This window comes from Colius striatus, chromosome Z (assembly GCF_028858725.1).
Source record: "Colius striatus isolate bColStr4 chromosome Z, bColStr4.1.hap1, whole genome shotgun sequence".
Lineage (NCBI taxonomy): Eukaryota > Metazoa > Chordata > Aves > Coliiformes > Coliidae > Colius > Colius striatus.
In genome coordinates this window covers 13,763,665-13,907,843 of record NC_084790.1, presented here as the reverse complement: position 1 = coordinate 13,907,843, position 144,179 = coordinate 13,763,665, and the positions used below count along the sequence as shown (strand labels likewise).

Sequence of the window (144,179 nt, the reverse complement as noted above, 5' to 3'; positions counted from 1 at the left end):
AGACAGGGTTGATAGTGTTCTACCTCTTTTTTATTTTTTGGTTTTTTTTTTTTTTTTAGTCTTTCTCTGTTTCTCTGCTTCTATTTTGTGATTATCAGATTTCTATTATATTTGAAGTCTTAATTAATGTTGTTTCAGGACATTTAGAAGCAGGAAAAGGTAGCCCAATCCTATGTGCCCTGTCCAGACTTCTGGTTTAAATGGAAGCCTCCACCAAGCACAGCAAATGGAATCAGCCTCTCAGCTGAGCTGCAGCCAGCTTGATTTTGTATTCCTTAAAAAGTTGTGCAGTACTGGCCAGGAAATACAAGAAAATAAAATGAGCCAGTAAAACAGTAGTTGTTTTTATTGCAAATTATTAAAACAAGTTGTAATGTTATCATATATAAACTTTAATACTAACATTCTAGAACAAAATTATTTTTGATAATCAGTAGAAGCATAATATCATAGACCATTTTGTCTTACAAATAATATTAATATGAGCTGATGCAAGTGGTGAGATTGCCTAATATAATTTTGCTGACACAAGTCATGTAATGAGAATCTATGGAAAATGGTGTATAAACCCATTGTCTTGTGAGCAAAGCTCATGTCTTCAAACCGCACAGCAGCAAATCTATGATTTAATTGTGAAGCTCTTTCTTTACAGGCAATACTAGCTCCATATACCACTGATGTTAATTATGTTTACATTGGAGAGACACAAGCATGATTATTATTTTTTTCTAGAAAGTGCAGGGAAAGGTTTTAAAGAACAAGAAAAAATTCTCTACAAGATTGAAAAACTACAAAAGAATTTGTAGATAAGAAATTACATGTAAATGGTCCTAAAAATGAAATTATTGGGCTTTTTTTCCTCTGTTACACATGTCATGATCCCAGTGTGAAGTTCCCTGTTTTCTTTTTAAACTGCTACATCTGTTTTCTTACACTCTTTAATCTACCCAGCATAACACATTCCAACACTTGAAATTCGGTCTTTAAGATTGGCTTATGTGAAGGACAGCATCTAAGGGAATGAGAGGGTCTGAGGATTTATACCACATTGTTTAAAGTGCGTAATAAATAGAATGCTTGGGAGTCAAGTAGGTGATCGGCAACGCCCTTTGTAGTTGCTATTCAACCCAGGAGTTAGCAGTTCCAAGCTAAATACAAAACCCTGATTTAATGATTACATAATAAAACATACATTAAAAACGGTAAAGCTTATAATTAGGTTTCCAGTGAAAACATTTACATTTGTCAATCTAAAACATATTATCCATTAAATTTTTGAAATATTTGCTTAAAATGTGTTGTTTCTATAAACAGTCATAACAGTAAAACTGTTAGTTAAAACATTCAAAGAAAGTAAACAAAAGGAGCACAAACACAGCCAAATCAAATTAAACTTTCTATCTTAGTAATCACTCATGGAAGCATTTGAACTAGATCATCTCTAGAGATCCCTTGCAACCCCCGCCATTGTTTAGAGCATGTTTCCACCTCTGTCTCGAGTCCCTCTATGATAGGTATTGAACTTTTCAAAGCTTCTAAATAGTGTTCTCTACATAAGTACAAAATATCTGAATGTACATTTGTTCCCAAACAACTAAAAGAGCTTTTATGAAAATAAAACTATGTGTGTAAAGTGGCAAAATCAAGCACCCAACATCCATGAAGACCTCGCAATAATTCTTGCCTGTGAGACCTTCATCACCACTCACATGAATGCTGATGCAACCTTGCAGGACATGCATTTGGGCTACTTTTTTTTTCAAAGACTATCTACCAGTTCAACACATAAAAATGATTTACAAGCTAATGAATATTTATTCAACCTAATTTTTCAATAGATGACCACTGCTTTATGTACAGTATAGGACACTTTTTTGATCCTATTGTCAACATGAAATGCGAAAACAAAACAACTAACTTTCTCCTAGCTTTGCTGATGACTTTCAAGTAACATCTGGAGGTACAAAAGTATTAATCAATTCAATTTCATAACAACTAGGAAAATAATAAGGATGCAAACTGAGATAATGAGAAATTTAAAATGAAGGCATTTTGATGTCCAATTGAGGACGTTCATGTTCTTTCTTCTGGACAATTATCATTTTTACTATTCTGTATATCCTTTTCCATTAAGACCTTAAACTCTACCGAAGTGGCCCTTTAGTACCTGAATCAAAACTATGCATTTTGAGCCCCATTTCATTTTTTTCTGCTTTCTACCCTATAGATGTTCACAGCAGAGAGAGATGCATAGACTTTTGCTGTTAAGGTTAGGTGCATAGACTTTCCCTGTTAAGGTATCCAAGCTGGTCTGCTTCTGGGTGAATCTGGGAACACATATGTCTTGTCAACACAAGCAAATTGGCAAGTACAGCCTTGTCAAGACCTGGAGTCTGAATATCCCCTCACTTTGCCTCACTTAGCTATTTGGTGTGTTAAGAAATTGGAAGGACTGCCTAATCCTATGGTCAGGGTCTCAGGGTGGTATTCTTTGTCACCAATCTGCCATTTTCTAAAAGTATAAGGAAGACATTAAGGAGTCTGTAGTAGTGTGGTCTACAACATATAAAAACCTTCTCATGAGCAGTGCTAATTAATGCTGAAATATGACAATATTCAAAGACATTGATGTCTGAAGGATGACACCTCTAATAGCAGATTGCCTCCTAGTGCCACACTAAGGTAATGACTGAGAAGGCAAAATAACGGCTCACCAATATCAACGCAGATATTTTTCTGTGAATCCTGCATTTAATTAATGAGTAACTATCTTATGATGAAATTTATTACCTGCTTTTATGAATGGATCATCGTTTTCAAATAAAGAGTAAAACCATTCTCAAGTGCAGTTAAAAAAAAAAAAAAAATACCGTTTTGTCCATCCCTAGAAATACTGTTTCTGGTTTCCATGATGAGTTAGAGAAACACCTTGATTTAAGAACTTTGTACCAGGAACATTTTGAACATGTTCTAATCAAACTTTAACTTATCTCAATCAAGCATGTATTTTATTGTTTGGTGTAATAAATCATTACTGTCTCTTGTGTACATCATACGTACGATGAAAAAAAATTAAAATTATCCTAGATCCTTTTCTTTTTCCTTTGAGTATGTCTTTTGGAGCCACAACTCCTCCATCTTTTTTCCAGAAACGATATACATAATCTATACTTCTCCATGCTTGCTTGGCAGAAGTAAAACGACTTTTTATCTCCCACCCTTCAGATCTTTCAGTAAGAACAGTCAAGTGAATTTCACACCTCACACAATTGCAAAGGAATTACAGGCACATTGAGAACACTTGACTCAGTTTGCTTCCAGGATAATGTATTTTTGGTAAGATGTAAAATTTACAGTATATAAAACATATCTCTGCAAATGGAATGTAGAAGCATAAGGGAACATTATATATATATATTCCACTTTAAACACACATTTGAGAAAACAGAGGAGAACACCCAATGTAGTATCTATCAGCCTTAGACAAAGGAGACAGAACTGCTTCATGCACGGCTGGATGTGTTGCGCAGGGATCGGATGTGAATATATGCACAGATCAAAAGGGCATGGTGCAAGTCATCATCTATCCAACACTCACCTCCGTTTACACAAAGATCCCCATGATGTGACGCAGACTTATCTGCACCACTCTACTTGCCAGCTGCAAAGAGGGAAGCACCATAAGTTAAAAACATCAAAGCAAGCATTTGCAGTGCCCCAGATGACATAGCCTGCTGTGGAAACCACACAAGCCTCGCCATGGAGCTCATGGAGTGTGCAGGAGAGGAGGAAGGAGTCACAGGAGGAGAAAAAAAAAAGCAGGAATGTTGTATATTAAAGAAATAACCCAACTAATTTGCAGAAATTATTTGTATAGCTTTTTTCATTGTAACTGCTCTGTGTATCAAAATTCCTTTAAGATCTCTTAGAAGTGGAGCGACACTACTTCTTGCAGAAGCAGCAGTGGAAAAGTCTCAGGATGAATGCCACTAAAAATGTAGCACTTTTACCACTAGTGCTATTTCACCCTGGTGAGGTCCTTAATAGATCAAACCCCTTCATCTCAGAAGCCTGGTACAGAACAAGATGCAGTGGGAAACCTGAGCATCCATGGGAATTAATGTTTATCTTTGGTAGGTCAGAAACTATCACAGTTTCAGTTTTCAATTTTACACAGGGAAAGAGTTCCTAAGGTTCTTTAAGAAACTCTAATAAAACTGTCCAGGAGAAAAAGTTTGACTTGTTCCTATGGGATTTATTATTTCCCAAATAAATGCAACACGGCATTTCGTTTATATTGTGACTTCATCAGTTTTTGTTATATATTTGAAATATAATAGTATGCAGTAATAGTTTATGGCAAAATTCTTTTAAAAATGCATAATAGTGACAGCATTCAGACATATTAGATACTTCATTTGAATGAGAAAAAGTTCATGATTCACTTGACTTGTGGAAATCGTGGTTTACTGTCATTATCAAAATTACATTATTTAAATACTGCACAATTTTAATACCAAATTATCTTTCATAGAAAAATTCTGTGTGGTCAATTACAGTGTATTAAAATTCCAAACGACATTACATTGCAAACATTTTTTTTTTGTGCATTGTTTCTTCAGTGTAGCTTTACTGTTTCAGTAGATATAACCTCACAGTTGAGATCTACAGAGCTGGCCCTGACTGGAAAGAATATACAGGAGATTCTGATATTGGGATCTATTATGCTAAACAGAAATGTTAATAATCTGTGGTTTATGATGCTTATATTTTTATGGATTTTTGTTTAGTTTTCCAGGTCCAGCATATTAAAAGGATTTCTAGCACTCATGGATTAGGTTATTCTGTTAGGGACAGAGTGGCTAAATGACTGAAACAGAAGAAATTCCATAAAGATCTGTTGTCTTTGGAGTTGTAAATAGTTTCCAGCAGACGTGTTGCTGCTCACTCTGCTAGGGTTCAACAAGGCAAAAAGCACCAGGCCTAGAGAAGTGGATTGTTTTATATTAGTGAATTCATGGATGTTTCTTACTGGTCTAGGTCAGCTATTAATGAGAAAAAGAAGGTTAATGGAAATACAAGATACTGACAGTCCAAGATCTGTCTTGCTGTGAAACCCATGTAATATCATACAAAAATAGTGCTCATATCACACTGATTATAAAATCAGATGCTTTTCAAACATGCCTGAATTGAAACAGACTTTTTTTTTTGTATATGACTGAAGTGTAGCTACAATAAATAATAGCTATACACACAATGAACTAATGTGACTGACTGATTTCACTATTTATAATTAGAGATGGCTCAACATCCAAGCTGACATTGCTTCTGAACAAGATACTATTGCTCTTCTCATACAGGATATCCATGTTTCAGGGGTATATACCAGGAGATGGGGTGGAGAAGACACAGTGGAAGATGCACTACAGGGCCTGCCTCTTTGAAACAGGCAACTAAGTGTACCTACGTCCCATCTAGTGAAGTGCAATGAAGGTCTACAGAAAAACAGAATTGGTGCTGTGGGCTAACTCATGCATGGTCCCATGGAAAAAAAAAAATGTATTAAAAGAAACTGGATGGGCTCTTAGGGCGCATCTTTTGATTCAGGTTTATTTGAAAGGAAACTAATTTGCACACTTTGTGATGTAAACAAAAGAATGGTAAGTTAGGATAACTGGGAGATCCATTTGAAAAACAAACTGGTCTGAATCAACACCAGTGCAGTTAGGCTCCTTGGGTCACTCTTTGGCATGCATTTCTGTATCTTGGTTTTCTATGTGCCTTTATAGCTGGAAAGTAGAGATGGCATGGAACAAACTCCTTCAGTCAGTGAGTAAATGCCTCTTGAGTATGATGAGTTTCAGGGCAGCATTCCTGAACAATTCCATAACTGCACAAACATTAGAGTGTTTTGATTTGTCTTTTTAAAGACGTAGGTCTGAAGAGTCATCTGAGAGCTGGGCCTCCATTTACCATAAAGCAGAAGAGTATTAGAGTGGGAAGGGCAAATAAGGACAAAAGCAATGAACACAGAGTGTGCAATAATGTTATACATTTTTAATCTCAATGTATGTGATGTCTGGGCAGTTACTGAAAAATTATTATGAGTAATAGAAAAGGAAACACACACATCAATCTCAAATTATTAATTACTAGGATATAACTCCAAAAATAGGAAATCTGGCATGTAGAGAAAAAGTGGTTTACCATAGCTGTTTGAGTATCGTTGATAACCCGAAACAGAAAAATCGTGTCCTCACTAGGGAGTCGCACAGAATCTGTGCTGGAGGAATTAATACTGTTTCTTCAGAAAAGCATAGGGAAGCACACAGCAGCAGCAATGGGAACATGTTTTACAGTATTCATTATGTACATGCAATGTCCACATATCCTTCCTTTGGTTGACATTGTTTTATTTGCTATAAATATTATCACTAGTGTTACTGTACTGCCATAAAAGCCCCAACATTTGGTGTCCCTCACTGTGCTAACACAGACAAAAAGAGAGGCCTTGTTCCAAGAACTTTAAAAATCACCAAAGATACAACTACCCATGGCATCTGACCAGTGGATTTGGGACTTGGTGTTCTATGCTGACGTGCTATAGTGTTTTAGCTCACCAGCCCCAGGGATCATTAACCAAGTTGCCTTGGTCATGCTCCCTGTCTTGGTACTCTTTTGACCAGATGAAGGGGACATGACTCTACATACTCCAGCTCATCACAGTCAGAGAAGAGAAAATACTGAGATTCCACTACCAGAGTTTAATCTTTGAAGCTAACAGAAATGTAAGTGTGAAAAAAATTGTTTGCATGAAGACCGCAGGAGATATGTGATATTGCAATTCTAGATAATATGCAAGCTTTTAATGTAATTCTATAGAAAATTACCATTTTTAGTATGTATAAAAAGTATTTAACTTCTGGTAATTTAGGACACATTCCAATCCAACCATCCAGAAAGGCCAAATTATACATAATAAATGATTGTTGAGAAAGAGGTATCACATTATCTGTCTTGTCCACAGCAAATTATAAAGCTATTCTAAACCACAAATGTAGAGTTCTTAATCAAAGAAACTACTTATAATAATTTTACTACAGATTTTTATATAGCTGTGAGGATTTACGTCTGATGGAAAGATGATAAAATGTTTTTATAAGATCAAATGTTATTTAAAAATTCATATTGCTGTATGTCTTGAAATTGTACTGGCAAATCTTTTCATTTTTCTCTCCACTTTAGTGTTGCCATAGGCTCAGTACTGGGGGCTTTACAAGCAAAAAAACAACATGTGTGGTTTGCCTACATGATGATATCACAGTGGGGGGGTGGTGGGTAGGGGGGGGAGGGGAGGGGCATTACAGCAGTCTCCAAACAGCAAAGATGCCAGTGAAATCCTGTTTCCTTCACTGAAGTCAGTGCGAGTTTTGCATGAGTAAGGAGGTTAGGAATGGGTCCCTGAAAAAAAAAGAAGATAATGAGACACAACTAGGAACAACGGGGTGATATGAAGTCACGGAAAATGTAGGTTGAATATCATTAAAATCTTCCTGACAGTGAGCTCTATTATACCAGGGAATAATCTCATTGACTTCAATGGGAGAACTGCCAGAGTAAGATCTGAGCAAAGGCTGGAGTAGCCTTGGTGCCAATCCAAAGACCACTGACATCAGTGGGGAGATTTCCATAGGCTTCGGCAAGGCTTGGATCAGGCCCAGGTTGAGCAGTGCAGGTGTATTTGCCTAAATGTGATGCTTTTCTCTTAACTTTTGTGAACGGTTGTTATATGCATCTGAACACTCACAACACACAGTGTTGCCAGTTCATTTAAGCTTACTAAAACTGATCAGTTTAAGAGGCATCTTCCACGTCGTGAAAACGTAAAGAAGCTGTTAAATTTACCTGATTGCTGCTGTGCAGTTGGGTAATTTAAAGAACAGAAGCATCCATGAAGAACACAGGTATGCAATAAGGCTGTCCTACTTGAGCTTATGTGCTTGTAACACAGCGGGGTATAGAGGCTGGGCATTACCTGAATTAGAAATTTCTGATTTTTGTTTGCAATGGGCAAAAAAGCAGGGAAGCTATGAGCAAGGAAGTACCAGGCACCGTATCAGACACTTGCTGAGTGGTGCGAAGGAAGAGTGAAGAAACAACCTGTTTTTTCTTTCCATTCATCTTGTATACATTCTCAGTAAATAAACTGGATTGTTTTGGAGTTGCCAGCTCCTGCATCTATTTTTTCTCTCCTCACAGACAAAACTTGCAGGATTATAAACTTTAGCTACTACCTGATTCAAGAAAGGCAACAGACTAAATATTTGTGTCTTATGCCTTTGCACATATAATTTAAGTCAAATATTGTTTTGTAGACACTGGTCATTAAATGCATTTTAACACTGGCTCCCACTGAACGTCAGTAATGTGTCACACATTCCAAATATTAAAGATCCAGTTTGCTGTGCCTGATTATTTTTTTTCAGCATCTCATATGGCTCTCTGTATGGTTTCTATACCTGGCCACAGGCTGGAATTAACCTACATGAAGGTTTCTGTTTGTCAGCAAAGCTTCCATTAGGTCATTGAGTTGTTGATGGGACAGGAAAAGGGAAGCAAAGATGAAGGCTTAAAGCTCGTTGTTTTTTTTATTCACTGGGACATGTATCACAGTCAACAAGAAGGAGCTGTAGAGATCTGCAGCACTCATATGAGACTAATATAATCAGATTAAATAATATCGCTGCATTTATTCAGGTAAATTTATTAAAACCTCAGAATCCCTGTATGGGGGAAAATGAGTATACAACTTCTATACATTTTAACTTGCAGAACTCACTGGACTGTGACAGATTTGGAAGGTGTTTGCAGTAGCTCCAGTGTGTTGAGCTGGTTACTATAGTACCTTATTATCATGTTTGTTTAACCTAAAGTAAAAAGATGAAAAAAAAAATAGGTGACTGGATACAAATTGAATTGAATGACCACACCTCTCCTATAAGAAACTGAAGTTGTTCAGTCAGACAAGTCTTAGGAAATATCTGGAATATCGTCTAGATAATATCACTGCTGCAGTGCAGATTCAGTTCCAGATGCATCATTTTGTATACATGGTTCATCTACTGTCATGCTAGAAAACTTCAGGGATGAGGATTTCATCCTAGGCTATCTATTTCGGTGTTTCTCTGGCCTTACTATTAGATTTTATTAACCTGTATCTCTTTAACTGCAATTTAATCCACCAGCAAATAGAGAAAAAAAAAATGCATTGCCTTTTTTGGCCATTTGAAGTCTTGTATCATGCTTCTCTCTGTTTTGCTCTATGTAGAGTACCCCACTTCCTTCACTCTTCCTTCACAGATGAAGTTTTCTAGTCCACATTCTCCCTGCTTGTCTCTTTGTCTAGATTGAATCATAGAATCATAGAATGGTAGGGTTGGAATTGATACCAAATTGTGGAGCACAAGCCTATATAGAGTGTTACAGAAGAGGCTTTATCAGCACTGGGTAAAGCAGAAGGACTGCCTGGCAAGTTTGGAGGATCACACACTCAAAGATATGTCCACCTCTTTTATTTGCAACAGTCTGATGGTTTTGAGTCTTGTCAAGCTTTAGTTGACCACAATTTTAGTATTACTTTCTGCAGTACAAAGTCTGTCCTTACCCTGTGCAGATGATTACTACTGCCTGGGAGTGAAATATTGCAGTTGTCCTAATTGAATTTCAACCAGGTTTTCAAATGTTTCTTATTTTCCAACAAAATTTTGAATTACCACCCTGTCCTTGAACATGACCAAGGCTGCCCTCCACTCGCAGTTATCTTCAGATGATAGGGACATATCCTATTCTATTATCTAAGCCACTGTTGGAACTGCCAAATAGTATTGGACCAGAAAAGATCCTCAATGTGGAATCTCATTTGATATGTGTTTCCACTATAATACTGAGCCTCTGACACCTATGTTCTCAAAATGCATTTTTGGTATCCAAATACATTTCATGCAGCCAAAACCCACTGAAACCACTTTCAGAATGTGGATCTAACTGCCACAGTTAGATCTCTAAATAATACCCAGGCTGAACTTCACCATGTGTAACCTATTTTAATACATCTCATGTTGGTCAAATATCCAAAATTTTCTTCCCTCCCAAAAGTAGTCTCAGTTCTTTCCCCTTTATTTATGGTGTTAAATAATCCTGTTGTCTGATCATAGGTTTTGTTGCTTTTAAGATGGAAATTTTTAAAACATTTTTAAAATTATCTTTTGTTAATTTATCTTTTTTATTCCTTTTGAAAAGCCAACTAAATTTCCCCCTTGATTTTCTTCTTCCTTTTATAGTGCCTTTAGACTACCATCCCGCTGTGCTTTGTATTACTCATTAGTTGTATTTCTTTTTTTGTCTTGGCCCTTTTAATTTATGTCCATACTTTTATAATTTTTTTTTAAAATTTCAGCTGGTTTCCAACTTCCTATACTGCCTGGTGTTTAAGATCATTATACTTCTGCCTTTAGCTCCTTTTAAAGAAACTGTAAAACCCACTGAATATCTCAGACTTGTTTTCCAGAAAATATTTCCAATTCTGTATATTTATTGAATAATCACTTCTTGATGTCTATTGGTTTTTCTTTGCCTTCCCAGCTTAAGGATTAAGAACTCTGACATTTTATGACAAGCCTCACACAAGCTGCTTTACACCTTCACATTCTCAACCAGTCTCCAATGAATAAAATCCAGAGGAGATTTTTTCTTTTCCTTTTTTCTTTCACGTTTCTATACAATTGCTTTAAATACATTTCTAGAAATCTCAGCCTTGTCTCCTATTTTTCTGGTTTCCTACCAGATGTCCACAGAAGTTAAATTTCTGTACTTCACCAAGTCCAGTGCTTTCACACAACTCTATCGGTTTACAAAAGCATCATTCACTTAATCTTCCCGCTTCAGTGGCATACAAAGGCTTGTGTTGTGACAGTGCCCTCATTTTTTCCTGTCATTTTTTCCCACAAACTTACATCTATCTCCTTTCACACCCTGGACTATACAACAACCCTTGTATAATCTTGATATGCAAGAAAGTACTGCCTCTCTTTTACCCTCCCTTCCCTTCCAGAACAAGTTGTACCCTTTCATATTAACAGTCTAGTCATGTAAATTACTTGAACAGTGCCTGCTATGCCAATTAACTTGCAGGTTTGATCACGTACTGAGACTTTCATCTCTTCCTGCTAATCCCCCTACTTTTTGCTATACAGAATCGTAAGATATTGAGTAGATTACTTCATTCTCCTCCTTGTCCCACCTGTAACTTCATTACAAATTTCCATAGCTATCCTACTTGTAGGCCTTTGAGCTGAACTTCTTCTTTTCTAACAAATACATGGATTCTTATAGCAAATTCTCATTTTTCCTAATTTAATGTCCTCATACCTAGGGCTGCAAGCCTGTGCCATCCCAACTGACAAAGACAAATCAATTTGTTTTAAAGACATGTCTTCCTCTCCAGATAACTTGCAGGTGGCTGGAAGCAAGAAAAGAAAGGTCTATCTAAAACAGGAGACCAAGTAAACTTGGCTGACTTAAAAAGGAGCCTTTATACAGAGGAAGTTACTTATTCAAGGTAAGCAGACTGAGAGATGGAGGAACACCTGGGTTACAATCAGGAAGAACAGAGGTCTAGATAAGATAAATAGGTATGTAAACCACCTTTTGGAGGCCTTTCTTCCCCATATACTTTATTCCACTGCTAAGTCAGCAATTCTTGCCTTATTTCCATATACTCCTATGAAAAAGGGGAAAATTTTAAGCACATATTTTGATGAGGTACAAGTACATTGGCCACAGTTGAAAGAATAAATTTGGAGTCCTGACATTGGTGTTGGACTGGCCAGTTACTGTCTTGGGCTCCATTGTCCTGCCTCGCTTTGGGCATCAGTCACACCAAGCAGAGGATGCCACCTGTAAGTACTAAGTGCAGAGACCCAGTTCAAGCATGAGACTTTTGCACCTACATCCAAGAACCTTTGCACACAGAGTCATCTGGCTTTTTCAAGGCTAGCAGCACAACACTGAGATGATATCTAGGCTTTATAAACAATTGGGACTGAAGCATATTCTTAAGCCCCAGACTAATATGGACCTAGGCTAAACCTGGAAAATAGCACAGATATGGTCTGAAACCAGTAAAAAGAATTGCACCATACTGTAGCACAGCTGAAACCTGGGGAGCTCTTGGGTAGCTCACTTAGACCTCTGAAGGCAGCCCACATCAACTCAAAATGGCAGGTCACTATCAGCATTCTGACCTGGCCACAATTATTACCAGGTGTGTGAAAAATCACAAATTCTGACATTGCCTTTTCTCTGCCTTTTTGAAGATGGATGATGAGTATTTTTTTCTTTCATTTTCCTGGTATTTGCAAAGGGAGATAATCACAAAGACTCTTTTAAAATGATGTAATGTTACCAGAAGTCATCAAGAACTCTACTGAAAAATACATAAAATTGTAGGCTGAACTAGGGGCTAAATTGAAAAGTGGATTTTGAAATGCTTGTTAAAATAAATTCCAGTTTTTAGGAAGCAATGAAAAATGTGAAAATTTCTGTTAATAATATTGAAATTAATTCCCTGGGTTACTGAAGCTCTGCAGATACACAGAGAACCTATTAGGAAAAAATTGGGGGGCTTTAGGAGAGCCTTTCATCATCTTGTGAAAGAACATTTTCTACCAGATGTTTGTAAAGAAAGAAAAAAAAGCATATTTTGATTCCATTGAATCATCAGCTGCATGAGAATCTTTGTCTTCTGAAAGCTCCTTAAACTCTTTTTCTGGATCAAGTATCAAGAGGAACTTTTCTATGTTTTTTTTTCTCCTGTTGATGATAAAGACTGGGTTTGGAAGCTTCTCAGGAAATTTTCTAACACTTTGGAAGACAGGTTCTTATTTTCTGGAATTTTTCCAGAATAATACTAGCTAGAGTATTGTGATGTTTTTAAGATTAGCAGAAGATGTTGTTTACAATGCAGAATGCTCCCATGTGAAAAATATCAAAATAATATATTTTAATGCCACCAATGACTGCCATCACTTAGTAAAAGCAAAAGGAAATAATATTAATGTGGAAGAATTTCCTTTCTCTCTACTCAGGCTTTATTGAAGCATGATTTTCAAACCCTCTGTGATGATCACATGCATAATTGCTGCTGTTCCTGTTTTTCAGTGCTTCCAGTTTATGTTATGTTTCTAATGAAAACCGATACACAGCAGTTGCCTTGAATAAACCAACATTCACCAACAATGACCATATAATGGCAGCTGGAGGACTGCAGCTATCACCTACTGAACACTCAGGTAAAAAACATGTCAGCGACTTGGACACAACCTGAAAACCAGTCTTGCCTCCTGAGCACCTTCTGCGGATCTTCAGTGGCAGCACTGCTGAAGCTGCTGTTAGCAGCATTCCCACCCCTCCAGCTGCTTCTACCCACCCCTGGGCCGCCCACAGCCAAAGAAACAGCTGTGCCAGCACAATGCAGCAGGCGGTTCGGGGGAACAAGGGCTGGGAATGAGGAGGGCTGCTTAAAACACTGAAGGAACACATGCAGCAGTGGTGTGAAGCACTCCAGTTCCTTAGGTGGTTCTAAAACCCTCTCCATTCATTCACTCAGAACAATTACTCTACCACTTTTGCCGGTCTTTTCATGAGGACAGCCTCAGGGGAATGGGTAGTTGAAACACCCCATGGCCAGCTGAGACATTTGTGCAGTGTCAGTCCATGCTGAGGATTAACTAGTGTCCAAGTGTGCTGATGAAACATCAAACATTGGATGAAACTGTAGGACCAAAGCCAGTAGGAGACAGACATCCTACAGACACTAGAGCAAGCTCTGAGTTGGAAGAAATGTACCGGAGCATTAGTTTTGTGCAGTGACAAAAGGTTAGTATCCCTGTTACCTTTCATAATCACAGTGACAATCTCAGTAATGACTAACTGGATTTGATAAGCAACAGCCTTCTGCCCTGTAACGGTGATCTTCACAGGCTATATTTTAAAAAGAGTGCTAAAATGCACATTTGTGTGGCTTACATTGGGGTGAATATGAGTAGTACAGTCAGGTGTACTGAAAAACATCCTGTTAAGATTACTTCTTTTCACTTCCCTATCATTGTTTTTCATTTGGTGTAAACATGGGGGATATCCTGGTTCAAGCCCAGATAGCAACGAAGCCCCTCCCGCAGCTGCTCTCTCACCCCCTCCCCACACCTCCTGTAGCATGGGGATGGAAATCAGAAAAGAAAATCAAAACTTGTGGGCTAAGATAAGAACAAGTTTAATAATGAAACTAAAAGAAAATATAATAACAGCAAGAAGAATAAAATATAACAATACCAATTAAGAGAAACAAAACCCAAGGAAAGAAAGACAAGCAATGCCCAGTGTAATTGCTCCCCATCCCCTGACCAATGCCTGAGCAGCGATCTGCCCCTCCCAGCCAACCTCCCCCCCAGTTTATGTACTGGGCATGATGTCCTGTAGCATGGAATAGCCCTTTAGCTAGTTCGGGTCAGCTGTGCTAGTCCTGTTCCCCGACAGCCTCTCGTGCACATTCTGGCCTCCCACTACCCACCTCCACCCTAAGTTCACTTGCTGGCAGGTCAGGGTGAGAAGCAGAAACAGCCTTGATGCTGTGCAAGCACTGATCAGCAATAACCGAAACATCCTTCTGTTACCAATTTATCTTCAGCATAAACCCAAAAGATAGCCCGGGAGCAGCTACTGGGAAGAAACTCTATCCCAGTCAAAATGAGGGCAGGGGAGAAATTTGAAAGATTGATGCTGCTCCCCACCAATGCTGCTGTACATCTGCCTGACGTAAGGGTGCAGACCCAGGACAAGCCACAATGGGTCAGACCAGCTGGACTGACCAAGGCACAAACAACCGTGGGATGAGAGAGGCAGTCGGCTGTATGGCAGCTGAAATACATCTGGCCTGTAGCCAGTTGTGTTGACAATCCTCTCAATGACATCCCGCGGTAGCTGAAGGGTAGAGCTGTGCTGTTGGTCTGTGTGCAGGGGCAGACAGGTGGTTGGCTACAGTGTTATCTCAGGCTACCACAGCTTTGCTTGCCCAGCTCAATGGGTTGACATTCCTGGCTGTTTCGAATCATAAAATCATAAAATGGTAGGGGTTGTAAGGGACCTCCAGAGATCAAAAGCCAGGTCCACCTAGATCAAGTCGCACAGGAATGTGTCCAGGTGGGTTGTGAGAGAGAAAACCTTTCTCCTCCAGAAAAGGAGACTCCACACCCTCCCTGGGCAGCCTGTGCCAGGGCTCCATCACGCTCACAGTGAAACAGTTTTTCCTCATGTTTAAATGGAATTTTTTGTGTTCCAGCTTCTTTCCATTTCCCCTAGTCCTGTCACCAGATACAACAGAAAAAAAGTGATGCCCAATCTCCTGGCACTCGTCATTTATATACTTCTAGATATTAATGAGATCCCCCACAGTCTCCTCTTCTCTAGACTATGAAGCAGGGCATGGTAGGTAGACACTTCGGCAGCAGCGGAAAGACCTCATCCTGACCCTGATCACAAGCAAGAGTGAAACTGTGAGTGTAAAGTGTGCAGCCCACTCCATGATAACCATGTGTGTGCACATATACACTTGGGGTTAAAAGCGAGGCAATTCTAGGTAGTTTAACCCTCATTCTAGGTAGGTACACAGCCAGCTCCACCACAGGAGCTGACTGTTGCAACATCACACCCTAACTTCGCTGCAGTGACTTATCTGTGTTCATATCCTAGGGCAGTCTGGCCTAACACAGTGGAAGACTGTCATCACGACAGTGACACGAAACAGTGACAAATTACTTCCTAGTGATCAAAATAAGAGAAAAGTTTGTAAAATCAGACTCTGCTACAGGAATAAATATTTTGGTGGAGGTAAAGAGGGTTAATACTAGTCTCTCTACTTGAGAAACTCAAGTCACGTGCACCAACAAATGTAATTGAAAGAGTATGTCTCCACAGTAAGTATTTTCAGCAGATGAAAGTGACCACACAGTCTGAAACAACTTATTAGTATGCAATGTCTTCTTAGTTCAAAACAGACATAGGTGTATTATTTAGCAATTAGATCTCCTGTTTCCTTTGGTTAATTTATTTCACTGGTAGTCACTAGAATCAGATGTTTCCAATAAAGGTTGAGGGAACCATCAGTAAAGACACGTATTAATCTGCCTAGTATCTTGCTTGTTTGTTCTCAGATAGAGTGATGATCTGGAAGCTGAGGTCTGTACATGTTTGTCTTCGTTTATCTATTATGGTTTTGAAAGTTCTTGCTAATTATAAAAAACACTGCTTTCTTTTGTAGCTTGGAAAATACTTGACCTCAGTTATCTATTGTGGTAACGCGTTCTCTCATCATGTGGTTTGATAAAATGTTTTCTTTCATTGGTAGTGAATTTGTAAACTTTCATTTTCAGTGACTGATCCACTGTCCTTATGTATCAAACAGTGGGAACAGGAGCTCTCAATCTTTGTTTCTGTGACAAGCCATGAAATCAGCATTGGCACAGCAAGTAAGGACAGAGAGATCCTTATGCAGACATAACTGTCCAAAATGCCGCCTGGCCCCTGCCAGCATGTCAACAAGATCGTATATCTTTTGGAAACAATATCTTAAAATGATTCATTCTTAGTTGTGAATAACTCTTAGAGACTCAGAGAAACACTAAAATACAGACACGAAAAGGGTCCTAGCCTCCTCCATAACTTTTCAGTTGTGCTATGCTAGTTTCTGAAGGTGTAACATGAGGAATTGTTTGGCTTCAGGCAATAGGACTGCCTCCATGCAGTCCAACAATTCCTCATAAATATACACTTCTTACTCTGCAAACGGAGATGCCTGCTCACAGACTGATCTGCAGGTCCCTGTAGGACATCTGGCTTCTTCCAGCTTGTCCAAAAGCCACTGCAAAAGCTCCTCCAAATTTACTACTAACACAGTACATGTCATAGCTTGTGTCTCCCCAGCCTAAGACTGATAATACACTTTCTTTCCAACTTTGAACTCCCAAAGATAGGGGATTTTTTGGTATACTTGATCACTGTGCATTAGAATTGTACTTATTTCCATGACCTTCAGGATCTTTGGAGTCCTTCTTGTACTGCTTCTTGGAGCTTCAGGATCTAACTCTACCTTAATTGAACTCCATATATTGTTGCAAGTTCCATGTTATGTGGACACAGAAAAGCTAATGCTTGGAAGCTACTTACTTGAAAAAAGAGTATGTCTGAAAAAGCCAAAGTGCTAATGCTAATTCTAATGAACTGCAACTTAAGTTCTTGAGATAAGTCTCTAAATAGCAGGATCAAACATATTAATTCTTCTGAGGTTGTAGAAAGACTTGGAAAAAAAATTTGTTTTTTCATAGGCTGCAGTAGCAAGGATTTAGCTCAGAGAAGCCCTTGGTTAGTATAAACAAAATACTTACAGGTATTTCCTCAGAACCGCAGAATCAAACAGGAGAGCTACTGGGTGAATCTCAGTGAGTAAGTCTGAAGTTGATCTAAGAAAGATGAATTAGGGTAACAGGCTCCTATCTGTTTGATGAGCGAATGTTAATGGTACATAGCTCTGGGTACCACGTGTGAAATCCTGATCTGACTGAACTCAGTGGGAATTCTGAACTGGTATTTCAGCATCTGGATTTCATGTCACACATTCTTCAGAGCAAGAAGAGTAAATGTTGGTATATGTACATGTGTCTAATCAAAGTGATATCTTTTTTAGGATGCAAAAAACCCCCAGGCATTCATTAGCAGCAAGCAGTGGATTTGGGCAAAAGAAGTGTGGAGAATACAGCTGACAGCAAAGTGGACCTGCCCGGAAAAAGCAGCAAACAGACTGGAGTTCACAGAACGATATAAAGTGATAGGCTGGAATACTGAACCATCCTGGACAGGGAATTAAGGATGAAACGAAATAGGCCAGCTTGCCAGAAGGCAGCAGGGCTTATTGGACAGCTCTGGTTTTAACGAGTCTCTCGCAAACCACGTTTGCAAGATATCAATAGTATTTATGCTGCATTTACTTTATTTATGAATAAACACCTCTGTGGCAATAGTGAACATGTAAATACTCCAAAGATACAAAACCAGAGCAGTTAATGCAACATCTTCATGTGATGAAAGTTGTGTCACAACACAGCAAAACATGCCATGACATTAGGCATCTGGCTGATGTGGTGATGAAGTATCAGGATACTGTGGTTAACAGCAACTGTAGAAACACAAGTCATGCCACATTACTGCTCTCCCACATGAAGCCCTGCCTGACTTCCCTAACAAGGGTATGCAAAGGTAGCTACTGACATCTGTACAGGACCCTGGTCCTCAAAAGGTGCTGAGCAGCTGGGTCAGAGGGAATTGTTAGATATGGGACATTTTGTAAACTCAAAACAGGCCTCTGAGTGTGCATCCAGAAAATTACTTTTGGACCCCAAAGCGCTGTGGTTTCAAGAAAAGCCAGTTCTATAGCTTATCTACTGACAACAACCTACAGGTCCATCAGGACAAGACAGATCTCACCACAGCTTAGGACACAGCCCAGTAGCTGGCATGAGTCCCGGGCAGGCTGTGGGATGGGGTTATGGGCCTGGGCCGGGTGGTGGCAGACATAAGGACCCCTGTCTGCTCAGAACTGATGCCGAGGTGCCTCAGGGGCCCTATGCCCTCAGCGGGCCGTGAGGAAGGACAGACCCCGAGGAGTACCCATGGGCACGCCGCTGGCGGCAGCCCTGCCAGGGGGGTGGCAGGGGCCACAAGGAGGCTGGAGGGGCACCGGCTGGCCCCTGAAGACCGGTGCGGCTGCCCTGGACTTGGCGGCGAGGCCGAGGGGGTGTCCAGCCCCAACTCGGCGGCCCGTTGGCCGGCGCCGGGGGGCGGGCTGGGTGCCCGGCAGTCAGCGTGAATCAGCCCTTGCCAATAGACTCTGCCTTCCCAGCGCCTGCCAGGTTACTGGAGGAGAGAGGGAAAAGGGGGGAAAGTACACCCCCCACCTCCCAACCCCGCCCCAGGCCGGAGATGCCCCTCGACCACTTCCTCCTGACCCCTTCTGCCTCCCCCATCTCGGCCCCGGTGCATGGTCGGTATGTGACGGTCGCCGCCGCCCGCACCCCAAGCCCGGGCAGGCAGGAGCCGCGTCTCCCGCTCCCACTTCGCCTTGGCAGGGCACCGCCATCAGACGGAGTGGGAGGAAGAAACATTAACTCCAGCAGCTGTTTCTTGACCCCGGCTGTCAGTCTGCCCGAGAACAAGTTGGGGTTTTTGTGTGTGTGTGTTTTGGTTGTTTTTGGTTTTTTTGTTTTGTTGTCTTGTTTTAGATTCGGAATGTCCTGGGCTGAGCGGACACACACAGACACATAAACACACAAAGAGTTTTGGAGGGAAAGTTGGGTGCTCCCCGGCCCCCCGACCCCCGTCCTCAGGCGGGCGCGGGGCTGCGGCGCCATCAACTCCGAGCTGTCCGGCCGCCGCGTGCGAGCACACGCGCGCGCGCACACACACACACACACGGACAGAGACACGCGCATTCACACGCGCGCACACACACACTCACATAGAGCCAGCGCTCAGAGCTGTAGCTAGACTACAGTAATTCCCTAGCATGGGCGGCTTGAAACTGCTGGGGCTGAATAGTATTTGCTGTTCCGTCCCCGCGGCCGCCTCCCGCCGGCCCCGCGCGCGCCGCCTCTCCCCCTGAAGTTGTGCTGACACAGGCCGCGGCCGCACCAGCGCCGCCGGCATCTGCGCGCCGCGCGCTCCTCCCGCCGGCGGCAACGGGCATGCGGGAGGCGCGGGGGGGGGGGGTGGTGATGGTGGTGGGATGGTGTTGGCGCGGTGCCCCTCAGCTAAACGGGGCTCTCCTCTCCGCCCCCGGCACTGGGGGTATGTGGGGGTGTGCTGCGGGGTGCCTTGGGTGAGGAGGCGGTGTGGGGGGCCTGTGAGGTGACGAGGTGGAGGGATGGGATGTTGTGGTGTCCTCGTGAGGCAAAGTGAGGTTGGCCCATGGCAGGGGAGTGGGCAGGCAATCGGGTTTTTCTCTAGTTTTAGCGTTTTTTCCTTTAATATGCGGAGAAAGTGACGGTACACCCCAGGCTTGCAGCTGTGTGACTTGGAGAGAGCAGCCCAGCAAAGTCAGGGGCAGGGTTAACGCTGAGGCATCTGCTCCAGGAGTGGCCATCCTTCGAACAAAGAGAGGTGCCAAAAATGTTTGTCCTTGCATCTGGAAACTGAGCAGAACTGAGGAATGCTGAATGCAGGAACACACAAAACATGTAGTGTACAAGCAGGTATGCCCACGCCTTTATTGTCAGGCAGGCCAAAGACTTTGGTCAATGCCTTCCACTCTGGTTGGATCAAGGTTGCTCAAAGTTGCTTCTACATAATCTCAAGGGTTTGGGGGGTTGTAGGAGTTTACTGCCCTCTGAGTCCTCTGAAGGCTTCCTGAAAGGATTAACTCTTTGCAGGCTCAAAATGCACATTGCATATATGCAGCCTTTTGCAATGCCAACCTCTTAAAAATAACAGGCTTCCCTAGCAAAAATCATAACCTGGCATACCTAAGGGTCACAATTAAAGAGAGGGAGGAGAGCAGGCAAAGCAGTAACACTTGAAACTACTGGTAATGGCTCTTTTCTCCACCTCTCATTTACTTTATGTCTTACAGCATCGAATAATCGGTGAGCAGAGAACACACAAGCGTACCTGCACCAGTGCTCTCATCTGTATCAAGAAAGCCTGAAAGCTGGAAAGCTTTGGTCCACAAAATGCCATCCATCAGTGGGGTTCAGGCAAAGGACTTGGTCAGAGGACATGTTTACCTTTCACTAAGTGAGCAGTCCCACTTGCTTTGAAAGGAGGTGGTCCTGAGAGGGAGAAATCACAGTACTCAGTAACCCTGCTTCTTGCAGTGCCCCAAAAATGCTGTGTGTTTTCAGCCTAGGCTCAGCATCTGTCCACAGCGAGCTTGTGGTATCTCATAAGGATGCAGTAGTGGTTCAGTCCTCCCCAGCATCCCTAATATGGGAAATGGAACTAGGAGAATATGAATATTGACATGAACATGCCTGTGGGTGTTTGTGCGTTGAGGAAGAAGACGTGAGGAGGAGGAGTATTGTGAGGGCTGACTGAGGGCAACCAATTTATGGGAGACCTGCAAGATCATCGGCTTTATTTGCTGTGCTATCGACAATAGAAGATTCATCCCTTTGAATGAAATAGTGGTTTTATATCCTGTACTAACTATAAAAAAAAAATCTTGAACACATATGTTATAGATTAATTGAGGGATATTTATCTTAAACTAGCACAGAATATTTTTCTTGTTTTGTAGAGACTTGTCTCTGACTTCTAAGATCTATGCAAAGCCTCCTTATTTTGGAGTGATCAAAGAGATAATTTTTAAGTTCCTCTAAAGTTAATTTGTTTAGAACTGGTGAATAGCTGGGCTTTGAGTTTTTTTATTAAAAATTATGACTATGCAAGTGGAAGATCACTGATGTATTTTGAAATGTCTGGAGCTGCCTGAACAAAAAGCAGAGATGCTCTCATTGCTCTTTCAGAAAAATATTACCACCCTCTTATAAAGTTTTAGGAAAAGTCTGTTAGTGTCTAAGATGATCGTGCTGACTTTTTTTTTTTTTTTTTGGTCTTTATAGTTAATATAATTATGTTCTGGGGAAAATGAATTGAGTTCCTGTAATAGATTGCCCACCACATGATTTGGACTCTACCAGCTGTTGGATGCAGGTGAGACATAAGCGACAGTATTTTGGGATGAGTTTCCAGATCTACAGCCAAGTCATTTTCACCAATGCATATTTCTAACCATAATAAACTATAGCAGCAATGAAAACTGTGCCTAGTTTTTAAAGGCTTCGAAAGTTGCTGACTGACTCAGGAAAATAATGAACAAGTGTATGGCTGTACACATTTGAAATATGCAGAGATTCATATTTTTCTGATACTTTTATCTCATTAATTGCATTTTTCTCCAGCATTAATTGCCTGTTCTTGAAGTGAAAGGTATTATTAGCCTATATGAAAACTCTTAGCACTGTACTTGTTTGGATTCACTTACCTGTAAGTTAAATAATAAATTAATTTGCTAATGTTGGTATCAGATGCTTTCATGTAAGGCCAAAGTAGGACCTCCAAGTACTAAAAGTCTGTGGGGCTGTTTGCTGAGGATATTGAAGATGTATTGTTAATTGAATATTTTCTTGGAGCTTGTTATCACAGTTCAAACTCACTTGTTAATTACAGGTTGTAATGATGTGGTTTTTATTCCAAAAGTTTTATTTCAAAGAAGTTTTATTTTAAAGTCTGTTTTAGAATAACGTCATGTGGATAACAACCCTTGAGTCACAGAACTGATAAGGAATTAATTTGGCTTCGGGATGTTTAGTACGCACCTTCCCATTGGAACTACATACCCACATGAACTGCAGCTCTGGGATCGTTCTGCACGATCCTTCAGATGTGTTTGATTTTATGTGCCTCTGATGTGACTGCTGTGAGCAATTCCAGCCTCTGGTAGAGCCAATCTTCTCAGCCCTTGTGACTCCTGCTATGACCAGTGGTGCTCTTTGCACACGAGGTGGTTGGCACCTTGATGGGTTGGTCCCTGTGCTCTCATAAGTGTTGCCTTGGTTGACTTCAGTGGTTTGCCATTAAGAAATCTGTGGATAATATAATGCTTTAGCATTGCAGATAAATAGTGACTTTTGCATCTTTGACTTTTTAAATCTTCTTGAAGAGGCAAAAATTATTCCACCAAGCTGTTTATCAAAGCTGTTTCTGAATGAAGCCTCAAGACACACATTCATCGTTGTGAGAAATTTCCTTCTGAGACTCTTAAGGGATTGTTTCTCTAATCAGTACCTGCAGAAGCATTTTGGTAACTGAACATGAGTGACTAAACAATTCCATGGTTTCATGCATGTTTATATGGCATATAATGTCAGCGATTGCTAAGATGACCCAGTCGTTTGTCTAAATTTGCTGAGACATATTAGAGACTGCCTACACAAAGTTCTCTGAAAATCGCAAATGAATGTTTGTACTCTTAACTCCACCCACTCACCTCCATTTTGTTTTCAGGGCATGTAAGTAGAAGAGCAAAATTTGCTCTTCATACATACAAGATAGCATAACTTGTGCCTGTACGGAGGACACTGAACTAGCCAACATTCAGATTTTCTTGTTGTTAGTCACACAGATCCCATGACAAATTTTGGTAAATTTAGTACAGCTTGAGGTAAACAGGAAAAACAGAAGTGGGGAGAATAAAAAGTAACCTCAGTGTGATAGTTTGTCTTCTGTACTCTTTGCACATGGCCATTGCAGCCTGATGTCACTCTAACGAACTGTATTCACAAAATTTCTCCATTTATAACAGTGTTAACAGCTGTTAACTGGTCATCAGCTCCAGCTGAGAGTGAATTCATACAAGGTTGACTGTAAACGATTGTCGTGTTCTCAACTATAGTTAGCATTTAAGTCCATGCTTTTTCTTTTCTTCATTTATTTTGTATTTCAGTTCAAAGCACTGTTTAAATGTTGAAATAATATCTGAAATGACTGCAATATTTTGATATTCTATTCAGTGTTTAGTATTCTCATGCAGTAACTTTTTAATTCTCCCTATAACAAATGTCCAGTTGTATATCAATATTACCTCATCCTGCAGGGTTTGTTTTACACTGATTTAATATTAATAATAAGAAGGTGTGGAGAATGTATTGCATGAGAGTAAAGGTAAATCTGGTGCGCTGTTGTTCAGTGCAAAAAAACATGTGGTGAGGCAGTAGATATGGCTACAATAAATGGAAAGAGTTTGTACACTGCAGTCATAGTCCACAGCTAGTGTAATGATTTAATACACATGGAATGAGAATAACAGGGAGAAAATGGTTTACTCTCTCTTTACAGTGAAACCACTATATATTCATTGAAGGCTAAGTCCTAAAATCCTGACTCAGTTACAACTGGGGAAAATACCAGAGTTGTCTGCATTGTAAATAATCGACTTTCTTTTTAAAGAGTCCTCAAAATAGTAAATACAACAAATTTTTCCTTGCACATTACCTGCTGCTAACTAGGTAGTGTCAAAAACATCTGAAACTACCTAAAGGGTCTTTCTAGATCTAGTCTGGGTTATAACCTAGTCCACATTTTATACAGAAATTACTTTTAAGTGCCTTGTAACTGTAAGTGCACCTTTTGCATATTTTTAATCTAAATACAATACTTACCATTCATGAAGAGAGTAGTATGGTATCTGAGCAGAATAATAATAATCGAAGTCCATAAACAAAAGGTATCTTTGCAGGACCCTGCAACCGCTTGCACTGAAGTTGATGATGAAACTCTCAGAGATCTCATGGTTGCAGGATCAGTTTTCTAAAAATACTATAGTAATACAAATAAACAAAAATTATAATCAAAGGGGATAAGGGTAAAAGACTGGAAAACCAAACTGTTCCATGGCCCATGGAGATGAAATTTTACGTTTTTCTAAAGTTTTCATGCTAACTTTGTTCTTCACTGCAGTTGATAACCATCTCTGTGATGTTTTGTGTAAGAGTAATTTAATGTGAGTATTGATGCCAGTCTTAACCCAAGAATACCTTGCCTGAAGTTGGAATCTGCGGCTGTTTTATAATGTCTGTCATGTTTTTACATGTTTAGCAGCAGTGCTAACGAAGGTATGATACATAGAGGGTGTGCTAATTTTATGTTTAGCTAAAACATGTATAATGCTTAGGTTTGAAAATGGAGATGGTAAAAACTAGATTAATAAGGTCTGGATAAACAGTTGCTAATGAATTAAATTATAATAAGATGTCAATGTATGCTTTTTTCCCTGAAAAAAAAAAAGGTACACTGTTGTCTGACTGTTAGAGAAATTTCTTAGCCTAGAAGGTACAAATGCAGAAAAAAAAGTGATTTTATAACTTATAGTCATCTCTTGAATTACGTTACATTTGGGCAGCAATTTGTTTATTGGTGCAGCGGCTACCAGTCTTCTAGTCATGAATCATAGCAGAGTATTGAAGTTACTCATGTGGACAAAATCTTAAAGTCTTTCCTTAATATGGCAGAACTTAAAAAATGTTAACTGTGTGTTATGAAATTAATTACATAATGCACCAAATGCCCATTTAGCATGGGGCTTGATTCATTAATATATACAATAAGGAAACATAAGTGTCTGAAGTACGAATTTAATGTTTCAGTGGCTCCCTAAAATGTGAATACAATCAGCAAATTAACTCAGTTGAAAACTGAAATCTGTTTTTGTATCCTACTAATGATACAGGTTTGAACTACAGAGTAGAAGATGCCAACAGTGACCGCACAATCCCATATCTGGCAGTCCTTATATAAGAGAAACACTTTTTGCTCACTACCTCATTAATTATTATTGTCTGGGCAGAGTCTTAATACTATGTTCATGATGATGCATAAAACTAACAAATATCTATCTTGTCCCCTTCTTTCTTTGTGCACTTGATCTGCTTGCGTATTTCTTTTAGCTCCTCAAGCTAACAGTTGTATTAATCTTAATTTCCATTTGCAGTGACTCTAACAGAAGACCAAGAAGGGTAAATACTGGAACTATCAAGATGCAGCTCTTGTCAAGTAAGTTTTTTGACTATTTAAAACATTTTGCTATGCAACATGTCAGAAAATGTTATTCTGAATCCTGGCTTAGCTACTGGTGAATTGGGGTGACACTTTGGACGTACTTGTTCTTCTGGTCAGTCATTAGGGGTCAAATCTTGATCTGTTGTGTTGATCAATTTCAGAGCCTTTGTGTGCCTTTGTCACTAATGTATATGGTGAGACTGAGAACTGTCAGACTGGTCTTGAGAGATCTTCATCCCTGCTGAGAAAAAGGGTCACAGTCTACACATAATTGATCAGGAGAAGGAGAATGTGTTAGCTGAAGGTCTGATGCCGATGACTTCCTGACTTCAGGGGGTGCAGAATGGCCCTTTGCAGTTGGTGTGATGCAGTAGGAACAAGGACTGCACTGAAAAGGACAGGAGAATCCTGTGCTGGTGCCAGCTCATGCTAATGGACAGGAAGTTCACACAGTCTTCAGTTGAGGAGTGGACCTGGCTCTCCTCTGGTGCTGTCCAGGAAAGGTTGCTTTACATTAGTGAAAGATAGCTATTTTCATATACCTCAATGTGCTAATGCAGCTACTGCAAGCTTTAATTGGAGTGACACTGCAAAACACGAGAGATAAATGGCATGCCACTTGGAAAGCATTCTCAGTCTTTTTCTTGTACATTTTTTGAAGTGCTGTGATGCTCTCAGATTGCATGTTAAATGTGTCCCAAAATTAAAAGCAGTTTGACTGATGAGTAATATTAAACATGCCATTTAAGACCTGAGTTTGGTAATACAAGGATAGGGAGTTCAGCTTACAAGCAAATTTAATATTATATTTTTGTTACAAAAAACTACCAATAGTTTACAATGTCCAGATACTGTTTACAAAAGTCCCATGAGAACTAACCTGTTCTCCATGGCCTTGCGAGCATTCATCACTGGCTGCCACCCTGCTCAACCTCTGCTTTCATTTACTGTTCTATGGTAGTAAATAGAAGTATCTGTCTGTTTTGTATCCCAGGAGTTAGATGTAGCAAAGATGTAAAAAGAAGTATCTCTCAAAAGTATATTAATGCATATCAGCTGAGTTTGGAGGTGAACTGCTGCTGGGGTTAGGTAGAGTAGTAAAGGAATTTTTTAATAAACGGAATTAAGCTGGTTGATCTGATTGGTACTAGGAAATGTGTTGATTGTATGATCATGTACCAACTGTGGACTTGCATGCTTGTATTTATAACTATTCTGTGTTAACGCTGTAATTTGTGCCAGACTGTTTTCGCTTGTCCTTCACATCATCTCTTTTTTTTTTTTGGAGGGGGGAAGAAATCACTACTGTTATTGTCACACTGTTAAGTCTAGAGACTAGAATTTTTGTCTGGGGAGACTATATGACTGTAACATCATCAGAGTAAAAATGTACATGCTGTAAACTGAGAGGGAATAATAATAAGCATGGAAGACTGCAGCCAGGGTTAAAGAAGCAGATCAGTCTTGTACAATGTAATTTGTCTTTTCTCTAAAAACTTAGCTGAGCAGGGTGTAATAATCACAGGCTTGTTTCTGGGAGTTGAGGAGGAAGAAGTGGAGCCAAAGCAGAGCTAGTGCTGCTGTTTTTTAAAACAGGGTGTGTGAGGAATTTGGAGAAAGACAATGTTTGGGCAACTTCTTTTTTTCCCCCTGAAGAGAGAGGAGGAAAAAAGAGTAAAACAGCTCCTTTAAGGTTTTGGTTTGTTTTGTTTTAAGGGAATAGTTAGAACTTCTGCTTATTTTCCTAGAAGGAAAAGTCCTCTTGATATGTTGGGAAGTTGTATTTTTCTTGCACATCAAGGAAGACAGCAATAAGAGAGAGATTCCCGAGGGACCCACAATCCCCCCCTTTCTCAGCTAGCCCTGACTGTACTTGTGGGTTTGCGCAAGAGCAATGACAGTACCAGAAAAACAGTTCCTGCTTTTAGATCCCAGCTCTCAAAGTGACAGAGATTACCCCATCCATCTCTGGTGTTCAGGTTACTCACTGGTCTTATCACAAAGTGTTGGTGCTTGAACTGCAAAGAAACTTCAGTCACAGGAGGGTTCTCTAATTTACCTGATATCTTTGTCTTTGTTTTCATGGAGAGAATTTCAAGCCAACTCCTTCCTGTGGTTACAAAAGCCCTCTGTTGTGAAAACTGCCAGCTGTGTGCCTTTGATTGCCCACCTCTGTTCTTTGCTTGAATGTGTTTCCTCAAGTCTCTGCTCTCTGAGGTTTATGTTCTGATGTGTTCTATCCCTTCTGTGCTTCCTCCTAATTCAGGCCTAATACATTCAGTTCACATGTTTTCGTATGCTCAAGTATTAGACCACCCATTTCATCAGTATTTATGTTACTAAAAGTTTATTGTAAGTAATACAGTATGAATAGTAACTCCCTGTGACTGAGACCCACATTTCATGCTGAGGTGAGTACGTTCAGTTAGTAGTAATTTCACCAGTCTTCAGGCTGAAGTTTTCCAGGCCAGTTGTCCACATCCAACTTAGACACATAATTAGATATTGGAGTTACATGAGCGTGTCAGGTTTCTCACAGGCACACACCCCTTGTCACTGCTTAGGATGGACCTGCTTGTAGATGAACCATGGCTTATAAGAAGGGAGGATGTTTCCTGCAGTACAGAGCTAACTCATTTGATCTGGAATACAGAAGGTATGTGGTTGATGAGGCAGACATTGCTAACACAGAAAAGGTGCTTTATTGATTAAAATCAATGAATACTACTCTGGTAAATCCCATGATCGGGCTCTGTCCCTGTCAGGGGATTCATACATGACACGAAGCAAGTAATTTAACAAAATTGATCACAGGTAGTCATTGCCTACACCTTTCACTTTTTTCATGCTTCCTGACTGGAGACTGCAACCTAATTTGTGGAAGCTGTGAGTCCTCATAGTTGCAAATCAAATCAGAGGGGACTGACCTTGGTATATGTAAGTTGTGTTGAAAAAAGATGAAGTCCTAGGCACATCAAATTCACAGGTATCTCTGGTTTTCTTATGTGAACAATAGTTCTCTCCTATAAACCAGCATACTGTCATAGGGAAAGCTGCCCATCTCACACAGGAAATGCAAAGATTCCTCTGATCGAGTGGAATGATTTCTTTACAAGATCCCCCCAAAAACAATTAAAAACTCAGTTTTCAAAACATAGTTTAAATTCAGTACAGTAAATATGCTTGCAAAAACATATTAGAGAATGAGAGAAAGCAAAAAAAAATTAAATCTGTTTGCTGAAAGAACATATCTCTGTGCCCTTAAAAGGTGAGCAAATACTATACAATTCAGTTACTAATTACTATACCAGAATGCTGATGTGTAAGCAGACAAAGCTTAATTCTGTATTTTGTGACTTTTGCATACTTGACTTTGCAACTGTAGTAATGTTATTTTCACATATTCTTTTGTGTACAGTGTGTATAAATGCTGGCAGAATTGCTAACACAAATGTTGCTCTTTAGAGGGCCACTTTAATAGGGAGAGGGTCACTTAAAGTCCTGGATAAATCCCTATTTTATAAAACCAAAGAAATAATAAACATAAAAGTACCCAAAGAAATAAACCTGTATATGTATTTTAATCCCTCAGTGGTCCTCCAAAAATACTAAAAGGCTCTTTTCCTTAATAAGGCCAATACAACCAAAATCAAAGCAAAGACTCTAGAGAAAAGTTCAGCCAAAATGAAACCAAAAAGGATTTTCAGCTTGTTTTCAAAACAGTGCAATTCAGGATCTTATTTTATATATTTTACCAAAATCTCCTTTAAAAACATATCTCTAAGAAAGGGTGCAATATTTTATGGGGAGTTGTTTTATTACAAGAAGCTAAAAAGGATAGAGGGGAGAGTATGCTTAAAAACTTGTTTATATCAAAAAGCAAACTGTCACCTTAACCTGGGTCATAGCTATTGCAACCTTTTAATGCTCAAGCAGCACAAATACAGAGATAATGCAAAGATTGTGAGGCTGGTTTTGCTTCATATGACAGGTTTTGGAAAGACAAATGTAGTGATTTTTGATTGAAAACTGCAGGTGTTACGGGGAAATTTATCATAGAATCATAGAATGATAGGTGTTGGAAGGGACCTTTAGGGATCATCTAGTCCAAACCCCCTGCAGAAGCAGGGTCACCTAGATCAGGTTGCACAGGAACATGTCCAGGTGGGTCTTGAAGACCACCAAGGAAGGAGACTCCACAACCCCTCTGAGCAGCCTGTGCCACTTCTCCCGTCACCCTCACTGTGAAATAGTTTTTTCTTATGTTTAAGTGGAACTTTTTGTGTTCCAGCTTCATCCCATTTCCCCTTGTCCTGTTGCTAGGTACTATAGAAAATAGGGATGCCCCAACCTCCTGACACCCACCATTTAGATATTTATAAATGTAAATAAGATCTCCCCTCAGTCTCCTCCAGACTACGCAGCCCCAGTTCCTGCAGCCTTTCCTCATATGAAAGATGTTCCATTCCCATGATCATCTTGGCAGCCCTGCGCTGGACTCTCTCCAGAAGTTCTCTGTCCCTCTGGAGCTGAGGAGCCCAGAACTGGACACGGTACTCCAGATAAGGCCTCACCAGGGCAGAGTAGGGAGAGAGCAGAACCTCTCTTGACCTGCTGGCCACACTCTTCTTGATGCATCCCAGGATGCCATTGGCCTTCTTAGCCACGAAAGCACATTGCTGGCTCATATTTAGTTTATGATGATTCAGGAGTCCCAGGTCTCTCTCTGCAGAGCTGCTCTTCAGCAGTTCAACCCCCAGCCTGTACTGGTGCAGGGGATTGTTCCTTCCCAGATGCAGGACTCTGCACTTGCCCTTGTTGAACTTCATGAGGTTCCTCTCTGCCCAACTGTCAAGCCAGTCAAGATCCCGCTGAATGGCAGCACAGCCTCTGGGGAATCAGCCAGTCCTCCCAGTTTGATGTCATCAGCCAACTTGCTCAGGGTACACTCTGTCCTGTCATCCAGGTTGTTGATGAAGATGTTGAACAAAACTGGCCCCAGAACCAATCCCTGTGGAACTCCACTGGCCAAAAGCCTCCAACTCGATTCTGTGCCATTGATCACCACCCTCTGGGCTCTGTCATTCAGCCAGCTCTCGATCCACCTCACTGTCCACTCATCCAAGCCACACTGCCTGAGCTTTCTGATGAGGATGTTATGGGAGACAGTGTCAAAAGCCTTGCTGAAGTCAAGGTAGATGACATCTGCTGCTCTCCCCTCATCTAGTCAGCCAGTTATGCAGTCATAGAAGGCTATCAGGTTGGTCAAGCAGGATTTCCCCTTGGTGAAGCCATGTTGACTCCCCCTGATAACCATCTTATCCTTCATATGTTCACTGATAACATTCAGGATGAGTTACTCCATCACTTTTCCAGGGATGGAGGTGAGGCTGCCGGGCCTGTAGTTTCCTGGGTCATTCTTCTTGCCCTTTTTGAAGACTGAAGTGACATTGGCCTTTCTCCAGTCCTCAGGCACCTCACTTGTCCTCCATGATTGTTCAAAAATGATGGAGAGAGGCTTAGCAATCACATCAGCCAGCTCCCTCAGCACTCTAGGATGCATCTCATCAGGACCCATTGACTTATGAGCCTTAAGCTTGGCCAACAAGTCTTTAACCTCTTCCTCTTCCATTCAGGGCAAGTCCTCTGCTGTCCTGGCCATCCTCTTATCCTTGCTGGACTGGGCTTCCCGAGCATTGGCCTTGGCCGTAAAGACTGAAGCAAAGAAGGCATTCAGTACTTCAGCCTTTTCTGCATCCTCAGACACCAGGGCACCCTCTGTGTTCAGCAACTGGCCCACATTCCACCTCGCCATCCTTCTGCTGCTCATGTACTTGAAAAATGCCTTATTGCTGTCCTTAACATCCCCGGCTAAATTTAATTCTAGAAGGGCTCTAGCCTTCCTAGCTGCAGCCCTGCATGCCCTGGCAATGTTCCTATACTCTTCCCAAGAAGCCAGCCCCTGTTTCCACCTCTCCTAGGTGGCTGCTTTCTGCCTGAGTTGTCCCAGCAGATCCTTGCTCATCCATGGAGGCCTACCTTCTTTTCCTCCTTTCTTGCGCATTGGGACACACTGATCCTGGGCTTGGAGGAAGTGGTCCTTGAAGACTGAACAGCTGTCTTGGGCACTTCTGTCCTCTAGAATCATATCCCATGAGATCCGTTCAAGTAGATCTTTTAAGAGGTCAAAGTCGGCTCGCCTGAAGACCAGGGTCACGATCCTGCTTTGTGTTCTGCCTCTTCCACACAGGATCTTGAGCTCTACCATCTCATGGTCACTGCAGCCGAGGTTGCCTCCAGCCTTCACATCCCCATGGCAGCTGTCCCACCATGTCTCTGTGACTGCAATGAGGTCGTAGCCCCGCATCTGCACCCACATCTCCAGTTCCTCCTGCTTATTCCCTAGGCTGCGTGCATTGGTGTAGAGGCAGCGCAGGGGCTTACTCAAACACACAGCTTTCCCTGGATGGATGTGGGAGACGATTTATGTTTTAATTGTGTAATAAACAATTATACAGTACACATGAGTTCTGTGACAAAAGTCCTAAGGTGGCCGAATATACTGGCAGTTTTTCGGAAATGTGATACATACTTATTGCTCCGAGTCCTGACATGCATACTGTCAACAGCCATTTCAGATAAACCAAAAAAACCTGTAGGAGAACTTGTGCTGGAAGGGACCTCAGGAGGTCTCTTGTCTTACCTTCTGCCCAAAGCCGGGCGAGTTATCAGGTCAGACCAGATTCCTCAGGGCTTTTCTCAGCCGGGCCTTGAAAATCTCCAAGGCTAGAGTCTGCAGACTGGAAAAGCTCTTCAGACAATCTTGACTCTCCTCATGATGCAAAGCTTTCTCCCAGTATCTAAGCTAGAACTTCTCTTGTTTCGGCATATACCTACTGTATTTTTAAAAAGTGTCTTTTGATTGGATTGCAAATGTTATACCTGACTCATCATTGATGATGTGTTTAAAAAAATAAATAATCTAAAAAATTCTGAAAAGCAATTGCAGATGTAGCCAAAACTGATTGATATTAAAAATATTTTAGCATTGAGTAATAACGTTGTATGATTAGAAAGCTTCAGATTCCAAACAAAATTGTAATACCAAAATAGAAAAGCCACTGGATGATAAATTATGTTTCTTAGCATCATGAATGCAAATGATGAACAACACAGGTGTTCCCTAATGAGAGTAAAACTCAGCAAAATTAATCCAAATAAAATCTAAACAATCTCAGATTTGTACAAACTTGTCCCACACACACCTTTAAGAAATATTGCGTACTTCTGTGATCAAAAAGATCATCTGCAGTTTCCATATTATACCATCATTTTATGACTGGCATTTCATGTTATAGCTCATGGATACAAACTTTGAAGAATATTAACAATATCCCATCTAATGACCCTGTGTTTTTTATATTCTGTCTTGGTACATCCCCTTGCTGAGAGGCTTTCTTCTAACAAGCATCAATCAGTACCATGCAAAAGGTGTGTGACATTTTTCATTCACAGTGACAGAAGATGTATCTGGCACTCAAGTGCTGAGTAAATAAATTAAAAAAAATAGCACAGAGTGACTAAGAAGCAGGCATTCCCTCATGCTACCAAACTTTCCTTAAGCAGGTCAGGGCTAGATTAAAGCAACGTAGACCATGTGGGACAGAAAAGTTCCTTTTGTGAAGTGTATGCTTTTCCAACGTGTGCTTCTCTGGGTCAATTCTGAGTCAGAGCATTCCAGTGTTTCAGGCTATTTCTTGGTAAAAACTGCAGGGCTAATGACGTTTTAGAACATGCAGTAAGATCTGACTGTCTTTAACCAGTTGCTATAGATAGTATAGACTCATGTTAAAAAGACTACACACAAATAGAACAGGACAAAGGGATCTGAACTTACAGGACAGATAACATGCTTCAGAGCTAAGACCAAGTGCCAACAGAGTCATGAAGTTTATATTAAGCATTGCACTGTAACCACATGCCCTGGAATGAATTATTGAGCTTCTTAAATGGTCATGCTAATGTTTTTACTTATGAGTTCTTACCTGTAGAGGAATGGTCTCATAATTACTGTAATTACAAGGCTTATGAGTCTCATCACTCAAATCACCTTGCTCCCTCAAGACATTCTCAAAATTGCTATCTGTCTGATCCCCACACACCGAAAAGGTAATTTTGGAGTAAAGTTTCCACACTTAAAAAAACAACCCAGTCAGAGGAAAGAAATATGCAGCTATGTCATTCAACCCCCCTACACTCACAGGTTTCCTTTCTAAACCTCTGCTGTATTGTCCCCACCACCTGCAGCTGACATACTGAACCCCTCTACCTTGAGCAGAAACAAGTACAATTAGGTTTTGATGACAAGCATAGCTAGTGTAGATTGGATACACTACACAGTGAAAACTACTGCACATAGTTTTCTTAACTGGTGTTTGAGTTAATGTCAGACTAGATGGTAAGGAAGAAATATTTCTCTGTAATGCCACTCTTGGTATCTCTAATAGCATCAGCTACAACACTGAGAGCTGCACTAAGGGCTGCACTGGCAAAGGTACTCAGGATTAAGGTTGTTGAACATGTCTTGGGTTTATTTTTTTCCTTTAAAATTGTAGAATCCTAGAACAGTTTGAGTTAGAAGAGACCTCTAAAGGTCATCTAGTCCAACCCTCCTGCCATGGCAGGGACATCTTTCACTAGATCACATTAGTGTGAGCCCTGTCCATCCTGAGCTTGGATACTTCCAGGGATCCACAACTTCTCTGACAACCTGTTCTAGTGTCTCACCACCACCATCATAAAAAATTTCTTCCTTATATCTAGTCTAAATCTACCCTCTTTCACATTGCCCCTTGTCATATTGCAACAGGTCCTACTAAGAAGTCTGTCTCTGTCTTTCTCATAAGCTCACTATGGGTACTGGAAGGCTGCTATAATATTTCCACAGAGCCTTCTCTTCTCCAGGCTGAACAACCCCAGCCTTTCCTCACAGGAGAAGTGTTCCTTCCCCCTGATAATTTTTGTGGCCCTCCTCTAGATCCCCTCCAACACCATGAGTTTCCTGTGCTGAGGGCCCCAGAGCAGGATGCAGCACTGCAGTGCTCCCCAGAGTAGAGGTGAAGAATCTCCTCCCTCAGCCTCCTGGCCACACTTCTGTGATGCAGCCCAGTGTATGGTTGGCCTTCTGGGCTGTGAGTGCACATTGCCAACTGATGTCCAGCTTCTCATCCACCAGTTCCCCAAGTCCTGCTCCTCGTGGCTGCTTTCCATTCCTTCATCCCCCAGCCTGTACTCATACTGGAGGTTGCCCCAGCCCAGGTGCAGGACCTTGCACTTGGCCTTGTTGAACCTTATGAAGTTCACATAGGTCCACTCCTCCAGCCTGACCCCGCCCTCTGTGTTGCATCCTTTCCCTCAGGTGTATCAACTGCTCCACTCAGCTTGGTGTCTGCTGCAAACTCACTGAGAATGCACTTCATCTCACTGTCCCTGTCATTGATGAAGATACTAAATAATGCCCGTCCCAGGATGCACTCTTGATGGACACCACTTCTCACTGGTGTCCACTTAGATGTTGAACTGTTCACTGTAACTCTTTGGATATGGCCATCCAGACAGTTTCTTATCCATCTAACAGTCCATCCTTCAAACCCATCTCCAATTTATAGGCAAAGTCTGACTCTGGGTAAGCATCATGTAGAGCTAAGTAGCTACCCCAGCTATCAAGAGAGAAATTATTTAGAATGCAAAAAAAAAATCTTCTATCCTACAGGGAATAGCTGTGTACTTAATGTTGAAAGTTCAGAATTGCCTTATGGCTAAATATGTGCATGTGTGAAATCTGAAAGTGGTGGAGATGGTGGCTGTTCAGCCCCAAAATACATGAAAGGAAAACAAGAGAAAATGTAAAAGAGGAACATTTAAAAATGTATCCTCTTCCATAGTCTCAAAGAATTATAAAAAATGACTGTGTTTTGAAAGAATACTGGGTAAATTTTGTATCTAAATTAAATTATGAAGATATCTTAATTCTGCTTTAAGGGGCTAATTACAGTCTCATCAAATCTAATGTGGAGGGGCATCCAATGAAGAGAGAGTATGCTATAAATAGAAATCCCAACTAGAGGGCTGCTACTGGAATGTTCATGATAGTGTGTAATCCAAACAAACAGATCAACTAAAGTTGAGTAAATGAAATGTAGAGCAATACGACTTCCACTTTCTTACTGTTACATCTTATTTATGTCTGACTTTACATCATGTGCAGTGCAGTTATGGTTCAATCTGATTTGAGGCAACCTGAGATTTATAAATGTCATCCCTTGAGCCTTTTCTGGATTGAGCTGTAGATACTCCATTTCATGAAGAACGGAATGTTCTCTGAAAAAGAACATTAGTTACAGAAGTAACATTGGCTTCTTAAGGCAAGGTGAGTTAGCTCAGTCCTTTCATCTCTAATAAATCCAAATATGGTATATCCTCAGGTACCTTTTAATTACACAATTCTTAAAAAGCCTTGCAATTATAATAGACCTATACGGTCTCTAGTAGACCTTTATCTGATTATATAATCAATAATAGTAAAACAATAGGAACCTAAATCTGGACTTACCTTGTTAATGTTGTATTGACTGGAACTGTGAATATTGTTAGAGGACTGGGCCCATAAAATATTATTTTACCACTTCCTGTTTCCAATCATACTGCGACATCTTACATCTTGTTTCAGATACCAATATGAAAAAAGAAAATACGAAGGAAATGAACACTGCTTGCTAGGAAAACCCTGCGTAAGCCCAATTAAGTGTTTTGCTTTTCATTTCTTTAATATCATGTCTCAAAATCCTTCAGTTCCAGTGGTCTGATTATCTCATCATCCTCCCTTCGATTCCCTTTTACACTGAACAATAATGTACATTTTCATGATAATTATACTTTGATTTTCTATACACCCATGTTTTCACTTGAGTGTCTGAAAGGGCCTTAAGTGCTATTGAGTTAATCTTCTAAACACCTATTACACTATCATCCTCATCCTCATTCTGCAGTTAGATGAACAGCAAGATGCAAGTAACCTGCCAAAAGTGGTGCAGAGCAGTAGTGGCAGAGGTGGAGGCAGATGTGAGCTGAAAATGGATGACACCACCCACACCGCAAGCCCCCAGGAAACCTCCTGTGGATACAGTAAGATACAGCAGCTGTTTCTCAATATCTGCGTACCTGCAAAGAGCTGTCATCTTTCAGGTTGCTAACCACGCCTCATTGCCATTCTGGTCTAAACAGTTTCCTGAAAAAGAGAAGACATTTACCAGACAGACAACATTTTTAAGTGTTCTTGAAAACATAAAATGGTTGTTTACATAAACAAAACACATCCATCCTTAAAGCCAAGTCGTTTGACTGTGAGCAGGTGAGAGGACAGAAGTTAGGAAATGTTGAGATCAAGGGGATTAGACAGAAGGTGACCTGGATTTGGGTAAGCCTTCTGGATGTCAGATGATAGAAACAGGCCTGGGAAAACAGGGTGTTCTGGCTTGCTTCTGCTGGGTGAGCCTCACTGGCCATGGTGCTTGGGGATACAGGTCAGTGTCCAGCCTCTAAATTACAAGTCACACACAGGATGTGTACGTAGTACATGAGGGAGCCACAATCTAAATTTACATCTTATTTTGGCTTTACTTCTTGAATTGGGCTGCTTTCATGAAAATTCCTAGGAAAATAAATCTGTATGTTAAACATGATGTAGTTTAAACCATGTCCAGTTACCTCTTAGTTCTCTGTGGACACTATGTGCCAGATGTGTCCCATTTTGGTACAGCTATATCTAAGCCAAATGCTTACTAGCTACATTTTAGCTATGTATCAGCTAAGCCCTGATACAAACCCAGGCCAGCTCTGTGCAGATCCAGCCACCATGTCTCATTACTGTCCTCCAGCTACCAGGAGCACAGGGGCCACAGTTGCGTTTTGATTCTGCCTGGGTGCCTCTGACTGACGCTGAAATGGAGCTCATCAGTCTGGTCAGATGCAGCCCGATGCCCTGTGTGTGGGGAGAACCCCTGTGTGTGAGGAGGACATGCTACCACTGCTATGTGTACTTGGCCTGCAGCAGCAGTTTGGAGCATCATACAGAGGCACTCAAGAAGTTCTGCAGAAATTTAGCCATTTCACCTCCAATTCTGAGCTGGCTACACTGGCTCTTTCAAAGCACGGTCATGCTGACACTCAGCTATGCACCAAACCTGTACCACCTGGGTTTGTCATTCCTCAGCTGTTGCAGCCTCCTCATTACTCCAAATAATGGAGAGTAATTGCTGGACTAAATGAATTCTGACATAACTTCATCAACTTCAGCAGGGTCACACCAGAGATAAATATGGCATCCAGATTTTGTTGTTAAGAAGCCATCAGTACTGGGTAGAGACTAGGGAAGCTCCCACCAATGAGCTGGTGAAGCTGAAGTGTGCTAGTTCACAGTGTTATTAAATAAATCATTCCAATTTCAGTAACAGTTGCTCTTCATCCTCTCGTCTTCCTGACATTCTTTGACTCTATTATTTGCCTTTTGAAAACAAATGGCTGAAGAACAATGACTGAACTTCAGGACTGGAAATGGTTTGGGTAATCTCCACACCTTCCCTGCATGAAATAATCCACAGTGTAAACCCCTAAGTAAATGTAACTTCAACGAATGAGGTGGAGTTACAGCTTCCTGTACCAGTGTAAATTTGGTCAACTGGGTCAATGCATTTGGGAGTCATAAACATGAAGTAAGGAATGATGAGTATTGGGAGAAAAGAGTATTGATGCTGCAAGCTTACCAATTTTGAAGTTCTGCTGGCAGCAGTTCAGAGGACTGGACCCCAAAATCCCTTTTTTTGCACTCATTTTTGCAGTGGCAATCATCAGGAGTTCAGAGTCAGGAAAATGTTCCAGCATCATTCAAAGGATCATCTTACTTGATGCAGACAATGATTTTATGCAGCCCTGCTGTGAGTTAAACTCTGAGTAAATGTACCATTTTTCTGGGAAGAAAAAAAATATTCATAATATTTCAGTAATTTAAGAGCTAGTTTGAATTTTGAAGGTTTGGTAAATTTCTGTTGTATAGTAATTCAACGGAATAAAAAAAAGCTTTGGCCTTGTCAGAGAATCACAGAATGGTAGGAGTTAAAACAGACCTCTAGAGATCATCTGCTCCAACCCCCCAGCTCAAGCAGGTCCATCTAGATCAGGTCACTCAGGAACACACCCAGGCAGGTTCTGAAAACCTCCAGAGAAGGAGACTCCACACACTGCCTGGGCAGCCTGTGCCAGTGCTCCCTTATGTTTAAGCAGAACTTTTTGTATAACAGCTTATGTCCACTACCCCTAGTCCTGTTACTGGACACTAAAGAAAAATGTGTTTGCCCAACCCAAATACAGGTAAACAAAGGCATAAGTGTCATATACTAACTTGTGTTAGTTGACAGAGAATTTTGTGATGTCTAGCACGGGGATTTTAGTGTATGCTTATCTGTCAATTTTGAATGGCAGGTCCTTTCTGTGTCAGGAAGAGAAATCTTTTCATCCATAGTTCACTGTCAAATGAACGGTCAACTGCTCACTGGTCACTGCATCCATTTATTGGGGTGGTTTCTGACTTTTCCCAGTTCTGGCAGGTATATTTTTCAGGGAATTTTCTTTGATAGTCCAGGTTGATGAAGAAACAAACTCTGCAGACTCCTAAATTCTTCATTAATTGTTATGTTCTTCCATTGGGCTTCTAAAAATCTCTAATGAAAACCCCATGACTGTCTGAAATGACATTTTTGTCTTGCATTCTGAAACATCTGGTACATTTCAGGAGTAAGTTTGGAAAACAGGATTCATGACAATAAAAAACGATGTGTTAGGAATTAGCTTTATTCTCAATTTGTAATATGTGCTGTATGATAAATGTAATTTTAAAAAGGATTATAATATTCTTATGCTGAAGGTCTTCACTTGCTAGATTTCTCACTAATGGGAGAAAGAAGTATACTAAAAATGTTAAGTAGAGGCCATGATCTTGTGTTGATGAAGACAATAAAGTATCTGGTTTTTCCTCAGTTCTTTACATCAAACTGTACATCTTTTTTTTCTCCACTTCTGTGACAAGCACTTCCAAGTAAGAATAAGTAGCTGTTTGGAAGCCTGAAGGAGTCAACAGCCCAGCTGTCAAGAAACAAGGAGGAACAATAGTGTGTTTGAGAAGCAGTACCGTGTGAGCAGTACTGTGTGAGGACAGGAGGTGGACTCCATCTACTTCAGAAGTGTCTCCCATCTGCTATTCTTAAACTTGCATCAGTGTTAACAGGCATACTTTCTGACATCACAAATCAGTTTAATTTCAATATTGTAGGTCCATGTTGATAGCCTAATTAGTTCTTTTTTAGGGTACAGATGTCCACATACAAGTCCACAGCTTTTATCTGTCTGACTGACGTTACAAGGTATTTTCACACCACTAGCATATCTTCAGTCATCCAAATGCATGCTCTGGTTCTACTGTTCCACTGCTAGGTACATAACAGAATTTCCTCTTGGGACCTATGCAGTTAAACAAGGATTTCATGTTTTTTAGTAAGAGAAATTATTTGTTACTAAAATAACGGTAAACTGTTATTGGGTAACAGCATGACTGTAACGGCCTCATTTTGTCTGTGAGCTTAAGCACTAGGCTTCATTACTTTGGTGTCACTGGTCTTGCTGTATGTCATAGAATTGTAATCACAGAGTTGTTTGAGTCAGAAGGGACCTTTAAAAGTCATCTAGTCCAACTCCCTGCCATGGGCAGGGACACCTTTCACTAGACCAGGTTGCTCCAAGCCCCATCCACCCTGACCTTGAACACTTCCAAGGATGGGGCAGCCACAGTCTCTCTGGACAACCTGTTCCAGTGCCTCACCATCCTCACAGGGAAGATCTTCTGCCTTAAATCTACTTAAATTCTTAAATCTACTCCCTTTCAGTTTGAAGCCATTACCCCTTGGCCTATCACTACATACCCTTGCAAAAATTTCTTCCTTACATTGCTGTTGAAAATGCTGTCTTTCTCATTTATCAAGCTTTCACTGAGCTAGAGCATATCACTTTTTTGGGTGGTGTAACTCTTTAAGGGCAAATGGGGTGCATCTGTAGTCCCTCAGTCTCCAGAGCTATCTGGGGCCTCTCTCAGCTACAGAAGCATTCGTTTTTGAAAGCAATTTACTTCCCTCTTTGGGACCATAAGGAGAAAGACAAGACTTTGCAAAGCAAAACAAAACCCAAGAAACAATGAAATTCCTGGAAAGACACCTAAGATGGTCTCCAGGAATCAAAAAATTAAACACAGAGATCACATACACCTGTAACGTGTAGGATGTTGCATACAATGCCGTGATATGGCAGCCATATCTCTCATGATGTTGTCAGCTGTATATTATATTGCGGTAGTTTAGCCAGGTGCCCATCAAGTCATAATATCACTACCCCTCCGAAACTGGACAGAGGAGAGAGAAATATAACAAAAGGTTTGTAAGTTGAGATAAGGACAGAGAGATTGCTCAGCAATTACCATCACGGGCACAACAGACTCAACTTGGGGAGAAAAAAAGTTTGATTTATTAATAAACTACAAGAACAGGGAGATGAAAAATAAAAATGAATCTTAAAACACCTCCCCCCACCCCTCCTTCTTCCTTCCTTCCCCCTCAACAGCACTGGGGATGGGGGATGGGAGCTGTGGTCAGTTCAGTACAGAGGGACTTTGCTGCTTCTTCATCTCAGAGGGAGGCCTGCCACAGGGGCAGCTCCTCACACCCTCCCACAACGTGGGTCATCCACTGGGAGAACAGTCCTTCAGGTACTGACTGCTCCAGCCTGAGTCCCTCACAGGACCACAAGTCCTGACAGCAAACCTGCCCTGGCGTGGGCTCCTTTCTCCCCACAGACTCCCAGGTCCTGCCAGGAACTTGCTCCAGGACGACCTTCCCACAGAGTCACAGCCTCCTTCAGGCATCCACCTGCTCTGGCGTGGGGTCCTCCATGGGCTGTGCCCCAGTGGCCTCCATGGACTGTAGGGGGACAACCTGCTCCACCATGGTCCTCACCACAGGTGTTTAAAGTAACGTTTGATGCATTTTAGTGGAATTTGAATTCTTGTCACTATATATTTGTCCAAAATCATCTGCTTTGCAATGATAGGTCATCTTCAAGTTTCAACCAATGATCGGCAATGTAACATGATGTTTGCGACTTGTATTACTTCTTGCTTGGCTTCTAGATAGACAATTTAGCTTTAGCAGGTTTAGTTTTGTTTTTTTTTCTTTTAGCAGGGGTGTTGGACTAGATGATCTTTAGAGATCCATTCCAACTCCTACCATTCTGTGATCCTGTGATCTTTTAATACATTTTTCTGCAAAAATGACAGTGGCGAGTGCAAGCTTCTACTTTTTTTTTTTTTAATAGTTTCTGTTGTTTAATTATTTTACAAAAAAATGTACAATGTCATACCTCATTCAAGAAATTCTGTCTCTTTCCTCAATTTGGTAAATAACAGAGTTCTTAACTTTTAGAGTAAACCTCCAAGTTAAGCTCTACACAAGGCAGATTATAACTGGTCTGCTCTTGCCTATCTTTTCCCAGCCAGCTAGCTTCCCTCTTGACCTTTCTATCAATCATCTGAGGAAAATATTCTCAAAACACAGCTTCACAATCAAGAATATGATCCTGTTTTCCAAGTGTCAATATCTGTCTATCTTGACTCACTGCAGTGTTATGAGCTGCTAGTTTTATATGTGGGCCTGCAGACCTAAAGCAGATGAATAATTGGGAGTAATTTACTCTGGAGCTTAGCACTAGGCTTTATTTACCCTTTATATGTAACATGAATCCTTGTTCTGACCTAGCTAGTGTCCTGAACAAAAATATGTCACATATTGTACTCTGAACTGGTTTCTGATTTGCTGATTTTACCAACCAGGGAGTGGTAGCATTTGCTGGTTTAATAAAAAGAGAGAGAGAGACAGTAACATGCTATTTATTACAATTACATGTATTTACTATAGGTTCTAACAGTAGACTTTTACTATACTTCCCTATAATCCTTTCATATAATGACCTTTGCTCCACCGTCTGCAGATATTTTAATGCTGTTTTGACTGTGAACTTGTAAGCTGATTTAAAAATGTATCTTTCTGTATCAATTAGTCCTCCTCATTATTCTCAACATGCCCCAGATCCAATTTTCCTGCTTAGGAGCAACATTTTTGAGGTCTTGGACTGCTGTTATCTTTTATGTTAATGACTTGATTATTTCATATGTAGCCTGACTCAAGTTGATGTATTGGTTCAACAGGGGGGAAAAAAAAGAGAAAAAAGAACGGAACATGAATAACAGTAACAAAAGAGGAATAAAAGACAAATGAAAAAAAAATCTGAAGCCTTAAAGAATGAATAATCTTTTAGATAAAATGTTGTAAGTAGAAAAAAGTAGGAAAAACTGCCAAAAACAGAAGGTGGCAACAATTGCTGCATTATGCTAGTACTTCCTTAAGAGCTAGTTGGTAGCTGCTGGAGTGGAATAAACATACTCATGAAAAATGCATGCTGTTTGTATACTTCTCAGTTTGCTTCCTTTTGAACTTTCTTGAAGAACAATCACAGGGCCCAAGAGCAAGTATGTGGAAGGCACAGACCATGCATCTACAAAATTCATCTCCATTCACCAGCCTAACACAGTCACAGAATCACAGAAAAGGAAGGGACCTCAAAAGATCTTCTAGTTCAGCCCCCCTGCCAGAGTCACCACAGACTTCAACACGTAACTTAATCCTTCTTTTTCTGGCAACAAAAAGAAAATAACACTACTTGTCTGCTTAATAAGAACATTGTAATATTACACTGATCATTGGAAAATAAGGTTTGTTAACGTTTTTAAAATAGTAAGTCTCCACCTACCAGGTCCCATCATGGGAATTTCAACTATTAAGTCTCCTAAACAAATAAAGCAGAGTATGCAGAATATCTTACTTTTAGTTCTTATTACCTATTATTGGTGCAGAATCTCCATAAGCATTATTAATTTAATGACAATGAACATAAGCAGTCAGACATAATGAATGTTGGCTAATATCAGTTTCAACTGGAATGAAGTCCAGCATTTCATTTTTGCAGATGCTGCCTGTATATGGAATCCTTCATAAATAGGAGATAGGTTACATTTGCTCCTTTGACCACTTAGTGCAGCAAATGCAGAAACTCTTTGTTACAGCACAAATGGTGTGTTGTGTTTGATTATCTTGCCCGACAGCCTCGCAAGACATTTTCATGAGCATTTTGCTTTGGGTGTACTGCTATTTCTCATTTGGTTTCACCTGACAATATTCTTTCATTATGAAACTTTGCAACCCAGGTACTGCCAGGCACTGGCAGCAGTAGGTTATTATCTCTTCTTGTTTGGCCACATTGCTCAGCACTGGAGTAATCAAAAACTGAAGCGAAGAAACAGCATTAGAATTACTGTGACTTGCTCAGGATCTGAACCACACTATGGAGGATCTGTGAAACTGAATGTACATTAATTCTATCAGTCCAAGAGCTATAATACTACCTTTTTTTCTTTCAAGAATAGAGTGTTGCCTGAACTGCTTGACCGATCAATGTGTTTTGAATGAAGCTGTGTTTCTTGTGGCCAAATAACAAGATGAAGAGATGAAAAAGACCTTTTATAGATCATTAAATTCATGACCTGGCTGATGAAGGATTATTTTCCATCATCTTTATTTAGTTGAGTTCTAAAATTCCCAACCAAGTTCCTACAACAACTGTCATTTACTCTCAAAGGCTATCAACATGTGATAATATACTGATTTTAGATAATGTATTAATTTAGAATTTGAAAAAATGGCTTGAAGATCTATAATGCATTTAAGAATATAAACATCTAAGACTCAACACAAGGCACAGGACTACTAATACTTTTGTGTGAGAGACATGATGGAAACCTGAGGCATTCATTCCAAGTACAGGCAAGAGGAGGAAGAGATAAATCCCCATGTTGGGACCTCTTGTCATGTAACTTTAGAACTACAGCTAAAGCATTTCCAATGATAAAGAGGCACTCACTGCAACTTACTGAAATGCCCTGGCAACAATACTGGAGATGACCAAGCTGATACTGGATGCTATAGGAGTCTCAGCTGCCCTGAAGATAGACAAAAAAGGAAATAGACATAGAAAACCAAAACTATTACCCCGAATCTGTCAACATCAGAGCTGGGATTAGAATCCATCTCTAGTAGGCACAGTGTCCTGTCTACATAGATCTATAGTATTTCTGTTAGCAATAAAGTATGATACTAAGTTTTACAAACTTAAGCATTTTAGACCTTAACTTCTGTAACACAACGAGGTGGTTATGCTCATCATTAGGGAGGCAGCAAGTTCTGAAAGTGGATATTCAGGTCAACTGTTTATTATTTTTGACAATACATAATTACTTATAATTTTAAATGTTCGGCTTAAGGTCCATTGATTAAATTGCCTGTTTGCGACACTCCAACAGTAAGGGTAAAGTCTATACTCTTTAAAAATTACTACTAGTGTTGAGATCCTACCTATTCGATGTCCTTGATTTTTACAAGGGCTGTGTACTCACAATTTTAAATAAAGTAAATGGATCTGAACATACAGAAACTATCGCTTAGTTTTCTGGAAACTGCCAGTCATGGTGACTCCTTAGCTAACTTCAATGCAAAATCAGAGCCCTATCAGCCACATTTTAAATAAGCTATGGCTTAAACTCAATGATTCTTCCCTAAGAAAATCCAGAGAGACAGTAACAAAGCTAAAATTAGAAATCAGGAGCTGTAGCTTCCAAGGCAATGCACATGATGTGACATTTTTTCAATACCACAGGCATTTTTTGTTAGCAAATATGGCTTACAGAATACATTCCACAATGTAAAAATCTTCCTCCAAAACTCAGGGTTGGATGACAATGTGGTATTTACTCACCAAATTTCAAACCCCTGACATTTAAAAGAAACAGTGAAGAATAATATAAATAATTAAGTCTGATGATTAAATAATGACTATGGCATCACAATTCATAGTTAAAATGGCATCACCCAAGCTATGCAACTGCTGTCAGAAATAATATATGCAGTCAAACTATCTGTGTAATCTGTGGAGGTATCATAATCTGCTCAAAGCACAGCACACAATTAATCATTCTCCAGAATACCTTCATGAAACAAAACTTTGCTTATATATACCTAATGCTGAAAACTACAGACTTAGATGGAACATCTTATTGTTCACAGAGTAATGAAAATTAGCTGTGAGTCATGGTACGTATTTGAAGAACTCAGCTGCTAACAGCCAAAATCAAGAAAATATAATTTTAAGAACAAAGAGAAATAGTTTACCTCAGGAATTTTCCAGCAAAAAGCTTTGGCCCTTGTGAGCTGTCCACACCCAGCAAATTACAAGCAAATTAGGAACTGCACAGTTGGAAAACATCACATTAAAACCAGCTACAGCAAAGCACCATTTGCTAACAGAGGCTATCCATGGACCAGTCTCCAAAGCTGTTGGGATACCTCTTGTTTACTCTTAATGCAGCAGTCATAAAATTCTTTAAAATGTCAGTTTAAAAGTGAAACAGGAAAAGCTAACATTTTATGTTCCACTTAACTCTATCCAAATATAGTGCATTGTGCACATGCTACGGTTTGGATAGCTTAGTTATGCCAAACCTTACCATTGAAAAATGTATGGTTTAATAGACTTGTGAATTTAAAAACTAATTCTTCTAAGATTTGTGTAACAGAACAGCTTTTGTGCAACGACCAGATTCTGAGATCTAAAAGCAAATACAAAGACAACACAGATGGGTAACAAAATGAATGCTGAAATACACTTTGGGTGATCTTTTGGAAATGGCCCAAGATTATCACTTTGGTGAGACCCTGGATTTACCCTTATTTTCATCAAGACAATATCTTAACCATTTTGGATTGTTCTTCTAGTTACCCCTTGTTATGTTACAAGACAGGTGGCCTGGAATAACCTGGCCATCTTAATTTCATTTTCTCCCCTCCTCATCGTCAGGGTAATTATACTACAAATTTATATTACGGGGAGAGGGGGCGATTAGGCCTGAGAGTCGAGTTAGAAACATTCTAATAGAACAGGCTTTGTTGAGCTGCTGGAAGAGAGCCAGCTTGAACCAAATCTGTCTGGGGCTAACCCTTTTTAGGGGCAGGAGGAGGGGTCTGCCAGGAGAGCTCGGCGAGAGCTGTGCGTCCCGCCCGCCTCGTCCCTCGCCTCACACATGGAACACGAAACACGGCCGGGTGACCGAGGCCCGCCCCGGGCGCACGGCGGCCACGGCGCCTCCCCCGCTCCTGGCGCAACCCCCCACTCCGCCCCCCTCCGCGCACGCGCAGTCAGCTCCCCCCGCCGCGGCGGCCCGCGGCCCGCGCATGCGCAGGGGCGGGGCGGGTGCGCGACCCGGAGCTGGCGGGAGGAGGAGGGCACGGTATGTGGGGGGCGGTGCGGCGCGGCGCGCCGGGGCTGTTACCTCGCGCATTCCCCGGCCCGCGCTCCTCTCCGGGGCCGTCCTCGGTGGCGTCCCTCGCTCTTTGGTGAGCGGGCTGCGCCGGGCCTCGCCTCAGGCGGGATGGGTTGCCCGCGCCTTCTCCCGGACTCCACCGGCGCCTTCGCCCCAATGCACACGGCACCGGCCGTCCCGCCGGCTGAGCCTGGCCGTTCCGCCGGCAGGAACCCTGCCCACAGCGGTGGCATGAGGGGCCGAGGGCCGCGCGGGCGGTAGTCCCGGCGGGGCAGGAGGGGCTCCGCAGCGCAGGGCGGGCAAGAAGGATGGGGCTCGGCCCGGGGCTTGCGTGGCCGCCCGCTGCCTGCGATGCCCGTAACCGAGTCGGGTCAGTCTTTTCGGATCTGCTTCTCACTCTTACGGGGTAGTTTAAGAAAGAAAGGGAGATGTGCTACAGTGCTGTCTGCTGCCTAGTGTCTTTAAAATCCCTGATTTCGTAAAGGGCATAGCTCTGTTTAAAATTTATGAGAGCTGTGCTGTCACGATATTTGCTTACCGCAGTTGTGCGGCCCATCAGCGAAGCTACGAAACTTGGAAACGGCAGAAAATTGTAGTGTCTGTTTTCCACATTTTGTCTCTTGACATCCAAGTAGCAGAGAGTAATGGAGACTTGTGTTATTGGCTGTTGAAAATAATGAATTCTTAAGTGCTAAACAAATAATTGATGTCATGGGCAGACAAGATGATGTTGTGATTTAGGGCCAGATCCTGAAAAAAAAAGCCTTGTTGCATGAGGTGCTGTGTCCTTCATATTTCCTGTTAAGAAAAGATATGATCTGGTTCTAATAGTATTTGTAAGTGGTGCTGCAGTGATACGTGATATCTAGAAACACGTGGGAACAGTTGTATTTATGATACATCCTCTTTGAAATGGGGAAAAAATAAAACTGGCCAGACTTTCTGAGAGCATTTCTGTTATGTATAAGACCTCATGAGGGGAGGGACTCACTTGAAGCACCCTGTAACCCACTGAAGCCACATTGTTGGGCCATTGAAAGCTGTGCTGCTGACATGAGAAGGAGCAGTTGCTTCAGCTTGACTCTGGTGGCCATCTTGTAGGCTCTGGGTCCACACACTAGAGTTAAAATTTTTGTGGAGCCATTCATTTCCCTGTAGAAAAGGTGGTGGAAGTAGCTCAGAAGTGGATTCATGCTTCTGTTCAACACTGTGCTGACTGTACTGCTAAGGAAACTGGTCAAAACTGCACTACTGCGTCCAGTTCTGTGCTCCCCAATACAGGAAAGACAAAGCCATGCAGGACCAAGTCCAATGAAGGGCCAAAAAGGCAATTAAGGATATCTGATGTACAAGACTAAGCTGAAAGAGCTGGGTCTTTTCAGCTTGGAGAAGAGAAAGGTCAGTGGGATCCTATACATGTGGATAAATACTTCATGGTAGGGAAGAATGAAGATGGAGCCATACTTTTTTCAGTACTATGCAGTGATTGGCACAAGAGACAGTAAGCACAAACTGACACTTTTTTTTTTTGTTTAAACAGAAGAAGAACTATTTACTGCTCTAGTAATTGAACACTGGAACAGATTCCCTGGAGAGATTGTGGCATCTCCATCCTTAGAGATAATCAAAGCACAACTGGAAATGATCCTAAGCAAGCTACTGTAGCTGACCCTACTGTGAACCAGGGGAGTTGGACTAGACAGTCTCCAGAGGACCCTTCCAATCTCAACTATTCTGTGTATGTTACTCTGATGTGCTTGAAGAATCATATCTTTGTTCTGCTTAAAGAAGCAGCTTTGTTATTTTGCTATTCAATTGCTATAAATAAGTGAAAGTTTTTACTGTTAATTTCATCTGTCAGTACTGACATTTACTTTACTCTGCAGATGTCCTGTAGCATGGCGTATGAAGAGGACTTCTTTTTGGAAGAAAAAAGATTCAAACAGTACTGTGAAGAATTTATTAAACATTCACAGGAGATAGGAGATGGTTGGGAATGGAGAACTAGCAAGGTAAAATAATCATAGTGTTAATTTATAGATACCCTTGCTGGCCTTTTTGAGCTGTTGAGAACCACCATAAGCTGTAAAATCCTTTAAGGTGGGTTTAAAGCACATGAATTAAATGGCATTTTACAAAAGAATGGAATAGTGCATAGGTGATTTACATGAGGATTTAGGCCAAAATATCATCAATCTAGTAACAACTGCTGGGATAGTCTAGTGCAACATATAACAAAGTGGTAGAATTACTTTAGATAATTTCTGTTTTGATCACAAAATGTCTTTTATGGCATTTAGTATGTCTTTGTTTTCAGAATTCCCAATGATGAGGAAACAGTCATAGCTCTCAACGAGCCCTTGGAATGGTTGTCCATGCTTAAAATTTAATTAAAAAAAACACAAAGAAAAACCTGTTAGCTTTAATTTTAACTGCCTAACTGCTTAACTGTCTTGTCTACTAAGCTGAGGACTCTTCTTTTATCAGATTTCTCCCTTTTTTATTACTTTAGATTCAGGTCAGTTTATCCCTTAACCTTGTCAATATAAAAGCAGAACATGTTGAGCTCCCTATTTGATGTGTTTTCCAGTGTTTTAATCAGTCTCATGGATCTCCTCTGAATCCTTTCCAGTATATAAAAATCTTTTTTTGAACTGTGGGCAGAACTGGGCAATGAATGTTGTATCACTGTGAAATTGAAACCTTTCTATTCCAGGCAAGTGCTTATGGTTATATAGCCAAGGATCAGTTAACCCTTGAAGGAGAAATAGTGTGTAGTCTTTGTTCTAGAGGTGTGACTTAATGTTTTGTATTAAAATGGATGTTAGTTGCATACAGCAACCAGAAGAATATGTATTAATGATCAGTCCTCATTAGTTGCTGCTTACCCATAACTTTCAGACCTCATCAGTAATAATTACAAATTGTTTCTAGGTCATTAATCAAAATTTTAAATAGTGTGGGGGCAAGGCTAGTCCCACAGGGCCCCATTAGAATCACTTATTTTATGATGATTCCCCATTTTTCAAGTAACATTTGAGATCTGTGAATTAATATTTTTTTTGTCCTTGAGTATATGTCAGACTAGTGTGGGATGATTTTGATTTTCTTGATTTTCGCGTATGGAATTTACAGTTATCTTACAGAAATCTGAGCATTCATTGTTATCACTTTCATGTTTATCAACCAAACGTATCCTCTGAAGTTACTCTGACAAAGTCTGCTTCTCTTAAAAAATAACTCAGCCTAGAGAAGACTGAGGAGGGATCTTATAAACACAAGTGTTTAAAAGGTGTATGTCAAGAGGATAGGACAACACTTTGTTGTCTCAATTGACAGGGCAAGGGGTAATGGATGTAAGTTAGAACACAAAAAGTTCTACTTAAAGTAAAACTTTCCTGTGAGGGTGAGGGAGCCTTGGCACAGGCTGCCCAGAGGGGTTGTGGAGTCTCCTCTAAAGGTTTTGAAAACCCACCTGTAGGCATTCCTATGTGATCCTGATCTACGTGGACCTGCTTGAGCAGGGGGGTTGGACTGGATGATCTTTAGAGGTTCCTTCCAACCTCTGCCATTCTGTGATTCTATGCGTATTTATTTACTGAGTTCTATATGACATTTGTTGTTTGGCTTGGGATGATGTCAAGCCAATATGTGTATAAAGGTGGGTTTCTTTAATGTTCTCTGAAAGTGCTTGAAAACTTAGAGAATCACAGAATCTTAAGAGTTGGAAGGGACCTTGAAAGATTGTCTAATCTAAACCCCTGCCAGAGCAAGACCACCTCGTTCAAGTCACACTGGAACTTGTCCAGGTGGGTTTGAATGTCCCCAGAGAAGGAGACTCAAGAATCTGGGCAGTCTGTTCCAGTGCTCTATCACCCTCACAGTGAAGAAATTCTTCCTTGTATTTCTTTGTAACCTCTTATGTTCCAGCTTGTATCCCTTGCTCCTTGTCCTATCATTGGACATCATTGAGAACAGCCTGGCTTCATCCTCCTGACACCCAGCCTTTACGTATTTGTAAACATTAATGAGATGATTCCTCAGTCTCCTCCAAACCAAAGACCCCCACCTCCCTCAGCCTTTCATCAGAAGGGAGATGCTGCACGCCATCATCTTGGTGGCCCTGCACTAAACTCTCTCCAGCAGCTCCCTGTCCTTGAACTGAGGGGCTCAGAACTGGACACAGTGTTCCAGATGTGGTCTCCCGAAGGCTGAGTAGAGGGGAAATATCAGCAGTTCTTACGTACTACTTTAAAAATACCTAATGGTAGACACTTCATGGTAATGTCCTGATTAACCTCTGCTGAACTGATATTTTTTCTATAATAACAGAAATATTTTGAATGTTTGCTTTTTCTGATTTGAATACCTCTGTTATTTTCCATCTCGTAATAAATCCACACCTGTTCTAGGATTTCATTTTGCCACACACTTTTTGATGGGTGAGCAATATAGGTTTTTATATCTTCTCTTATTTCTCTGACCAGTCTTCAATAATGGATGGTTTGGTGTACTCTTTATCTGTGTATTTCTTCTTCCCACTTTACAAAATTTAGTACTGTAGCTTTCTTTATTGGTTTTTTGTTTTTGGGTTTTTTTTGTTACTTTGACGGTTGCAATTGCTTCCCACGCTTTCAAGAATTTTGGGGAGAAAAATCGTGCTTCTGCCACTTTGAAATGCAAGAAGTCCAGGAGTAAATGCATGACACCATTTCTACATAAATAATTATACATTAGTGTTTATAACCCTTTCATCACAGATGAAAGAGAATTTCAGCAAGAAGCAGGATCTTGGTGTTAGATGAATTCTATTTAGAAGTTTTAAGTGAGTACAAATACTAGCAAGTGTTACTTTCAGTAACAAGTGTTTCCTTCTTTATTAACAAGTGTTTCTTTAAGGCAACCATTTGAAACTTTAGATTTCAGTCCAAGGCTATATTTGTGAGGATTTATTTGACAAAAAAGGATGCTCTGAGCCTCTATTGGGAATTTAATACATGGGTCAAAGTTTGAACTTTCTGTGAAATAAGACGCTTTACTGGAAATAGCAGAATGAGAAAGATTTTTGTTCTCACATATAAAAAAATCCTAAGGTTTTTTTTTTTAATGGGACAAGTTGACAACTCTGTGATTTCAGTGTCAAATAAAAACCTGACCATTGAGACCATCCATTTATGGTACGTAGTCTGGGAAGGAAGCTTTTTGTTGACAAGGTGTCTCATTGTCTTTTTGCTTTTTTTTTTTTTTTTACCTATATATGTATTGTGGGTAATTTGAGGCACTCTTAATTTTGCTGATGTAATACGCTTGGATTCCATTCCTCATTCCATACTCAGGTGAATAGACCCATTGATGGCAGGAAGACCACACAAGTAAGCCAGGTTTGTAGAACAGTGTTGTTGGGTTGCTGTGTTCTCTGTAGAGATTAAATTTAGATGGTGAAATTTTGCTAATTTTTTTTTGTGGGACTGATTCTTGTGACATAAGCTCACATGGCCCAAGCAGAACTCTGTATTTATAGCTGTAAGTGGAATGTTCAAAACTATGTTTTTTTTAAGTAATCTGTTGGGGTTTTTTTCTTCTACAGAAGAAAGCTGTAAAAAAGCCAAGAATGCCTCTACCCGATGGAGGTAGAGGAGGACCTGATGGAGCTATATACATGGCTGCTCTTCTTAGGAATGGATAGTTAAATCTTGATGGTGAAGGTTGCCCCCCTATTTACTTTTGCTTTATGTTTATTTCATATTTAGTTTGGTTAATCTAAGTAGTTACATCAAAGGCTGTATCAGTTCACTTTTGCTTATGATACTCACAAGACAGATGGAGTTGAAATGGACACCCTTTCTACATTAATGGGATCAAAGTCCTTGCTAAAGTATTGATTTGTTTATAGGAGCAGAAGCATACATAATGCTGCAGAGTGCAACAGGAGGGATATTTCTCTTTCCTGCCACCTCTCCTCTAGCCTCTGACATACAGCTGTTGAAAACAGGGATTTCTAACCCCACTGGTTTCCAGCTATCCATAGGTATTTTTTCATGGCACTCAGATACTACTGAATACAAAGGCTATGAGGCCTGACAGGAAGAACTGGTTTGGGGAGGTGAATGCTACATTCAACCCTTCTCTGGCAAAGCTCATTGTTCCTTGGGGCGTTTTACCTCTGTGGGTGGCTGCAGTACTTTCTTTGCTGCTCTTAGCTGGATAAATACCAATGCAGGTAGCTTTACCCCTGCTGAGGTCTCTATGAAGCCCTACAAGGAGAGGCTTGAGAGACTTGAGAGTGAGAGAAGTTCCTTTTGTATCACCAGGTTGGGCTTAATTTTTCTGTCACTGTTGTCCTCTGCATGCTTGGTCGGTTCTGTAGCCAGGACATCCAGCAAAGTTGGGCAGATTCATGGTCTTGATGAAATTTAGTGAGAAAATAAGGCATGCAGTAGGAGAAGTTACAAGCAAGGTAATGGCTCATAGTATGAGACATGCTTAAAAATTCACAGACAGAAATGCATGTAGAGAGTATTATGATTTTTTATGTTTGAAACCTGGTAAGATCAAAGTAAACAAACAGCCCATAACAGATTTAGGAGGTACACATATTTTTCAGTGTCCTTGAAAAGTGAGAACTAGTGTGTCAGAATAAAACCTGTGTTGATTGAAAGGTCAGAAAACGTGAAACAAACTGTCAGCAATGACAGATTAACCTAAGAGTTAAATTATAGTTAAATTTGCAGCCTTGTCAAGCAATTTAATGCTACATTAATGAATTTTATAGAGTGACAGTTTTGAATGGAATCCTTTTTATCAGATGTTGTGCATATGCTTTCTGTATTTGTCTAAAATAAAGCGTAATGAAACAGCTAATAAAACCCCAGTTTATTTGTTTCCTTTGAGAAAGAAGTTCTTAATGTGCAACTACTGTTCTTTGTGTTCTGTATAACATTTCTCTCTTTAGGAGTCTGCTTTTTTTCCAGTGATCTGTTCTTAAACTTTTTTCTTTCCTCTTACTTCTAGTTTAACCAAAAAAAAAAGTTTATATATGTATGCAGATAGTCGGGTTAGCAAGGAGGGGAAGCTCCTAAAACCTCCTGACACTCTGAAATTGCACAAGCGCCTTTTACAACAGTAGACCATATGGCCTGGGAAACAGAATGATAAAAAGGGAACTGTGAGAAATGCAGCTTTGTCTGTTTTCTCTTACATTTGACCCTCAGAAGTGATCAAGAGAAAGGAGCAAATTGTAACTCTGTAGACATAAGTTCTGAAGTAGTTTATTGGTCTTTTTTTAGGACTTAAGAAAGCTGGAGCAAAAATAAACCAATCTGCCAAGAATTTGGAAGTTTATACTGATGTGAATAGATTGCTTGAAATAGGTCAAAATCATTAGTAGCTGCTCATCTCTTCATGACCTTAGTGCGTTATCTTCCAGTGCTTCGGCCCTCATTCTGATCCCCAAGTTGCACTTGTCTTATTCAACTAATATCTGTCTGAAATTTTATTTTTACTGTTCAAGTCTTTGACTTCCTTTAACACCAAGAAATACTGTAAACTACCTGTGAGAAGATTCTCAAAAGCAATGCAGTCATCGATGCTTATAAAAAGACTGGAGCTTATGCCTAAATGCCATGCTCTGTTTATTTTCTAGAGCAGTGATGGCAGTTAGCATTTTGGTTACAGATTTTTTTTTCTCTTCTTTTCTGAACACAGGACCTTGGTGACAGTTATCTTAGTAAAACACACTTCCAAGTAAGAAATAGAAACATCCCATCAGATCTCAAGGAGAAAACAAAAGATGACATGGAACGGACATTATTTACACATGTTGAAGTAAGTATAGATTTTAGACTTTTCTGTTTAGAACAGGATCTTTAAAAATATTACACTATTAAACTAAGTCCCTCCAGAAAAATTTCAGGTCTAAAGTTATCAGTGGCGTTTAATTATTCTTCCTACACTTGTTGAGGTGTACAGCTACATTGGTGGTGAAATTTGAGGGGAAACAGGATAGTATTTATGTACACGTTGATTTACTAATATTAAGGATTTTTTTTGTGGAAGAAGATTAAGTATCACGATTTAGTTGTCTCAAGTAAATATTCACAAAAAAAAGCTTTGAGATTGATATTAATTTGAAGTGATATTTACTGAATAAATAAATTGTAAATAAGTCATGTTCAGTATATACTTTTCTACTGTGAAACTAACTTAAATGCTGAGCAATTTTTTTAAACTACTGATGGGAAATAAAATAGATTGGTTGTTCTTGGAAGAGAATAAACTTCTTTCTTCAAGAAAATAAATATGGTTTGTTAAACTCAGGGTGAACTGGTTTGAATAATTACTTGTTTGTGTGATTCTGCATTAGGCCTCCAGATTTTTGACTAATCAAGATATAAACAGTAGAAATTCATTCCCTTGATATATTATTACCATAAATACGGAAAAAATTCTTGAGTTATAATTAACTGAAACCAGTATATTCTCTATATTATAAACAGTTGAATAGGTTGACACAGTATATTTTCCAGTTATCTTATTGTACATCAACTCCTTTTCTTTTTTCATTGGCACACTGATTTGACTTTTTCCCCGGAGACTCTGGTGCAGGGTTTGGAATGAGTATTCTTTTGGCTTGCTTTCTGAAGGAAATGATGCTTAAAACAATCATGCTGTCTGTTAGCCTGATGTAGTTGTTTCTACTGATTTTTGAGTTCACTCACAGATTTCAACTGTATTTTAAAGAGGGGTAGATATCAAAAAGTATTTGGTTCTTAAAACATTCATGAAAGCAGATGGCTGCCTAGTTGAAAATCACTTTTATTGGCAAGGAGAAATCTAATCTTTATACTCTATTTGTCTGGTCAGTACAAGTATAGCACAGGACTTGGTCTCTCAGAGTGCCCTGAGGAACAGCTAGAGTTCACGTGACAGAAGTAGACTGGAAACAAGACATGGTTCTGTTAATAAGAATATTTGTTCAATCCACTGGAAAAAGAAAAGAAAAATAACACTATAACCTCATTGCTGATAAATTGGCTTTGATGTGAATTGGAATCCAGGTAATCCTTAGAATCGCATTTGTTTGATAATTAACATTTGTAAGCATAGTTGATCATCTGAAAGGTAGCTGAAGCATTGCAAGTGTTCCTTTAATTTAAATTCTAGTAGTTTTTAAAATGCAGGTTAATATCAATGCTTCAGAAGTTGTTACTTAATTGTCACTATGGAAGTGTTTGTATACTTCAGTCCTGATTTTTAAAAACAGATTACTGTTTATATTCAAAATTGCTTTTGATGATTGTGGCTTTTTTAATAATGAATTGAGCCTTTATTACAGAGTGTATTTTAAAAGAACATCTTGGAAAAAGCTATAAAGTCCTTCTGGAAAGAGATATCAGCTATAGAAATAAATGTCACAACACAAAAAGACTTTGGAGCTTCTAATATACTGAGACTTTAATATACTGAAATATAATAAGTCTTAATATAATGAAATATACGGAAACTCTATGGTTTATCCAGGTACCAATATTAATAACTACCTCTTGAAATATTGTGAAAGAATTATATGAAAATCTGTCTAGATTGGAACGGACCTTGAACATTAGCTGATCCTCCTTGAGAAGGAGCCTTTCTGTCTGTTGCATAATAGCAGTAAGGCTGAACAGTGAAGCATGAGAAAATTATGAAGAAAATTATATGTTGAAGATTAGGTAGGTCATAAGACATGAGAGTATTCATAAGAAATAAAAAGACGTTTTCTCTCAAAAATATTCACTGCCTAATAGAGGTTATTCCAAACTTATATTCTTCATTGAAGCAGAGGGTAACCAGGCTGTTCAAGTTATTTAATCTAGAAAATGTGAGAAGCACGCCAATAAGTTGGAAAATGAAATTTTCTATGGCTACTTCAGGTAAAACTATATTTAACACTAAGAAGAAAGATGGAAATGGTGACTGCAGAGGGGATAGATTTGCTCAAGCACAGCATTGCATGTACAAGATGCATCTTCACACAGATGTATGCGAGAGTCCTTTTGCATTGTTCTAACAGTTTGTTATTGAAATAAGCTTTGTTTGTGTAAAAATACATGTGCTCTCTTAAATCATACGATGTTATGGAATTACTACAACCTCTTTCAATAAGATACTGTAATACATGATGAATAAAGTTCAGCAAATATTGCGGTCTTTGTAGAACTTGGAAAGGTTTCCATTGGTTTTACATAGTCAGTATTGAACATTTATTTCCTTATAAAATGTATGCATTTTGTTTTTCTGTTTTGAAGTCTAAAGGGACTAATTTCATTTTTTTTGTTGTCTGATAGTGACATATTTTGTGGTTTTGTTTCAGTATTGTGGTTATGATCTAGATTTTCCGTGTTGCATCTCTACTATTTGTGTCTTATTGAGACATTTCTGCGCATCAATAGTCAGATTCTTCATCACACTGTGGATGACAGAGCAAAAGAGGCTACAAGATTTGCTTTTCCTGTTCTTTTTATTAGGAATCCAGTTCAGAGATTACAAATATAAAGTTAATTTTGGCAGGCAAGTGAAAATCAGGAGGAACATTTGAAGACAGATTTTTAAGCTGTGAAGAAAAAAGGGAAAGTTATCCACAGTGAAGATATACTTCCTGTTTAAGTAATTGAACCAAAGACAAGTCAGGGAAGAAGTAATATTGAATAAATCAGAGGGTATATCATGTTCTAGTAAAGAGAACAGTTAGATTGTTGCAACTGCAGAGAAGCAAAATTATTTGGTTTTAATTTGTGAAGAAGTACTAAAGTATAATGATACAGTACAGAAAATACACAGAATACTTGATCTATCTTTATTCAATTATCAGTTATCAGAGTATGAGAAATATGCTGATCTTATGGGATCTCCAGGGAGTCCGATCACATTATTTGAAAAGTTTACTTCAGCTCATTGCTCATATGGACTGTTAATGTTCCATCTCATTGTCTGGTATCTAAATATGTGGAGGCTTCTTGATGAAGGAGTGATAACTGTGTATTCTGATTTTGTCTACAGAGCAGTCTATATTATGTGGTATGCTTGATTCCATTTATACAAATTGTGTTTTCATCTGAAAACCAAGAATAAAATTCTGTGTGGGTTTCTTCCTGCTTATTTTATATCTGCAATATAGAACTTGTCACTTAAATCTTTGTTTCATCCCAAGGAGGTGAAAAAAGCATTTTTGGATATGAATGACTCAACCTATTTTAGGTGGCTTTATTAGGAAAGGATGAGTCTAAAAGTGGCTGGTTTTCTTTAGTGGTGATCAAGGAAAGCTAGATGGTTAACCTGTATGTAGATGTCTGTATTTTGTCATGTGAATCTCATGCAACAAAATATGAATCTGAGCTCATTAGAAGCAGTAGTAATTTTGGCTGGTGACTTCACTGAAGCTGAGATTTCACTTTGATGGTAAAGCCTATACCTGTTTGAGGACTTAGTTGGAGGATATCACATTGACTTAAGCATTGATTGAAATCCTTACGTTGAGACTTGCATGCTTGTGGCAGGGGAGCACTGTGACCTTCATGGTGATGGGGGTCAGAATGGGCAGTCACAGTCAGTGCATGTAATGGATCTGCACAAGGTGATGTGCCAAAGTACCACCATTTTGCAGAGGAGGGGGTGGGGTGGCGGTGTGAGTTGTAGTCTGGCTCCTGTTAGAACATCTTACTTGCACAGAGGTTTCTATGTTGCAGGCATTGCAAGATACTAAGGATCAGCTGATTGGCAGTAAGTAGCTGTCGTGAGAGGCAGCTTGCTCTGTAGGACATGCAGGAATACAGCAGAAACTAAGGACAGGTTTGGGAATCACTGCTGTGCTTCAGCAGGTTGGCCTGTTATCTAGTATGAGGCAGGTTTTCCATTTTCTGGAACTTGAAGGCTTCTGCCATGCACACGGTAATTAATTGGTGGTTTCTTCAGCTCATTGTCAAGCCTGCAGAATTCTGACTGTCTCCTTGTTATCCTTTCACATGTCAGTGAACTTTTGATATCTGCTAGTTTCCAGACATGCTCTTGCTAATTCCTGAGCTGTCCTAGACAGTAGAGGATTTACCTTATGAACTCACATGAGGACTGTATAGGGTGTTGGGAGCTGTGAGAAGGCTCACAGCTCTAAGCAGGTACAGTGTAAGTGTCATCAATTGAATTTTATTCTTTATATTGAAATGACCCTTAACACAAGCTTAGATGAAGATGAATGTAGAAAGGGATTTATGTCCACACAGATGCACTGGCAGTGTAAAGCCAGGTATCTCGGGCACAGATAAGCTTAAATGCTAATGTCTACTTTGAGCAGTTAAAGAAAGTTTCTTTATACTTGACACTAAGTTGCCAAGCTGTTTATCTAACCAGGTGCCTGGGGATCCTGTTTTATGCAAACCCTGTCTTTCCATTTGCCATCTTACTAGAAAAGGATTGAGAATATTCCTCTGGAATGCTGTTTGTGGATTTAGTTTAATCAAGATGCTTATTTTAATGTCCAGACTGATAAACAAAAACCAGTAATGACATTATGACTAACCATAAACAACACTTGGGCCGAGCTTGTGGGGGACACCTTTCTAACCAGTGAGATTGAATTCTGTCCCTAGGATATAAGTGGAAGAGTTCATAAATATTTCAGAATATTTTCCAATAGAATAAAAATAGAATGAGATGCAGAGCAAGTAACGGAAACAAATGCATGTTGCCATTTGAAAATTTGTAAGTTGCCATTTTGTTCTGGTTAAATTTTTATTGAATCAGTTGTTGTTTTCCTGTACTTTCCTGGTCTGATGCCAGATGAGTGTCAACTATACTTTTCCACAGACGGTGTAAATCTTGTGTAACCACCATACTGTGTTCTGGCAAATTCAACAACAGTCCTCAGTCTATATTCTTCCTTGATCCAAATCAAATCCATTCTGCCAAAAGATTTAAAGATTTGTCAGGGTCTGTATCAATGAACATGAAATTGTGTCTTCTTTTGTGTAACTTTTTATAAGTGGGAATGTGTTTCAAACATTTCTGTATTGATAATCTTTATATTATCAAAATTCATAAAAGACTTGTTGAATTGTGTTGATCACAATCTCTTCATTGACAGTAGAGGCAATGATGACCAGCTGTGGGAGGTAATAAACTTGATGACCCCAGCCTGGTCTTGCTTTTGAGGATGCTGTGGCACTAGTATCTTGACTGTGAGGCTTCTGCTTCCACTGAAACTGGAATATTACCCATCTACTTTTCTAGTTTTTTTTAGCTTTTCAGTTGTTCTCCCTTTTTCCAGTCTAGTTAAATCACAGTGAACAGAATGTTTTTTCATCCGTATAAGTGAAAGTACTGAAATGCTACAAAGTCATAGTATCAGAGTCAGAGAATCACAGAATGGTAGCAGTTGGAAGGGCCCTTTAGAGATCATCTAGTCCATCTCCCCTGCCAAAGCAGCTCCATCTAGATCAGGTCAGACAGGAAAGCGTCCAGGTGGGTTTTGAAGACCTCCAGAGAAAGAGACTCTACACTCTCCCTGGGCAGCCTGTGCCAGGGCTCCCTCCCCTGAACAGTAAAACAGTTTTTTCTTGTGTTTAAATGAAACTTTTTGTGTTGCAGCTTCATCCCATTACCCCTTGTCCTGTCACTAGATACAATAAAAAATACTTAATGAGATACTTAATGAGATTGCCCTGCAGTCTCCTCGAGGCTGAACAGCCCCAGTTCCCACAGCCTTTCTGCATAAGGAAGATGCGCCAGTCCCTGATCATCTTTCCAGCAGTTCCCTGTCCCTCTTGATCCGGGGAGCCCAGAACTGGACACAGGACTCCATATGAGACCTCGCCAGGAAAAAGGAAGGGGGAGCAGAACCTCCCTCAACCTGCTGGCCACACTATCCGTGATGCATCCCAGAATGCCATGGACTTCTTGGCCACGAGGGCACATTGCTGGCTCATGGTTAGTTTATTACCAACCAGCACTCCCAGTTCTCTCTCTGCAGAGCTGCTCTCCAGCAGGTCAATCCCCAGCCTGTACTGGTGCATGGGGTTGTTCCTTCCCAGATGCAGGACTCTGCACTTGCCCTTGTTGAACCTCATGAGGTTCTTCTTGGCCCAACTCTCAAGCTGACTGGGATCCGGCTGAATGGCAGCACAGCCTTCTGGGGAATCAGCCAGTCCTCCCAGTTTGGTGTCATCAGGGAACTTGCTGAGGGTACACTCCGTCCTCTCATTAAGGTTGTTGATGAAGATGTTGAACAAGACTGGCCCCAGAACTGATCCCTGTGGAACTCCACTGGCCACAGGCCTCCAACTCGATTCTGTGCCATTGATCACCACCCTCTGGGCTCTGTCATTCAGCCAGCTCTCGATCCACCTCACTGTCCACTCATCCAAGCCACACTGCCTGAGCTTTCTGATGAGGATGTTATGGGAGACAGTGTCAAAAGCCTTGCTGAAATCAAGGTAGATGACATCTACTGTTCTCCCTTCATCTAGCCAGCTGGTTACAGCCTCATAGAATCATAGACTGTCAGGGGTTGGAAGGGACCTTTAGAGATCATCTAGTCCAACCCCCCTGCAGAAGCAGGTCAACCTAGATCAGGTCGCATAGGAACATGTCCAGCTGGGTATTGAAGACCTCCAGAGAAGGAGATTCCACAGCCCCTCTGGGCAGCCTGTGCCAGGGCTCCATCACCCTCACAGGCCGATCAAATAGGATTTCCCCTTGGTGAATCCATGTTGACTCCCCCTAGTTACTGTCTTTTCCTTCATGTATTTAGTGACAACATTTAGGATGAGTTGTTCCATCACTTTTCCAGGGATGGAGGTGAGGCAGACCAGCCTGTATTTTCCTGGATCGTCTTTCTTGTTCTTTTTGAAGACTGGAGTGACATTGGCCTTTCTCCAGTCCTCAGGCACCTCACCTGTCCTTCATAACTGTGGCTTAGCAACCACATCAGGCAGTTCCCTCAGCACTGAAGGATGCATCCTGTTAGGTCCCATTGAGTTATGAGTGTTAAGCTTGGCCAACAAGTCTTTAACTTCTTCCTCTTCCACCCAGGGCAAATCCTCTGCTATCCAGGCCATCCTGCTATTATTGCTGGATTGGGCTTCCTGAGCATTGACCTTGGCTGTAATGCCTGAAGCAAAGAAGGCATTCAGTACTTCAGCTTTCTCAGCATCCTCTGTCACCAGGGCACCCTCTGTGTTCAGCTGCAGGCCAACATTCTCCCTGATCTTCCTTTTGCTGCTGATGTGCTTGAAGAACCCCTTCTTGTTTTCTTTTACTTTCCTGGCCAGGTTTAATTAAGGGCTTTAGCCTTCCTGGTTGCACCTCTGCATGCTCTGGCAATGTTCCTATACTCTTCCCAAGAAACCAGGCCATTTTTCCACCTCTTATAAATGGCTGCTTTCTGCCTGAGTTGTCCCAGCACCTCTTTGTTCATACATGGGAGCCTCCTGACTCCTTTTCCCGCTTTCCTACATGTGGGGACACACTAGTCCTGGACTTGGATGAAGTAGTGGTTAAAGACTGACCAGCTCTCTTGGACGCTTCTGCGGTCTAGGATATTATCCCATGAAATCCCTCCAAGCAGATTTTTAAAGAGGCCAGATCTGCTCACCTGAAATCCGGGTTCACAACCCTGCTTGGTGTCCTGCTTCTTCCACACGTGATCTTGAACTCTTATAATCTTGTGGGCACTGAATCCAAGGTTGCCTCCAACCTTGAGATCTCCAACCAGACCCTCTTTATTTGTTAGCACAAGGTCCAGCAGCACACCCCTCCTTTTTTGTTCCTCAACCACTTGTGACAGGGTGTTGTCATCAATATTCTGTAGGAACCTCCTGGACTGTGTGTGCTTGTCTGCGTTTCTTTGCCAGCTGGCCTGGTTTGGGCTAGAACAGGGTTAACTTTGATGAGGCATTAGGAAGGGCTACAGCATGGGAAGCTGACCCAGGCTGGCCAACAGCTATTTGATACCATACTGATGTCATGCCCAGTACATACAGGCAGGGAGCTGGTTGGGAGCGGCGCTGTGGAACCGCGGGTTTGGCTGCCAGTCGGGAGCAGTTGTGTTAGGTGGTGAGCAACTGCGACATGCGGCATTCCTTTTGTATATCCCCTCATTTACTATTATAATTGTTTTTCCTGAACTTGTTTCTTCCTCTTTTTCTCTGGTTCCCATCCCCACTCCATTGGGAGGGGGAGTAGTGAGTGAGCACCCTCGTGGCTCTTTGTCCCTGGCTGGACAAAACCATGACATTATTTGGCACCCAATGTGGGGCCCACAGGGTTGAAATAAGACAGAGTGGGCTGAAGTCCCCCAGGAAGACCAGGGATTGTGACTGTGAGGCAGCTCTCAGCCGTTTTTGAGCGGCCTTATCGACTTCGTCCTCCTGATGAAGTGACCTGTAATAAACTCCTACAACATCACCACCTACCTTACCCTGCACCTTAATTTTCACCCACCAGCGTTAAACCCACACCTCATCCTCACCTAGGCAGTGCCTAATATACACTAAGTCCTCTCTGTCACAGAGAGCAACTCCACCTCCTCGCCTGTTGGCCTGTCTTTCCTAAATGGCATCCCAGGTAGCCAGCTGCACTGAAACAACACCTTTCATTGTAGACTTCAGTATTTGTCATCATCCAACTGTAGCTTTTGTTAAATGCCCTGAAGACACATTTTAAGCAAAGACAGAACAGTTATGTATAATGTAATACGCATAACCACTGTTCAAAATTAAAAATTAAGATAGCCTTCCTACCTCAAAGAGCTTACATTCTAAGGGAAAAAAATAGGAAAATCTGGATTCACTTTATGCATTCTTTTTGTTTGTTATTCAAATAGTTCAAGGGAAGCAATAACTTGGAGTAATAATTCTCTGTGTGTGGTTTGTCTCAACTCTTCTGGGTATTGCAGAAGTGGTGAGTCAGCGTGGAACCATTTCTGAAGCTAGAGCCATTGCTACTTTGTGAAGGAATGGGTAGGTCTTTTAGTACCTGATGTTGCCTTTGGAAAATGAGCACTGAGCTTCACAAACATGTTGTTTAAGTTATGTATTTACTTTTACGTGGACTCCACCTCTGCTTACAGATGTTCATTAGTGTTAGTGAAGGAGGATGTGGGAATGTGTCTGACATATTTCTTAAACTTCATAATATCATGTGACTTCATGTTCAGCTGTGCTGGTCAGTTTATAACAACTGAAAAATTTCAGTTCTTAGTAATTATTAGTCATGTTTTCTCTAAACAAATCTAGTATTTTTAGAATTAAGAACAACTCATTTTTTTGTGCAAAAGTAAATAAAATGATCTCAGTGTAAACATTTGCATAACCACATTATTTGTTGGATGGTTAAAACATGTGAAGTGAAAACCCAGCAAAGAGTACTGAAGGAGAAAAATGTAAATACTTTTAATGGAATCCAGCACTCATTGCAAAAAATAATGAAAGGATCTCAGCATAAGAGGGAGAAAATAAAGTATTGCGTGCTGACCAGAAACTTCAGCTTATAATGAATGATCCAAGCTGAAGTGCAGTTGCTCAGAAACAGGTGAGTTTAGTCCTAGTCTTTTCAATAGTTTTATCATTGCTCTGAAAGAAGGGAAGTAAATCATACTTCATCTGTATTCCATTCAAAAAGTATTCTCTTGAAAAACTGATCTGGGAAGCTTTGGTAGTTTTGATAGGAGGAAGGTATTCTGGTTTCAATTTGTTTCAGTTATTCTCAGGCCCTTTTTACTGCACTTGGCTTCGTATTCCAACTCCATTAGGTCTCCTGGGAGTGAGTTCCTTCTTTGGTGCTGCTGCCCAAAATGTTGCTAATCATCCTTAATTGGGTCACAGTGCATATTTGTGCCCCACAATTCTGTTTTAGCCAGTCCAGTGTTTGGTCCCATGTTCTGAATTCCTTAATGCTTTCATTGTCTAGCATGTGTACCAGCAACTTATTAAAAGGCGAGGTCACAGAAAGGAAACTCAAATTGTTGATGGAAATCTGTAAAAAATAAACCAAGAAACCACTTATTCTAAGGAGAGCTCAAGTGTGTTGCAAAATGAAGTGAAGTTGTTTGGGATTTTGCTTAAATATCTATTAATCTGAAAATGGAATTAGACTTTATTAAACCACAAGAAAATAGTTGCGTGTGGATTTTATTAACTGTATTCTGCATGAAAAGGCTTGGTGGAAGAATGAAATTGTTTAGAAATATCAAGGCTGGAAGAAACTTTCTTGTAGATATTAGACCTTTTCCTTGAACTGGAGAAACCTCAATAAAGGAAGAGTGCTGTGTTAACAGAAGTAATTTGAATCCCAGATATGTGCTACTTCCAGATTACTTCATTGATAAGGTGTCTCAGGTTCATGGAAAAGTTTAGATGCTTCTGAGTCTGTAAAGTTCTGGAGACATGGGAAGTTTTTGTTTCCTATGCACAGACCTTTGTAGATAATTTTCTGTATGTCACTTTGATATCCTGGCAAATCGTGTTAACTGTAATTACATTTAGTCTTCAACAGCTTTGATGACATACTGTTAGCTTGACTGTCATTGTGAGTGGTGGGACTCTGATCTTAATTCTCTATCTTACACGTTCTTTGGTTGCTGTTCTATTTTACCCAGTAAGATATGCCTAGTAAGTTTTCACAAACCTTAGAAAGTGTATCAAACCAAATACGTAAACTACTTACGAAGCTTTTGGAGGAACTGAAGGAGCACACTGTATGACCTTCAAAAAGATTTCCTTTCAGATTAGTTGTTAGTGTAGAGTGATTTCAACTGTTTGTCTGCTTAGTGTTGTGTAGCATTAGCAAATAAATGCTACATCAGACACAGAGAAAGATGCTCTAATTCAGATTTGGCAACTGAATATGACAGTTTATTAAAAGTTGCCGTGGCTGAATACATGGTGTAATTCTAGTAGAAAGTCTTCCTTCTGCAATAAATAAACCTCCATTTCCTGTGGCGCACACATTGAGACTGTGGTAAGTGAAGATGTTTTTCCCAGAGTCTGAACTTTCAGAGGCTAGTAATACCACTGATGAAATATTGATAAGGTCTCCCCTTTGACCTGGTCATCTTATATTGTAGATACTAAAAAGAAGTATTGTTATTTTGTTTCCATTTAGTGTACTTTTTCATGATGTCTAGAAAGTTGTCTTGAAAAATTTATATGGATGATTTTAGTGCATTTAGATAAGGAAAAAATGCAGAGTGAAGCCTTTAAACTTTCTTAATTCAAGTTAAAATTTAGATAATTTTAAATTGTAGTTTAAAGTAATAAATGTACAGTCTATCCTTTTTAATATGTTTTTAATAAATGAAGTAATTTTAATGAAATTATTAAAAATAATTTTTAAAACCGATGACAGAACGGACTTTGACAACATTTGTCCTAGCATAATTTTTTATGGGGCAAATTTACCTTAAAACCACATGTAATTGGATATATAGCAGAACTATCAAGTGTTGTGTGGGCCACACATTCAGTTAGTTGCCTACCTGGGCTGTGTGCTTTCCCTCTTAATTCGCTAGGGTAATGTCTTTTTTTTTCACAAGGCTCGGTGACTTGCTTCAAGTGTTTTGCCAGTCACATGTTTGACATGCCTAGATACTTGGGGAAAACAGCTGTAGATCCAACTTCGACCGTTTTAGTACTGGAAGGTATATCTGCAGTGTTTATGGTGGCACATATGGCCACACTGTGGCATGCTGTTATTTTATTTAATACATTAAAACTAATTTATGTTGTAACATCATTGTAACATGACAGCATTTCCTTAGCAGTGCTGTACTTTGGGAGGAGCATATCAGTAAGACACAGTGATTCTTCATCACATATGAGCAAGTAGGTACCAAACACTTCCCCAGTTAAACGTAGAAAACTAAATTGTTTAGGAGTTGAAAGAGGTTTGTGAGCTACTTAGTTTCAACTCTGTAGAACTCATAAATGGGGACAGACATGTGGTTAAAATCTCACTAGAATGCGTGAAATACCCACAGGTATTTTCATACTCTCAGAGTTTGCTGTACCTGTAAATTGCATGCATTTTTGTATTATGACTTTAGGATTTGGTAGGATACTTTTGCATATCTCATTTGTTAATCACTGCAGGTTGCAGAAGGATTATGCTCCGAGCATATACACTGAAACTAACAGTGATGTTAAGTATAATAGGAATAAGATTAATGTTAAAATTCTTACATTCCTAAAAACAGTTCTTCATGTATGTTTGGCATAATCTGTCTTTAAGAAAGTAAAGGGAAAGCACTTTGGAGCAATAGGAGTACTTTTTAAATTAATTGATACAGAATTATATTTTGGTTTGGTCTCTATAGGGTGTGAAGATGTAGGAGAGCTGCTTGAATCCAAAGTAGCATTTTGGAAGCTTGGGTGTGTGTGCGTATGTCAGAAGTTAGTGATGGTGGTGCATTGGGATGGATGGAGAGAAGAAGAGTGTGCCTTACTCCCAGTGCTCTGGGTGGCATTGCTGCACCAGCACCTTGGATGGTACATGCTGTGCTTAGTTTATTCCCTCCCAGCATGAGGAGGGAGTCCCAAGGGAGATTGCAACACCCTAATCCTAATCTCAGCATTTGGCTGCGCTACAGCCAGTCTGATGATCCACTGCCCTGTCTCTTGGAAAATCATTGTCTTTTTGTCCAGACTGTATTATTCAAATGTTTGTGATATTATCTCACAAACAAGAAGCATGACACACTGATATTTGTCAGTACTGTTTTACCACAACGGAAACAAAATCATACTCTAGGCAATTGTTAGCATTTTACTTTTTTTAGCAAGCCTCAAAATACTTCATGTTGTCAGTCTTGCATATATGCCTGCCTTTGTTTCATTTAAATTGAATTATACTGGTACATTATTATGCTCCAGTTTTCCAGGGACAATGCTTATGTGTTTTGGAGCAGTACTTTTATTTTGACCAAGTGCCTATATTTTGTAGCAGCTTTGTATGATTATTCTTTCAGCATGTTTGGATTGTTCGTCTGCAACACATAGGTCATGTTGGCTAGGAGTTAATATTGCAGATATAGGGCTTTAGAGTAAGCAGTGACTTCCTGAGAACCAGGCAAAGCAGCTAAACTTCCACGTGTTGCTGCTTTGTAGAAAATTCATTGTTATTGTCCTTTTAGCTGTAAAGCCTAACTTTGAGGTTTATTTCCTCCCCAACACCGTTTCATTGTTTGAACTGTTTACAAGAGTCACTCTCAAGACACATGAAACAGTCCTTTTCACCCCTTTTTTACAAAGAACAGTCATTATTTCCCTACATTGGAAAAGGATGCAGTCTCATACCTTTTTTTCTGTATGCTAAATCTTTCTATGCTGCAGATCTTACTCATTACCTTTATAATTAAAAATCAGACACTACTGGTGTAATGTTAATATTGTAATGGTAGCAATTTAGCTTTCTTCTCGAGGTCAGAATGCAGTGTTCCTTGAGGATGCCATAGAGTTATGCTGTGTGATCAGTGTGTGATTTCAAGGGCTTGTCCTTCTTAGATGTAACCAAATAGATTTGAAGTTGATTGGGATTTAGAAACTTCTGCTGCAGGAAAACATGTTCTGCAGTAACAATGATTTTGTTGTCAGTAATAACTATTTTTTTTCTTCATACAGACAAACACACCAAAGATATACTGCTTTTTTACCTTTTAGGAATTAAGTCTTAGTATTACTATGTCCTTTCAAAATGTAGCCATAAAAATAACACTTTTTTACATATTGGACTGGTACTTGATGCTACCAAAGCAGAATGTACAATTTGGTACTAATGTGATTGTAAACACCCCAATTTCAAAATCATTTTTATAGTTAACAGCAGAAATTAATTTGGTTCTGTGAGGTTTTATGAGACAGGTGTTTTCTTGAGTAAGTGGGTCAATATATCTTGAATACATAGCAGGTGTATTTTACTTGTTTTCAGCTTGTTAATGTTGTGTAATCTTTCTGCCCTGGTTTGCCAGGGACTAGTTCAGACATTGCTTAGACATGCTCATTGATAATTTAAATGAGACACTCTCACTTCTACTGTGTGTACAAGATACTGAAAGCACATTCTAAGCAAGGAGAACGTTGTTTAGATGTTCACATACGTTTGAGGGCAGGAAATACACTACTTAGCATAAATGAATGTCTGTAATCAAGAATATTTTGCTCAAGGGGTAACTTTCTTAGAATGAACTGTGGTGGCAGCAATGAATAAGTTTGACCAACGTGACAGCTTTTTGTGAGTGCATAACCAGCTGGCTAGATGAAGGGAGAGCAGCAGATGTCATCTACCTTGACTTCAGCAAGGCTTTTGACACTGTCTCCCATAACATCCTCATCAGAAAGCTCAAGCAGTGTGGCTTGGATGAGTGGACAGTGAGGTGGATCGAGAGCTGGCTGTATGACAGAGCCCAGAGGGTGGTGATCAATGGTACAGAATTGAGTTGGATGCCTGTGGCCAGTAGAGTTCCACAAGGATCGGTTCTGTGGCCAATCTCCATCAACAACCTGGATGACAGGACAGAGTATACCCTGAGCAAATTGGCTGATGACACCGAACTGGGAGGACTGGCTGATTCCCCAGAAGGCTGTGCTGCCATTCAGCAGGATCTTGACCACTTGAGAATTGGGTAGAGAGGAACCTCATGAGGTTCAACAAGTGCAGAGTCCTGCATCTGGGAAGGAACAATCCCATGCACCAGTACAGGCTGGGGATTGACCTGCTGGAGAGCAGCTCTGCAGAGAGAGAACTGGGAGTGCTGATTGGTAATAAACTAACCATGGGCCAGCAATGTGCCCTCGTGGCCAAGAAGTGCATGGCATTCTGGGATGCATCACGGATAGTGTGGCCAGCAGGTTGAGGGAGGTTCTGCTCCCTCTCTCCTTTTTCCTGACGAGGTCTCATCTGGAGTCCTGTGTCCAGTTCTGGGCTGCCCAGCTCAAGAGGGACAGGGAAGTGCTGGAGAGAGTCCAGCGCAGGGCCACCAAGATGATCAGGGGACTAGAGCATCTTCCTTATGCAGAAAAGCTGTGGGAACTGGGGCTGTTTAGTCTGGAGAAAAGAAGACTGAGGGGGAATCTTATTAGTATATACAAATATCTAAATGGTGGGTGTCAGGAGGTTGGGGCATCCCTTTTTTCTGTTGTACCTAGCAGCAGGACAAGGGGTAACGGGATGAAGCTGGAACACGAAAAGTTCCATTTAAACATAAGAAAGAACTATTTTACTGTTCAGGTGAGGGAGCCCTGGCACAGGCTCCTCAGGGAGGGGGTGGAGTCTCCTTCTCTGGAGGTCTTGAAGACTCGCCTGGACATGTTCCTATGCAACCTGATCTAGGTGGAGCTGCTTCTGCAGGGAGGTTGGACTAGATGATCTCTAAAGTTCCCTTCCAACCCTACTATTCTTCCATTCCATTCTATGATCATGTGGTAAATAAGATTTAAGTTTGCTTTCTGAAAAAGAAAACAAAGCGTGAAAACGCCTTGAGATCATGAGATAGACATTTCTGTGGGATAAGTGATAAGCTAAGATTCAGAAAAGCAGACGGCTCTGGTATAGGAGAGAGAAAGCTGTGACTTGTAAGAGGCAAAGGACTTACGCTCTAGGTTATAGGTGGTACTTTTTAATGTAGAGCTTTAAGTCCATCTAGTGAATTTTCTAATGTGATCATTAGTATCTATTTCCATCTGTATTTATATTTTATCCCATTTGATAGCTTGCCAGTAAAATTTCTTTCCCAGACAGCTGAACCTTGATTGCAGACTGACAGGGCACAAAAAAAACCACCTTCAAAGGAAGGCACAGTAAAAAAGCTTAAAAATCACCAGAAAAATGTTAACGGCTCTATTGGCTGTTACACAATGGGATGCAGGAATTGCAATAATGTTCTTCTTCCATCTGGTGCCTGCAAACTTGCTGTTTTCAGAGGCATTCATTGCTGTAGCAAACTGTTTACTTATTCATTCATGTATAGTTGCCTGTTATTCTTTTGAAGAGACTTGAGTTGAAATTGTCTCGATTCTTTGTTACAGAAGAGCTCAATGTCAAACATATTACAAGAATATGTCAGTCCAAATGCAAATATCATCAAATTTCAAAGCATCTCCTCATGTTGTGTATATTTGGAATGTACTGTGAAGGTGTAGTCCTAGGAGTGTGGATCTTGACTGACAATACTTAAAGGAAAATCATGCGATATCTGTGCCAAAATGTCTGTCTTAGACTGAAATTTCAATTTCCGTTTTAAATTTCCTGGCTTGTGTTAGCTAACATATCAGCCTTAAATTTCCTTCTTTTCTTAGAATCTCTGTAGTTATTTCATTTGTTACATCTGGACTAGTTAATTTTCAGGGCTGTGAGTAAGCTACTTTCTCGAAGGTGTCAACTCAGAAGGAAGAATGGTTTTGTGAACTAAAAGACAGGAAAGAGCTGTAGCCAACACTTTTCACTCCCAGTAGCAAAGGGAGACTATTTTCGAACATGCTCCCTTGTTTCCTGATGTTGGTTGCCAGTTAGGGCAATATTGTGGTTGCCAGTTTTGTCACTTTTAGTGCAGAACAAGGACTGTCTTGGGTCCTCATGAGGAATATTTGAACTAAACATGAGCCTTGGCCTGCTGGCAAGGTTAGTATTCAGAGCTTTTATAGGAAAAGCTTTGGAGTTGTGTTAGGAGAAAACTGAGTGAAGGCAAGAGACAGGATTCTTATTTCTTATTGCCAGAGCAGGAAATAAAGGAGTTGATATGTAATTTCTGACCACAAGCTGGTTAAAAATGTCCAACTCTTGGTGTTACTTGAACATCTGAAATATCCATGGTCATATGGCAAGAGTCTTTGATGATTAGCCATTACCTTTCTTATGTTCTGTTCTCCCAGAATGTAAGTTAGTATCTTCAATCACACAGCAGTGAGTAGGTAGATTAAGTTATTAATAATTTCTCTGGAAATATTACAGGTGTTCCTAGAATTTTGCCCATTTTAGTTAAATGTCATACAATAATATGCATTTATGTAAATCTTGTCTTGCTTTCAGAAAGTGTGAGCAGCAAAGAAGTGAATTGAGACTATATTGGAAATGTTCATTTTGGCATAAGGAAACTTCTGGATGCTTTCACCTTTTTCTTGAAAGATTTGATGTTCTCTTGTCATGCTTTTGCCCAGCCAGCAGTGAAGCACCATGACAGTCTCTTGCTCAGTGCTCCCCATCCACCCCCACCCTTGTTTGGACAGTGGAGGCCCCGTGAAATGGGAGGAAAAAGATAACCAAGGTTGTTGTGGATTGAGACAAGGGAAGGGAGGGCTCACTGCCAGTTATGGTTTTGTGCAAAACAGGCTCCACTACTCATAGAAGAAAGTAAGGAAAGTTTATTCTACTACCTACAAGAAACAGAACAGAACAAAAAGCAAAAAGAGAGTAGGATGATAAGAAAATTACAACCAGCACTTTAAGATCTCCCTCCCCCATCCCTCCTTTTTTCCTGGGCCCAGGTCACTGCTCCCAATATCTCTACCTCCTCCCCCTCAGTGGCTCAGGGAGGTAGGGAATAGGGGATGTGGTCAGTCTCTCATAGATGGTCTCTGTTCCTTCTCTCTTCTCAGAGGAGGATGACTCCTCACATTCTTCCACTGCTCTGATATGGGGTCACTCCCACGGGACACAGTCCTTAATGAACTTCTCTGATGTGGGTTCTTCCCAGCAGCTGCGGCTTCTGCTGATACAGAGTGCTTCACATGGGACATGGTCTCCTCTGGGCATAGTCACTGCTCTGGCACAGTGTTTTTAATGAAGTGCAAACAAATTTGTGTTTCACTAGTCCTCTACACAGGATGCAGGGGAGTCTCTACTCCAGTACACCCACTCGTCTCTTCCCTCACTGACCTTGGGGTCTGCATGGTTGCTTCTCTCTCTCTCCTAACTCCTTGCACCACCACTAGCCAGAAAAGAAGGAGGAACAGAAAAAGAAGGAATTGGAAGAACCCTTCTCTTCTAGCTTCTTTTTCTTAAAAAGTGATCATGGAGGCATCCAATTGGCTCAGTCCCAGGAGTGGGTCTGACTCAGAGCAAGGGAGAGTTTTGAGCAGCTTCGCACAGGAGCCATCTTTACAGCCTCTTCCCCCTTACCAGAAACGGCTTCATGTCAAACCATGGCATCTCTGTATTGATGTTACTGTGATAGTTGTGTACGGAATTTGGCACTGTGTTGTATACCTGTCTGTGTGCTCCAGACTGCAATACTAACCACCAATTAGTGGACTGGAGAATCTTTGTGAGGAAGGAGCAGACTACAGCATCTGGAACATCACTGATGTTCATCTACTAGTGATACATTATTTGTAGGAAAGAAAAAAATCAGCATTTCATGGAAAGGAAAAGGCTCAATTAAGCAAAACTCGTAGCTTTATAGCTAATGAGAGAACTTTGAAGGAATACACTGTAATTGGTAGAATTGCAGTACTGCAGAAAAGAATTGGGAAGGTTATAAAAGCTGTACAGATACATAGCATTGCACTCCATGCAGTAAATGTGCTTATAAAAGTTTCTTTAAAATTGCACTGTGTTTTCTCCCTGCACGATTTAAAATTGTTCTCATTCAGGCCAGTTTTTTACTGTTTGTTATTACCATAGTCTGGTAACATTCACATTTCTATTTCAAGCAGTTGGTTACTGTGTTACAAGATAAATAAGTGTATAAAGTGTGGTTTATGATAATGCCTTCTAAGGGTTTTAGTATCCAGGACATTCAGGATTAAAAGAGAGCTTTTATAGGCAGCAATGTGGGAAAGCCAGTGGTTGTGAGTAATTGAGTTTTTTTGACTGACTTCCTTTGGAAATTACCTTAGGTGGTCCTACTGTCTGTCTGTCACTCCACCATAATGTACTTTTGAAGTTATTCACCAAAATCAGTCTCATCTGGCAGAGGTTATTCATGTTAGCACTGAAGGTGCTAAGTTCCTAACAAGCTTTGCAGTACCAGTCAGTGAAACAGAGAAGAAAGGTAATAAGTCAAATGAGTGACTTCAAGCCAGGAATGAAGGAATGGAAGCCAGTGAGATCTGTAGATTGATTTAGCCTGTGTGCTCTATGGCTCAGAGCAATAGTGTAGTTTTTGAGCAAAGCCCCCAACTGTCCCTGCTTACGGTGAGTTGGTTGGTTTGATGCATGTGAATTAGACAAAACTGAACCAGGAGATTTGTTTCAGGTGTGTCCTGCATGGGCACCAACTTGTAATAGAGGTATAAGCGTCCAAACCAATGAGTGATTTTTTTAGCTACAGCTTTGGACTTCATGTGGCTGGTTCTTTCAGTTCAGAGAACTGACGCAAGTTGAGTCTGCAGTAAAATCTTGGACCTTCATGCACTGTAGGTTTGGGGATCTCTGCACCAACTACTAATGCCCTTGATCTATTCCTGTGATGCTGTTATGCTTGCTGATGCAGGTGTAGCCCTAAGTACCTTAGTGTACCAGCACTTGTGTGTAGTAAAGCAGTCCTAGAATAAGGACCAAAGTTCCTGTGTGGTCAGTGAAGAGTGGGATTTACTTTTGAGTATATGTGAATAAAGATCTTATCTGCTTGAGTTTAGGTAGCAGTTATGCAGACATGGTCTGGTTTGAAGATTTTCAAAGCCAGTTTGTTCTTCATCAGGTTGAAACTTAAGCCCTGAATCTGATTTAATGAATCTGCCTTGTTTAGCTTAAGCAAACTGGATTCTGTCTTCCAGCTTTGTTACTTCTACAGCTTGTGAATTCTTTTTCCCCTCCTTTATCCACTTCTCAGCCAAATCCACGTTTTTGGTTTTTGAGATGTTAGCAGATAATACTGATCGTGTTAGAACAAAGTGTCTTAGAAAAATTAGTAAAACTTGACTAAAGATTGTTGCATTTTTAGCACCTGGGCCATATAATTTCCTCAGTCTCTAGAAGCTAAATTTAGGTTTCTGAACTGACCTCATACTTAGCACTGAGTCTTTTGGTATCTTTAGTGGAAGCTTCTGAGTTGGAAAATCAGGCCACATGGTGCATAAATAGAAACTTGATACTCTAAATGGAAGTTTCTGATTTTGAGGATTTTGTCTAAGATTTAGAAGCTAAGGCAGGGTGGTCATGACTAATTACACTGGTTTGCAAGAATGAACACAAGAGCAAGAAAAAACGATATATATGAAATCCTAAATTCCAGGTGGGATACATAGAATACATTTAAGTATCTCCTTTGTAGGGTCTTTGTGCTTCAGCAGAAATGTAGTTAAGGAACAACTGAAGAGTATACAACATAGTATTAGCTAGTAGTCTAGTATTATCTAGAATTATTAATTTTCAAAAAGAAATATTATGGCTGCAGACACTTAAGTACAAATGTAAATCATATAAACTCTCATGAGTCTCTAATTTTAAAAATATTATTTACTGTCTATTGTTAGATGCTTATTTTCACATTCCCCAGTTTTTTTCCCACATTTTGAAAGAGTAGAGACATAGTTGCTATTTAACATCAGACGTTGTTTTTATGTAAACCATAACTGCACAAATTTGAATTCTGAGAAGCATGTTAAACATTGGAAAGATGAGAGCTCAAAAGGTCTGCTGTAGCAAGAGTTAGCAAGGTGAAATACTCTGCTTTGGATTGTATTAGAAAAACTATTTTGACCTGGCTTTGAGATGTGTGTTTCTGTTACTACCTTTGTCTCTACTCAGAAGGTCTTCAATCAATGGAATGATGTTAACCATAGTTGAGAAAGGTAGAGTTTTTTAAACGTAATTAAACACCTATGTATTTTATGGAATTAGGTAGCTTAGCGAAGGACAGAGAGCATAAAAATTCTCTGCCTGAGGGAAAACTTGTGATGTATACTCATAACTTAGTATATGCAGGTGAATCCACGTGAGAAAGACTTTTTAAATGTTCCAGCTGAAGGAAAAGCCTGGTTCTTCTTCATACCTAAAAGTCAATTGAATGCAAGATGTAAATCTGAAGGGGAAAAAAAATCAATCAAACAAACCAGTTCAGAATAGTTAAAGGTAATTATGACTTTACAGTATTTACCAAGCAACTAGATGAGCAATTTCAAAATGTTTTATCATGTGGATTTGATGCAATAAGAAAAAACGAATGAGCTGATTAGGGAACTGCACTTACATAAGTAAAAGTTTGGGATTTTGCTCTTGATATATTTTTATTACCCTCTTTCCTCAAGTATGTATGCTTTGGGAAGACAAAGAGTGCATTTCACTAACTGTGAGGAAAGTCTCCTGATGGGCTGCCTTGTAGCCCTGGCAGAATATGCTGGGTATATGAATATTAAAACATATATTCTTTGGTGAAGCCCAGTGTACCTTTAGTTACTATGTCTATCCCTGTGAATAGAAGATTCTGATGTCTGGGAATAGTACAACTGTGCTGAACTTTCCTGGCAGCATTTTTGATCCTGCATTATACAGATATTCAGGACTTGCTAAGTCTGTCCTACTTTTCTGGACATAAATGATCATATCCAAAACTGCTCTGTGTGTGTGTGGTACTAAAGTAAATCTATGATCTATACAGCAAACCCAGTAATTCCACCAAGCTCTTTGATCTAGTTCTTCATATATGCAACAATGTTTACCAGGGAAATCATTGGATTCACCATGCAGGCACCGTCTAGTGTTAGGCATCTCTCTTGCTTGTGATAGGTGGCCATCTTTGTAAGCAAAGTGTAATGATAGTACTGTTTTTAAATTCAGTATGTGAAATACCTGCTTTCCCTGTTTTTTTCACATTTGAAGAGGTGAGTTTTTTTGGTTGATTTAATAATTTTACAACTGTCATATTACATGGACTACATGACCAAGTCACTGGCAAATTTCAGAGCAAAGATATATTAAAAATCTATCCAGTTTTAACACAAGTTTATATGAGGACTTGCTATCCTGTGAACTGTACCTGTTTCTGTTTTACAGGTAACAGTCTTAGAGTCCAGACATGCAAAGCTCTTTAATATCACAGTTTTTTAATCAATGTGAGTCATAACTTACTGGTTAAGTAAAGGTATTTCTAAACCATGTTTTCAAACACTAGAGCTAGTCTAACCACCTTTTATAGACAGTTTCTTGGGCACCCAGAATAATCTAGACAGGGTATTTTTTGCTGCTGCTAATCGAGATTTGTTGTATTAAACATTTGTTTATTTCTCCATGTAGTTCTCCAGGTTTTTCACCACTTCTTCTAACGTTACTTATTTTTGTTGTCTCTGCAAGAAAAGAACATTCTACTGCCATAGTAGAGTCTCATTACAGAATTTTATTTTGAATCCATCCCTAGAAATACCTCTAAAAATAGCTAGACTGTAATGGCATTTTAAAGTCTTCTTTCTGAAAACTTATCAAATACGACAGTGACAGAAATATTAGTAAAAAGGAAGAAATAGAAAAATAATTTATTATTTTAATAATAATAGATTAATAATTAGTTATTGTAGATCTCCTAACTATATGTAAACTTGACAGCTGGTTTGTGTTGAGGTGTTCCAGTGAATGTCATGTTCCAATGAATCTCTTTTTTTCAGTCAGGTCCAGAAATCTTGCTGTGATGATTTCTTCCTTTATATGTGTGAAGTCTGTCATAAAGGACGGCACTCTTCAAAGATGTAAATAATATGTAATTAAAAAGTGTAATCAATTTTCTGTAGCGACTAAAGAACATTTAATAACCATAAATGAGTAATACATGAGTAATACAACAAAGTGCTTAGGAAATTAAATAAAAATCAAGTGCCTTGAAAATTTAAAAATAATAATTAGTAAGAATTGAACACTTGACACTTTGAACTGAACATACTAATGATACATAGACATAGAAGGAGTGAGTGGATGAATTGAAACAAATGTTAAGAGTAGGAGAGAGTTAAGCTAATGCAGTACTTTGTTAAGGAAGAGCCCATTCTAGTCAGCTGACTACTTTTAGAGAAGTTACAGAATGCCGGAATTTAGATTATGAATAGTTTCATTTTCAGGATAAAGAGAGTGAAGTAGTGGGTTTTGCCTCCATTTTCCTTTCCATCTTTTAATCTCTCTCTTTAGTGTCCTCCATCAGTATCAAAAGACAGGTATTTATGAATATCTCTGACTATAAACTGGTTGTATTCAGTTCATTCGGCAATAAAAATGTTTGTTCTTAAATAATAATTCAGTAAAATTCTAAAAATTCAAAACATTGGTTACATTTTAATGAAATGTATTGAGTTAGCCAGTAGCAGATGTCACTTAGACTGGGGAGAACCCTTGCAAATGGATTCACCCATGAAACTCATCAGTTTGCTGTTGTGTTGCGTGTTGCAAATAACAGAGAAGACATAAAAAGATAAAACTTTTTTCAGATGTTTCAAACATGACTATAACAAGGAAATAGGATGTAAACTGTTTTTCAGGGACCTTCTGTTTATTCTCTTTTTGAAGGAGTTATAAGTGCTTAATTCTGGTGGCAGAGTAGCTATTATTCGTGCATTGTTTTGTTAGACATGATTAACCTTGTGAAGTAGAATATTATGTTAATTCAAGTAGAGTATGATACTAATATGGCTACATTCTTTTTGTTACCCAAACTATCTCTCGAAATTATGAACATGCCTTAGCTGAAACAGATGATTCATTCTGATGACTGTTTATAACTATTGTTTCCATCTGTCTGTACCTTCATGTATCTGTGTTTGATAGTGTGAGATTCCCTGAAGTTTACTGTAAACAGGAATACATATAATGCTTTCTATCTCATTGTTTTCCATCTATCCTTCCTTCTGCTGCACTTTATAGTATTTTTCTTGAGTATTTTTAGTAATGGTAGATAAATAATGATCATATTGCAGTATTTGGAAGAATGAGAAAGCTTCCTTAACACGACTCTCCAAAAATAGGTTAGGAAAAATATTTTTTATGGAACTAGAAATCTGTTCTGGAGTATTTACAGCTTTTTAGGTTAAAAGAATAGTTGAAAGAAGAAGTTTTTGCCATGTCAATAATAGCATTTGAGAGCAAACTTACGGAATTATTTTTCCCCAGTAGTCTGTTGCAAGTGATTTGTTGATAACTGTGGCATTATTAATTTAATTATTATTCTGGTATTATTTCTAGATTGTTTCTAGAAATAAGTTGTTTCTTGATTGTAAGAGTGGATGGATTTTTTGAGCAGTTGTGTTTCTTAATGAGCAAAACCTGAAACTCTTTTAGATTTGGTAATCTTTTAGCATAAAGTAAGAATTATAATAGCTGGCCTTAGAAAACAAGCATGAATGTATGTATCATGAGTTGATTCTGTTTAAAATAAATAGATAATTTAAGTATTTAGATTTCTTAATTTCAAAAGGACAAATTCTAATATCCTAAAGATATTTAATGATTTTGGATGAAGCATGCCCTTCCATCAAAAGTGCAGAACAGTCTGAAACCTAACCACTGTAACAAGATCATTAGGAAAATAAAGCAACCTTAAGGGATGGAGCTTAGACGTTTTAGATTTAAAATAAGGATTCCCCAAAGGAGAACCTTCGTTATGTCTTGAAAATAGATCTGGAAGGGTACTAAGACAAATGTCAAGATATTCCTTAACCCTGCACATAGAAAGATAAGAGAAGTAAGCATAGAGAAAAAAAAATCACAGTCAAAATTATATTTTACTTACTCAACCAGGTAAGTGAAAATAAATTCCCATATTCAGTAAAGATGGTTCAGAGAAGGCAGGATGACTAATGAGATTGAAAGTCTATGTAGACAGAAATTAACTTGGATCAAAGAGGAAGCAAAATTTGAGAGCAGATCGTGAAGTAGAAAGTAGGGCTAATGCTTTCCCTAGAGTTTCTGTCAGTTATTTATTTTTTGGGTGATAGTGTTGGAGTGAAAAAAAAAATCTTGTGTTCTTTCTATTTAGAAAGGCAAAAAGCTATAGGTTTATTAGCCTAACATCAGAGGTATTCAAGGTTTTAAAATAAACTCTTAAAGAAGAAATAAGTAAAGTTTGAGAATAGAAATAGCATGGAATGCAAGGTGGAGCTAGAGAAGACAGTGGATGTATTGAACCATTGCCTATCATTCAGCGAAATAACTGATTTGCTGGGGAAAGAAAATTCAGTGCTTCTAGTCCATTTAGAATTTACAAAAACTTTTTGTGTTAGTTGCACATACAAAACCAAATCTGAATGGTAATACCATAAAAACTTGCTCTCAGACAAATCTTGTATTTTAAGTAGTCATTGTAGTACAGGAAGTAGGAAAGGGTTAATTAAATTTGCTGATGTCAAAATATCTGGAGGCATTGTCAATACAGCAGAAGATAAGAAGTTCCTGTGGAAAGAACCAGAGGATCTTGAGGGCTGGCATAGCAGAAATAGGATGAAATTTAGTGGTGCAAAGTATAAGGTCATGTACTTGGGGATTAAGGATAAGATAATTCTGTTTCAGAAGCTCATGACTTAGTTGGAAATGACTGAGGATGGCTGGAAATGATTGTAGGATGACTGTGAGCTGCTAATAGGCATGAATGAAACAAAGGCAGTTTCAGGTTCTGTCTGGGTGTTGCTCTCAGGTGAGGTTTGTACTATAGAACAAGGATATTGAGGACTCATCTGCTGCACTGTATATTTAATTCCAGCTACTCCCACTTAAAAAAAAAAATACTAGAATTGTTATGTTGATTTGGAAAAGTCTATCTTATGAGAAGAGACCAGAATTAATTTCATTTAGCCTAGAAAAAAAAGGAAATATCCCTTCCAACCCCTACCATTCTATGATTCTGTGATTATCTTTGTTAATATTTTGGAGGGGAAAGGTCTGAAATGCTGATGAATGAAAAAGTCGTTTGAACTAAACTAGAATGTTGGCACTAGAGCTGAAAGTAGTAAACTGAATTTGGATAAACTTGCAGTAAAACCAGGGGGGAAATGTGATGCTGAAATGGTTTTCCAAAAGAAACAATAGTATCCTGAAGCCAGTTAGTTTTCAAAAACTATATAAATACAGTAAAAGACATTATATGATGTTTGATACCTATGATAATGAGATACTAAAATTAATGACCGAGACGGTCCCTTGCCCTCCTGTTTCATATATCGTTATTATTCATTTGTATTATCCATGACTTCAGTGAAAGATGGGCATTTAGAGTTAATGCCTTTGTTGATATATGTATCTATATCTATCTATCGGATTTCCCAAGACTGCTGGGAGGGTCAGGAAATTAGAGCAAAGATTGCACAAGAATGCATATTTTCCCTTGTAAAACAGGACCCTTTACTATGTGGGAGAGATTTTCACTTTGGCCCTAGATAAAGGTTCCTAAAAGCATGGGATCTGATTTTGAGAAAAATCCTTCAGATTTTATTCTTTCAAAACCAAGCTCCTAAGTTCTGTTTTCATGTGAAGTTTAGCTAGGATTTTTTTTCCTCTTTTATGCCCTTCTCAAAGTAATTCAGAGAGCTACTTTACCTTCATAGCAGAGGAAAGAGAGGAAAGAAAGTACGGAAAGCTATCAAGAATTAGGCAAACAATTCACAGTGCTAGCTAGCAATTTCCCCCTACTTTTTGGAGTCCTGCTTCATCACCGGGACTCCAGTATACCATGGGGAATGACTATCTTAGGGTAAGCTTTCAAAAGAAAATGAGGAAACAATTTGATTTAGTTAGAGGAAGAGAGTTGAGAATTTGTTGGTCACCCTTCCTATATATGAGAAGGAGAGCAGGAGTGTTTGCTACAGTTGGACCATGAAAAGGAACAAGTAGAGAAAGTCTAGGGTAAGCAGTCATTAGTATAGACTAAGGTTATTCACTGTGACAACTTGCTTAATGATGGTGTACATTGCATTTTTTTTTCCCCAAAGGCTGAACATGAAACTTTCTTGTGCTTTCATGGTTCAGATGTGATACCATTACTTGAAGGTATTATTATTAGTAATGCCAAGCAGTGCCCATGGACTTCCAGTAGCTTGTGTCCACTTTGTGGTGAAAGTTAAGCATTTCAGGATTGTTATCATAGAATCATAGAATGATTTTGATTGGAAAGACCTTTAGATCATCAAGTCCAACCAATAACCTAACACTGCCAGGTGCACCACTAAACCGAGTACCTCAGCACCTCATTGGTGTGTCTTTTAAATATCTCTAGGGATGAGGACTCCACCACTTAGGTAACTGGCCTGTGCAAGTGTTTAACAACTCTCTTGGTGAAAAAGTTCTTTCTAATTTCCAGTCTAAACCTCTCTGGCACCCCTTGATCCTGTTTCCTCTTGTCCTATCATTCATTACTTGAGAGAAGAGACCAACCCACACCTCACTACAGCCTCTTCTTATGTAGTTGTAGAGAGTAATCATGTCACCCTTCAGCCTCCTCTTCTCCAGGCTGAACAATCCCTGTTCCCTTAGCTGCTCCTGATCACATTTGTGTAGCAGACCCTTCACCAGCCTTGTTGCCTATCTCTGGATATTCTCAACAAGTGATTAAATCACTTTAGTTGTTTTTGGTGGGGTTCTTTTTTTGGTTTTTTGGGTTTTTTTTTAAATGGGACTGGAAATTTTAGTTTTCATAGTCATTTACAGTGTATCAGTCTAAAATTTATGTTCTTATATGATAAAAAGGACCAGGAAGTGATTATTGAGCTAGGGAATGGAGGGAATGAGGATTCCCATCCTGAAAAGCAGAGACAGAGAGTGGAGAAAGCACTGCTCTCAGCAGTCTCAGAGGGTGAAAATTTGATCCCTGCTCATACAATTTTGCTGTAGAGCTGGGCTGTGATGGATTAAAGAAGGAGGATGCTGCACGATTAGTCTTATATTTCATGTTTGTGACCAAGCTTTGCATTGAAGCAGAGAAACACTCTAGTGGTTAAAAATGCTATACTTAATGAAACACAGTTTTAGTTCATCTATAGCTTTAGATTTTAATTTTTTTATTTGTAGCCTTGTTTTCAGATTTATTACAAAGAACATAATCTTTTTCTTTCTCAAATGAAATTTGTATTCATTTTTAAGTCATCTAGTATTAAAAATGAACAGAACTCATGGACAGGCTTCTGCAGATAAGATGTATCCTAGGAAAGCATTATATAAGTCTACCAAACAGCACGGATCTGCAACCTTAGTAAAGAGTGGGGATTTTCTGGAGTTGTGCATGAGTCCTGCCAGCTACAGGGGTCTGTGTGCACCTGATAACAGGAAGATGTCCTGACAGGCAAGGTAGAAGTGAAGTAAAACAGAGCCCTGAGCAATCCTATGAATCTTTAAATGCTTCTGTACACTTACATATCCAGAAAAACACTTTTTACCCAGTCTTAACAGATGATTGGTACTTGGGAACTATACTACAATTTGAAGCATATGTGCTATTAAGTGGTCCATATTACTTACCTTCTAGTGTCTGAAAGTGGAGTCATTTGGAAAAAGAACAAATGGTTTTGAAAGTGCCATTTTACATAAGTGTGCTGAAAGCTTTCACTAGTGAAACAGGTGAGTTTTGAATATTGACATTTTCCTTAACTTCCCTTGCCCTTGTTCTCAGCCTGATGCATCTTCATGAACTTGATTCAATCATACTCTTTTACTTTCATGTTAGAAAAATGACCCAATACATAGTAAAGAATTTGTAGTGAATACTTTTTTTATACAGTAAAATGAATACTGTGTAGAAGTCATCTACATGAGTATTCCTACAAGTAGAAAAGCGGCAAGAGGAGGCAGGAGGCTTTGTCATGAGCAAAGAGGATAACGTAGGGAGAAGGCAGAAATGTATGAGAGGTGGAAAAAGGGCTTGGTTGCTTGGGAAGAGTATAGGAACATTGTCATAGCATGCAGGGGTGCAACCCCTGGACTCCAGGACCCAGGTCTCCAGAAGAGGCCTCACCAGGACAGAGTAGGGGAGGAAAAGAACCTTTGTATTGCAAAAAAAAAGAATTAACCTTGATTATATGAGAAATATTTAGTATTAATGTGCTCTTTTTAGGTTAATTTTGTCTGACTGAATCAGTTCCCAATTCTGACTGACAATCAATAGCAATAATATGAGCACTAAGTCATGTTTCTTCATCAAAATGACAAACCTCAGAGCAGACTGTGTAATTGTTTGCTTTTCTGCACAGAGACATGATTGCTTTGATTCTTTCTAAAGAATGAGTTCATGGGGGTTGAAAAAATTAATGTGTAAAGTACCAGAGACAAAGACTTATGTAAGAATAGAGAAGTGTAAATAGAAACCAGAATGAGCATTTAAAAAGTCATGCTACACATTTGCAGCAGTAGCTAATGACAGGTATTTTGTAAACACCCTTTAGAAATTGGAAACTAGATTGGAGCCTCTACATGGCATTTCAGAGGAGTTTGTTAATGTGAAAGTAGAAAAGTATATAACTGTCTTTTAACAAGAGGAACAAGAATTTTTGCATTAGTGCGAGAAATAAAACATACGTAACTGCTGTTTCTCTGCAGTGTCTAACCATAATCCTTAAAACCAAACCATTTTTTTAATATGTCCAACATGGCCAGTGAATTTTCCTGTTTTTTTTCAGTCTTATCCTCATAACAAAGAATTAAATATCACTATTTTAGCTGTCAGAGTTACATATTTCTGTCTAGAGTCTGTTTTTTTCTGTATTCCCAATGGTATGTATCTTTTGGCTCAGTCATATGTGTGTTACTTAATATCTGCAATATCAACAGTTCTTTCAGTATCCATGTGGTTAAAAGATAAGCCAGAAAAAGTTAGTTATTTTGAGAGCACCTGAAATCAAAGGGACAAAACCTACAGAAATCCTGTTGAAAGTTAGATCATTTCTTACTACAAAATTTCAAGACTGTCAGGAGGAGGAGTGGGGCAATGAGACTTAATGGTTTTGAGATGGAGCTAGCATCTCTAAGGCAATATGTGATTTATGATTGCTGTGCAAGACCGTTCTTGATGCTGCATCCTGTTCCTTGTTCATGATTACATGACTCACCTTTTGGTTTATGCGTTTGGAAAACCTGGACTTCAGTAAAACTCAACATGCGATCTGCCAGGCTAACGTGAGTCAGGTGTTCTACATTTATGTGTATGTTTTTTTACTTTTTATTCCAAGTCAGATGGAATTGTGTGAAACTGCGTCATACCAGGATGGTTGCTCATGGACAACCACTGTGAAACATGGCAAATTGGAATGAAACAAATACACTGTAGCTGGTTGTTCTGGTTTGGAAAGCTGGTACTAACTGTATTTTACGCACACATCACCCTTCACCATTATAAGGAAATACATGAGTAAGCACACATATAGACATATAGTTGTTGTTACAAAATTCATGTTTCTTTTTTCTTGATCTTTTTCATCTTTCCTCCAAAGACTGTGTTAAGAATTGAGATTTTCTACTATTATTTTCTTAAATTTAAAAAAAAGAAATCTTTAAAAATGTATAATTGAAGAGCTAGCAGAAATGCTAACAGGAAAAATTTGTGGAAATAAGTTCTAATCAGAATAAGTTAAACTATGTTTTAAGTATGCTTTCAGCACCTACCTCTGTGATTAACACTAATATGAATAAAATTTATGAATTAACCATCTCAGTGTTTAAATTGTACTTCTAAGTTAAAGATACAAACACATCTTGCATCTACTGCTGCTTCTTTGGCATAAAGTTCTATGCCTAGGTTTACATTGGAAATTACTCACTAGCAGTATAATGTTAGTCTTTATGACAGTTAGTTAGTCTTGCACCAGCTCAAGAAATTCATAAGTCTTGGTGTTACCTGGTTCAAGTATTACTGCATTTTGTTCTTCAAGGTTAGTGAAAACAAAGTTTCAGTTTTGTTGACTGAGGAGCATCCAGCTTGTGATACTAAGTCCTCTAATAGTCCACAGAACATTTGGCATAAACATAGGTATTTAGTACAATGAGTTGTTATTGTTTTTTAAAGTTACTTGTTAGATGATTTCAAAGTACAGTTTTGATGGTGTCTAAAGCTGGGAAGATCCCAGGGTGGGTTAAATGGTCATCTGAGACACATTTATGTGAATATTTTCCTATGATTGAAGATGATGCTGACCTTTGGTAACTATTAAGCATGTTTTGTACTGATTTCAATTTCAACAGTTTTGAAAAGGACTTTCTAAACACATTGCTATTTTACCACTGAATGATTACAGCTTGATAATTCTTGATCTTAATTTTGGAATGTTTGGTTTTGAAAACAAAAACATTTTTATTGTGTCTTGTGCATTTTACTGCCTTCCCTTGTTTAAAGGGATGCTAATAATGGTTTACCCACCAAAGCTTCAGAGCCGGTTTTGAATTTATTTTCCTAAAATAGTGAGTTTTAAGGTAGCTAATTACTGTTTTGAGTGTTTGGAAATACACAGCATTTTAGTACTAAGAATCAGAATAATGAAATTATACTCTCAGTTCTGTTGTGAATTTGCCATGTGAGTTTGATCAAAGCATTTCACCTTTCTGACTCAGTTTTCACAGAGTGTTTGAAAGGGATAGGAGTTAACAAAACAAAATAATTTTGTAACAGAGTAATCTTGATAGAGAATATTCAATGAACTTTGTGATGCCACTTTGTACTGAAAAATAACATATTCACTAAAACTACTAAGGAAATAACTTTACGTTGCATTAATCCATCATTGCATTATAATGTTTACTTTCCTTTCAGTATTCCCATCTTAAGGAAGAGATATATTTAGGACCTTGCATTTCCTTTTTATATCTTGATCCTCCTGGGATGAAAATTTTGCCTGATTTTTTTTTAAAGCTGGAACTGTAGAATAAGCAAACAATTTGCAACTTAAAAAAAAAAAAAAAGAGTAAAGTCTGTTTATAGGGATAAAAATCTGAAGACTAAGCCACTTGGTGTTTATATTACAGATAATGAAACCTATACTTTCAAGTTAGAACAAACTGTATTTCACAATAGAACTGTATATAGCAAGTGTTGGTACAATGGTCTAACTTCTTCTTCCACTTAACACATTACAACATGTAGAATTAAACAAGGGATGTATTTGACTCCATTTTTCTTGTTTTTAATGTCATCCAATTTTAATTTTACACTATTCCCTGGGTGCAGTAGAGGGGGAAACATTACATTGCCCAAATGAAACACAGTGTGTGGTGTGAGAAATTCCTGATCCATGTTCTATAGTAATGAGAGCATGTTTATCATTATGGATTCCCCTGCTGCAGGTCGTTTATTCGGCTTGAGTAGCAACCACGTTTCCTATTTGAGTACTAACATGCTGTATTGTAAGTAGCTATGCATTTCCCTGATGACCCATATATCTGAGCAACTGGAGGACAATTCAAAGCGAAGAAAATGAAAAGGCACTAGAGGAGGACTAGAGGGCTAGCTCAGTCCCCTCTACCCTCAAATTTAGCTTGAAATACAACTTCCTGTTGGAGGTCTGCATCTCTAGTGGGAATGGGAGGGAAACAATTTTTTTGTTACTGAATGTGTTCTAAGCACTGGGAGGGGTGGAAAGGGTTCATGTGAATGTTTATACTCTAGGGAAAACCAGGAATACTGTATCTAATTCCTTTGAAATATGGATATTTTTAAAAGCTCTTTTAGAAAAATATCAGAAACTCTTTGGAGTGGCTCTGTAATACATCAAGTCTGCACAAAGCATGCCATACCAACAAAGTGCTGCTGGTGTGAGTGTAGTTCAAGAACCTCTGTTAGCTATTTGCACTGCAGTAGTAGGTAGAATCATCCCTGGCCTCAAATGAGACAAACTTGGCTGATAAAATCACAGATTTGTCTCTATGACTGCACCTCCTGCACTATATTAGAAATTGCTGTTATCTCACTTCTTCACGTTATTGAACAGCTTAGATGTTTTAGGTGATGTGTGAGGCAGATCTGTCGAGGTGGGAGATGCTCTAACTCTAGAGCTTGGAGACTATGCTGTTTTGAAGTTAGACCTTTGATTTTCTTTTAATTCAGATTTGTGTATTCTCAATTGTTTTCAGAGGCAAAGAATAAAACTGATGTAACTGTAGCCTTCTGTGAGATGAGCTGCAATAAATTGATTTTTGTTTCACATTCTATCATGTAAACGCATACTTTGGCTCTTGAAGTACTTTTTCAGTATGTTCAGTATATCCACATTGTAAAAACCTTATAAAAGGTCTTGAAATATCGCAGGTGTCAATATGAAAGAAATGGATTTTCTACTAGTAAATGGCTGTATTTTTCTTTTTTCAGAGTGATAATTGTAGTCAGATGTGTAAACCTGCACTTTTCTTCCGCTTGGTGTGGCAGAAGCGAAGGTGTTAGAGAATTTTTTAATTGAAAATTAGTTTTCTACGAATTCAAATTTTCATCAGGAATTAGTTTTTCTAATTAGACAAATGAAAATGAAGTAATTTGCCTGGAGTCAGTTTAATCCTACTGCAAATGTGACAATGTATTAAACTTCTTTTAAAGTTTTTTTTTTTTTTTGCAACGGTCCAAGAATGTGCTGTGTTGGCCAGCAGAACTTCAATTTTTAAAGGTTTTTGCACCAGTGCTCTATTGGGGAATATGGCATAATACTTTAGGTGGTATAGTAGTGAATTGGCTTTGAATTCCTCAAGGTAATGATAGGCTGACTAGGAATCCTCTTTTATAGGTGAGAATCAGATGTGCATTAGGTTGTTCACAGTAGTAGGATTATCAAACCGAATGTCCAGCAGATTCTTAGTCAGTTCAGGAGATTTGTGTGGCACATGCTAATTTGGGAATACTGACTTTTTTTTTTTTAATATTTCCCATCTCCAAACAGAAAGGTTTTTTTGTGTGAAAAATGTTCATATTGAACTTTTTGTTGCTTAAAAGAAAAAAAAAGAAAAAATTTCCAATACTGGAACTTCTTACAGAATGGAAATTGCAGTATTTGATCAGAGATCAAAATTTTGAGTTCTCTGTTCTTTGTGTAAAACACGGTTGAGCAAGTGGGTTTGTGAAGTGTTGTGGGGAATCCCTGGTTGCAATAGACAAATGAGGGGCATTCATTGTTTGATTTGATGTTACTATCAATACTTTTATGACAAAGAGGGAGAGTAGAGCTGAGATCAGCTTATGGGTAATCTTGATGTGGCAACACTTCTGTTATGAACTCTATTTCCTGTAAGTTTCTATCTCCTGCTCTATTGACCGTGCTTCCCAGCTTTGTATCATCAGCAAAATTTGTCAACAATCTCTTGCTTCTATGCTCAGGTTATTAGAGAACATTTTAACTAAGATTACTTTACAGACTAGTTTTAGAAGTGCTTAGTTAGTTGTCAAGTCTCCTGGTCAATAATTCTCCTTTTAGCATATCGTTATTACTTCCCTTATTTCCACTTTGTTATGTATTACCTTTTTAACATAATTCTCATCTTTTCCAATTGAAATAATTATTTCTCATTTGATGCAGTATCAAATGTTTTACTGAGTCCAGACAGATTGAATCCTCATCCAGTAATTAATTTATCTTATCTGAGGAAGATATCAATTTAGTTTAGTATGCCCTTTCTTAGCTAAAATATTGTTATGTTTTATCTGGCTTTCTGTATAGCTCTGTATGTTTAATTATTCTTTCCCTCAAAAATGGTTCTAAATCCTGTGTACACTGAGGTCAGACAACAGTTACCTAAGTAGCTTTTTCCCCCCTTTCTTAAATGTGGATACTTTGTTATTTTTCATTCAGGTACTACCACTCTATCATAATTCACTTTTTAAAAAGCCTTGCTGAATCTATACCTTCATATTTCCATTCTTTTAGACTTCTAGACTTTAGATGATTCCTGTCCCCCTCCTTGGTTTTCCTACCAATGACCAAGGTGTGTCTTGGTAACCTATCGTGGGATGAATGCACCCTCATCCTCATTATGTCATGCTCCCATCTCCTACCGCACTGCTCTGAATGAGTATGCTGGGCACTGAGACAAAACCTGAAATTAGGCTTGGGACTGTTCCTTTGATATTTTTAATGTAAACCTCATTTTTAAACTTTTTTCCTTGTTTTTCTCCCACTCGCACATGGTGAGCCTTTTGTCATTTGTAAGTGTAAATCCAGCTTGTATTTTGACAGTTCTTACTTTCTAACTTAGAGTTCAAGGTGCAGCTTTTTCTCTCTGCCATTCAGCTTTTCTGTTCTCTCTGGAGGTTTTTTTTCATATTCTTGGTATCCTTTCAGAAGGGATTTTTCACTTAGTTAAGTCAGCAGCTTTATCCTACAGTGAGTTTTTTTTCAGCAGATCAGATTGTAAATTTTCAGCAGTTTTTGCATCTCTGATTTAAATAAATTTAAGCTTTTTCCACATTCTAGTCCTTCACCTTTTATATTTGGCTTCTTTAAGTCATTATATTCCTTAATTTCTCAAATATTTAAAAAAAAATCTTACCGTATATTTAAAAGGGCTTGTCATGGACAGTTTCTCTCAACAAATACTCAGTACAGGAGGATCCATAACATACCTGTTATATGACCATCTGCCTATTGCCAGCCAAAACGTATTTCTTGGTTCATCAGGAAAAGTGAAGAACTCTTGTAAAATAGCAACAGCTCCAGTACTTTAATTTGTAAAATTCCTTGCTGATCCTAGAAAGAAGAGCACACTCTGATCTTCTGTCTAAGGCATTAAAATTTTATTGGTCTCTGCCAAACTGACGATGGAGAGATTCCCACCTGATTTGTAGTCTTGCAAGTTGGTGGGTTTGAGAGTTCAAGCAAGACACAGCAGTCAAAGAAGGTTAATATTGTGTATGCACCTACCTTTCTATATTTGTTTGTACTTGTCTGTAATTGAAATCTTTGAGTTAGATGTATTTTACATAAATAGCTATGCCATAATAATCTCCAAAGTTTCTAATTCACATAATTTTTTTTTGTTGTTGATTCAGTGGCTTTTTGGTGAAGAAATAACTCATATATTGCATCTAAGGAAAAGTAAGTCTTACCAGCATTAGAAACATCATCTCCTGCAGTCCCTGGCATTACTAATCTCTCTATCAATGCTTGAGAGATTGCTATCAAAGTACTGTTGGTCCTATTTATACTCTTATAGACCCTACTTTTATCATTCTTCCTCCAGAAAATTTTTGACCCAGGTCGAAGTGTCTTCATCTACATTACATGTATTTCTGTGCAACCTTCACAGCTGGAATGTAGGCACTGAAAGTATTTTCTCTCAAAGGGAAAACCTACTGCAGTATCATCCTCTAGGTCTTGCACCAGCTGTCCGCCAGAACACTCATTCTTCCCGTGTTGGTCTTGAATCAGTAACTGACACTGTGAATGCTTCCCTGTGACCTCCCTAATGCAAGTACAGACTTTTCCCTAACTGGGAACACAAGTCAAGTCAAGGATCATACCTCCTTTCCACTAATGATGTTTCCAGCAATTTTCCTTTTTTTTTTTTTTTCAAAAGTTACTATTTTTATTGCTATTTTCTTATTTCTTCACTTATGGGTTTGTTCTCTGGTAACACACAATTCTTTCCCAAGACTTTTCTCCTGATTTCCTTTTTAGAAACATTTAGGAACTGTATTAGATGTGACTGTAAAGATGACTGACTCGTGCTCAAATGATACCTTTTTGTTGAGAGAAGTCAGTTCTGAGGGAACGCCTACCAATGATGAAATGTCACCAAACCTCCCAAAGTTAATTTGTAAGTTATCTGCTGATGAACATTATGATGTTATGTCTCTCCCCTCCATCCCTTGAATATGCAAATCTTAAATAGTCACATAATTTCCACCGGAAGTTCTATGAAACATTTGTATCTTTAAGCACTTTCCTCTGCTTGATGTAGTTCACTGTGAATCATTTCGGTAGAAATATGAGTTTATGGTTTGTCTCAGTGTGAGGAACGTGCAGTCACACTTCATCTCCATCCGGGGCTTGGAAGTCACATATTGAATGACAGGAATAAAAAGTATGGTACTGCTGCTGGCTCTGTCATGTGTGCTGAGCAAGGTGAGGAATACTGTGGGAAAAAGTTGCCATCTGCTATTAAAAAATTCCATGTATCTACACTCATGCTGTGCATAGGTAGGCAAACATTTGTGAAAATATACACATTGATATAAAAAACCCAACATTTGCCTTTCTTCTATAAACTGCATACAGTCTCTGTAGAATTCAATGTGCAAAAGATCTTGGTACTTGGGAACTGATTCCGACAGCCATAAATTCTTGATCTGCTCACATATTACTTCCAGACTCAGGAAAGAAAAAAAAGTAGAGATCCGCTTTTACCTGAAATGTTATGGAATAGGGACCTCAGCAGTTCACTAAAATCTCATATGGACACCAGGCCTTTATTTTAAAATTACTTCTTCGGGGATTGCAGTTGAGTTGCAGAAACCTATGAACAGAAGTTAAGAAAAAAATCAATTAAATTATGTCTTTGATTTTGATGCAGCACTGCCATTCATAGCCTTTGCCTTATGAATAAAGTAATTGTATAGGATGTTAAAATGTACATTTAATGTATTTTTAGTTGCTTTTTCTTCACTCACTTTCTTTGTTTTGCACATGACTGGAGTTTAATATTTAAGAAACCATGCTCTTAGTTGATTCTAGATTGATTCCTTTACATAACCAGAAATAATTTAAGTAATAAATATCTTGCAGTTTCTGTGGGACCCTATTTGGAGTACATGCAGCAGCATGCAGTACAATAAAAGCTTCTTTCAGCAAATGTTTAGGAAAATACTTTCCAAGAGATCTGCACACGATTAGAATTACAGAGCACTCTCCTCTTCAGCTTCCTGTTTTGGAATTAAATGCCTTTGGGACACTTGGAATATCTCAGTTTTGAAAAGCAAGAGCAATTTAACCAATTAAATACTTCATGGTCTTAGTTATGATTTCAGGTAGTTGTGAATAGAGAGGAGTATATGAAATAGTCCCTGAGATGCCTTAATCAAGTTGAAGGAATAAATTAACTCCAGTAGCCATGGAGTAGCTTTTGAGGGAAATTTGAGCAAATAAAATGTAGCAACAGTCAGAGTAGTTTTCTGGCTGTTTCTCTGCACATGTATACAATTACTAACTCTTCTTATATCCTGTGATTCCAATCCTGTGGGATACTGAGTACAGTCAAGGAAGTTCAGGCTGCGGAGCCTCTCACACTTTGTGCCCTCAAACAGAAAAATCACCTGCGGAGGCTGGTATTGGCACAGCGTTGTTCACCAGGGCAATGGACGACTCAGGCTCTGTTCTCTGCTCCAGTGAACATTTGGTGACTCATACAAAGTAGAACAGGAGAGATGTCACCTCCAGTGCTTTGTGGCTCAGTTTCTGAAGTGCTTTTCTGATGGAGGAGAAATGTGCCTTTGAGTTCCCCACGCAGGAGGAGGAGTGGTGCAAAGGGAGTGAATGCAGCACTGAGAGGGAGTAGGCAAAGCTACCAGCTCTCCTTCTCAAGTTCTCAGTGGCTCCCAAAACAGGAAAACTTGAATGTTTTTTTGGAACAATTTGCTAGTTGCCTGAAGTATTTTACATAGCTTATTTATAAAGTTTGAAGTAAGATGTAGGTATGCCTCTTGAACAGCTGTGTACAGAACAAATTCTTTAGGTGCCTTCAGCTAATACTGAGCAATTCAACTACAGGAAGGGTTCCCTAAAATGAGATAAATTCAATGTATTTAACAGCAGACCAATTATGAGGATTTTGCATCTGTGTGAAATTTCTGTTGTAACACTATACATGAGCTTGGCCAAATGTAGCAATGTACAGTGCGTATGATTTCTTGATTTTTGTAGCTCACCTGCTACAGCGGTGTTGTATGGTCATTTATGGTATTTATGTGGTATTGGTGACCATTACTGGTGTTTTCCACCATCTACTGTGGTGGAAATATTTGGATATGCCTAATTCTGTACTGAATTTTCCTTTCAAATAAAACAGAGTCTGCAGGAAGATGGAGACTGTTAGAAGATTCAATCTAGACAGAAACATTATAAGTAATTAATTCTAATTTTCTACTTGGCTTTAAAGAACTGAAGAGCAAGTTCAAAACTCTTAGTTTTGGAGCATAGATGGCTTCAAGGTGTATTAAGTTGAACAAAAATCACGGTGGTGTATTACTATAGCTGAGATTTTTTTTTACTTCTGTATTTTCTTTATTTTTACATGGAACTCTCCTAACCATATTATTCAGCTATAAGAGTATAGTATATCTATCACTATTGATAATCCCTTAACAGGTGATTTTTAATTGCAGGAACGTATTGTATGGTGTCTTCTCATTTGAATTTTATGAAATTTAGCTGCATCTTGCCAAACTACAATTGCATCTTTGTAAAGCTTTCTAGCAGTTAAATTTGCTTTGATATCTGTTAAGTACCACATTCCTCAAAATTAATACTATTGTGTAATATAGCACATAATTTTTCATTTGAAATCACATTATAAAAAGAAGTGATTCAGTATTTTCTTTCTAGCCACTATGAATGTCTCCAGTATATTGGTTCTGATCATTGACATTTGATAACATATTTATTAATGCTTAGAGGATTCTTACAGAGTATTTTATTTGAAAATGAGCTGAAGGATTTCTGACCTGCCCAAATATGAAGTCACAGCTTTGCACTTCCTATGTAACAGTGATTAGGGACTAGAAAATAACTGTAATTATATTTGTATTACATCATATATTAATAAAATAAGCCTTTTTTTTCAGAGCAAGCAAAAGCTGGATTTAACTTGACAAGGTCTGGCTCTCATCCATTAAAAATATATATTTATTATATTTGGGCATATGCCTAAATTTCCCAAATGGAAAAGTTGACTAGATCCTAATATGCCACCAGTTTTCATTTAAATGTAGGAATTTTTTTGAGCCAATTCCTATTTATTTGGAGTAACAGAATTCTTTGAATTAAGATTATTTAAAATTTGAAATAATTTTTAGTTTAATCTTCCTGTAGTTAATCTCTTACTAAAATATATCTGCTTTAACCTTAACATATAGTTAATATAATTGAATCTGTCATATTAAAATAAACTAGTTGTAATTATACTACTTTATTTATGCTTATGGTTTCTAACAGTTGTGCTTATATAATATAGTCTCCAGCAAACCTTAGATTAGCATCTCAGATGACCTTTAAGTTTCATCATTTTGACTGATATTAACTTAATTGGATCTTGTTTCTATTTTCTTGTATGTAGCGTGCAGCTATTATTGCAGTGAGTCACTGTCCCAGTGACACTGGAACAGGCTGCCCAGGGGGGTTGTGGAGTCTCCTTCCTTGGAGGTCTTCAAGACCTGCCTGGACATGTTCCTGTGGGACCTGATTTATGTGGCCCTCCTTCTGCAGGGGGACTGGACTAGATGATTTCTAAAGGTCCCTTCCAACCCTTACCATTCTATGATTCTATGACACTGCCTTTTCCTTACACTGTCTTGGGTGGGAATCAGTGCACACAAGTCTCTCTGATGCTTTTTACCCTGACCCCACTGTAGTAGACAAATCTGTAGCCCAGCAAACAATTCCAAACTGCACCAATCCTGCTTCCCCTTCAGACACTTCTAACTGTAACCTTTAACTTCACATTTCTTGTTTATATAATGCCAGATTTTGTGACAATTTGAGCATTTCTCTCTGTAACTTTTTCACTTGAATTACTGCTAAACACTGTCTGGCAGTCTTGGCACCATTTTCATTCAGTTTCCCTTCTGAGAAATTAATGAGGATTTGAGTTTGTCTTCTATGTAGTAAAGGTTTGTAGGCATTTGCTGTCAGTCTCCCCATTGAATAAGGCATGCCCAGAACTGGGTTGCTGCTGAAATTCTCAAAGCTGTAATAACAATCCTTGCTCTAAAAAAATAAAACTGACCTAAAATACAGCTGAACTGCTAACTCTGTCTTCTAGTGTAGCATCTTTTTTTTCTTTTTGCCTATTATAAAGCATATTATTATGAAGCATAGAGCCCAATCTTGGAAGCACTTCAGTTCAAAAAAACAATAATCATGTGAAATAATACCTAACTTTGAAGTAGTAGCTTTCCCAATTTGTACAAATGGATAATCATGACAAAAATAATGGGAAAATACTGGAGTTGGGTTTATGTTTGTCTGGATGAAATTCAGTAGTATAAAACTTTGCTTGTGTGTTAATTGTATTCCTTTTTTTACTCTAATATTAATTATTGCAAACTAACTGCAGCAGTGTGTATTTATACCTGCTATATTCTGTAGATACCTGCTCCTGTGGTGGAGTAGATGATCTGTTCTGACTCCTGTGCACCTTTCTGTGCACCTCAGTGTATACATATAGCCTGTTCTTATACAGTAGTGCTGTTGAGGACTGGGGTGTTCTTTATGTAGGCTTGTGAATGAAATTCCAAAACTTTTACAACATTTCTTCTTGTAATCCTGGAGTACGAAAATTCACAGATCTAAATCAGTGGGGGTTATATCCACCAAATAATGTGGATGCATTTTGCAGCTGTGGTCGAAATTTGGTCCAGAAGAAGCCTTTCTCACCTGCCTCTTAACCCAGGATGTGCCTGGAAGCCCTGGAAGTCCAGTCCCAGGCTGGTCATGCCACAGACTTTCACAGTCCATCTCACCCTCAGGACCAGATCTGGCAAGGCTTCTGAGAACACAAGTGCCAAAATATGCACTGCAAAAGATAGTCAGGTGAGGTGCTGGTTGTCCTCTGTTGCCCTGTAGGTTAGGGGAGGTTACAGGCCATCCTGATTATGGTTCTCGCCCTTGGCAGAGGGGCTGGGAGCTGATTTGAAAGTGCCTGGCTCGTTGTTTGTTAAGGTATTGTGGAGTTGTTCTTGTTTATATGGAATAATTGAGTATTAAGTAATAATCAAGTATTAAGTATATGGAATAATGAAGTATTAATCATTAAGTAATTTCATCTAAGAATAATTTAAGTATATGTTGATTGAGACAGAGGAAGGGACTTTGGGCTGGTATCGACAGTACTCAGAAGAAGAGGCTGGAGTTGTCCCTGCAAAGGGATACACGTAGCGTGGTCTCCATACCTTATCTGTCCTGCATGCTTTTAGAGCACAAAAGAGGAGGTAGGGGATCCACCATCTCTAATTGCTTCTTATGATATCACCAAACTTGAAAAGAAAGATTGACATAAATGCCTGATTCCTGGGAATAATATTGGCAAAGAATATTGGTAAGAGGTAGTGGAAGTAAATGCATTCCTACAGCTTAAAGATGAAGTTGCCCTGTTCTGCAAGGTGTTTGGAGCTTTGCTTGTACCCTTCACCAAATTTCAGGTAGTCTAGGCTAGTCTGTCATCTCTCAGCAGGTGGGCCACCTCTCTTCTATTCCTTTGGTTACCTGTCTCTTTTCTTAGCTTCACTGGAAGCTGGGTGTTAACTGTGGTTTCCACCAAAAAATATTTCCTAGCATACTACGTTTCAGTGCTTCAGCTCTGTTCAGAATAAACTCTTGTACTTCGTACATAACAAAGGAGAAAATGTTTCTTCCCGGGGAGGAGAGAAGCCACCAAATTCTGCATTTTATATGTGACAAACTGGGAGGAGCAAAGAGTAGTTTTAAAAAAATTCTGGAACTTTATGTAAAGAAAAATTCACAACAGTTGTTTTCATGGTCCGTTGCTTCCTTTGCTTGAATGATTTTGCTTTAACTTGTGTTATCAGCTTTAAAGCAATCAAAAGACAAATCCAAATTCCAACCCTTAGGAGTGATTGTTAATACGTGAGGGACTACTGGAGTTTCATGTGCTGTGTCTTTTTGGGGTGATAGTCTTGGTTTTGATCTTTCAGTATGCCTTGAATGACATGAGTGACAAATGTCTGTGAGGCTGTTTCTCTTAGTAACCTGTGAGTTTTTTGGAAAACAGTCATTCTGGTAATGGCTGGATGCTTTAACAATGTCATGGTCAGGATACTGGCCTGCAAAAGATTTTCCTTTAGTAAATTATGTATTCAGGGATCTGTGTGCCTGTAAAAATCCATTGCCTGCTTACGTTAACTCACCTCTGAGTTTCTCTGTTGGTGTTGTAGTGGCTTTTCACGGTAGCTGAGTCTTCCAAAAGAAGACTCTGTATACATGATATTTAGTAACATCACTGCCTAATTTAAAGGCCACTTTCTGTCTCTGTTTTTGAGGGGCACTATTTAACCAGGTTCTTCATTGGGCTAGTCTGAAGAAATCCAAGATGGAGGTGAGGATTTTGTAGCTGCATACAGAAAAGAAATCTGTAAGGTAACGTTATTATTCTTCACAGCTCTTTTGTTATCCTCATGTTTCCTTGTCTGTCACTAATGATGGCAGCAACAGCAAACATGTGGAGATTGTTGGTTTCCCCATATATACTTCACATAAAAGATCAATTTAGTAATGTATATAAAAAGGCTGCAACTGGTGTCCAAGACATTTGTACACTATTCATCTTACATTTAAATTATTCAGGAAGATGTCCACATTTTTATGCATTTTTACAGGCCATGATGCAGTGGGGTAAGTGTGATTAGAGCCTATAAATTTTAGCGTAGTATGAATATTTAATAGTGAACGGAAATTACTTACAATTGCATAATGCAAACTGTAATGTGTTAAAAAAACCCATGTCCTAGGACAGTTTTGAGGTCCTTGCAAGTCTTGGTTTGTTGGGTTTTTTTTCCTCAGCATGTTTGGTTTTGCAAGGATTTTTTTTTTTCATTTTCTAGGCCTCCTCGCAATTTTCAAGTCGTATTGAGTTTTGAGACTTGAACCCAGGCACTGGGTGTACTGGCAGTTCGGCCTTCACTCAGTCAGCTAAGCTTTTGTCCCTTGCTTACAAGGACCGTCTGAGATGAGGTGAGGGCGTGAGGTGGGCAGCTCTCCTCCTCTCTGACCAGGGTTACTTTGCCTGACCACTACGACTCCACAGTGTGTTTTCAGTGTGGAAGAGAAAGGGAGGATAGGATCCAGAAATCTGAGGTCTGTGGAAGGGTAGGGTATGACCTGAGACTACACGAGAGGGACAAAACCCAGCAGCAAAATGGCCTGCAGAGACTAGACCTGTGGGGGCTGCAGGCAAAAATGTGAGACTTGATCCAAATAAATGTGGAGAACACCCAGGAGGAAGAAAAAAGAGCGCAGATACAATCTCATCATGCTGCCGCACCCTCCACATTAAGCTCTGTTTTAATTCTATCTGATGAACCCTACCTACTGTTCAGTTTTCATGTTCAGATCTCCTTATTTGCCGAAGGGAAAGTGTTGAACTGGGAGAGGAGCTTCTTCCTGGAAGGTCATGTGTTTCACATGGTAGCTCACAGTCATGTCTGAAGAAAGAGAAATGCCATGCTGGAGACACATTTGTTTTCAACTTGAGAGGCTGGGATGAAATTAAGTGTAAGTGTATTCCAAGCAATACAGTCAGATTTGTGTGCTAATCTGGCTTGCATCTCCTTTTTGCCTCCCTCAAAATGAAACTAGCAGTACCAGTAACTGTGCCTGCGTCACCTCTTCCTCCGTTTCCTGCTCGCAGTCCAATCCAGCCATCCTCCTGCAGGAGAATTTCCCAGGAGGCCAGCCTGCAGCAGAAGGAAATAGAGGTCAAGCAGCAAGAAAAGAGATGAGGAACATGGAACTGGAAGAAAGGCAACAGTGACTTGAAATCCAGAAGAAACGTGCTTACTGTTCTTTCAACCACTTTTCTTAGTTTCTCCCCAGAAAAGGGCATTAGGGCTTGCTTCTGCATTTCAAAGGGAATTTGGGCTGATTGAGGAAGGCTGGCTCAGCCGGCCTCTGCGAATGAGGTGGGGAGAGGGAAATGTCTGGTGTCAGCAGAGAAAAATCCCTTTTTTATTAGGTCGCTTTCTCAGTTTACCCATCTGTCATTTCCCTGGCCCTTCCCTTTCCTTTGCAGCCCTCCCTTCAAAGTTGACCTGCCTTAACCCATACCTTCCTGCTGCTATGTGGAACACATTTAGTACTGAAGAGTATCAAAACACACTATTGATTCTCTCCTGCTGTTAATTCAACTTGTCAACAGGGGTTTTAAACTTGCCTTCTTCATCAGGAGGAATAAAAATAGTAAAAATATGTTATTTTTCCTTCAGAATGACATGTGGCATAATTTCCTAGCTACTGATTTTAATAATTTGGCATTTTTAAATGAACAACTGGACTGAATTTGTTTAGGGGATACTTAAAGGTGGAGAAAATTTTATATCAATTAAAATTAGTGATAATTTATTTATGATGGAACTAATATAATTAGGTAGTTGCAGTGTATCTTTTTTCTGATATATACATCGCTTTTAAACATCTACTCAGTAGTCCATTATGATTACAGGAGAACGATTTTATGTGAGAGCAATAGAGGAACAGATGCTTCCTGATGACAATGTCACAATTTTTTAGGAAATAGTCAGTGAGTCCTGGATTCAGAGTTTTAACTTGATGCATGCAAGGAAATTTACAAAGCAGAAACAAAATATGAGAAATTAAATTACTATGTAGAATTTTTAATGATTGATATTTGGTCAAAACACTCTTTTTGAATGTTTTAGTTGTTTGATTTTTTTTTAAATGCAGATATGTTTGTTTTGTCTTTATAGGATCTAGGGGAAAGTATGGATTTGTTTTGTGATGTGTAGGATCCATGATTTGCAGCAATTACGGACTACTCCAAAGTTAAAATTGATTTTGATGTTGTCTATTGTAGTAACTAAAATTCAGCAGTATCTCAGAAAGAGATAGAACAACAGCATATATAACAACGAATATTAGAGCAACTACCTAGAGAAAAAATTTAAACAGGCCATCATCTGACATATATAAAAATAAAGGTCTGTGGTGTTGTGTTTTTTTAAAAAGTTACACTTATGTTTTATATTTGTAGCTTTACAAATAGTTGGTTAAATACTGAAAAATAAGTATCTTCTTTTGGGCTGATACAAAATTCTCAGACGCTCCATGGCTTTCAGCCATGCATAGATTTTTAGATGTTCCAGAGGCTGCCTAAAATGACTATACTCATTTTATTCATCTCATCAGCAAAGTTCATCTCATCAGGTAGAGAGATATCATCAAAACTTTTAGGCTCCAAAGTGTACTTTCCCTGCATAAATACTGTGTGTTGTACTAACAGAGACTTTAAAGTACAGATTTGACATCAGTACTGTATCTTTTTATGTAAGAAATCTTGAAACTGCTGTTTACTAAAAGGAAAGGGAATTAGAGTCCTAAGAAGGTAGCCCTAAGAAGGATTCAGCTGCCTGCATTTGTGTGCAGATCACAAATACAATGTGCATACTTGTCACTAAAAACAGCAGAAAAGAGATCTGAGTATCAGAAACTTATTTTGACTAAGTGTAGAAACTTTGTGTTTTCCAGATGTAGTCCATCTTGTTAAAAAACAGAAGAATGTTGGTTTCAAAGCTTCTTTGAGCTTTGCATGCAGCTGAATTCTTGGTTTCAGAAACTGCCTAAACTGTCAAAAAAATTTCCATGCAAAATAAATGTGTCTAAACATATTGTACTCTCCAAAAGGGTAAAGCAGTAAAGCCACCTTCTTTCCTTCTCTGCTGCCTCTCCTGTGACTCTACAATCGACATCTGGGAAGGCCACTTCTGGATAAAATCACTTTTCTCTGGAAGTCATAAGATACTTGGGGAAGTACCTCACTGTCTAGTATGCATCTGGTAATGGCAGGAATTCTTAAGGTTTCTCAGTGCTGTCTCAAGGAGCAATGAAATTAGAAAGTCTCCCCTTTGCTTTCCTTTTCCTAATTGAGCAAATGAAGATACAAGTTGTTTACCAGCTGAAAGCTGTGCTAACCCACTAAGTTGAATTCTTAATGGTTTCATTCCTGATTTATGACTTTATGAGATAGTAAGTAGGGTTTTTATAAAGCATGTTTTCTGTAAGGATATACAGGTTTGTGTATTTAATTTTTGATTGAGTATTGACTTATTTTCCTAAGTATTTGGAAGTAGTAAAGAACATGGCTTCTTTATAATTCAGTATGAAATAGTAAAAAGAAGATAGATACCAGTGTTTATATGAGTGTATACAGTCATTTCACCCTTATATATGCAAAGCAGAAGATATATAGAGAGAGAGATATATATATATAAGCACACATACAGCTTTTTTCTAGAATAATAGTGTTTAATACATGAACAATTAGTCTTGCCATGAACAGGGGAAGTATTTCTTTAGGGCAAGGTAAGCTAATGACTAAGCAATACATAATGCTGTAATGTCTGATGAAACATTCTCTGTAAAGCAGTATGATTTTCATTCCAGGAGTTTGATCCAAAAGGGTTTTCTAATTTTTAAGATATTTTTTATGTTAATGTAGGTTCAGTTCTGAATATGGACTTTTTCCCACCCCTAAAAACTTGAAAGCCAATCTGTAGTTTGGTTTTTTTGTTTCCTCTTCCCACAGGCTGCTGCAGTTCTTTCTTTTAGTATTCTCGGTAAAGCATTGAAAACATATCCATTTTAAAGAACAGTCTGCTACCATAGAGAGTAAATTTCTGTTTGCCTTGAGAGATTTTTTAAAATCTGTTTCACCTTTGATTAGAGGGTATGACGTGTGAGGAGGAAAAGGACTTGCCTCCTTAGTCTGTTACATATTTACATGGGAACTGGGCATAGCATACCTGACTTTACCTGGCCCGTGAAGTCAGGTACAGTATTCATCATTGTCCCTTCTGGTGTGTTGTCTTTAGTAACCCTTCACATACAGTTTTTAAAAGTAGGTTGACACAGAGCACTTTCTTTAACATTCCTTCTCAGGGCTTTAGGTGTCTGTTTCCTGATAAATTAAAATCACCCATTCCTACAGCTGTCTGGAATTTCCTAGAGACCTTCTGTTCTATAAGCATCTATGATTTTCTCATTTAATGTCCAAATTGTTCTGCCTTGGTCTGTAGCTTCCCAAGATCTGGGCTTTCCATTTGTGATTTTCTATCTGTGCTCTTCAGCAACATCTGGTTTTCTAATACACTAAATTTGGGGGAAATTACTTTTATGTGGACTATCAAAAAAAATTGGAAGTATTTTGTGTGTCATTACTCTTATGGTGTGTGAGTTCTTATGTATTTTCGTAGGCTGATGTGACATGAAAATGCAAAAGAGCTTCAAATTTCTTGTGTGTTAAAGCATCACAGTGTTCAAAGGATGCTGGTTCTTATTTTCTGTTCAACCTTTTTCTTTTATTTTGCTTAGACAGAGATAGAAAGCCAATATCCACAGTTGCTTGGCAATAGTCAAGTTCTGAAATGCACACCCAACCTATGGGGCATTATGGTTGCTTAGTTCTTGCATGTAAATTTAGGAGTTTGAAAACTGAACAAGTCCACACCCATAGTGTCTTCTTGGAAAGTTTGTTCTAACGTTTAGTTGTAAGGGCGTTATTAATTTAATGGTTCAATTTTCAGTGATGTCGAGTAGTAACAATTTTTAGAAAAGTCAAAACTGTTTGAATACTAGTTCAAAATGTTAGGAAATTTATGCTGCGAATGGATGCATCAAGAAGATTGTGGCCAGCAGGTCAAGGGATGTTCTTCTCCCTCTCTACTCTGTCCTGGTGAGGCGTTGCCTGGAGTCCTTTGTCCAGTTCTGGGATCCTCAGCTCAAGAGGGACAGGAAACTTCTGGAGAGAGTCCAGCGCAGGGCCACCAAGATGATCAGGGGACTGGAACATCTTTCATATGAGGAAAGGCTGCGGGAACTGGGGCTGTTTAGTCTGGAGGAGACTGAGGGGAGATCTTATTAACATTTATAAATATCTAAACACCTCCCGGGTGTCAGGAGGTTGGGACATCCCTTGTGTCTATTGTGTCTAGCAGCACGATATGGGTAATGGTATGAAGCTAGAACAGAAAAAGTTCCACTTAACCATAAGAAAAAACTATTTCACGGTGAGGGTGAGGGAGCCCTGGCACAGGCTGCCCAGAGGGGTTGTGGAGTCTCCTTCCTTGGAGGTCTTCAAGACCCACCTGGACATGTTCCTATGCGACCTGATCTAGGTGAACCTGTCTATTTCCATAAGTTCTCTGTCCCTCTTGATCTGAGGAGCCCAGAACTGGACACAGGGCTCCAGATGAGGCCTCACCAGGGCAGAATATATATTGAATATATACTGAATTAATTACATTACTAATAATTACTTTTCCTTTGATACAAATGCAAAAGTTGATGTGTTCATGTTTATTGTTTTAGGAGTCTTTGGATGATTCTCAAGTAGATGGAGCTTGTGCAACAGAAGAGGTGATTCGCTACGAATATCATGTCATATACTCCAGCAGCTACCAAGTGCCTGTGCTTTATTTTAAGGCATGCTTTTTGGGTAAGACCAATCTTCTTATTATATAAAGAGAAGTGTAAAAACATGTTGGGTGCAGTAAATGTTAAAAACACAGGTTTTGTGTTAAATTGAGGAAGAGTAATGATCACATATAATACGAAATAATACCATTAGATTTTGTAATACTCCTGACACAGAGCTTCAGGACCTTGGAGTAGATGATATCATCTCAGCCTGAAGGCATCTGGTCTTTGGCTTGTGGCATCTTGCTTGTGTTTCTTGAAAAACGGTGGTCATTTTTCTTGTTCTTTTCTTTAAACAATTGCAAAAAATTAAAGCTGCAGGTTTGAATTTGGCTACAAACTAACTGCACATAATTATAGTGCTTCAGCAGAACTATGTTTCTTGGGAGCCTGAATGTGAGCCACAAGGCTGGGATCTAAATGTACCTTTGGAAGTATATACTGTTTTTAATTTAAATGTTCTGTTTGTTTGTTTGGTTTTTTTTTAATACCCATAAGGTATTGCCCATAATAACTGTCTCTTGAAACAGTAACTGATCTTTTTTCCTCCCTGATATGAACGTCTTGTTACCCATTACTCAATTGCTATAGCCACTGTGATTTCACTCACCATACTGTCAGGAAGGAAGAACACACAGCCTCCCTCCAAGGCCGTTGTTAGTGTCACTTATTTAATCAGCAACTATAGTGATCACACTGCATCATTGGCTGTGCTCTGTTCCTCTCTACCCGAAGACTGTGTACCTTGGGCGGAGGGATTAAAATCTTCGAGTAATTTCATTCAGTCTCCTGCATGGTAACGTCAGCATCTTTTGTGTTTGGAATAATCTCCTAACTTTATCTAGATAAAGATGTCTGAATGTTGCCAGTGATATCTTTCCCTTTTTAATTAAAAAGTAGCTTAAGCTGCTTTGAATGTGTTTGGTAGATTTAATCACTCTCTGCCTTATATTGTTTAATGGTTTCTAATTTTGCTATGTTAGCATTTTAAAAGGCACTGTAGATTTAAAATTGAAGAACAGATTCTCATAGACTCCCTGGTGGAGTGATCTTAGTCTGAGGTGCAGTTTCACAAATGGATAATTTGGGGTAAATTTTCAAACTGGGACGTGGGGAACTGGGGACATGGCTTCGCCTTTGCCACCAACAGAACTCATTTACACACATCCTGCTGCAAATTTATTTCTAGAATTATTACAGACATTTACAAATGTGCAATATTTTGTCTTTAAACTTATTATGCAGACAGGACTATAAAGAAAGTTTTGCTGTAAGAGGCAGATTAACCTATTTGTGATCCTGAAAAATGTCATCTTCTAGGTTTTAGCTGAATTAGTAGTGCACTGTCTCTACAGAAGTGGATGCTGCAAGTAGAAGAAATAGGACACAATTTCTCCTGTACTGTACTTTCATATAATTAGTATTCACCATAAGCAGTTAATCACCAGAGAAGAGCTCCCAGAGACAAAACAAGTTGTTTAGCTTGTCAGCATCAGGGAATCGGAGGTGTTGAAACATGACTCCTTATAGCTGGAAGTGGATATTACAGAAGCTAGTGGATGATCTAATGCACAATCATAGTATTATGTGCCAACAGCTCCCCTTGCAGTACAAAACTATAATTGTTCCTACAAGTACAATTATGTTTTAAAACACTTATTGGGAATCTTTCACAATGGAAAACAAGCACTTTTTTTAGATAATTCCTAAAGTCACCTGGGTTCCCTTTAGCATTTAACATTCTCTTTTTATATCTAACATTCTCTGACACTTGAGAGAGAAGGATACAAGATGCTGGCAGTAGGTACATTTTTATAATATTTTTGGCTAGTGTTCTCTGATTTTAATTATGGATATCTTACTTCTGAAAAGGAGGAATTCTGTTTCTCCTACCAGTTATTTGCCCACCTGTGCCATACTGTCTGAATGTGCTCTCTGAAAACCCCAACATGGGATTTTCAGGAACATGCAGGTGACAGTCACTATGAATCACTTGAGATAGCGAACAAAAGTATTTTTTGTCGTCTTCTGAATCTGATATGAGGAAAATTCTGGGTAATGACCTGAGATTCTTTTCCTTTGCGGTAATAGTCTTCATGTGATAGGCTCTTCACCTTGTTTCTCAGACAACTAGTAACATTGACTGCATTCCTCATCTGAAATAATCAGGAAAGAATCTTTTGAGACCTACATCAATTTTCTAGTCTAAATTCCTACCATTACTTGTAGATTAAGTAACAGAATCGATTCCTCAAGTCTCTTTGTGAGTTGTTCGTGGTTTCTCTTGAATCCTGTCCATACTGATCCTAATGTTAATTACAGCTTACTGCAGGAGGTGAGGGTGAGATATAATCCTTGTGTGTCTACAGCCCTGCCCCATCTTGCCTTCTCCAGCAACAGGGCACAGAGTTTGAGTTCAAAACTCAGCTTCCTCTCTGGCAGTATGATAAGTGGCCATTACACCTTTAAGCCTGCCTAGGAAATAGTTCTTCTGCTTCATCTGACTAAGTCTTCACTTCCTCACTTTGTGTGTTACAATAGCAGCTGGTGCCAGCCTGTCCAAATCTGTGCCCTTCCAAATAGACGTCTAAACTAGAACCTTTAAAACCTACCAAACTATAACAGTTCTCCTGTCTTATGTGAGACCAGTTTTCGTTGACTTGGTGTCTCACAATCTCTCCCAGGAAAAGCACTTCCAATAGAGTTGCTGGGGAGATTTTCCCGTCATTCTTAGTATGGATGGCATCTTCAAGAGCTTGTGTCGGTTGGGACGTTCAAAACTGAACTCCTCTTTGCTAGCAAATATGCTCAACCATTACAGATCATTTCTTCCTGCAGAAGGGCAAAGTTTGCATTGTATCTTATCCTTTTTGTTGTCTAAACTAAATGAATAAACATTTTCTGGAATTAATCTTTAGGCTTCTTTTTTGGTGAGGTGAAGTTTGATATGTAAATAGTGCAAGGTAATGGTTTGAAATTTTAATTGCAACTGAACCAAAATTTGTGACACCTAAACTTTTTTGTAGTCTACGAGGATAGATTTCCAGGGAAGATCTTGATCTGTGCAAGGACAAATACTTCAGTTGAAAATAATGATTGTGGTGACTGTCTGGAAAGATGTTTGGGAACATTATAGGTAAAAGAAGATATTTTTAGGCTACCTATATATACATTGGAAGCACTATTCACTTCCTTTTGATAGTTTCCATGTGTCATATATTCCTAAATTCAGACCTAATGAAGTCCCAGTCCATGTCAGGAGCTCAGGGCAGTGGTCCTCAGTACCACAGAGTCTGAGAGAACCAGATGTCATTTCAAAGTGAGTCTTATGCATGCCATACTTTTCAGAAATGTATGCCTTTTTTTCTTTCTCTGGTTCTGAGATTACCAAATAGGTAGCTGAAGAAATGCATGAACCCCTGCTGATGTCTGATGTCAGCAATTAGCCCTCTTAGAGACAGATGGTATGGGCAATTAGCCTTCGCCTTCAATGCTGGCATCAGCCAGATGGGCTGGGCTAGGTCGAGTAAGCTTTCTTTAATCAACAGACTATTTTCCCCTTTTCTTGGTCAGGGAACTTTAGTCTTTTCCTGAACTGTCACGGTCTGAGACATACATTCAAAAACCTCTTGCACCGACAGTGAGCTAGCAGCAACACAGTCACAGATGGACACAGGCATAATTCAGGAATCACCCTGCATGTTAAGAAAATAATGACTTGTCTCACACTTCTTATTTTTCCTGCAAAGGTAGAGGAAGAGTCATGAATGCTGGCTGGGCCCTGAAAAGAAAGATCAGAAGTAACGGGAGTCAGTAAGGACTGCAGCCGCACTCCTCTAGAAAAGAGTGGGATTTTCAAATTGGTCTTCTAGGAATGTGTCTAGTTCTCTGACATACAGATACATCCCTGCCAGTAAAACACATGCTAATCAGTGGTTAAAGTGAAGGATCTTGTAAGATAGTTTAACTTAGTCCAAGCTTGAAGGCATGACTTTCTGTTTTCATAATCATAGTGGGCCTGACGGATACACTTTGCTGAATACAGACTTACTCCCTGAACTCAAAATCACGTGACCATCATGTCCTGTGTCAGAAAGATAGGTCCTCTTAAGACTGTGTCCCATATGAAGTGGTTTTATTGCGGCTTTGGACATTAATAAAATAATTTGTATAATCAGATAAGCTTCTAAGATGTGTGTTTCTTCTTTCATGGTAATGGTTTCTTAAGAGCATTTCTTTGGAAAATATGCCAAAGGAAAGCCTCCAAAAAATTTGTGCACCCTTCACCATGAGTGTCAAATAACCTTTAATTGGAAATTTAAGAAATTACTAAAAACTCTCAGGAAACATCAAGTGAACAGAATACAGGAACTGGGGAAGCCAGAACATTTTCTCTGAAAATGTGTGTGAAATTTATATGCCTAAAGAATTTCTACTGTTTTCACAAATGAAGGTACCAAGTTAGCTGGGAGCTGCAACTCATATAATAGTCTTAATGCCACACCTTGCTGCTGTGAGGAGGCACTCAACCATCTGCTTTCTAACTATTTCTTATTTGTGGTGATACAAGTTAATCCCAAGAGCACCATCAAGAAGCTTTTCTCAGAAAGATCTATTATAGTCTAGAGAGTTTAAATAAGAAAAATCTGAGTTTGTAATAGAAAGGGTGTAGTTCTTCTTACCTGACAAGGCAGATGAACTGGTTGATTCAAGCCCATGCTTAATGACAGAAGCAGACACCATAGTTAGGCATTCTTGACTCATATTGTTCATCTCCTTCCTCTCAACAAAAGTCTTGGTTACTTCTCAGGATCCTTTGGCCTTTCTTATTGGGTAGAAGTCAAGTTTATTGTATCAGAGTCTGCATTTTGCAGAGCCTGGTTGAGTGACAATGAGCTGATTGTGTTTTGTGCCAGATTTGTGGCATTATGAGCATGGAGCTTTTGACAAAGGTACAGTAATTTTGTCAGGACTCATAAGCAGCTATTTCTGTGTAGTGTCCGCTTCCTTCACTCTCTGTAATTACTTAAAGAGTTGAATTATACAAAATGTACATATAACCACAGACTCACTTCTGTCTGCACACCCACTCCCAGCTAGACTTGGGATAAGACTTGGGACCAGCTGCAAGTACCTCAGCAGCTGTGTCACCGTGGGTGGATTATGAGTAAATGTATTGCTGGGTGAATCTGAAGCCTCTACCTTCCTCTCCTGCCACTTCTCTTGGCTTGATGCTGCTGTTGCCTTCTTTTTCTGGCTGAACTTTTTGAGTTCAGCTCCATCACGAGAAAGAATGAGAAGAGAAGCAACGAGGCACTGCTTGGCTCAGCAGGTGCCACAGTGGCCCCTTGTTGCTAGCAGCAACAATTACAGAATGCTCTGTCAGCCCAGCTGGGTATTTGAGGTCTCAGTGGGCTGCAAGAACGTGTAACAGAGCTGCTAAACATGTGAATGTTGGCAGCTCCAGAAAAGGGGGTATGAAAGTGCCTGAAGAATACAGATGTACCTTTTGTGCAAATCTGGGAGCCTGTGAATAAAATGGATTCCCTTATATCATTCTAAGCAGGTGGCCAAATTCACACAAACTGGGGAGTTCTCACATATAAAACACACCTCCAGCCAGATTACTTGAAATGGATTTTATCATCCACACTTACCTTCTGACATTGAAACAAGAAGAAAACCGAAACAGACTGCAAAACCTCCAAACTCTTCTTTGCCAAATGCTCTCTATCAAACAGTCCTTTTACCAGTCATTTTAAGACCTCAGTGTAGTTGAGGATTTTTTTGTTTTGTTTTTTAATTGAGAGAGAAAACACCAGACTTTCAGGTTTTCATCCCACAAAAGAGAATGGGGAAACTGCCCATCTACCCTACCTCCTTCTGTAACACTCTTTCCATTCCCAGCTATGTAGCTGAACTTTACGTCCAATTTTGGTATTGATAATTTATTCTTTCCTGTTGTATCGGGCCTCTTTCTTTCTTCTAGAAAACTGAGCTAGTCAGCTAAATAGGAATTTACAGGAACATAATTCTTAGAAGCATGTATGAAAGCTTATTTATTAAAAAAAAAACCCATACTTAATTCAAAGTCATTTAAATCTTAATTAAATATATTAAAATAGTGCATAAAATAAAAAATGGAGGGAAATTTAAATGTAAGCATATTTCAATGTATAAGTGCGTATTCAGAATGCCCAGATCAATATTTTTGTTTCTATGTGAAACACTGCAATTACTTGGTATTAACTACTGAAGTATTTTACTGTCATTTTACTCCAATGTGAAGTGAAACTTTGAGTCTGCGTGAATTTGTATTTTTCTCTGAAATGCAAATAGTTCTATACTGAAGTATGATGGAAGATACACTGCTTTTCGTACATGAATTAGTAAAATCATAAGGTAAAGACAAAACTCAATGTTAACCGTAATGTGATTAATGCTTCAATAATACTCAATTGTTTCTGTAAATGGTTATAGAGTCAGAGGAATCTATTCCATGTGTATAATCTGAATTTGTTGAAGTGTTACTACAAAAATTCAGAGATACAAAGAAATACGTACAGCACAAAATCTAGAGTGGCCATTCAAGTGTTGCATGAGAATGTGAGTTGCTCTAGATTTTACATTTGGACTTTCTCTGGATTCTCTGTGCAGGTTGAATAGAAAACTGAAAATTACACATGATGTCTTGTATTACCTACACAAAGATGGTCTCAGCATAAATATACCATTCTAAAGTTACCTTTTGCTCTTGTAACAAATTTATTAGTAAATGTTAGGCCATCTCCAGCACAGCTCTGGTATCTGTCATCATAAGGCAGAGGATGTAACAGTCTAACAAGTCTCACATTTCTGAGGATGCCATAGTACAGATAGTTAATGTGCTTTTACCCCCACAGGTATTTTATTTGCCACATGCTTCTGCTTTATGGTGCTTAGAACTTGGTGCTTTTGTATAAATATGTGCAGAAAAGAAGACAAAACAGAGGTTGTAGGCAGCTGATTTTAACTTAAATGTAAACATGGCATTCAAATGATAATTGGGTGAATAAATCTTGTTCATTTTGAAGACATGAAAATGTCAGTAGAGTAAAACTATTTATCACAGGATAATGATTTCTGACACCTAATAAATGCCAAGATGAAGCTACTTATTGAAAGTATATCAAAATATTCTTATTGTTGTTTGCCAAAAACAAATATTCAGGAAAAATTGCCATGCTTATTTTCTAAGTGGCTGACACTAATGTCTTGACATAATTCTACACTACTAAAAACCAGATGCAACAATGCTGTATAAATGCAGCTCAACTAAATAAAAAGCATATAGGTTATCCAAATACAGTAAACTTCAGTCTGTGGCATTTTGTTCCTTAGATTTTTTTCCCACTCTCTAACTATGAATTGCATGTGTTTATGTTCATGATATTATTTTGTGGTTTTAAATTTATCTTATCCAAGAACAGTTTTACAAAATTAGATTACCCTCACACGTTACATCCAGAACAATAAGTTGTTACTCTCATGTGACAGGGAATAAAGCTGAACAGGGAACTTTGGGTAGTTCTATATGCACCTTCAGTCAGGGTCTAAGCAGTGTTGTTTTGGAGTTAATGGGGCCAGGAGGGGCTCAGTGATGTTTTTTCTGTCTGCTTCCAGATAATCACTATTTTCAGATTTACTCTTGCTATTCTGTTATTAAAGATATAGCATGCTTAAGAGCTTTGACTGTGAGTGGTTGTTTCCCTCCACTCACAGATGGAAGACCTTTAACTCTGGATGAAATATGGAAAAGTGTTCATGCATGCTACCAGGTTCGTCTGCTGCAGGGGCCCTGGGACACTATTACACAGCAGGTGAGAAACCACTGGTCCTTTATAGAGATGATGAATGCAGTATATGCTTGAATCCACAATGTCTTTGTTACCTTTCTGTATGTAAACTATATAAAAGTCTGAGGTTGTGCTGAGCCAATTACTTACATAGAAACAGTTTTAGTTGTAGTTTTTTAGGGGTGTATAGGTGTTCACTGTGTAAGATTTAACGTGACAGTATCTCATGTTTAAAATACTTTTCCAAAGCCAGTCTTGAAAACTTCAAGGAATTTTGGGGTAATCGTGGATTGGGTAGATACAAAAGTAGACTTACTTATGTAAATAAATTGTATTAGTGTAACATTTCATGGATTATCTGTTAATCAAGTTACCAAAAAAGACTCTGTAATTTTCAATTTTAAGTAGATTTGCAATCCATAGGTTCAAAGGAGATCTCTCTCTCACTCAAATAATAAGTTATTGCCAACAACATCTGTAAGAATCAGTAGTTAATCAATGCTGTATTTTACAATAGGAAGCAGATCAGTACACTGTGATAGCACTGCCTTCTTCTAGAACTATTCAAATTACTTTTATTTAAAGTAGGTTTTAAGTCAACAGATCATTTCAGCAACTGTTCCCAGACTTGTGATGATGGCTGTCTTAAAAACAGTCACACTTGTTCAAGGAAGAGAGAGATACAGTTCAGAGCTAAGCTGGTTCCTCTGGTTTGTTCCATTGGCTCCAGGCCTCTGGTGCAAGTTTGGACAAAGAATAGAAACTCTCTGTGTGTGCATTTTTTATCATCAGACAAAGATACTGATGTGTCCCTTCTTCTTTCTCTTTCTTTCTTTGACTTTTTGATTTTGACTGTTTACAGATACACAGGTCTCTTACCACAGCAGCTAGCACAAATAGGTATAACCTCAGCTGAGTTCTACAGGTGTTTCTTTAGTTCAATGAATACAGTTTAGTTACAGGATGCCTGTTTGTAGATGGTACTCAGTTATGGGAACAAAAGTAGAATTAATGTTTTTACAGCCATGGAATATTAATAAATATTATAATCACCTGCTGAGAACCTAAAAAGCATTGGTTTTCAGAAGTTTGCTGTATATGTCTCAATTCCAGTTGTGGGTTTACAGAGTCTCATAATACAAGCTTTTACATAAAGTGTTAATTACTTGATTTGTCTACTCCAGAATGGAGATGAGGAAATTTTATTTTAATGAAATAATGTAGCAGATAACTGATTTTTTACCCAAGAAAGTACTACAGTTCAGCGAAGTTTTATTATTTGTAGCTGAATTTTCAGACTCGTAGCTAAATGGTGACTGTTTCCGCATAGAGAGGCAGAGGATTCAGTTAACTGTGCCTTCACTGCATCCACCTTTGTGCATTCCCAGTAGACAAAGACTAGTAACTCTGCGGTCAGGTGCTAAATATCCTTTAGGGCTGACATCTCTGGTATTTCTCAGCTGAGCTGTTCTGGCTTGTGGATAGTTTATATTCCCACCTGCAGAAATGTACGGGAGAATCTTATTTGTGCACTCCAGAGGTCGTGTGCCTTCTGCTCACATTATACTGTGGCCTGAAGCCACATTGAAGCTCCTCTGTAGAAAGCACAGTCTTGTTCTATTTGTCTGCAAAGCACTGCAGGAACCTACAGCTCTCTATAGGTCGTAAATCATAATGTGATAGTACTGAGAATAAAGCATAAACAATATGTATGGAATGTGTAAAATCAGAGTGGTGGAAGCCAAAAGAAAAACAGGATCACTCCCACACAGAAATTATTTTTGCCTCTTAAGGAACAGTAAAGTAAAACTGTCCTGCATCTAATAACTAGAGATGTGTGTGAGATAGAAACAAATAGAAGACTTGCAGAAACAGGTTTTATGGGTGGTAGAATGTGTGGAGTGCTGAACCTGTTGTTTCCGTGACATATCTTTGGAGCATCTTTCTTATGAGGAAAGGCTGCAGGAACTGGGGCTGTTTAGTCTAGAGAAGAGGAGACTGTGAGCTGGGAGAATCTCATTAATATTTACGGATATCTAAATGGTGGATGTCAGAAGGCTGGGACATCCTTTTTTTTTCTGTTGTATCTAGTGACAGGTCAAGGGGAAATGGAAAGAGGCTGGAACCTAAGAAGAGTCTTGCATCTGGGAAGGAACAATCCCATGCACCAGCACAGGCTGGGGGTCGAACTGCTGAAGAGCAGCTCTGCAGAGAGAGACCCGGGAGTGCTGATTGATAATAAACTGAACATGAGCCAGCAATGTTCCCTCATGGCCAAGAAAGCCAGTGGCATCCTGGGATGCATCAAGAAGAGTTTGGCCAGCAGGTTGAGGGAGGTTCTTCTCCCCCTGTACTCTGTCCTGGTGAGGCCTCATCTGGAGTCCTGTGTCTAGTTCTGGGATCCTCAGCTCAAGAGGGACAGGGAACTGCTGGAGAGAGTCCAGCGCAGGGCCACCAAGATGATCAGGGGACTGGAGCATCTTTCATACGAGGAAAGGCTGCAGGAACTGGGGCTGTTTAGTCTGGAGAAGAGGAGACTGAAGGGAGATCTTATTAACATTTACAAATACATAAATGGTGGGTGTCAGGAGGCTGGGACATCCCTTTTTTCTATAGTAGCTAGCAACAGGACAAGGGGTAATGGGATGAAGCTGGAAGACAAAAAGTTCCACTTAAACATAAGAAGAAACTATTTCACTGTGAGGGTGAGGGAGCCCTGGCACAGGCTGCCCAGAGGGGTTGTGGAGTCTCCTTCCTTGGAGGTTTTCAAGACCCGCCTGGACATGTTCCTCTGTGACCTGATCTAAGTGAACCTGCTTCTGCAGGGGGGCTGGACTAGATGATCTCTAAAGTTCACTTCCAACCCCTGCCATTCTATGATTCTATGATTTAAACATAAGGAAAAACTATTTAACTGTTCAGGTGAGGGAGCCCTGGCACAGGCTGCCCAGGGAGGGTGCGGCGTCTCTTTTTCTGGAGGTTTTCAAAACCTGCCTGGACATGTTCCTGTGTGACCTGATGTAGGTGGAGCTGCTTTGGCAGAGGAGTTGCACTAGACAATCTCTAAAAAACGTTCCAACCACTACCATTGTTGATTCTATGACATCTCTCCAGAGGCAATTCAGCCAATGTGATTCCAGTGACAAACACAAACTAAGATGTAAGGAGTATGGAGAAATGACCAAAGTTAGAGCAGCAAAATACTGTATAGCATCAGGGTGACTTTCTGTTAGGTAAGGAGATTACAAACTAAGTTAAACTCTTTATCATATAGTAATACTAGACCATACCTGAGGCTGATAGGATAATACTGGAACTGCTGGTAAGTGGCAGAAGCCAGAGGAGTTAAGATTCTCCTGCATTCCCACTACATAATTTGGAGTTACTTTACCTTTTATGTGCTGTTTGTATGTACACCTTCTCTCTGAAGGTCACATACCTGTGGCTGAAGGCTGTTGAATCCCACTGACTTCACTAAGGTGAGCCTCCTTCCCATCAGTATTGAACCTGGCCCAGAGACACCAGCTGCATTCCTGGATTGGAAATGTACTTTCCCACATGTCTGGGACAGGGCACCTCTAGGAAAACAGCTTTAGGAGGTCTAGAGTTTTTAGATAAAAGCAGAAAAGCACAAAGCAATGAGGGTACACTTGCTTATGGTCATTCAGTCAAGTGATAAGAAGACAGAGACATGTCTGGTTTGTGGAAGGGTACATTTCTGGAGCTGAAACAGAGCAGTGTCAACACTGGTATGACAAACACTGCCCCTTGTAAACTGAGAGATGCATATGGCAGTCCAAATATAAAAGAGTAGTAAAAAAATCAGAGTATTCTCAAAGGAATTATGAAAGATAATAAAAACATACTGTAAGCGCTAGCCTGCAAGCCTCAGATCAAAGCAAGAGTCGGGTGTACAAGAAAAATATTTTCCCCCTTCAGATGAATCAGGGTTCTGAATTGAAATACAGAGTTTTCTCTTTACTATATGCTTTTCTGCTGACCCATTTTGTTATGTGGGTTAGGCTTTGCCTGCAGGGACACAGATTGTATAATGCAAGTCACTGGGCGAACTCACCAAATCAAGCTTAAAGTCTCAGTACACATGAACAGCAGAGAGAAAAGGTTTAGGATTTTGCTCCAAAAGAGACAGAAATTTTAAATTCTGCAAGAAATCTACCATTGGGAAGAAAAATGATCTTACTACCGTCCATGTATAATGTTACTTAACTTTTAACTAAAGCTAATTTTGCACTTTGATTCAGTAATCAGCAGATTAGGTAAACAAAATCACGCTGCTTTATTTTCTCCCAGATCCAGGATGTCAGGCTAATAATTTTGGACTTAAATTCCATTATATGAGTGCCATGCCTGTGCACAGTTTTGATAAGCCATGTTTTCATTTGTACTCTGTATGATAAAATATACCTGAGATCGGGAACTGCGACATCACCTAGTCTCCAAAGAATTTTTTGGCAATTAAGTTGCCAAAACCCAAGCTTTAGGTAAAATTTGAACTTTTAAAGTTACTTTTTAATATTGGGGAAAGTTGCTCACGTTTTCAGAGGCAAATGTCTTCAAATGTTTTTACTGGCTGGATTATTTTTGTTGGAGAAAACAGAAGTCAACTGGTTACCATCTCATAAATAAATTAACATTATAAGGTTCCATAGTATTTTATAATGATAATTGATAAATGGTGATGATTTAATTACACTTCCTCTAGTAATAATCTTAAAATGCTTAAGTGAAGTTCCTATGATTGGCTTTCTTCTGAGTCAAATCTCCCTGGAGTCTTCAGTCATTCCTTTTCTACATCCGGTGCTAACTTGCTTTAGCTGTTTTAAATAATACAAATCAATTATAACACATGGCTGTTTAACAAAACTTCTAAATGTTGCTACTGGTCTCTGTGGGTATTTCCTGATGGCTTATAATGACATCAATTTGGCACACCTGGTAAGATCTGTGTGAGCTGGAAGTAGCTTAATTCTGCAATGACAAGAAAATTAAGGAGTATTTATGGATTACTGTTGCATTTCAGAACTGTTGCCAACCATGATTTTAGTTTCTTATTTTACGAAGAGTCAGAAAAGGAATTGCAGACATTGTATGCCTGTCTCCTGAACAGTGTGTTTGTAACTTGGTGGGTGCTTTTGAGGATATCCTGTATTAGTTTTTTCTCTACACAGAAGAATGTCTCTTCACCTTTTTGAATTAATAGATACTAAAAGTGTACCTCTTACAAGTTGTTCCCTTTGAGTCTTTGTAGCCTTTCCGGAACTGCAGACAAAGAGAGCTTTCCCTAGCTGTCCCTCAGCTGGATTTTCTCTTTCAGCTTGATTTAGGATGGAATCCCATCCCTGCGTCCTCCATACCACCATGCTGAGTAACATTCCTAGCAACCCAGGCTGCCAGAGCTGATGTTTTTCGTGACTGCATTGTTTTTTAAAAGTACTTTCTGAGCCAGATATGTATCAGTTGTAAGAGTAAATAAGAGATCTAGATGGTTGGGGGTTGGGGGGAGATAAAAAAACAGATATGTCAGACTGAGAGAAGCTGCAAAAGGGATGAATGTAAAAATGACACTAAGGCTCCTGGAGAGATTTTAATTAACAGTAAAAAACAAAAACAAGGCACTCCAAAAACTGAGGCAAATGTATCCAGCTAGAAAAAAGTTGCAATAAATAGAAAGAAAAGTCTAAACTAAAAAATGATGAAGTCAGTCATCGTGGTAGTGAAAGACTGCAAGAGACACACATATTTCTGTCACATGTGCTTTGGTACTCAGCCAAGAAGTCCAGGACAATTGTTGGTAAATACATGCTGGCATTGTGTAAAACAGCTCAGACATAATGGTCCTTCTTCATGTAACTGAACAGGAGATCCACCACATCAATATCCAGGTATAATATACCAGAGGTGTAGTTAAGTTGGCAGCAGTCCACAACTGTCATAACCAAATACTAAATGGTGAGACAATTTGAAAGGAAAAAACTCACAAGAATAGGAAAAAGGTTCAAAAACAACAGAGAGTGAAGGACAGATGTGAAACAAAGGAGAGAAATATTCCTGATTTTAAAAGGGAACATACTTTACCACATGGTAATGCATAGAATTTAGAACCAGGAGTTTAAAATAGAGGGCTGTTAAAGTGTAGTTAATCTCTAAAGGCTACGATTTACCTTTTATCATTTTGGAGATGTAAAGCAGCAGAAGGTGACCATGTGGTTATAGCCAGAACTATCTTCAGACTTCATGGTGTTATGTCCTTACAGTAGAAATTGGAAAAATACTGGCCATAAGTAGCTGAAAGTATCAGATTTTGTCTTCCAATTTTTAGAAACTTGCTTTTCAAAATTGTGGCCTAATAATCATGAAGATTCAAGAGCACAATAACTTCAACAGGTACTACGTACACCCTTCCATATAAGCTATATTCATTACAGTAGTAAAGCTGCTTTGAAAGGTTTGATGTAAGTCTGATTGGACAAACTTTCAAATAATAGTTGAACTACTTTTAACAATATATAAAAAAAAAACTGAACAGAGATGCTGTCTTACTGATCCTTGTTTACATTTTGTCCAGCTGTAAGATAACCAGTTGTCTGTGAAAAGTTGCTGAAATGACAGTCTACAAGCCTTTTTTTGTTAGAATGAGTATGGGATAGGCATTGACAACGTGTGAGTTTCCATCCTAGTATGGCTAGGTGCTCCAGACCTATTTTGAAGTATCTGTGTCAAGGACCAAGACAATAGCGTAGTTTCAACATCCAGTTCAGTTATTGTTTTCTGCAGAGTCTGAAATGGTGATGTATACAGTCACCTATTAGAAAGTAAATTGAAACTCATTTGTGTTCCAGGGACCTTCTGAAATTTGTTTCAGGAATAGTAGAATATTTATTGATTGAAAAAAATAGGTAAAGATGCTAGTAATTTTTAATCCTTTCTTTGCCCTGGTGGGTATTTATAAAAGCGTATACAAATTAAAATGTCTTCAACAGGGGGAAGTGAATAATTCCCACCTTGGAACACCATATAGGTCAGTGGTGAACCGCTGTACTAAGAAATTAAGAGATTCACTCTAAATCAAGCAGAAAAAAAAATTCTTGTGTCTCAGATGAGTTCTCTACTTGCTTATAAAGGGGAGGTATGATGTCTTCTTATTTTTGATGTGTTTGTGCAAGACCTGCTTTGGAAGGCACACTGTGTGAATGCCTACAGGCTACCTGCATTGCTGTTACAGATAGACATGGGGACTCACATCAGGGCACAGACCATAAGCTGACCACCTTTTCAAGGTGTAGTTTATGCAAATGCCCATTGACGGAAATGTGGGGATTTTTTTCCCTGTAGGGAGAGACAACACTCTGAGAAACATGGATTTCTAAGTCTATGATGAAGCTGAGTAATAATTTTATGAATTTTAGACAGAAGCCCTTGAACATATGTGCCTGAGTCCATTTTTTATCCTTACCACTTGTGCAGATCCCCATCTTAGTTATTTTGTGCCTCTGTGGAAGCAAACTAGCAAGAGAATTTTAAAAGCTGAGGAATGAAATTGATCACAGTCAGTATCAAGCATCACCAAAGATTTTAACAGTGTGGTGTTGTCATAAACTGTGACCTTCCACTGAGAACAAATTCATAAACACAATCAAGTGTATGTGTAAGGCTTAATCAATGCTTAGTGATCATGGAATATAAAGTCAAACATCCAAGGATATCCAAGAAATCAAATTGCATTATTATGAGAGGCTCAATAGTTTAAAAACTGTTCAGTAAAACAAGAATGAAAGCTTGGTCACTTGAAGATCCTGAAGTAACAGTTTAAAAAAACCTAATCTGCAAGTCAGGACTTTGAAGATTATGGAAGTTACAAAGCACAAGTGTCCATGCATCCCTCCCCTCCTGCCCTTTTTAACCAAAACTGTCCAGATGCAGTTACTTCCGTTACCAAAATGTGACTTAAAGGTGTGTGTGCAGGACAGTCCCCTCAGCCATGGGAGTGAGTATGTTTTGTGTGTGGTCCCTCAGTTCTGGATTTGCCAACAATAAATCAGCATTCTTCTTGTTTAGCACTTCACTGTCACTCCAGAAAAAGACATTAATAGGATTTGATACTGGCAGCAGTTTATAAAAACAGTAGAAATCTAAACCTTAGGATTATATTAACTCAGATCTTCTACGAGTCTAGCATTCTCATCCTGGAAGGATGCAAAAACCTTCTGGATTCTTAAGAATGAGAAGTTTCCTGTGGTTGCTTTGGTTGTGTTGTTCTTCCACTATCTTCTGCTAAAACTTCCTTTTTTTCATGAGCTTCTCCATCATGGCACTTCAGAAAAGATAAATCTAATGGTCTAATTTATGAATAGCGATCTGTGCAAATACCCTTTCCTTCAAAGTGTATTACTCCTTAGATCTGTTCCTGCTGTTTTATAACCTTGCCTAAATTCTTAAATACAAGAGATCATTGTTGTCTGTGTGGTGGTCTATTAAAAGACTGTCCAGAGTACTTCAAGTCTTAGATTAAAGGCTCATCCGATAGTACAAAGATGTGAACTGTTGATACCAATGCTAGTTGAGGACCAAAGGTTTCCTTTGTCATTCTTCCATGCGTCTTCAGGTGTAGACTATTCAACACTTTTCTGAGTCCTCATCTACAATGAGTAAAGCTATTTCCATTTACTAATGGCACTTCTACTACAGAAAGGAATGTTAGCAGCTGTGTCCAACAAAGTACTGATCTTAAGTTTCAGAGTGGTAAGTGGTTAGGAATTCTGTGTCTGTTTTTTCCTTAGCATTTATTTCCTAGTTTCAGCTAAATGAGGTGTTCTTCTGTCATTTGATGCTTAGCAGGTAGTTGTAGTATCATCTCTGTGTTATGTCCGTTCTGTCATATAGAAGGTAGTCAATCTAGCCTAAACTACCCATATAACAGCACAGAACTACACTATTTCTATATTAGTCCAGAGTCTGCTCTTTTTCAATACATAGTGAAGAATCTGGAAGATGTATTCTTTATAGTATATATATCCTGTCCATTACCTCACTTAATTTATAGCAGTGTTAACAGAAAAATCAATAAACATTATTTCTAAAATGTCAGGGATGTTAATAGTGTGATTTAAAAGGAGAAAGGTTCAAAACTCTGAACAGAACACATTGATATAATGTTGTAGAGCACATCTTGCCGAAACTGTGGTAAGGAGGATTTAAATCATTATGGCTCAGTCATCTCGAAAAATGTGTGTAGGTAGCTATTCTTAGACATACAAATCTTTCTTGCCATATTGTGGGATTTTGCTAAGTGGGAGAGGCTGTATACACTATATCTTAACAGAAGGTTGCTAAGATGGCTTTTAAATCATTTTGAGTCATATCAACAGTTGCTATGGATCCCTTGCTAATATTTTTTTAAAATTATTAGTACAACTTCCCGAGGAAGGGGAGCCTTACCAGTGTAGATTAGAAACCTGTTTAACGGGGAAAGATCTAGGAATGGGAAAGCTGGGTGGATATTTATTTTCAGCTAAGAGTTTCTGTGATTTATTGAACTTCTGTGGTTTAAACCAAGCAGTAGTATAGTACAAGCTAGAAAGTAGGTTTTATTTTAAAATGAAGCATTAATTAATAATATGTAGCTGCCCTACAGTTTAATCATGCTTTTCCTAATAAGTTTCCTAGACGTAAACCTAACCCAACTAATTTTTTAGATGAAAAAGACCAAATAGTGGACCAATACTAACGGTGTATAATAAATACAGACACTAAATAGATAATTTACATATAGCAATAAAAAGCAGTAGGAGGATCCTTGCCATTTTCTGGTGCACAATTCAGGATGGAGTTTCATGCCCTGGTGCTAATGTTGCTTGAATTGATCAGTTATTCTGAAATGAACACTCAGTATTTTCCATGCAGATATGTAACTTACAATATAAGAATATTGATTTTCTTGATTCTTTTTTACTTCTGTAAAAAAGCTGTTTCAGTGGCTTTTCTTCCACAGAGTTTCCCAAGCAGATGTTTTGTGCAAGAAGTTGTAGCAGCACCTTTCCTCCTTGGTCTGGCCTTTCTCCTTGTAGGGTGATGTAGTTAGCACTTCTGTCTTCCCCTGCCATGACCTCTAACAATTCATTACTGGAATGAAGCTGATTACTGAACATTCCCCCTTACTGAATGCATTTGTAAAAAAATCTGAAATAAACAACAACATTGATTGCGCAATAGTGCAATAGTGAAGTGGCTATCATGCTTCATACGTTCATCTCCTTTTGAAAGACAACTGGTATGGTCACAAGGCTTTGAAAACTTTTATAACAGTTTCCCTTTTTTGTTTTCTGCAGCAAAGGCTTTTGGTCAAACCCTTAGTCATTGTTTTTGTTTGATTTTTTTAAAGCATGGTAAGTGCCATTTAAATGGAAGTCAGGTATCCAGGTTAACAAAACCCAATTTATACCTAAACACCTGTGCTCTCAAGTTGTGAAAGGGGATGGTATCAGCAGTTCAAAAGCATTTAGACAAATTCATGACACCACTTGTCCATAAATGGGTACAAAATTATTGTTCAGGATTGTGTCCTCCATCATCCTTAATAGAGCAGACATGCTCATTACAAGGGGAGTAAACAACAGAAAAAGGCCAGACTCATGTTTTCCCAAAATAGCCTTTCCAGCTGCTGCTGTTGGAGACAGAACAATCCGATCAGTTACTTCTTCACATTTTTAAGGTAGTCTGAGGTTCAAGAAAGAAAGTGAACTCCTTTAAGAGGATGAGTTTACTCCATATTGTTGCATATGAAGCAGTATAAAATCTCCAAGGCTCACAAAACCACCTGAGAGCCCTTGAATCTGGAAGTCAACTGTAGTCCCTTTTTGGCTCCTCTTTTTTGTATATTGTATTTCTGACTGCCTAGCAACCTGATTCAATACTAAGGAGACAGACCACCTGAAATTCCCCTGCAGAATGGAAGCTATGGCTTCTATAGAAGTGATGAGTTCAAGTTTCCAAAAGCTGGAGCTCTTCTCTGCTCTCAGAAGAGAGCTTGGCATTTCAGTCCTGTATTGACCAAGACACTGAAGTGATCAAAGTGTTTTTCAAAATGGAAGTACCAGTTTCATCAAAGCATTTAGCTGTAGTGCTGAGGCCTTTCAGGAGACACTTTCAGTGTCCTTTCTGTGTCCCACCTTTGTTGTGCCAGCATTCACTGTTGTGGTGGTTGCTAATCCATGTTCAAACCTCTGATTCTACCTTGCTGCCTGTAGAGATCGTTGGGCAAACTTGTGACAGAATTGACTTTTAGGTGGGACAAAGTCTGTAATCAGGGGAATTACCATGAATATATAAGCTAGACATTGGATATTCAGTCTTGGTAGTGATTCAGAGTAATTGGTCCACAAATGTTATTTCAATTGATAGTTAATATAAGATGCTTTGTCTTGAGGATGGGAGCACAGACATCTGCCACTACAGGGAGAGATGAGGAGCAGACAAAGCCTTCCCTCAGCCTGAATTCAAAATGAGAGCTGGATCACAGTTCTGTGGACACGTCATTGCTTCCTTGTATTTGATATAGTAAAATTAGTGACCTACTGCTGTGCTGCAACAGAAATTTGTTTTCCATTCATTACCTTGTGGTAATTGTCTTCTGACTGTTCAAGCTGTCAGTCATACTACCTTCTCAATGAACTGTAAAAAAAGAGGTAGGAATATATGGCATCCCATTTTCTGGTTACAGTATTTCAAACTCACAAGTCTTCTGAAACCGCTCTTCCCAATATCATTTTATCCAGGAATTCCTGAGATTATAAAATGAATCCTTTTGGGGCACATTTGTCAAATGCCAGTATGAATTTTTTTTCTTAACTTACCATTTTTTAATCAGGGTAGGAAATCTGTCTCTGATATCTTTTCCATACTTCCACAGCTTGTTGGATCGTTTAGTTTTGCACCTTAGATGAATCTCTTCACTTAAGAACAGATTTTTAAATAGTAATTAATTAAGACTATATGCTACATAACTAAAATGGTGACAACTGAATTAATCTTATTTTGGCAAGCATGGAAGAAGAATCATCTGTTTATTTTCTTAAGAAAATAGCTGAGATGCCATTTCTTGACAATATAACTATGGACCTGCCAATTTTTAAATAGAAAGTTTTCTTAAAGACTCCTAAATACAAGTTACATATTTGTGAGAAGCTTAAACTTTAAAAACATAGTTTTGTCTGAGCGTCACCTAGTGCTTTGATTCCTCTTGTTCTTAAAATTAATGATTCAAACCTTATGTTTTATATGTAATATACATATATATCGTCAGTGTTGCCTGTTCATGATTAATGTTGTGCTTGTTCTGCATTACCTCTTAGGTATGCCTTTCAGTGATCATGTGTTAGCTTTTCAATAGCTTTTCAAGAAAGAATAAAATTACCAATTATAAAAAAGGATCACCACTCCCTCAAAACTGCAAATATTCTACAGTCAGGCAGTTTTGGAGGGTGAAATATTCAATAGGTCTTGGTTGTCTAGTTATTATATTTTGTATTCTATAGTATCAAGTATTACAATAGTAAGTTTACTCTGCACAAAAAGTGCATATAACCATCAGCTTTTTAAACAGTCTTTTCTTGTATCATTCTCCTAGTTACAAAAATCATTGTATAGAGAGTGCATTTATCTTTTGAATACATCTAAAGTAGGAAGGGCCTAAAGATGCAGAATAAACTAAAGTAACACCTCTAATTTAAACCCATTTCGATGTGCTACCCTTGGAAACACTTCTGGAGAAACGTCTTTGTCTGTGACTTTCTAACTTGTATTGTACATTATATAAGAGAAGTAAAGCTGTCTTCAGAGATTGTGGATAGAGGTATTGTTCCTGTTTTGGATGCATCCTGAATAGTTCTGATAGCTTTAAAAATGGAAAAGCAAGATTGTTGTTTTTGTGGCATCAAACTGTAGACATATTCATCTGTCATGTATTCAGCAGAAGCTGCAGCTGTCAACACAACTTGCAGTAATTTAGCGACGTAGAAGTGGTATGGGCATGGAGGCCATGAAGACCGAAGAAAAAACCAGGGTTTTTGTAAGCTCTAATCAAGAGGTGGCATTCAGACTATGATCAGCCAAGCCTAATGACGTTTAGGATGTCCTTTACAAAATGAGCAGTTTGTGCTATGAAGTGTTTGTTTCCTCAGAACATGCATTTCTACCTTTGTGGCAATGATGAATTTGAAAGAGCAGGTACAAAGTGGTAGGTGTGGTTCATCTGACAGAAACTCTGGCCATGTTAAGTGTCCTTTTATGTTTGTGTTGTAGGATTTGCCAAAGCTACTCCATTTTCCTCAGAAAAACTGGAATCATTTGATTCAGCTTGGACTTCATATTTGATGAAACAAGGATAGGATTCAGCTTAGCTGCCTGTATGGAGTTAGTAGTAGTAGTAAAAGTGTTAATAAAAACTTGTCACTACAGTTAGTTGGTATGTCTTTTGAAATATGCAGGGAACAGACACATTAAATCACAAGGGCAATTGCAGCTGCTCATCTGCAAAGAAGAACTCAAGTATAAATCAAAATCCCTCGGCTGCGTTCTCCTCCAAAAAGAGGTTCAGTAATGACAGAAATTTGCTGTTTCGGTCTAGTTTGCACTTCTTTGTCTCATCAGGGTCCCTTCAAGCTTTCCCTTGCTCAGTACCATTACAGATTTGATTGTCTAAGAAAATGCAGGAGAATAGCAGTAGTTGCACTTCAGCAAGTCATTCTTCAACAGCTGTCACAGGCAGAAGTAGGTTGTTTCACCTTCAACGGGCTTAGCAGTGAGAATCCTTCTCTGGATTTTATCGCAAAGTTACAGAAACTTTTATCACTTACATCAGTAGGATAACTTAACTTCTGCTTGTAAATTGAGATCAAGGTGACTATATTTTCTGTCCCAGATAATAAACTGTATCCCATGCCCAGTCAGGTAAATGGTGTTTTTCGAGTTGATGGCTATTAGAGCAAGTACATTTTTTTCAACAGCTATTTTGCCCTCTCTGAAACTTTTTTGAGTTATAATTTCTCCATAACCAACACCAATCCTGTTACCAAAACATTATTTTTATGAAATGTCTGCATGAATGTCAGTAGGATAGAAAAACCCTGTACAATTAGTATCCTAACAGGAGCTTTGTTACTATGATCTATAACTTTGACCAGGATGATAAGTTTCCTGTTTAATTACGATTCCTTAACATTACGTCTGCACAATTCCATAATAATATTCTGTCATAGTAATTTTGTTATTAGAGGAAAATCTTGTGTGAGGTGAAGGGGAGAGACAGAAGTTTGGAACATTTTTCTTGTGACAGCTGTTGCTGTGCCATTGCCTTTGCAAACAACATTACTGGTCCGTGTAAACACAACATACCTATACTCATCTGGATTCTGTGCTCAGGCTTAAAGTCTCCCTAGGCTTTATTCATAAAAATGTTACTCACCTTTTACACCCAAACCTGAGCACATGTGTAGTTTAAACATAAAGTAATCCCTTTGGCCTCAAGTTGAACACAGTTTTAGTTCTACATGTGCACAGTTACTGTTCTGGTGGTCAATCAGTCAGCAGTCAGTCACATGAGCAAAATTGTATTGCTTTCTTTCTGAATTAGTAGCGTTACATTTTATTAGCAAATAAGTTATTATTGATGTATATAAAAATGAGTGAATAAGAAGATAGACTGTGAATTCAAGAACATAAAACAGTTACAGGATCATAATCTACAATGTCATAATCTTGGGTGAGGAGTTTTTACTTAAAAACAGACATTTGTTTCAGTGCGTTCAAAAATTGGTGAAATGGGAAGAGTACGCAACTTCTCTATTCATTCCACCACTGTTTTCCACTTCTCTAAATGAAAGAGTTTATGGAAAACATATTTTATTAATTCTGCCTTCTTTTTTCTCAAATTGATGATTAGGATTGTGAACACTGCTGGGAAAGTATTTGAAAATCATTGGTCTCAGCTGTGGTGTTTGGTGGTAGTATCCTGCATGAAAGTTGAAGACTCCTCCAGGACTTTATTTTTGCAAAACAACATCATGCAAACTGGACTGGGGAAGAGGCAGTTTCAGTATCTTGCAGTATCATAAATGGAGAGACCATAAATGTTATGATGGATGCTTGAAGGCACTTTAATGTAGCACTGGAGAAAATAGAAGCCATTACTACTGGAAGAGCTCCAGTTATGACAGAGAAAATAAATGGTGATGTTACAAGAGATGTACTGACAACAAAATACCTGCTGGCTGGGGAAGAGAAGAGCAGAGCACAGTGCGGATACCTACAGGCAATTACTGTTACCTGAAGTAATGTTTATTTTTAGTTTGAATCTGACATGGATAGTATTTCCTATACACACTGCTTGATAAAATGACATAATCCAATCTGACAGAAGTTTTAGACTTAATTATGTTTGTATTTAGAAGCTACCCAATCTTCACTATTGTTCATATTCATGTCTTAACATTTCACTGTGCTATAGGCACTGCACAGGAAAGGGGATAAAGTGAGCTTTTACGTCTTAACTCTTGATGACCCTGTGAAGGACAGTCCGATTTCATTAGTAAATGATGACAGGACAAGTGAAGGATGATGGTAGATAAGCCTTTGCATCCCTCATGGACTTTATGGGAAGAGGCTTTCTTATACCACAAAGAAATGACCATTGCTGAACTGAAATGTTTTGCAGTCCTCTGGGAGCATGTAGCATTCATTTGTTTGTTGTTGTTGCTGAGGACTCAGGCACGTTATCTAACATAAACCTCAGTGAAGGAGGTTTAAGATCACCAGTTTAACCTCACCACTGAGGCAGCTCAGCACCTGTGCACAGTTGGTTGTAGGTGCACAGCTAATGAGTAGCAACATGTTACACTGACAGGGCTCAGTCAGATTCAATCTTGTGTAGCATTCCTAAACAAAATTACGATAATTTTCAAACTACTCAAAGAAAGATTTCACATCTTTCATCCATCTATCCCTTGCATGCTCTTGTATGGGAGGAGTTGAAGAAACAGCTGCAGAAACACCCTTACAAATCTTTCTTGAAGGCACTTAGTAAAGAGATCTTTCCACAGAAAGTAAATGAAGCAACATTCTGAGCTGTTTAATTCAGTGGAGCAAGTTGCTTTCTGTAAAAATTCTATTTCCCCTGAATAGTTGGGTCAGTCTCACAGGCATATGAAGGTATATGATGAACTCTGGTGTATGGAGCTGAACAGACTGTGTTATGAATCAGCCTTATATATAGATAGATATAAGATCATAGATACAAGAAAATAATGTTGTTGGTTTGAAATAAACTAGATCAGTGTGTTACTGTCAGGAAGAGTTGTGGGCAACCTGCAAATGGGTTCTTTCTGTACAATGCCAGTGAGTAATTGTGAGAATTGACTTGAAACTTCCACACATCACTCCCTAAAATGCATTGGTACATGACCAATTAGAAAGAGATTAATTGTAAACAAAGAGTGGATCTTTTTTATACTACTTGAAGTGGTTGGGTTTTTTGCATGAACTCCTAGTAGGACTTATGTTTTCCATGTTACTGGCTCATGGATCAGGCTAGCTGAAGGCTAGTATTGCTGCCATAATATTTGGCTCAGAATGCGTTTCACTGCGTGTGGAATGCCATCATCCCACCAGATAACTGCAGCAGGTAGTAATTATGTTGATGAAGCTGATGCAGCACAAAGTTTCATTCATTCTCACACTTTTTGATAGTGTTTGAGAAGGACTTGGTGTTCATTGTACTGCAGACAGATGCAGAGCCTTCTCTCAGGGCATGCCACAAGTGGCAGAAGTGCGAGTTTCCAGTGTTTCTTGACTTCAGAACTGACCTGCAGGGACTGCCACTATGGTGACAAGGTAAACCACCAACCTCAGTTCTGGACTCATCTATAGTGACTGCCAGCAAGGGCACTAATTAATGGCACTTTGGCTGTGGGAGTCCTGACAATTGCATATACAGCCGTTGTACAGTAATGAGTTCCAGCTACTGCCAGCCGGGGCCAAATCTGAACTGATGACCTGTCAGTGAAAGGCTCTGTTAGCCCATTGCCAATTCTGAAGTCATTCAGGGCTTTGATAACTCTTGTGTTTTTATTGGCAGCTGTCTGATACTTCCTTCTCAGAGCTGCTGTGTCAATGATTTAACCTTGAGTATACATTAAAGCCTTCTGGGGATGCCACTACATACAGGGTTTGGAATTTAGGATTTGACTGAATCAGACCTGATGCTCTCAGAGCATTTTCCCTGATGCTCAACAGCTCTTCTGCCCTGCCTCAGCTTTCTCCCTTTTTAGAGGCTCCTGCTTAATGGGTCTTGGCTCGGGATTTCTTTTAATCTCCTGTGCTTTTGCAGTTTTTCTATCAGTGTGTGACATACTCCTGTCTTTCAGGTTTTGAATAAACAGTGTGACATTTGTGCAGTTTCCTGCTTTTGTTTAGGGTAAGAAAGACACATGCAGAAAGCCTATTGAAAAATTCCAACTTTGGACACAGCTGTTTTGCATGACATCATGCCTGTGGATTTGCAGTGGTGAAGGATCTATGTGATAATGAACTTCAGTTTCCTGGATTAGAGGTAAACAAATAAGTGACAGTGCTCAGTTTTCAAACATACCCTGCTAAGTGGAAACAAAAGCAACTCTTCCTGAATGTGCAGACATGCAGCTTTAATGCACATTCTCAGAGCCTGGCCAAGGAGCAACATAACTAAACCCCTGTGTCATTTCATTGTTGCCATTCAAAATTCTATGGATTATAATGAGATTTACACCACACTGGCACAGCTGTTACTTCAGGTTGTACATGAAGCAACTCTTGCTAATTTGAAGAACAAGGAGACGAGCTAAGAAGAGGGTGTAACTAACCAAGACCAAGTGTCTTCTGAGTCTTCGTATCAACCCAGAAACTGATGGCTGAGTCCTGTAGCAAAACCTTCTCCCTTTACATTTGCTGAATGGAGAGGGAAAGAAAGCCCGTCTACCTCTTCAAGAAGAGTGGAGGAGAGATTGCAGGAAACTTGAAGTGTGATCAGATTTCACCTCTATCACATGCTTATTAAGTCATAAATTGGTGCCAAAGGCGATGGCACCAAGGGTGTTACTCTTTTGAAAGGGTAGACTTGATAGAATGTAATCTAACAAGAAAAGCTCGTAGGTACATCAGTGATAAAAGGAAGACTGAGGAAAATGTGAGCCCTCTCTGTAAAGAAATGAGTGACTTGCTTAACCAAGATATGGAGAAGTCTGAGTTTTTTGCTTCAGCTCTCGCTGCCAAGTGCTCCAACCACACTGGCCAAATTGCATAAGGCACAGGCACAGATGGATAGAATTAAGATCTTACCACTGTAGGAAAAGAGGAAGTTTGAGAGACCATCTAGAATTTAAAGGTACTCAGGTTTGTAGGACCTGATGAGACGCATCAATGGGTTCTGAAGAAACTGGCATGTAAAGTGGCTAAGCCCCTATCCATTCTATTTGAGAAGTGGCAGTCTGACTGGAAAGGGAGAAACATAATCCCCATTTTTAAAAAGGAACAAAGGAAGACCCAGGGAACTACAGGCCAGTCAGCCTTACCTCTGTGCCCAGCAAGATGATGGAGCAGATCCTTTTGGAAACTCTGCTGAAGTACATGGAACATAAGGAGGTGACTATTGACAGCAAACATGGCTTCTCTAGTAGCAAATCGTACCTGACAAATTTGGTAGCCTTCTACAGTGGGGTTAAAGTGTTGGTGGATAAGGGAAGAGGAACTGACATCATCTAACTGGACTTACGCAAAGTGTTTATCACTGTCCCACACAACATCCTTGTCTCTGAATTGGAGAGATGTGAATTTGACAAATAGAGCACTTGGTGGAGAAGGAATTGACTGGATGGTCACACTCAAAGAGTTGTGGTTGACGGCTCAATGTCGAAGTGGAGAGCAAGGATGTGTACTGTATCTCAGGGGCAGCTATTGGGACCAGCACTGTGTAACATCTTTGTTGGTGACATAGACAATGGGACACACCTTGTGCAAATTTGCAGCTGACACCAAACTGAGTGGTGTGAGTGACACGCCTGAAGGAAGGGGATGGCATCCAGAGGGACCTTTGCAGGCTGGAGGAGTGAATCCATGCAAACCTTATGAAATTCAGCCAAGTGCAGGATCCTGCATGTGAATCGGGGCAATCCCAAGCATAAATACAGGCTGAGCAGTGAGGAGATTGAGAACAGATCTGAGAAGAAGGGCTTTGGAAACTGGTAGGTGAAAAACTGAGTATGAGCTAGCATTGCATGCTCACAGCCCAGAAAGTCAGCTGTATCTTGGACTACATCACAAGAAGTGTGGCCAGAAGGTCAGGGAAGGGAATCCTTGCCATCTTCTCTGCTCTGGTGAGACCCCCTTGCCGTGCTGCGTGCAACTCTGGGGTCTCCAGCATAAGAAGGACATTGAGCCATTAGAGTGAGCCCAGAGTAGGCCATGAAGACAATCAGAGGATTGGAGCACCTCTGCTATGGAGACAGGCTGCTAGAGTTGGAATTGTTCAGCCTGGAGCAGAGAAGCTTCCAGGAAGACCTTTGAGCAGCCTTCAAATACCTAAAATGGCTGAAAAAGCTCGAGAGGGACTTTTTACAGGGGCATGTAGTGGTAGGACAAGGGGTAATGGCTTCAAACTGAGACAGGGCAGATTTAGATTAGATGTAAGGAAGAGGTTCTTCCCTGTGAGGATGGTGAGGCACTGATGGCCAGAGAGGCTGTGGCTGCCCTATCCCTGGAGGTGTTCAAGGCCAGGGTGGATGGGGCTTTGAGCAACTTGGTCTAGCATAAGGTGTCCCTGCTCATGGCAGGGGGTTGGAACGAGAGGATATTGAAGATACCTTCCAGCCCAAACCGTTCTGTGGTTCTATGAAAAACTGAGTAGCAATGCAGTCTGCATTTTCATTGGGACATCTAGTTGTTAAAATTTAGAATTTTATTCAGTGTCATTCTGTCATGTTTTAAGAAGAAAGACTAAAGGAAGAAAAAGAAATGCAGGATAGAATCAACTACCAGGTGACAAGATGGTTGGGAATGACTTCAGACTGAATATTCAAGTTTGGGAATTATCTTTATGCTTTGTTCAGAGTGCTAAGTCACTTAAAGCCCAGATTCTCTTCAATGCTCTTTTCAGGGATGGTGCATCCCCCTTACACTCACTCTTTGTGTAAGAGGCTTGGCCAAAATTGATGCTTAATCTTTTTTTTTTTTTTTTTATTTGCTTAATAGTTTTGTAAATATGGTTAATTATCTTTTTTTTTTCTGTCTTTGAGGAAAACCATTGGCACAATCTGTGTTTTTGAGAATTATTTGGAGACTGAGTGATCCAAGCTAGCAGGTAATTACAGAGGATTTTAAATTCAAACTACCACTTTTTTTCAATGGGAAACAGCATCAGTTCACTTTTAACAACAGCAGATGGTAGCATTCTTGCACAAGTTATCTGTTTTCACTGAAGAGTAAAACAAAGCTTTCTGAACATTATTTTTTTTATGTTCTGAAGCTTCTAGAATGTGTTTAGAGTTTCTTAGATATAAAATGGTTGATCCTCATGAGTGCATTTTCAGCAGAAGAACTACACGTCCTTCAGCTGTGAGAGATCCTGTTTAACATTTAATAGTTTTGAACATGTCCTGTTTGCAGGACGTGACAAGCTAGGATTTGTTTTTTGTTTCTATGCAAGGGGTAGGAGAAAGAGTTTTTATTGTGTGGAGTTTTTATTGTGCATCTGGAAGACTTTGTGAACATTTTTGTTCTTTAGGCAATTTACTGTATGCTAAGATAAAATGCCACTGCAGAACTAGGGGAGTCTGGCTACAGTGGTGAACAAGAGAAATCTGTGTCAAAGCAGAAATGTAGTATTCCTCTTTTTTTTGTTACCAAGAAACTGAGCCATCAAAAGCAGCACATCTAAGGATAAAAAGCCCATCATACTAATCATAGTCAGTCTCTGCTGTGACTCTGGAGAGTAGCAGATTGCAGGGGACCAAGCTTGTGTGGCTGAATGGGGAGCACTCTGCAGAGGTGTTGATGCTGCTGCTTTCTCTGCCATGGTCCATGCCTGCTTCTGCCTAGCTCTGTGCGCTTCTCAGTGCCAGCAGAGCCTTGGGCTTAGTGACATCTAAGCACAGTCTCTGCTCAGCTTTTAACAGGCTATCATGGCATCCTATATTTGACATCTTTCTTGTCTGAAGTCCCTTTCAAGCAGTTCCCTGCTGTGCTCTTATGCCCCTTACTGTGCATGAGGATGAGGTAGGATTTGGATATTTTGGTGCAGAAGTACTAGCAGTGACCTCAGCAGCATTAAGGGAAAATCACTTCCCTAGGGCATGGTCCATGAGACAAGCAGATATGCTAATCTCGTGGTGTCACCCATGTCAGAGCTGATGAGATCACTCTTATGGCTCTGCAACGAGTGTGAGTTTGATTAAGTCAGAACACGTATTCTGTTCAAGTGCCCGCTGGAGATGAAAGTGAAAGCTTTATGGAGTGTTGTGTTGGATTGAGTTTTCGGCAGCACCGTGTGCAGTGTGAAGGTGGAAAGGAACAGATGGAGTCTTATCCTGTTGCAGGGAGTATGTCTGACTGCAAACTTAGCTCTCACTAGACGATTTGCTTTTTTGTTTTTTCCTCAGGACAGTTTTGACTGGGCTTCTCGAAGAGCAGCTGTTTCAGGACCTTTTTCTGTACAATAGCCTAAAATGAGGTTATGCCACCTAGTGGAAGCTAAAGCTGCCTTGAGAGCTCTTCCTTCTTATTCCTGTCACAGGCTCCAAATTAAACCCTGTTTATTTCCCAGCACCAGTTTGAGAAGATAGAAGGATAAGGGATCAAGATTGTTAAATAGCTTTTTCATGGTATGGATTTGTTTTATGCGTTACATTTGATCAGATACTTGTTTACACAGTAGCTCTAACTACTTTCCTTCAGGTAATGCTGATACAGTAACTTGAATAACTTTTGCAAACCATTACACTTTAACTAAAACAGTGACATAGCCTGGTTGATGATCTTATTTCCCTTTTAAGGTTGGAGAATATGATCTCAAGTATTAATTCATCAGTGACCATTAGTAGAAGAGCAGTGTGAGTTAGGTTCTGAAATGAGAAAAGTAACATCAAGGATCAATTGGACCCTGCTTTGTCTTGTCCAAATACATATGGTGACTTTTCTGTTTTCTTCTTGCATAATAAACCAAGTTATATTCCCTCTTAGGAGCATCCCTTACTTGGGCAGCCGTTTTTTGTTCTGCACCCTTGCCAGACAAATCAATTCATGTCTTCTATACTGAGCAGCTCACAGAAACACAACAGGTGAGAAACCCTACAGAGGCTTGCAAGATTTTATGCAATGCAGCTAAAAGTAAGTCAGATGGGAAGTGGAAATAGTCAAAACAACTTACTTGGTCCAAACAGAGTAAAATTCTGCATTGCCATCTAAGACCTGAAAGTCTAAATGCATTTGCTATAGATAAAGTGGAGGAATAGCCCCATCTGAAGTTATTTTGTGACTGCCAAGAGTGTCTGAAGTTCAGAAAAGGTAGAGATAATATGTTCATGGTACTCATTTGTGGTGTCTTTTTTTCCCTAGACACACAAATTATATTATATTGTGGCTCAGTATTGTAGGCCCGGTTGTGGGTCTAAATCTGCCCCTGAGTTATGCAAAACTAGCACCTGAGCAGAACACAACTGCTGATTCAGTTGAAAGGTAAGAGAAAATTAAATCATCTTTTTACTCTCTCATCCTCTATGAAATTAAAAAGATCAGATACATAACTGCCACAACTATTATCTTCTCCTTTGGTTCACTTTATTTAAGTCTCACCTTTCCATATTTTGCTTAAATGGCTGCCTTACTGTATTACTTATTTTGCAATGACACTTTGCACTGAGAGACATGTGCTGACACCCCTCATAGCTGAGAGAAGGTCACTGATGTCCTGGAGTCTTTCTCAAGTGTGTGAAAGCTTTTTACAGTGGCCACTCCATCATGTGGTCCCTTCCAACCCTACCATTCTATGATTGTGTGTGGTTGGTGGTGTGATCTAGCATAACTCTGCTACAATTGTTTTAATTTAATCTCTTTTTTTCTGTTTGATGTAGTCCCTTCAGACCTCTGAGCTGAATGACAGGTGATAGCTGGTGTAAAGCTACTACAGGCTTTCCCAGGGGTTGAAATGAAAAAAATGAATCCTTCCCAACTGGTCAGCAATGCCATGTGGAAAGACGAATCTTCATGGCTTTTTCTCTCGCAAGAACTTGCCTGTTGAAGAGGATGACCTAAGAATTGACTGCAGTTGTGGCAACTCTGAAGCACCACCAAGACCTGAACTGCTTTGCAATTGCCTTGACCTTCTGAAGCCGCTTGTCTCCTACCTCTGTTTTGCTGTGGTTATGGCCTTAGTAAGACTGCACACAAATGCACAAGCCTATGGTTCCTTGATACTAAGTTATGATGCTGGGTTTGGATCCATCTGTAGAAAATTTGCACTGCCTGATAGGATATGTACAGGATATGCAGGATGTGGTTTAAGCTTGTGGCAGTCAGTGCATGGGCTGAGACTACTTTGCCTAGGGACCACCTTCTTCAACACAGCCTGATGCGTGGTCCACCCTCGTGCTTCACAGCACACACAGGATATCTTAATCCCAGGACTGAATAATACCTTTCTGAGAATATTTTGTGTACCTCATGCTTCAAGGAACAAACAGGGTCAGGACTGTAGACAAAGAGGGCACTTGCAGCCTACATCTGAGTAAGCACATACAGTTCTAGAGTTCAAGGTGCCTAATGCTATTGCATGAGAACATCTGGCTTTTCCATGTTTCACTGCTTCCAAAGGAAGCTTTGCCATACCCTGTGGGAGTTACCGTTGTAGTATTTTTCATTGTACCAGTAGTTGTTCACAGGTTTGGTCCTTGACCTGCACTCTTCATGCAAGCCTCCTCTGACAACTGCTGTTCTTTGGGCAAGTAGCAAATGCATGGTAGTGCAATCAGTGAAATCCAGATTAGAAGTAACTTCCATACAAGTTGTCTTGGATTCATTCCCAGTCACATTTTATTTGTAGTATAAAACAGACTACAAGCCCTGAGCAGTTGAGATAGAATTACAGATTTTACTTTATGTGTTCAACATGTCGCTTGCATACAGAGTGCAACGTATGCCACACCAGAGCTGCAAGTGTGAAATGCATTGGGTTTCAGTTCCTGGGTTTTCAGACATTTTGATTTGTTGCAAATTTTTAACTTGGATTGCATGTTATTGGTGGATTGGAATACAGTGCAGTCTTTTAAATTCCATTGGTGCCAATTCTTTTGCCAGCCATTTGGAATTAATAACAAAAGCATATCGTTTGTCTCATTCTGTATAATAACCTGAAAAGCCTTTTTCCATGTAAGATGTATGAAGTACGGCCTTCCATTCATGTGCTATGGAAGTACACTGCCTTCAGTAACACTTTCAGTAACATGTTTGATGATTGCATCCATAGCCCATTTTCAGATTTAAGCGAGACTTACATGAGAGGAAAAAAAACCCTGAACCAGATAACAAGAGTTCTAAGATCTGTTAAATGTTTATCCCTGCTCTGTGATCTTCATTTGTGACACATTGAAATGCATAAAAGCAATCAATCAACCCTTCTCAGCTGCCTGATTCCTAAGCAGTTCTACATCAGCTTCTCCTGCCTCTATCCAGCATATTGTCACACACTGTGCTGGCTAGTCCCAGGGGCCTTTGTTCCCAGTATAACTTAGAATTGGCCTCAGATGACTTTAAATAAAGTAAGATCTGAAATAGTTTGTCCTGACTTTAGCATTAGGCAGGTGGGAAAGGTTGATGTTGTTCCCTGTAAACCTGCATCACTGTATCTGAGGTTCAGTTATGCACATTTTCCCAAAGCATCACAGATGTTGCTTGGTACTGCACCAAGGGCTGAATTTACAGACGAAATTCCACTTTTAATATGAATAGAATACAATCCTGAATACAGAATGGCTTTGGAATAACTTATGGCTGATATGGTAGTTTTGGTATTCTCATGTAGTGGACAAGAACTGTGGAACAGTAAAGTAGAAGAAAAGAGCCTGGAACAACTTTGAATATCATTCTCAGTTGTTAGACCTTGGGAAGATTCAATTTCTTAGCTGCTGTTGTGCAAAATTTACAAGCATGGTTTCAGAGACATTTCTTGGAGACCAGCTGTTCCTCTTTCTGTCTTGGAAGCAGAAACTGCAGTACAACATAATAGGATTTTTCTTTAGTAAGGAACGAGTTCGAGTTTCTTCACTACAGGCAAAACTTCTCATTGCAGGTCTGTGAAGTGTCATCGCCCTACTCCAAATGTTAGCATCTCATCCGTGTGACACTACCTTGGACAATGTATCTTACAAATTGTAATTACAGACAAGAGAAATTAAATACGAAGTAAGTCTGGAAGAATATACTGCGGTTGTTTTCTCCAGTCCCTCAGCCTTCCATTGCTGCTACTCCTTCTCTGTTTTGTTTTTTTTTTTTTTTAAGAATTGGGAGAAAAGTGGAATTTGTGTGTAGATAAAACTAAATACTTTTCTTTTGCATGGAAGACATCTCCACACCCATTACGTTCTACCTTAATTTATCATTGGTAAACAAAATTCAGGATATATTTGGACAGGGCATTGCATGCTGTATGATACTTAAGATTTCTTCTGGCAGAGACAACCCTAGGCACTTGTCTAATGGATGGCTGCACAGAGTGGGACACTGTTTTGTCAGTGTCCTGACACTCTCATGCAAACTCTAGACATCCTCTCCCAGCGATCACTCTGCCTCCTGGATATCTTATAACCATACATTCATTTGGCTGGACACCCAGGTTGTTCCCAGTCTCTCAAGCTGTTTCCCTCTTGCTTCCTTCCTGCTGATAACACTCCACCAAATTCCTCTCCAGTGCCTGGAACTTATTTCCACAGTTACTGAGACACAATGGTGTTAGTGGGGAGCATTAAATGAATAAGAAAACTGACAGTTCTCCAGCCCTGCTACCACTCTCAAGTGCTGAACGCCATAAACAATGAAGTAATGGAGCAGCAGCAGCAGCATCTTTCTCAATGTGTCCCTGAAATTTGTCTAAGATACCGCTAAACAAAAATCCACCTGAGTACAAATACACTAAGCTTACATTGAGAAACAAATACAGAGTAACATCAGTATCTGGGATCATGGAGAGATACAGTCCTGTTTAAAAACCTGCTTTCTAATGACTTAAGCAGGAGATAAGCATCTGATTTCCCATTTACATCTATTCCTTAATGGCTTAGAGACTATTTTATACATAATGCTTGTGTACCAAAACCCATTTTATTTTAAAATCAAGTTAGTTGCAGCGTATTTTGTAATTTTATTTAGCAACTCTATTGAAGATTCTTAGATTTGAAGATGGATTTTGGCTACATACATTATCTGAAATCTTGCAGCTTACCAGAAAGAAAATTTCCAGTTCCAAATAGTTTTGAAAATTTGCTCATCTTTGCTAATATGGGAAGACATATTGCAGACCATTGCTGCTGGGGACTTCTTTTTAACAGAACTGACTCATACCTGCCCTTACTTACAAGAATCAGCAAGAAGAATTAATTTTATTTGTTCAACTAAGCCAAAAATATGCTTCTTTTTGGAATGCAATTACTACCTACATAATCGCTTATTTGTGTCAGCATGATCAGGTTAGAATTTAACCCCCATCTGGTCTGCCAGAAGGTTTGTAGTTGGTTGGTTTTGGTTATTAAAAAAAAATATTCCTTCAGTCAAATTTTCAGAATAGTAAATGTTGAGATAGTTAATTAGACTTTAATAGAGTGAAGTAATCAATATCAGTTCTTGTTGCAACTCCATGAATTTCAGCAGTTTTTCAGTATCTTCCACCCCCTGCCCCCCCCCCCCCCCCCCCAATTTGCTGTGATGGTGGCTTAATGAGATTATCTGGATATCTGTGTTTCCATCGCTTAGCATTCCAGCACAAAGGAAAAAGATTGCTCTTTCCTCTGAACTGTGAGTTACAATTATTTCCTCTAAAGTACTCACTTCTAGAGAACAGTATAAGTATGAATATCTGTGCATATTTTTAGTAACATGAAGGCTTTCGAAAAAGCATTTCACAGAGTTTGGAGCACTTCTTAGCAGTAAGTTCTTACCATCCAAAATTTAAAAATGTATACCTGAAGTTCATAGCTGCAAAACTATGTATTGATTTCTTGAAGAATTAGGAAGGTATCACGTCAGTTATCTTTATGTCCTAGATTTCATTAGAGTCTTGAAAAATGCCTGCACCACAAACAGGTCTCTTGATCTGGGAAGCCCAAAACTGGATACAGTACTCCAGATGTGGTTTTACCAGAACAGAGTAGAAGGGGAGGAGAACTTCCCTTGACCTGCTGTCCACACTCTTATATTGGCATTCTTGGCCATGAGGGCACGTTGCTGGGTCATGGTTAGTTTATCATCAACCAGGACTCCCAGGTCTCTCTCTGCAGAGCTACTTTTCAGCAGTTCGACCCCCAGCCTGTACTGGTGCATGGGGTTGTTCCTTCCCAGATGCAGGACTCTGCACTTGTCCTTGTTGAACCTCAGGAGGTTCCTCTCTGCCCAACTCTCAAGCTGGTCGAGATCCCGCTGAATGGCAGCACAGCCTTCTGGGGAATCAGCCAGTCCTCCCAGTTTGGTGGCCTCAGGGTACTTGCTGAGGGTACACTCTGTCCCCTTATCCAGGTTGTTGATGAAGATGTTGAACAAGACTGGCCCCAGAACTGATCCCTGTGGAACTCCACTGGCCACAGGCCTCCAAATCGATTCTGTGCCATTGATCACCACCCTCTGGGCTCTGTCATTCAGCCAATTTTTGATCCACTTCACTATGAAAAGAATCCCAGTAAGAAGAATTTCACCTGCAGTTGTCTGCAGTCCCTGAGGTTGAGTCTCTTTCAGAATATGTCACCTTAAAAAGCAGAGACCAGTCTTGATGATTTCTGCTGATCAAGTGCCACGGGTGATGATGCCGCTCCACTTTCAGAGGCAAGTAGAGCCCAAAGCAGGGGAGAATACGAGCTGAGCTAAGGTTGGAAACATTTTTGTAAAGTGGAAATTAACTAATCCTTCTTTTCTTTGTACCTGACCGAAATCAAAATCCTGAACTGAATTTTGATGGATTCCACCCAGGCCTCACTCTGCCAAGCACTGATTGGTTCTCCAGAGTTTGCGAGGTTCATTCTCCTGTACTGAACAGTCAGATACTGTTAGCCTTGTATGATTTGCCAAGTGCTTTAATGTTTACTATTACGCTTTGCTGTTGAAGTAGAGACATGGCCTAGTGTACCTGTTGCATAAGTTCGCCTCTTTGTGGATTCCCCTCTGTTATGGAGAATTTAGGTAGTGAAACGCATGGTTCCAACACTTTTTATTAGCCTTAAAACTTCTCTGGTAGGGTCTTGGCTCATCTTCCTTTGGCTTCTTTCTACAGTGTCCAGATAACACCAGTTATTCCTGGATATTGACAGAATCCGTGGACACATTTGCTAGAAGAATCTTTGTGCCCAGATGTTGACAAGGTGTCATGTGCTAAATGTACTCATAAAACAAATAAAAAAATACAACCCAATATGTGCAACTAGCTGTAATAACTGTGCTTTGCTTGTCCTGCGCCCAGTTCTGTGCATTCTACCTCTGGTAACTATTATGTCCTTTACCTTAATAACACTCACTTCTGCTACCCTCCGAGAGATTTTTAAAAAAAATACCCCTAAACCAGTGCCTTAGTTCACCCAAACCTGTAGAATGTACACATGCCTGATGGGAGTAATAAGCACTTGTGTTCTTCTATTCCATGTTTTTGATCTAATAAGATTTCAGGTGAATTTACTCAGCAAGATCTCGTGCGTCTGTGTAGCACCTAGACACCACTTAGGTATGCAAAGGCAGTAAGTGTTCCATTTTGCTAACAAGAACTCACTCAATCAGTTAAAAGATAAGTTTTCCATTTGTAAGATTTCCTTTGTTGAAGTCCACATAAACAGTTTTTTGGCTTATATCTTTTGTGGTTCAGCTTTTCCCCTCATTGTACGGACAGCAACATCTAGTGGCAAGTTTCTCTTATGACAATGCCCTACTTTTGGAAACGGGTCTTGCTCCATTTATCTCTGGGTAAATCATCTCCTCTGCACCCACGCTGGCTTTAGAATTTGAAAGGAATTTGAACATGAGGATTCAGGTAGTCCTCTTTGCTGGCTGCCGTAAAATCCTTTTTTGTTTTGTTTTCTTTTCCAAAATAGTATTAGTGGCAGCCCTATTAATAATTTTTGCCATGCAAGAGAAGCAAATAAATAACAAAACCAAATAGACTTGGGTTGCTTAAATAACAGAACCATAGATGCTGATTTTCTTAACTGAAGTAATGTATCTGCTGTAGGAACAGCTGAGCTGGAATTTGAACACCAGCACTTGTGTAGGATAACATTTGCATACATAAGACTATGGTTTCTGTGTTAAACTAGCTGGCTAGGATATGTGTCTTCCACCAGTAACTGCTGTCAGATCTGAGCTGTGTCATTTTTCAGTGTTCATGCCACAGCTTCCAGTCCTCATCCATGATCCCCCTAAAGAAAGTGGTGACATTCTGGCTGTTGTGTATGTAATTTTGTATCCAAATTCTCTCATGTGTACCTGCAGCCAGTTTGATGTATATATTACTAGTAAATATAGCTGTAATGGTGGCAGCCAATGCTTTCAAACATGGGTATACGTTGTTCTGCTCCTAGATGAAGACTGAATTGCAGAGGCCCCACAGTAGAACGTGCATGGAACTCGACTGTGTGCTACCTCCCATCACTGCCTATCTATTCCAAGTTTCACAGAAGCATTAGCCAGAGACACAGCAGACGTGGTAAAGGACGTATCTGGGATTTCTGGGCATACAATAGCATGGTTGAAATTATTGTGTATAAACAGTAGCTTTGATTCAGAGAAGCTGTAAGAAATACTGGGCAGATGTAGAAGATACTCAAAATCCATCCTCATAAAGTTTTGGGTGAAAAGAGAACACATCCAGAACATGCATATGGTTGCATGAAAGGAAAAACTACAAGCAGTTAACTCTCCACCAGCCAAGAAAACAGAAGAGCTAAGAAACTAGAAAACACAGTCAAAGGAGAAACACCACTAGGTACCGCTGGGACAGCCAATGGCATGGTCTATCCAGCCTCTTCTCTTAGAATCCCATGTGCTGGCTGAGTGAAGTGCACTACAGGTAATTTCCACAGACTATCCAAAATTAATCAAGGAGTTCTAGGCTCACCCTGAAAACCTTAAAGGGTATTTAAATCAGGTGCCAACAGAGGGAGAGAGCAGCTTTTCAAGAGTTCCCCCGGAAAGCTGTGTTCCTTATGACTTGGGCTACTGCCTTTACAAGGATAAGGGAAACCCAAGTTCAACACTGCTTCTGCACCCAAGCAAGGATTCACATCCAAATCTCACAAATGGCCAGATGACTAAATTAACAAAACACCCTGTAGTAGAGATTCTCAATCTGTTTTCAAATTTTGCTCCATTTTCATATAAATTAATGAATACTAATTGAAGCAGAGCTTTTTGGATCAACACACAGATGAACTGTGAGCATACTGAAGGAACTGTTTACTCTCTAACTTCAGCCAAATAAATATTTTGAGGTTTTATTACATAAAATAGCTCTAACACGAAACGAACGCAGCACTGTGCTATAATCTTTGTGCAAAATGTAATTTCAAGGGGCCAAATTCAAGATAAAATATGAGTGCATGTTATCAACAGAATGGAAGATTTGGCAATGATTTAAAGGCTGACGAAGAGGGACATGTTGGCTTCTTGTTTGATGTTCTCTTCTGCAATTCTTTATTCTGGCATACATATCTTAAAGTGATGTTGAAAAAATGGGTAATACAGAGAAAAAAATATTTGAGAGATGAACTGATGTTTGTTTTTCAAATAGCTTTATTATGGTGCAGACATCTTTGAAAACAGCAGCAACAAAAAAATCTAACTATTAAGAAGTGTTTAAATCTAGCAAAGAGAGATAGAAAACCCCACCCAAAGACACATTTGAGTCAGTGCACGGCAGTTGGATGGAAACAGTTGGAACGCACTGAAATAAACAGGTGTCTTCATATCAGGCAGACTTGCCCCAGTTCAACTAGTTTAGACTTAATTTTCACTCAACATAAAAGCAACTGGATGAAGTTCTATGGGCTGAGCAGAGCAGGTAAGATTAGAGAAATGGTTTAGTAATCCCTTTGGGACCTAGCTTGATAAATATGTCACTGCCTCTCTTCACACTGGAAAGTAGAACTGCTGCCATGATTTGGAGACCATGAATAAATACCATTTTCAACATTTACAGTGACCATTTTCCATTAGAGGGAGGTTGTTTTCCAAAAGAACCATTAAAATTCATGCTGTTTCTCCTCCCAACTTGCTTGAGGGGGGTTTTGATTTCTGGGGAATTTAATAGTCCCAAAGACACATTAGGGGTTTTTTTTGGGCTAGGCTTAGCAGTAAGAAATTACATTTCAGCTCCTATGGGAAGAGCTTTATGACTGACATGATGACTGAAGACAAAGTTCCAGCTACACTAGACACCAGTCTAGTTCTTCTAAGAAAAAAATCTGTAATTCAATTCTGGATTGTGTATGGTAATATCAACATCTCTCCAGAGTA

General features: G+C 39.3%; 1 protein-coding gene across 1 annotated transcript; it reads left to right on the top strand.

Annotated features, from left to right (window-relative positions):
- Nucleotides 1-47,238: 47,238 nt before the first annotated feature.
- On the top strand, nucleotides 47,239-137,881 carry ATG10 (autophagy related 10). Its single transcript, XM_062018335.1, has 9 exons — nucleotides 47,239-47,266; nucleotides 48,840-49,037; nucleotides 49,186-49,311; nucleotides 55,004-55,123; nucleotides 104,446-104,572; nucleotides 112,315-112,412; nucleotides 134,667-134,764; nucleotides 135,042-135,161; nucleotides 135,557-137,881. The coding sequence occupies exons 3-9, from the start codon at nucleotides 49,186-49,188 to the stop codon at nucleotides 135,576-135,578; spliced, it is 711 nt and encodes a 236-aa protein (XP_061874319.1). The 5' UTR covers nucleotides 47,239-47,266; nucleotides 48,840-49,037; the 3' UTR covers nucleotides 135,579-137,881.
- Nucleotides 137,882-144,179: the final 6,298 nt, after the last annotated feature.

Bases quoted from the DNA above. Each gene is read 5' to 3' on its own strand.
- ATG10 (XM_062018335.1), top strand. From the start codon at position 49,186: ATGTCCTGTAGCATGGCGTATGAAGAGGACTTCTTTTTGGAAGAAAAA. The intron at 112,413-134,666 runs GTGAGAAACCAC...ATTCCCTCTTAG, and splicing joins GGGACACTATTACACAGCAG to GAGCATCCCTTACTTGGGCA. The intron at 134,765-135,041 runs GTGAGAAACCCT...TTTTTTCCCTAG, and splicing joins AGCTCACAGAAACACAACAG to ACACACAAATTATATTATAT.